Source organism: Apodemus sylvaticus, chromosome 22 (genome assembly GCF_947179515.1).
Source record: "Apodemus sylvaticus chromosome 22, mApoSyl1.1, whole genome shotgun sequence".
In the NCBI taxonomy this organism is placed as follows: Eukaryota; Metazoa; Chordata; class Mammalia; order Rodentia; family Muridae; genus Apodemus; species Apodemus sylvaticus.
In genome coordinates, this window is record NC_067493.1 from 28,207,400 (window position 1) to 28,351,578 (window position 144,179).

Below are 144,179 nucleotides of genomic sequence, written 5' to 3' on the forward strand. Positions count from 1 at the left end.
GGATGTTTCTCAAGGGACACGGACCCTACTCTAAATTTAAAATGAGTTTGTGGTTGTACAAAGGATAGTTATATCACATTAGGTGTATTTATGGCCTGGTTATTGTTTTCATTTGGACTTGAGATATGATTTGTGTCAAGTTGACAAAAGGTGGATAGTGATAGCTATTCCTGATTTTCAGCTTGACTATTTCTGGAATAAACTATAATCCAGAAATGGAGGGCACACTTGTGATCCAGATCTTGAGGCTCCAATAGTCAGGCTTTTGATCTAGATCTTGGGATGACACAGGCTTTTGATCCAGGTCTTGAGCCATAGTGGCCAAGGAAAGCATAGGCCCAGGCAAAGTGGTACATGCCTTTAATCCCAGGAGACAAAGACATGCACATCTCTATGTTCAAGGCCAGCCTGGGACAGAGCAAATTCTAAGTAAAGAACAGCTTATGTCCAGGTGTAAACACCACAATCTTGAGCTATACCTTCTGCAGGAGGAGCAAAAGGACAATGGAAGAAAGAAGGCTCACTCTCCACTGTTTGCACGCACTTGCCAGCACATCTGTTGGAACCTACTTCTTAAGGATTCCAGCTTATACAGACCAGCTGAAACATCTAGCTTCCTGGGACTGAGAAACTACTAGATTCTTGGGCTTTCCATTCATTGTTGGATTAGTTGGACTACTGTAAGTCATCACAACAATTCCCTTGATATATAGAGACATTCCATACATACTGTACTCTTGAGAACCCTGACCTATATAGGGAGGTTAACTTTTGTTTTTGTTTTTTGTTTTTTTTTTGAGGCAAGGTTTCTCTGTATAGCCCTGACTGTCCAGGAACTCACTCTGTAGACCAGGCTGGCCACGAACTCAGAAATCTGCCTGCCTCTGCCTCCCAAGTGCTAGGATTAAAAGCGTGCGCCACCACTTCCCAGCTTAACTTTTTTTTTTTTTTTTTAAATTGAGGGCTGGTATGCTGACTCAGTTGGTAAAGGCACATGCCCCTATGTCTGACATCCTGAGTCCATTCCCCAGGACCCACATGGTAGAAGGAGAGAATTAACACCCACAGGTTAGTAGATGTATGCACTCAGCCCAACCTTAAACACCAGGTGGTTTCTGAGGGACACTTGATAGGTTTACCATAAATTAAAAGTTTGCCCTCTTTACCATAAACAAATTTAAATCTTGCTTGGTAACCTTGGCCATGTCTGGGAAAAGTAATAAATCCTTGTCTAAGATCATAGACAGTCATGTTTCTTAGCTCCTTTGGCATTAAAATATCTCTATGTCTCATGCTGGAAGCCTTTACCACCAATGTAGTTAAATGTGTAGGAGTTTTTGCTTCTTATAGAGCAAGAGGCTTCAATCAGACTCTGGGTGAAGGGCTACTTTTTCTTTTCATATTCCCATACTTTTCTTGTCTTTCTATCCTGTCTCAGTGTTCCAATGTTTACTGCCCCACCCTGACTAATTTTATACTCACTTGATATAAGCTAAAGTCCTGTGATGCAAGGGACCCTCAACTGAAAAACAAAAACAAAAACAAAAAAACTGTTCTCAAGAGATCAGGCTGCAGGCAAAACAAGCTTTTAAGACATTTTAGAAAAGTTAGTGATTGATGGGGAAGGGCTGCCCATTGTGTATTTCCTTTTGTCCAGCTTTCTCCTTTTTATTATAGAACTGCGTAAGAGTGATTTAACGGCATGGTACAGTCAATATTAGGCTGTCTTGAAATCTCCTACACCAGAACCATCAATCTGAAACTCTTGAATTAGCCTCAGACAGATTTTTAGGACAAAGGCAAAAAGCAGCCATTTCTCTTGTGGAAATGTTACAAGGATGGTGTATAGGCTACTTACTAACATTTTTTCCCCTCTGAAATTAGAGCTGGCTCCTAATTGACCTCAGCAATACCATTCCTGCTCACACTAGGAACACCCATCAAGCTCCACTCAAAGCACTCAGCCACTTTGGTTTTCAGTCCAAAGTCCACAATGAACAAAGTCTATAAACAGCAAGGTCCGACAAGCAGCAAGCCTTTCACAACACCCTGCTTCTTGGTAGCAACTCTTAGTCACTGTCTTATTTCTGGAAAGAGATACCAGGCCAGGCTCTTTTCTTTCCTCTCTATCTGTAGATCAGGATGTAGCTCGCAGCTGCCACTCCAGCACCGTGTATTTCACCATGCTCCCTACAATAATGATAACAATAATGATAATAGACTAACCTCTGAAACTGCAAGCAACCCCTCCCACCCCTCCCAGTTAAATGCTTTCTTTTATAAGAATTGCCTTGGCCATGGCCTGCACCTTAATTGATTGTCCAAAACCGAGTGATCAGCCCTAAAATCATAAACATAGAGGAAATGGTAAAATAACTCATCAGGTTTAATATACATAGAAGAGACCATGAATTTGAGCTGGAGAGAGGGAGGGGATATGAAAGGAGGAATGTGTTTGGAAGAAAACATGGTAAGAATTAGAGAGAAGAAAGGAAAGAAAGAAATGATCTAAATATATTTAAAATAATGTAGAAGAGAAAAGGACACTAAAGTTCTTTTAAGTATCACTTAAAGGAAAAAAATCTTAATTATTTTCATCACAAAAAAGTCACACATTTAAGACAGTGTATAATTTCTGGCCTGGTCAACACCTTTACCTTGAATTATTATTTTTTTCCAAGTACATTTTGGAAAGTTCAGACTGTCACAGCTGTACCAGAAAAAAAAAAAAAAAAAAAAAGGCTCTAGCTGAGTCTGAAATAGAACCCAGATCCCATTCTTTTGAGCAAACCACGTGACCCAGCCTACTTGCTAAAAGTCGTGGAGGCAGGCACTGTATATAGCAAGCTTTGTGTATGTGTGTGTGTGTAAAATCTGCTTCTATATAGGGTCCATCACCTAAATTAGAGTCATTTGAAAAATTGGCATCTTATTTCTATTACACACACACACACACACACATACACACACACACACACTCACTCACGCGCGCGCCGCAAACTTATGAGATTTTAGGTATAAGAATATAAGGAATATGTTGAGTTTCACAAGAAACTCTCCCTTTCTTAAAATTAGCTGCAGCTAAGAACCTGCATTGGTGCCATCTACTGCCACTCAGGGGCCATGACCCAAAGTCTTGTCCAATCGGAGGCTCTAAATTGAGGCGTGTCCAATCAGACACACAGAGGGAGGGCGGGGGCGGGCTTTGGCTGTCACCCGTCCTTTGTCTGGGAGCCGCCATCTTGGGCTTGGTAGTCCTGCCCCGGAGGCTCCTGCGCAGCTTTGGTGGCGTGGTGACGCTGTGGGTGCTGGACGATGGTGGGAGGACACCAGCGTCCCCCAGAAGTGGACTTGGTGAGTGTGCGTGTGGCGCCCGGAGGTGATGGCGCGCGAGCGGGAAGCGCTGTTGCGGAAGGGGGTCTGCAGTAAGGCCTCGCGGGCGTTCGCGCTGGGTCCCCTGGGCTGTGGGACTGCTCGAGCCTGGGCGTCCTGTCCCACCCCGTGCGGTGACTTCAGCCGGCTCTGGGCAGCTCTGGGAAGGCTGCTTGGTTCCTGCAGGTTGTGCTAGTTTGGGTTCTTTCTGTTACGTCTGTGAAGCTTTTCCACGAATCTGAGCTGTGGCCCACAAATAGTTCCTCCTCCCTTCCTGTGATCCTGCTGGTTTCCTCTAATTTTTATAGACGTTTGGGTATCGAGCCTCAAATCTAGAATCCTGAATGCCAGCCACACCCCTCCTCATTCTTTGTAAGCGCCCCCTCCCCTCAAATTTACCTCTCTGCCCATTTTCTCAAACACCAGTTTCCATTTTGTTAACGCTTCCTCATTGTACATTTCAAATATGCAGTATTGTGTAATGTAGGTTTTATATATATATCTCCAGAGTACTAAAGAAAAGAACTCTCTCAAGGACTTTAAAATTTTTTTTCTGTTTGTGAACACATCACAAGCATATCGCAAAAACAGAAAGGAAAACAGAAATCATTTGACTCCTGAACATTGTGCAAAAAGGCATTGAGTTTTACATGAATGCTCTGTGAATGTGTTTCAGCATGCATATTACTATATATCAATAATATGTAACACTTGTTAACTATTTGCAGACCTAAGTATCTGAGAATAACAATTTAGTTTTGTTTTAATGTTGGTTATGTTTACATATGTCCTCATAAGTTCGATTGTATTTTAGATTATTTATGTGCTCACTCCTGGGGCATCCTGAAGAACTGTCAATTTTTGTTTGAATTTAGTGAGTAGTGTGGCTTTAGGGTTCGGATGACACTTTGCTTCACAAAGTGTTCACTTTACAGCGATGTGCACTGAACCTAGGAGAAAACTAAAGTGTTTATTTAGGACCTTATGCACAGTAGGACACATCTGGAATTCAGTTCAATCAAGAATAAACTAATTGCCAAACTGAGCAAATGATATTATTTAGAAGACATAGGTAAGACTGATAGACTACAACTTAGCAGTAGATTATTTTATTTATATGTAAATGCATGTACCCATGTGATTGTTTGCCATTAGCCTTGGAGGCCAGAAGAGGGCATTGGCTATCCTGCAGCTGCAGTAACAAGTTGCTGTTAGCCATCTGGGAACTGAACTTGGGTCCTTTGGAAGACCATCAAGTAGTCTTAAATACTGAGTCAGTTCTCAAGCCCTAAGATTTTTATATTACCTAAGACTGACTTACAAATAAGTTAACAAAAGGGGATGGTTTAAAAAGCTACGGGTTTGGCCCTGCCCTCACGTTGCATATGCCCGAAGAACATTAGAGAGTATTAATTTCTAAGTGGGCCAGAATAGTGATTCAGATTCCATTTGAATTTTGGAGACTTTAAGTCTTTCTGGGGGTTAGGAATGGGAGTTCAGGGTTCTAGAAACATTTTCAGTGTGCTACATGCGTTTGCTACATTGCAGGGTCAGTGTCAAGTGTCTTGAGAACAGCTTTGCTTAGTGAAAAGGAAAGAAAAAGTTCAGGATACTTAGCTGTGTCTTTCTCCAGATTCCAGCAAGAGGAAATGCTTTCAAGAATCATGCCTTCAGGTCACTCTCACAGTTAAGATGTTCCAGGCACAGCGATTTGTATCTATCTACAGAAATCATAAGTGACCTATAAGTACTAAAAGTGAAGAAAATAATAATTGGCATGCCTATGGGAACATTATGCGTGTTTTCAGATTTCACCTGAGATGAGAAATCAGAAATGGACTGTTGCTCTCTGATTCCTTGGGTTCTGCTGTAGAACAAATGTTCTTTATCTAGGACTGAGAGGATCAAGATCAGTGCTGGGAGTTGCTGTTTGGTGGTAACCCTTGGTCTTCGTTGTCAAGCTACATTGATTCCAGTTCTGGATCCATAGTTTAATTTTTTTTTTTTTTTAAGAACTGGAGAGATGACTCAGCCATTAAAGGTTACACACCTTTAACCAGAATACAAACAGCAATATTTTTTTTTTTATTGATTCTCTAACAGTCTCATACATGAATGCAGTGTGTCTTAATCAAGTTACCCCTGCCCTCACCCCCTTTAGGCACCCCCAAAAGGCCCTCCTCCTACTTTTATGGTCCCTTTTCTCATATAACCCTGAGTCTAATTAGTTAGGTCAGCTGCTTAATACTTGTTGGGAGAAGTGCCTTGACTTGGAACAGGTGCAGAAACTTCCTCTTCAAGCAGAGGCTGAATGGTAGCGACCTTTGAAATGTCAGCAACATGTCAATACTTCTCTGTCCATGAAAGGGACAGTCCCATTGAAAGGGAGGTCTGTTCCCCAAACCTTGGATCTAGAGTATTTGACACATTGCTTGTGAAGCTGTGAATGGGAAAGTGTATCGGTCTGGCATCTGCAACATCAAGGTCCTTGAGTGCATTCGCCTTTCTTTCAGATCCCTGCTATCTGAGTAGAGGGTCACAGTAGGCCACTGAGGAGGAGAATCAAGATGCTCCAGTTAACAGTCAGGTGACCCTCGGAAGCTCATCTGCCTCCTCAACCATCAGGTAAGTGCACATACCAAAAAGAGCCCATCTGATCCTAGCCCAAATTACCGACCAGCCCAATCATATTTGTATTTAAAAAAATTCGAAGGGGCTTGTTACCTAGCGTAGATAATTATCACCCCCTGTGATAGACAGGATTCCAAAGTTTAATGGTACTTTGCTAATATTGGCAAAACAGTAGGCACTTTATAGGTAGACATTTCCTCTAATTGAAAGGTGAGTCACATAGAAAAAATGTAGACCTGTATACGTAGGACTGGTGTTCACCTCACAGTACCTGTTAGGCTGGCTTCATTCATTCACGGGTTGGTGACTCTGCTGTCACTTAGGGCCCCAAAGGCAGTCCCTCCTGTACAGTTGAAGGCACTGGGTTGAGGAATCAGGCAGATGAGCAATAGGGGGCAGGTTTTCCCAGTCTTGCTAGGGCCTTTTACTCTGAAGCTCGCCATCTTGGGATGCGTCCCTAGGCTCAGTCTCCTCTACTCTGGAGGTCTAGGTGGCTGTGCTGTAGACTCTGTTGCCCTGTGACGTGCTGGTGCGGGGAGTTCCATAGGGAGGACGCTCGATGTCCTGGAAGCCAGAAATGGTGAGTGTGTGGGTCAGTGTTCTGAACCAGGGTCTGTAATTGGTGGGAATCATTTGTGGCTCTGGAGTCTTCCAGCCAGAACCCTGCACTGGGTCACTGGGCCCCAGGTTCCCTCTCTCTGTGGGGTGGGTGATGGGCTGGTAATTGGGACCCAGGTGGCCTATCTCATTCCTGCAAGGTGACTTCAGCTCCTGTTAGAGCTCTTTGCGCCTTTAGTTCCCTACTGAATGTAGGGCAGCAAGCAGGCTGGGCCATCAGTGGGCATAGTGGTACATTGCGTTCTGTTCCCAAATGATTAAAACAAAGTTCTTAAAGTATCATGAGTTTAACATTTAATACAAATGACACAACTTTAAAAAATTATTTCACGATTTCATACACATGCATAGTATACTTTGATCAATGCCCTATTGTCTTTTTGTCATCTTCCCTTCCCACTGAATATTCCTTCCCAACAAGCCCTTCTCTTTCTTGTTTGTTCGTTTACTTTTAAATGGTTTTTTAATGTGTATATATATATATATATATATATATATATATATATATATATATATCCCACTTGCATTAAGTAGGGTTGCTAGCATGAGTGTGGCTACGGGATTATTGACTGCAAGGGCAGTTTAATCAGTGGCAATACCACTAAGGAATATTAAACATTTACATACTGTCCATACTCCTTAAGGAAAGGTGGGGTCTTATGAGGCCCTCCCCTGTCCTTGTTGGATTGCACTGGACCCCTTCTTGTGTAGGTAGCCATTGTCAGTCTGTTTTTCCCAAGGCGACTTGGCCTGCCTGTAGGTATGCTTTTGGTCTTTGGCCTCTTTCCACTCTGGGTTGCTCGAGCTGAGGCCACTGGCCGTCTTTGGCTTCTCACTGCCTTGTCTACCTCACTGCATTTTCAACCTAAAGTCTCCTCTTTTCCCAGGATTCTTCCCCTCTGTTCCGAATAAAGTCTGTCTTTTGTTACCATGATCTTCTCATTCTTCGGCTTCTGTTCCTCTCTCTGACCCAGGAAGTTCCCATGTTCAATCACTTTTAATCTTCTTTCTTATTTCTTATTTGATATCTTTTTCATTGTAGGATTTAAAAAAATGTGTCAGACTTGGAACTTTACCCATCTTAGCTCACTGCTATGGAAATGAGCTACATTCCTAGTCTATGGAGCTTTTTTTTTTTTTCCCTTTTTTTTCCCCCTGCCTTAACTAGAGGTGGCAACTTTTAATTTATTTTAAAGCACAAAAGATGGAAACATACCTAGATTCTAGTACTGCATGTCCTCAAATGTCTACTGGTTTCTTGTTTGTCTTTCCTTATTATAAACTGGCATGCTTATGCTGTCTATTTGTAACTGCGTATACTTTTGCTAAATGCAGTGACCAGTACCTGAGATACACTGCTCTCATTTTTGTTTTAAGTCCCTATGGTAAGCACAGGACTGCTATATAACACTTATATTATGTTGTTATCCTAAATAGTATAAATAAAACTTAGCTTGAGTTACACTGCTTAGTAGGGCTTAAGTACCCATTCTTATTTGTAATATTTGTTGAGTTTTAATTAGCATTTAAGATGGTGTATAACAGTATTCTCATACTGCTTATTTCTGATGATTTGATGATTAATTTTCCAATAAGATAAAAAACTATTTTTTTTTTGTTTTTTTTTTTTTTGGCTCATACTAATCTGTCATCAAGAGCATAGAGCATTAACTTCTTTAATTCAGAGTACCAGAGGAAAAACATTTTTTTTCTCTGTGTAGTACATTCTCAAACCTCATGACAAAGGGAAAATGTGAACGTGTGTGTGATACCCCTAACTTCTGCTTAGAAGACTGTACTTCACCGCATTCACAGTGCAGAGGAAACCCAGATAGCAAAGGGAGGCTCCTGGTTGGCTCATGTGAATGTTTTGATTCTTCAGTATTTTACTTTGATAAAGCCATGGCAAATGAGAGCTATGATAGTTGAAGTATTGACTTTTCCCCCATAACTTCTCTATTGAAGCCTATAATCCAAATCCACATGCCAACCATATGTGAAGATAGGGCTTATATCAAGTAATTAGCATTAAATGAGAAAATATGTATGGGGTGCTAAGACCATATGGTTGAACTTCCTCATCCAAAAGAGGAGGAAAAGCTGGGTGCTAGCACAGTTTAAGAGTATTTATCTACTATGCCCAAAGCCACAATTTGAGCCTCAGAATTGAAGACATGAAAGCCAGAGGAAGGGAGAATTAACTTGTTCTTGCATAGAAAGACACTTTGATTAGGCTGTCACCTGGATGTCAAGAAAGAAGACTTTTTCAGGAACTGAACCACCTGCAACCTTGACTATTTATTAACTTATACAACTGTGACAAAATTTCATTTTCACCATTCTGTATAAATTTTTATTGGAACCCATGGTAATTAATACAGGGGGAAGCATTGGATTTGGAAGAATAGGAATAAAACCTATACCACTCTGTGGCTATTTGTGTGTTCATTTTTTTAAGAATTTATTTGTTTGTGGCATGTGTGTGGAGAGCAGAGGACTGCTTTTGAGAGTTGGTTCTCCTTCTACCCTGTGGGACCCTGGGATTGAAGTCAGATCATCAGACTTCCTGATAGTCATCTTTACCCTCTGATCTATCTTGCCACTGTGTAAGTTTTTTTTTATAACAACATTGAAATCAACTGTTTAACTTCTAAGAAGAAAGTTTACTGGCCTAAGAAAAATTATTGATACTATATGTTATAGACTTTATTCATTTATTTGCTGTATATTTGTGATATATAATTTTATGTTCATTAATGTAATTTTGTTCATTTTTTGATAACCTTAATTTGTTTTATTCTCTGATAAGTTGGTATATTTTTGTTGTTACAGTAGGTACCTTTAATTTGGTATTTTGTTATTGTCTGGACATATTTTTAATGTGTGACCATTTTCTATGATGGCTAATCCTTGCTGGTCAACTTGACATGACTGGGAAGAGGCAACTTCAGTTGAGTAATTGCCTCTATTAGATTGACCTGTGGTCATATCTGTGGAGAATTTTCTTGGTTGCTGACTCTAGGAGTCCCAGCTCACGGTGGGTGGTGCTGTTGTGGGCAAGTCGGCCTGGGCTGTGTAAGAAAGACAGTTGACTAAGCTAGAGGGAGAGAGGCAGTAAGTAGCATGTCTCTGCTGTCTCTGCTTCAGTTCCTGCCCACTGGTTCCTATGTGAGGTTTTGACTTAGTACCTCTTGATGATAGACAATATCTAACCTAAAAGGTATAATAAATTTTTTTTCTCTTAAGTTGGTTTTGATCAGAAGCAAATTAAAACAGTTTGCTGTGTTATTATTTATTTGCATTCCTGGGTGTTGAAACCAGGGCTTCCCCTGAAACCAGGAAAGCTCTCTATCATTGAGCTGCAGTCCCAGCCTTTTTGTTGCATGTACAGTGTGTTTATTCAATCCTCCTGTTTGGAATAATATCCAGGGAATTCTCTTTGGACTTTAGTTGTATGTTGTGAAAATGATAATCTTTCTTGTTTCTGTTTCATTGGATTTGTAAGTTCCCATTATAGAGTGTTAAATACTTCTGCAATTGAACATGTTAACTCTGCAATTTTGTGATTATTTCTTAGGAAGGCATCAAATTCCATTCACCCAGGTAACACACCAGTGAATAGGTGAAAGAAACTATTCTATTCAAGTCCTACTCAGTGAGCTATAGTTAGGGTTTCTTAGTAGAAGTATTGATAACTCATAAACAGTTACACTACTGAAAGGAATGTCTCTCTAATTGTCTATACATCTTTGAGAAGAGTTGGAGTCCCTCTTCTTATAACTATCAACTGTCTATAAATCGGAGGTTAGAGTTAATGATGTCGAGTGTTACCTTGGTTCACATTAATTTACATATTGCATAGCACCCCATGTCTCCTTTTAGACTCTTTAACTTAGGAAATAGGTAATAGTTACTTTTATGTGGACACTAGCAGTAGTGGCTATTTTTGTTTAGTAAGGAAATACAGGATTGGCTGTAACTGCAGTTATTTTTTTAAAACAGGTTGATTTTTAAAAATTTTATGTATATGGGTGTATGAATGTTTTGCTCACTTGTCTATGTAATATGACTGTGCCTGGTGCCCTTGAACATTATTAGATCCTCTGAATTGTAGTTCTAGATGGTTGTGACCTACCATGTGGGTGTAAGGAATCAAATCTGGCATCCTTGGAAGAACAGTCAGTGCTCCTAACTGATGAACCATCTCTCCAGCCTTGGGCAATTACTTGTGTATATAATCGACTATTAACATGTCCTTGAAATGAAACTGTTATAATTACTTAAATGCAAAATCACTGGATAATAAATTATTGAACATTTATTGGTATTATTACTCATTATATGAGCATACTCAGACACAGTATTCTGTGTAGTTCTGTTAGCCTGTCTTATGTCGTTTGTGCCGTTATAATTGGGGTTCTGTTGCTTCATTTTCATGAGAACACATCCATGAAAACGTTTGATATTTCTGTCTTGTGTAAGTAACAGATGCTTTCTATTTTCTACATCACTGCTTTTTGTACACATCAGCAATATGTTTGTCCTTGTGTCTTTGGACTATATCAGGTGCTTTCCTGAGGAGAATTTTATTAATCCATTTATTCCTAGTAATAAGGATTGTTCAGCATCTTTAAGGAAAACAGGATGATTACATTTTTTTTTAATTAATAAATTCATGTGTAGGTAACATTCTTTCTCCCATGATTCAGAATACAAATCAAATTTTGTGTTATGTAAGGCAGGTATCCACATAGAACGATGAGCTCTCGGCTCAGGAGAAATATGTCATTACAGGGGTTGGTGTCATTTGAGGATATAGCTGTGGAATTCACGTGGCAGGAATGGCAGGACCTGAATGAAGGTCAGAGAACTCTCTACAGGGATGTGATGCTGGAGAACTACAGCAACTTGCTGTTCTTGGGTAAGTGGAAAATGGAATATAAACTATCTAAACTAATTGTCATCATCATGGGATATCTCCTCAAATGAAGATTCTTTCTTCTCTCTGCCTGGCTCTAATATTTTCCATTTACAGGGCACTGCAAGACCAAACCTGAGTTGATCTTCAATTTGGAGCAAAAACTTGAGTCATGGATTGTAGAAGCATCACACCAGAGCATCCCAGGTACATCAGTGCATAGTAGTTAGGGATTAAGATGAGAACTAGTCAGATATAGTAACAAAACTTATCCCCATGTCCCAGCCCTAAAGATGGTTAATCTTTAATGAGATGGTTAATCTCATGGTTAAGACTTTTTTTTTGTCTAGTACACTCTCTTACTTAATTAGGGTTTTACTGCTGTGAACAAGCACTATGACCAAGGCAGCTCTTATGAAGGCAACCTTTAATTGGAGCTGGCTTACAGGTTCAGAGGTTCAGTCCAGTATCATCAAGGTGGAAACATGGCAGTTTCCAGGTAGGCATGGCACTGGTGGAGCTGAGAGTTCTACATCTTCATCTGAAGGCTGCTAGTGGAAGACTGCCTGCAAGGCAGCTAGGATGAGGGTCTTAAGCCCAAGCCCACAGTGACACATCTACTCCAACAAGGCCACACCTCCAAATAGTGCCACTCTCTTGGCCAAGCATATACAAACCATCACACTCACCACAGAAGACTCTGCTTTTTGCTGTTGTTATTGAAATACTTTTTTTGTTTGTTTTTTTTTGTTTTTTGTTTGTTTGTTTGTTTTTGATTTACTATAAATTCATTCCCTGTATGGATCGTAGAGAAAGAACATATTTTAGGAAAAGTCTAATAAACTGAGTTGTATGGAAGTAGGTAGGCATTGATTTTATTTATGTAATTAAACTATGAGATGAGTGTTTTCCATGTTTGCTACATAATATACAGGTAGCTATCTACCACAGTCTTAGTCATGGGTATTAATAACAGATACAAATTTATGAATGAGTCACTTAAGGCTATTATTAAATTATAGGTATTGCTACAATTACAGGTGAAATTTGAGAGAATTGGCGTTAGAGTGTTCTAGAGTAAAGCAGTAGATTAAGAGTGTTTTATGATTCTGTGAATAAAAAGAGAGAGGGTAACAAAGGATAAACTATCCCAAGTCTTTGGGGCAACTAAAAAGAAAACAAAACTATAATGTATACATGAGTGCAACCCATACCCACACCCTCTCCCCCCCTCCAGAACTATAATGAACACATATGCACACAGGCACAAGGTAGCCTGTAATGATCTCCCTTTGCGGAGAAAACCCAAAGCCATAAGCACATGGCTAAGTCTGGAGAATGTAGGCAGCCCTAGGGACAACTGGATAGAGGAGAAACCCACAGTTGTCAAAAAGACTAAATCTAGTTGAATGTTTCTTGTCTGAAAGTGACTTGGAAGAAAAACCAGTTAGATTGCACTTACCTTAGTGCTATACCCAGAATCCAACTTGAGAGAGGTCCTTGAGGTGGTACTCATTCAGTTTTTGATACTAAGATACTATAGACATGAAATCAAGAAATAGTCACAAATCATGGAGGGTATAGACATGCTATCACCATTATTAATTTAACAAATTAGAAGACCGTTTAAGATAAAGATTTAATTAGTATCTTCAAATAAAAATCCTAAATTTTAAGACTTCTTGGCCAGACGGAATAAAAACTAAGATGTTACTTGCTGTGTCCTGGCCAAAGTACATATCAATTTAAAATATGAATAATACTTTTGAAACAAACACTGTAAAGGTACTCACCAGTAAGCCAACTTTATTATACCAAATTAATTTAGATGGGATAAAGAAATTACTGAATATTTATAAAGGAAACAATCCATTATAATTATTCCAAATGCTTATGCACTGAATTTTGGTGTTCTGGGTTCCATTAAAAAAAAAAAAAAAGAAGAAGAAAAAGACAAGTTCTGGATAGAGCAGTAGCATTCTTGGAGTGAATAATATATATCAGAAAAAAAATATAACGAAGAAATCTGACCGAGCCGACATCCACTTTCATGAGTGAAATACTGGAGTCAAGTAGCTAAAATAGTCTACTGTTATCAACAGCTAACTCAGGAACAAGATCTAACAGGGAAACTTTATAGTTAAACAGTAGTGTGCATCAGTGAGACTCCCAGTGGCTGTGAAATAAACATGTAAGCTTTCTGTAAAACAAATCAAATTTGAGGTTGTAAACCTAGCTCTAATAAATAAAAATCATTGAAAATATTTCTTTAATCTTTTAAAATCAAACCCGAATATGCTAAAACTTAGTAGCCAGAGAAATTAAAGAAACAAGTATGTATTTGAACAGTTTTGAGTGATCAGCATTCCATTGTATACACATATAAAAACATAATACATAGTAATTTGTGTCATTAATATGTGTTAAACTTAGAAGTCACATATGACATTGAGTTCGGTAGAAGAAAATTCATATCATTTTGGTAAGCAATCTAGCAACTTCCTAGTTTTTTCATTTTTGGTAAAATGATGTAAAAGCAAATAGATGGGTAAAGCCTAAAGATTAAATTAAGAATTTGTGATATGTGTGTGTGTGTGTGTGTGTATTAGGATAGTTCAGTTTGTGCATATTAATATGTCTTACTATCATTTTAGATTTCCAGAAAATGAATACCCCAAACAAGACCAGTCCGGAAACCAAAGCAAGCCATGTGTGGCAAGTTGCCCTCAACAGTGATACATCAAAGGAGTTGGCTGGAATAGGGAATGCTTGCAATGTGAGCACAAAACACATTTCAAATCAGACTGTAAAGAATGAGAACTCACTAGGAATGAGTTCTAGAAAGTTTATTCTGTGGAAGGATGTGTATCTCCATACTGATGCTGATGAGATAGAAATTGGAGAAGAACCTGATGATCTTAATGGAACTATAAAATCTGTCAGACATCCAGAGCATGTTAGTCTATACAAGTTTCAAAGTTCACAAAGTTACTTTCAAAGTCTTATACCAGGGAAATCTTTCCACACAAAAGCAGTGTCATTTACTCATAAGTTCAATGAATATGCAAAATCCTTAGGTGATACAGCATTTATTGACAAAGAGATGGCTCAGATAAAGGTAAAATCATTTGAATGTGATGTATCAGAGATAAAGTGTGACAAGTCTGACCTTAATGAAGATGAACCAGTGCACATGGGAGAGAAACATTACAAATGTAGTGACTTTGGGAACCCTTTTATTATTGAGTCATACCTTCCAAAACATAAGGGACAACATGAAAAGCTCTTTGTCCAGAAGGAATATGAGTTTTCTCAGCAGTCAGAAGTGGGTCTTCATCAGAAAATCCGCAGAGGGAAAAAGACCTATGAATGTAAAATATGTGGCAAGTGCTTTTATTGGAAAACAAGCTTCAATAGACATCAGAGTACTCACACCGGTGAGAAGCCCTATGAATGTACAGAATGTAGTAAAGCTTTCTGTCAAAAGTCACACCTCACTCAGCATCAGAGAGTTCATACAGGCGAGAGACCATATATATGTTTTGAATGCAGGAAAGCTTTCTATCGTAAGTCAGAGCTTACTGACCACCAGAGAATTCATACGGGTGAGAAGCCATATGAATGTAAGGAATGTGGCAAAGCTTTTTGCCAAAAGCCCCAACTCACTCTACATCAGAGAATTCATACAGGTGAGAAGCCCTATGAGTGTGCAGAATGTGGGAAAGCCTTCTCCACCAAGTCCTATTTAACTGTACATCAGAGAACTCACACGGGTGAGAAACCTTATGAATGTACAGTATGTAGGAAGTCATTTATCTGTAAGTCAAGTTTCAGTCATCATTGGAGAACTCATACAGGTGAGAAACCCTATGAATGTAAGCAGTGCATGAAGACCTTCTACCGTAAGTCAGGCCTGACTCGACACCAGAGAACTCACACGGGTGACAAACGCTATGAATGTCAATTATGTCAGAAAGCTTTTTACTGCACTTCGCACCTCATTGTACACCAGCGAACTCATACAGGTGAGAAACCTTATGAATGTAAGGAATGTAGGAAGGCTTTCTATGATAAGTCAAACCTTAAACGGCATCAGAAGATTCATACTATGAAGAAAGCCTCTGAATGCAAACAAGCTAACAAATTTTTTCTGACTAATACTTCTCAACATCAGACATTGTATTATGAATATGAAGAATGCAAGAAAGCTTTGCACCAGAAAACAAACTTTACTTAACTATCTAACACTCTTCTTACAGGTAAGGAAACCCTGTGATTGGAAAGCACTTATCCAAAAGTCAGATCTTACTGTACATTGGACCGCTTATACGAGGGATTAAACCAAATGAATAAACAGTGAAGGAAAACTTTGATTCTTGTTTGTTTATCAAAGAACTCACAACTGACTGTGGCAAATAATTTAGCCAGGTACATTAACCCAGCGTAAGACAGATGTTTATGGTGGAGGATCACTTGCACTCAGGCAATAGAGGAAGACACCATGACTTAAGAGAAAATAGGGCAAAGTTTTCTACATACTTTTCCTGACATACCACCAGAACCCAGTGGTAACCAGTGAAAGAGAGGAATGGCCCAAACTTTGGAACTCATTGCTGGGTGTTTTGGGACATGCCTGTAATCTCAATACTTGGCAGGTTGAAGAAAGGATAAGGAGTTGTAGTTTAACCTTTGCTACAAAGCAATTTCAAACCCAGCCTGGGTGACATGAAGACTTTTAAAAAGTGACAATTAAAATTACAAGAATCTGAGAATCTAAACTTCACAAACCATATAAAGGGGACAAAGGACAATACAATTTGGGGTAGATGTTGCTATACCTCACTTCCATTTGAATCAAAGATGCTATAGGAATCACATTTGTGTGAGTTTTGTAGAAACTTGTGGAACTTTGTGGAAATTACCTAACACTGAGTATTACTCCTAAAAGTGAGCCCACTTGAATTTAGGCAGTTAGGGCTATGGATGTAGCACAGTGACGGAGTGTTTGGCTGCTATTATTATAACCTGGTCTTTCATATAAATTACATCTATTATCACCTTAAAGGCTTTATTTATCTGTGCATGCACTCCACAGCATGTATACCAAGGTCATAGGACAACCCTCAAAGTCAGTTCTCTTCTACCTGGTGGGTTCTTCGTATCAGACTCAGGTTATTAGGCTTGGCAGAAAACATCTCTACCCTCTGAGCCATCTCTCCTGCTTCTGTATTTTATACTCAGCAACTGTTGTAAATTATAAGCAATTCTGGAGGTATTTTCAGCTAGTCCAGAATGCTTTACTGGGAAGAACATTTCTTTTTTTATCACTTTTAGTATAGTCTCCCTAACTTTAGTTTGGAGATAAAGTCTTGGTACAAGTGCCCTGGCTGATAGCAAAGTCCTGCTTATCTTGCCTTAGCCTTGTGAGTGCTTAGATTAAATGCATGTGCTACTTTGCCCAGGCATAAAACAACGAAAATTTCTGGAGTTATTGGATGCTGTGTTCATTTTCTAAATACCCCATCACTGTGTCACAAAAAAAATTTGAGCAAATAAAAGATTTGATTTTACAATTCAGTGATGGAATGGCAAATCTGTCGACATCAAGAGAAATGATGGTAATGTGAAATTTCAGTTTGCTGTATTAGATACCGATATCTTGGTCATCACAGAGAAGTTGAAGGCAGTCAAGCTGAAAAAGAATGAAAGAGGTGAAATAAAAATACTCTCAATTGGATTGTATTAAAATCCTGAAATGTAAAAACATTCTGACCATATTACTTGGGTATTAATTGGAAATAAATGATTTAAAAATATTATTTCAAGTTGTATTCAGTTGTGTATAAACAAGCAGGATGGTCATTCCCAGTTAGCATAAATTGACTTCCAATCTGGGGCATTTGTGGTTGACATAAATGAAAGTTGATAGTTATACTGAAATCTAGTGGACAAGCTTGAACACATTTCATAATATAAGTACATTCTGTATTATATAGTTTTAGAAATCAGAATGAAGGCAACTCAGCTTAAGTACAGAAAAATTGTTACATATGTAATGTAACAAATACGACTAATGAGGTAAGGAACACAGCCTTTTTATGTATATAGTTCTCACTGTAATCCCAGACTTACAGTATTAAATTACTTTAGTTGTATTATTTAACTTAACATTGCTTTGGTCAACTGTTTGACAGAACCAATTTTAGGGTGTAAATATTTATTTTAGGCCATAACTTCAAATAGTCAAAAGTTACTTGACCCTTTACCATAGGTAGGTTATGATTGGTAGAAGGGTTAGTTAGCAAGCACTTTTTTAAACATTAAAACAAATAGGAAACAGCAAAAAAGTGGCTGTATAAGGTTTACTCTTTAATGATACACAACAGCAACATATATTAAAAACAAATATATCCCCTCTTCCCCCCAAAAAGACAAGCAAAAGGTCTTCTGGAACTTTATATCACTTCCTAAAGTATTGCCACCACCCAAGAAACAAGCATCCAATATACAAGCCTTTGGGGGAACATTTTAGATTCAAATCAGTATATATGGTTTCACATTAAACAACTAACCCATTAATATTTTGTTAAATATATAGTGTTAATATAGAGTTGTATGGATATTTTTATAAAATTTCAGACTGAAACTAACAAGCTATCTACTGCCCCAAAAGTGGGTGATTTATAATGCATTTTCAAAGTTTAATCAACAGAGGACTTCATATTCTGTCTAATATAAAGTCATGTTGAAATGCAGAAGCTGGTACATAATTGACATCTGAAAGCATTTTTGATAAACAATTCTGGTTTTAATGTTTTTACCCTTTTATTAATAAAAATACCACTTGCCTCCCTATGCTTTCCCTTTCTGGGCTCTCCAATTCAATGGCCCACTCCTCACTCAAACTGATAGCCTCTTTATTCTAGTTACACCTATACTTACAAATATATAAATACAACCAACCCATTGAGTTCATTTTTGTTGGTGTGTATTAAGATTCAGGGCTGACCACTTTGTAGTGGATAATCAATCTAATTGGGGTTCATTTCTGGGAGAGAATAATTCTGTTTCTTAGTAGTCATGTTAGTCTCACTAAGTGAGAGTAAAGACCACTGCCTTTTTTTTTTTCCTTTTGACTAGAATTAAGCTTTATTTCCTGTCAAGGCTATTTTCCTAAGTTAGCATAGTTCCAAACAGGAGAAACTATTATTAAAAAAATATAATCAACTTGCTAGGCCAGGGGATTTGCAAGGGTTTTTTAGTTATGTAGGAACTTGGTAGAACATCTCAAAATTATTTGGTAGAGCATCTTATCAGGGTGGAGGCTAGGGTATACAGTGTGGAATATATCAAATTCTAGAAAATGTGTCAAGACATCCAAATTTTTACAGAAAATAGGACTTACATTTTACAGAAAATGAACTTACATTGAACTTGTAACAGGATGGCTTCTGAAGATGAAGCCAGGCTGGGTCATCAAATAGTTGCCTTCAGTTCTTTTTTTAAGGGGTGGGACTCTGAGATTCCCCTTCCCCTTTCATATTAGCATGTCTTTATATGTTCATTGTTCAGGTCTTATTTTTCTGTTGTAAAAAGATGCCATGATCAAGACAATTTATAAAAGAAAGCATTTGTATTAGGGTTCTGTAGAGTAACAGAACTTATAGAATGAATCTCTCTATAGAGAGGATTTATTAGAATGACTTAGGCCATATATAGTCCAGCTAATGCAACAATTTCTGGCTGTGAATAGAAAGTCCCCAAGAATCCAGTAGTAGTTCCTCAGTACAGGAGGCTGAATGTCTTCTCTGGTCTTCAGTATATACTGGAATCCTTAAGAAATAGGTTCTAGTGCCTATGAAGGAATGGGTTTGTTATTAAGGTGAGGGCAAGCAAAGACTAAAAGCTTCCTCTTTCATAACTCTATATAGGTTTCCAGCAGGAGGTGTGGCCCAGATTAAAGGTGTGTCTATCTCAAAATTTGGATTAAAAATTTATATCTTCTGCATTCTGAATTAGAAATAGATCTTTCTACTTCCATTTAAGAAAAAATATTCCTCCCAGGTGTGCATATCATTTTTTTGGATTTTAGTTAATTCTAGATGTAGTTAAGTTGAAAACAAAGAATAGCTCTCACAGCATTTAATTGGGCCTTGCTTACAGTTCCAGAGGGTGAGTCCATGACATGCAGGGCAGAGAGCATAGCAACAGGTAGGCAGGTAGACATGATTCTGGAGCAGTAGCTGAGAGTTAACAACTTATCTTCAAGTTGAAGGCAGAGACAGAGAAAGACTGGTCTTGGCCTGGGCTTTTGAAACTTCAAAGTACTCTCCAGTGGCTCACTTCTAGTAAAGTCCAACTAGTCCTTTCAAACAGTTCTATCAACTGGGGATCAAGAATTCGATTTTCTGAGAAACCTCCAGATTGATTTCCAGAGTGGTTGTAGCAGTTTGCAATCCCACCAGCAATGGAGGAGTGTTCCTCTTTCTCCACATCCTTGCTAGCATGTGCTGTTGCTTGAGTTTTTGATCTTAGCCATTCTGAATGGTATAAGATGGAATATAAGGGTCATTTTGATTTTCATTTCTCTGATGACTAAGGATTTTGAACATTTCCTAAAGTGTTTTTGGGCCATTTGCGATTCCTCTGTTGAAAATTGGCTTTTTGGAGGCTAACTTCTTGAGTTCTTTCTATGTTTTGGATATTAGCCCTCTAGTGGATGTAGGGTTAGTAAAGATCTTTTCCTAACCTGTAGGTTGCGGTATTGTCCTATTGATAGTGTACTTTGCCTTACAGAAGCTTTCAGTTGCATGAGGTCTCATTTATCAATTGCTCATCTTAGCTGGGCAGTGGTGGCACACACCTTTAATTCCAGCACTTGGGAGGCAGAGACAGGTAGATTTCTGAGTTCGAGGCCAGCCTGGTCTGCACAGTGAGTTCCAGGACAGCCAGGGCTTCACAGAGAAACCCTGTCTCAAAAAACCAAAAAAAAAAAAAAAAAAAAAAAAAAAAAAAATTGCTGATCTTACAGCATGAGCTATTAGTGTTCTGTTCATGAATTTTCCCCGTGCCAATGATTCCAGGTTCATTCTTTCTCTTCTATTACATTCAGTGTATCTGGTTTTATGTTGAGATTTTTGATCTACTTGGGCTTGAGCTTTGTACATTGATCAGTTTGCATGCAGCCCACCAGTTCGATCAGCACCATTTGCTGAAGATGCTTTCTTTTCTCCACTGTATGGTTTTTGACTCTTTGTCAACGATCAATTGTCCATACGTGTGTGGATTTATTTCCGAGTCTTCAATTCTGTTCCATTGGCTGACATGTCTGCCTGTGTACCAGTACCATACAGTTTTTGTCAGTATTGCTCTGTAGTAAAGCTTGAGGTCAGGTGATGGTTCTCCCAGAAGTTCTTTTATTGTTCAGAATTATTTTCATTGTCCTGGGTTTTTTGTTTTCATATGAAATTGTGAATTGCTCTTTCCATGCCTGTGAAGAACTGAGTTGGAATTATAATAATTTGTATCCCTTTGACCTCCTTTTGTTGTCTAATTGCTTTAGCTAGAACTTCAAGTTCTATATTGACTAGATAGGGAGAGAATGGGTAGCCTTGTCTAGTCCCTGATTTTAGTGAGATTGCTTCAAGTTTCTCTCCATTTAGTTTGATGTTGGCTACTGTTTTGCTGTTTGCTTTTACTATGTTTAGGTATTGGCCTTGAATTCCTCAATTTTCCAAGACTTTTAACATAAAGGGATATTGATAGAGGGTTAATAACCAATATTACAAAGAACTCAAGAAGTTAGACTCCAGAGAACCAAATAACTCTATTAAAAATGGGGTAAAGAGCTAAACAAAGAATTCTCAACTGAGGAATACCAGATGTCTGAGAAAAACCTAAAGAAATGTTAAGCATCCTTAATCATCGGGGAAATGCAGATCAAAACAACCCTGAGATTCCATCTCACATCAGTCAGAATGACTAAGATAAAAAACTCAGGGTACAGCAGATGCTGGAGAGGATGTGGAGAAAGATGAACACTCCTTCATTGCTGGTGGGATTGTAAGCTGTTAAAAACACTCTGGAAATCAGTTTGGTGATTCCTCAGAAAATTGCACATAGTACTACCTGAGGACCTGGCTATACCCAGCATATGCTCAGAAGATGCTCCAACATGTAATAAGGACACATGCTCCACTATGTTTATAGCAGTCTTATTTATAATAGCCCAAAGCTGGAAAGAACCCAGATGTTCTTCAACAGAGGAATGGATACAGAAAATATGGTACATTTATACAATGGAGTACTACTCAGCTATTAAAAACAATGAATTCATGAAATTCTTAGACAAATGGATGGAACTAGAAAATAACATCCTGAGTGAGGTAACCCAATCACAAAAGAACACAAATGGTATGCACTGGCTGATAAGTGGATATTAGCCCAAAAGCTCAGAGTAAACGAGATACAACTCACAGACCACATGAAGCTCAAGAAGAAGGAAGACCAAAGTGTGGATACTTTGATCCTTCTTAGAAAGTAGATCAAAATACCCATGACTCACAGCCAACCAATAGACTGAGCACAGGGTCCCCAATGGAGGAGCTAGTGAAAGTACTGAAGGAGCTGAAGAGGTTTGCAGCCCCATAGGAGGAACAATAATATGTACCAACCAGTATCCCCAGAGCTCCCAGGGACTAAATCACCAACCAAAGAGTATAGATGGAGGGACCCATGGCTCCAGGTACATATGTAGCAGAGGATGGCCTTTTCAGACATTAATGAGAGGAGAGGTCATTGGTTCTGTGAAGGCTCAATGCCCCAGGGCAGGGGAATGTCAGATAAGGAAAGTGGGAGGGGGGTAGTTGATAAGCAGGGGGAGGGGAATGGGATAGGGGGTTTTCAGAGGGGTAACGAGGAAAGGGGATACCATTTGAAATGTAAATAAAGCAAATATCTAATAAAATAAAATAGTAAAAAGTAAAACAAAAGAAAACCATGAAGGGATGCTCAATTTTGTCAAATGCTTTTATGGCATATAATAAAGTGACCATGGGTTTTTTTGTTTGTTTGTTTGAGTTTGTTTATGTAGTGGATTACATGATGGATTTCAATATATTGAATCATTCCTGTATCCCTGGGATGAAGTCTACTTGATTGTGGCAAATGATCATTTTGATGTGTTCTTGGATTTGGTTTGTGAGAATTTTATTGAGTATTTTTGCATCAATATTTATAACAGATTAGTCTGAAGTTCTCTTTCTTTGTTCAGTCTTTGTGTGGTTTTGGTATCAGCATAACTGTGGCTTCATAGAACAAAGTAGGTAGCATTCTTTCTGTTTCTATTTTGTGGAATAATTTGGAGAGTATTGATATTAGGTCTTTATTGAAGATCTGATAGAATTCTGCACTAAAACTATCTGGTCTTGGACTTTTTTTGTTTGGGAGACTTTTAATTTTAAATTTTTGAAGTTTTTTTTTTTATGTTTTTGTTGAATATATTCTTCATTTACATTTAAAATGTTATACCCTTTCCGGGCTTCCCCCTTCCCAGAAAACCCCAATCTACCCTCCCTCCCCCTGTGTCCAAGAAGATTCCCATCCATCCAACCCCTCCCCTCTCCCTCCCCCACTTGATTTCCCAATCTGGGGCATCTATCCATCCTGCATAGGCCCAAGGACTTCTCCTTCCAACCCATGTCCAACAAGGCATTCCTCTGCCACAATTGTGGCTGGAACCATGTGTACCCCTTGCTTGATGGCTTAGTCCCTGGGAGCCCCGGAGTATCTGTTGCCTGACATCTTCATTATTCTGAGGCTGCAAACCCCTTCAGCTCCTCTGGTCTGCCCTCCAACTCCTCCATTGGGTACCCCGCACTCAGTCCAATGGTTGGCTGCTAGCATCTGCCTCTGTATCTGTAAGGCTCTGGCAGAGCCACTAAGAAGATAGCCATAACAGGATCCTTTTGGCAAGCACTTCTTGTCATCCACAATAGTGTCAGGGTTCCGTGACTGTTTATAAGGTAAACCAGACTCAAAAGATGAATCATGGTATGCACTCACTAATAAGTGGATATTAACCTAGAAAACTGGAATACCAAAAACATAATCCACACACCAAATGAGGTACAAGGAGAACGGAGGAGTGGCCACTTGTTCTGGAAAGACTCAGTGAAGCAGTATAGGGCAAAACCAGAACAGGGAAGTGGGAAGGGTTGGGTGGGAAAACAGGGGGAGAGAAGGGGGTTGATGGTACTTTCAGGGAGTGGAGGTCTAGAAAAGGGGAAATCATTTGAAATGTAAATAAAAAATATATCGGCGGAAAAAAAAAAGATGAATCTCCATGTAGCACAGTCTCTGGATGGTCTTTCCTTCAGTCTCTGCCCCACAGTTTGTCTCCAGAGTTGCTCCTGTGAGTATTTTTTTCCCTGTCTCAGAAAAACCAAAGCACCCACACTTTAGTCTTCTTTTTGAGCTTCATGTGGTCTGTGAATTGTATCTTGTTTACTCTGAGCTTTTGGGCTAATATCCACTTATCAGTGAGTGCATACCATGTGTGTTCCCTTATGATTGTGTTACCTCACTCAGGATGTCACTTTCTAATTCCATCCATTTGCCTAAGAATGTCATGAATTCATTGTTTTTAATAGCTGAATAGTACTCCATTGTATAAATGAACCATATTTTCTGTATCCATTCCTCTGTTGAAGGACATTTGGGTTCTTTCCAGCTTCTGGCTATTATAAATAAGACTGCTATGAACATAGTGGAGCATGTGTCCTTATTACATGTAGGAGCATCTTCTGGTTATGTGTCCAGGAGTGGTATAGCTGGGTCCTCAGGTAATACTATGTCCAATTTTCTGAGGAATCACCAAACTGATTTCTAAAGTGTTTTTAACAGCTTGCAATCCCACCAGCAATGGAGGAGTGTTCCTCTTTCTCTATATCTTTTCCAGCATTTGATGTCCCCTGAGTTTTTGATCTTGGCCATTCTGACTGGTTTGAGGTGGAATCTCAGGGTTGTTTTGATTTGCATTTCCCTCATAACTAAAGATGTTGAACATTTCTTTAGGTGCTTTAGAGCCAACTGAGTTTCCTCAGTTGAGAATTCTCTGTTTAGCTCTGTACCCCATTTTATTTATTTATTTATTTATTTATTTATTTATTTATTTATTTATTTATGATTCTACCCTGACTGCATGCAGAGAAGAAGAAGGAGAGATGTGGAGTCAAATACCATCATGTACCTCTCAACAAATCCTGACGAAAGCATGTCCAAGCTTTTGAGTTTTTTTTTTTAAAGATTTATTTATTTATTATATGTAAGTACACTGTAGCTGTCTTCAGACACCAGAAGAGGGCATCAGATCTCTTTACGGATGGCTGTGAGCCACCATGTGGGTGCTGGGATTTGAACTCATGACCTTTGGAAGAGCAGTTGGTGCTCTTGCCCACTGAGCCATCTCTCCAGCCCCTGTACCACATTTTAAAAATAGGGTTATTTGACTCTCTGGAGTCTAACTTCTTGAGTTCTTTGTATACATTGGATATTTAGCCCTCTATCAAATGTAGGATTAGTAAAGATCTTTTTCCACTCTGTTGAATGCTGTTTTGTCCTATTGACAGTGTCCTTTGCCTTACAGAAGCTTTGCAGTTTTGTGAGGTCCCATCTGTTGATTCTTGTTCTTAGAGTATAAGCCATTGGTGCTCTGTTTGGGAAATTTTCCCCTGCTCACTTTCTCTTCTATAAGCTTCAGTGTATATGGTTTTATGTGGAGGTTCTTTTTTTTTTTATTCGATATAATTTATTTACATTTCAAATGATTTCCCCTTTTCTAGCCCCCCCACTCCCCGAAAGTCCCGTAAGCCCCCTTCTCTTCCCCTGTCCTCCCACCCACCCCTTCCCACTTCCCCGTTCTGGTTTTGCCGAATACTGTTTCACTGAGTCTTTCCAGAACCAGGGACCACTCCTCCTTTCTTCTTGTACCTCATTTGATGTGTGGATTATGTTTTGGGTATTTCAGTTTTCTAGGCTAATATCCACTTATTAGTGAGTGCATACCATGATTCACCTTTTGAGTCTGGGTTACCTCACTTAGTATGATGTTCTCTAGCTCCATCCATTTGCCTAAGAATTTCATGAATTCATTGTTTCTAATGGCTGAATAGTACTCCATTGTGTAGATATACCACATTTTTTGCATCCACTCTTCTGTTGAGGGATACCTGGGTTCTTTCCAGCATCTGGCAATTATAAATAGGGCTGCTATGAACATAGTAGAGCATGTATCCTTATTACATGGTGGGGAGTCTTCTGGGTATATGCCCAGGAGTGGTATAGCAGGATCTTCTGGAAGTGAGGTGCCCAGTTTTCAGAGGAACCGCCAGACTGCTTTCCAGAGTGGTTGTACCAATTTGCAACCCCACCAGCAGTGGAGGAGTGTTCCTCTTTCTATGCGAGAGGTCCACATAATATTTCTGTTCAGGTCCAGTTTGTTTGGAGTTCTGTAGGCTTCTTGTATATTCATGGGCATCTCTCTCTTTAAGTTGGGAAAGTTTTCTTCCATAATTTTGTTGAAGATATTTGCTGGCCCTTTCAGTTGTAAATCTTCACTCTCATCTATACCTATAATCCTTAGGTTTGGTCTTTTCATTGTATCCTGGATTTCCTGGATGTTCTGGGATACAAGCTTTTTGCATTTTGCATTTTCTTTGACTGTTGAGTCAATGGTTTCTATGGTATCTTCGGCATCTGAGATTCTTTCTTCCATCTCTTATATTCCGTTGTTTATATTTGCATCTATGGCCCCTGTCTTCTTCTCAAGGTTTTCTATCTCCAAAGTTGTCTCCCTTTGTGATTTTTTAGTTGTTTCTACTTATGTTTTTAGATCCAGGATGGTTTTGCTCAGTTCCATCATTTGTTTGTTTGTGTTTTCCTGTAATTCTTTAAGAGATTTTTGTGTTTCCTCTTTCATGACTTCTGCCTCTTGACTGCATTTCTTTAATTTTTTTTTTGTTTTTTCTTTATTGGCTTCTATCTCTTGAGCCTTATTCTCCTGCATTTCTTTAAGTGATTTTTTTTTGTTTCTATTATTCGGGTTTCTAGCTTATTCATGTTCTCCTGTATTTAAGAGATTTATTTATGTCCTTTTTGTGTTCTTCTAGCAGCATCATGACCAGTCATTTTAAATCCAAATCTTGTTTCTCTGGTGTGTTGGCATAACCAGGACTTGCTGATGTTGGAGAGTTTGGTTCAGATGCTGCCATATTGCCTAGATTTCTGTTAGTAGCGTTCCTGCGTTTGCCCTTTGTCATCTTGTTCTCTGGAGTTAGTTGGTCTTGTCTCTGGCTGGTGTTTGAACCTCCTGAGGGGCTCTGGGGCTATTTCTGCAACACTGGACGGCTGTCCTCCTCTTGGGTGCCCTTGTAGCCCTAGTGTGCTTTGCCCCAGATTGTGTCTTTGAACCAGATGGTGCCCTTTTGCTCCTTCATGGAGTGCTGAGGGTGTATGCTGAGGGGACCTTTTCTGCATGCTGATCACTCTGCTGGGCAGCCAATCTCCCAAATGGGTTGGTGCACACAAGGCTAGCCTAGATGCTCATTCCCTGAGTCTAGGCAGAAGCTTGGGAAGCCAAGGTCCGAGTAAAGTTCCCCTTGGGCTATGACTGTTAATTGGGTCTGTCAAGTGGCCAGGATGGCAGGCGTGCGTGTGCGCTCCCTGAAAGTGCCGGGAGATTCTGCTGGTCTAACAACCTCCTGGGCGGGCTGACACACAGATGGCCCACTGAGCAGCCCAGTTCTTAGGGTCAGTCCAGGGCCTGTTGGGGTGTAGACCCCCGCTATGTTAGCCTCAGGCTATGCCTGTTAGCCGGCTTTGCCTGCTAGAGGTCTCTGGCATCCTGTAGGCAAAATGGTGGTGCGCACTCTGGGCCCGGGCCAAAAACCTCCTGGCTGGGTTGGCACCCCGATGCCCCCCCCCCCCCCGAACATCCCAGGGCCTGGGTGCAGGCCAAAGCCTGTCGGGCTTAGACCCCCATGATGTTGGCCTCGGGTTATGTTTGCGTACCTCAGTCTGTCTGATCTCTCTGGTCTGAGAACCAAGATGGAGGCGAGTCTCTCGTGACTGGTGGGAGGCAGATTTCTGGAGTGGCTTCTGTGCGGTGAAAGGCACCGTAAATCCTTGCAGCCTGACTGGCCAGCGATGGCCAGTGGTGGTGGGCACAGGGCCTGCCTGGACCCTGTCACCTTGGATCCACTGCTGATGGCCCTTCAGCTGGACCAGCTAATGCTGCCGCTGCCACTGCCCTGCTACTCCCCATAATTATTTTATTGATGTATATCTTGTTCTATATATTCTCAGAGTCATAAAAGCAGTTTCAAATATAATTTCATTCTTTGATTTTGAAATAAAGTTAAAACATCAGTTCACTCATTACTCCTCCAACCTTTGTGTCCTCATTGCACTAGCAGATCAGGAATGATGGAAATCTGTGAGTGTTGGTGTGCATGTGTATACTCATGTAAGTACTTTTCATTATTTATCATCATTTGTTGTTCATTTGCTTTCCCTGTTTTGTATTACTGTTTGTTTTCTAAATATAGAGGGAAAGATGTCAGATGGTTGGATCGGTGGGAAGGTTGGAGAGATCAGATAGGACATGAGTGAGGAAAACCAAAAATGTATGTAAAATGTATTTTAAATGATATCACAATGAGCCAATGTTCAAAGACAGAATCTGGGTTGTTTTCAACTTAGAGATAGAGTTTGACATAATTAACTTTCTCTCCTACTCCTGCAATCTTATGGCTTGTGTCATATAAAAAGACTTTTGTGAGAGATGGCAATAAACAAATCCTAATATACAGAATGATCGATATTTATACAAATGTGTATTAACTGAGAAAGAGAGTAGTGTAATTATTGTTCTCTGAGAATTAGATATGTTTTATTCAAAGGGGATAAAATATTGAGAAATGAGTACCAATAGATATACAAGATTCACATAATACGTGATTTCAAAAGAAGAAATATAGATCGGTTGGATTTATCAAAACTGAATAATTGTGAACAGAGGGAATGCAAACTGCTATTTATACATGAATTTCCAAATAGAGAAATGAATACAAGTTCTGATGAACTAGATACAGGTAGGCACCATAATCTCTTCACAAAGTTAAAATAAGCTTAATGTAATTATGTTTTATCAGGAGTATCTTGTTTTGGGCTATCAAATTTGCTTTATTATATTAAATTTTAAATTTATATTTGCTCTCTTATAGTTTACAGCTCACTGTTCAATTACTTTTGCAAAAATATTTATTGCATGTTTTACAAGGTACTTTTCTTCAAAATAAAAACATAATTGAAATTAAAGCACAATGTATATATTTGATCTATCAATGCAACAGAAAAATGTATATGTATGGAAATATTTGGTACTTTAAAAACAAAAGTATGAAATATTGTAGAGATAATGAGTGATGCAGATAAACCTCATTTACTTTTTCTTTCTTATTAATAGAATAATTAATTTCAACTAAAGTCACTTTTCTATATTAGATTAATATGGAAATAAAATTAGAAAATGAAATAATGACAATGTATTTCATCAACCATCAAACTAATACATTTAAAATTCTAAACAGCAATATTACCTCTTACAGTTGCAATGGTGATGAGTATGTTTGAGGATTTCTATGTAATTAAGAATTTATAACCTAACCTGCAAGATGAAATTTTCCTCTAGAATGTGCTTTGTCCCTGATGCAGTGAAGTGAGTTTCTATCTGCTCTGAACAAAATAATATAGCACTTTGGGGCAAAGATGCAGCCAAGGAGCCCTAAACTGGAAGCCAAAATGGTGAAGATTTCCATGGCCACCATGATCTTTCCCTTGGTGCTATGGTAGACAGGGAAGAATGTGACCCACACACAGAAGAACACCAACATGCTGAATGTCAAGAACTTGGCTTCATTGAATGTATCAGGCAAGTTCATGGACAAGTAGGCCATAGTGTAGCTCCCAAGTGCCAAGCAGCAGAGGTATCCCAGGACACAGTAGAAGGCAATAGCCGAGCCCTTGTTGCACACAATGATGATGTGTCCATGTTCCGATTGTGGATCTGAATCTACAAAGGGAGGAGAAGTGCTTAGCCAAATTCCACAGAGCACAAGATGGATGAGGATACATATGGGGATGATGAAGTTAGGGGCCCTTGACAACATAAACCATCTCAGCACTCTCCCTGGAAATGTGATCTTGAAGGCAAGAACCACAGTAAGAGTTTTAGCCAAGACTGTGGAGAGTGCCACTGTGAACAGGCCTCCATATATGCTCTGCTGTAGGATACATGTGGCTGTGTTGGGATATCCAATGAAGAGCAAGGGACAGAGAAAGCAGCAGATCAGAGTGATGAGCAAGACATAAGTTAGAGCCCGATTATTGGCCTTGACAATGGGAGTGTTATGATACTTTACAAAAACTCCAAGGACACCAGCTGTGATTACAGTGAAGCTCAGAGACAAGCATGTGAGCACCATCCCCAAGGGGTCTTCATAACCCAGAAATGTCTCAGCTTTCTGGAGGCAGTGGTTCTGCTGTCTGTTTGCATAGTGACTCTCTGGACATTTCACACAGTTATCCACATCTGTTTAACAATGAAAATGTTCGTGAGTCTACGCTTAGGTGATACGTTTTATCCTAAGCGAGTTCTTATCTTTGTGTTTCTGGCATGTGGTGTACCTACATCTCTTTCTTTGTTGTTTCAGGTTCAAGTAAATTAGTGCTCAATAGTGTAAATGCCAAATATTCTGTAGTCAATCCTTACAAGTCAATACTTCACATTGCCTCTAAACAGACATCAAGGAAATGATTTATTTCATCATATCTGTACAAAAATATTCTTGCATTTAAGTGATAATATTGTTTATTTTAATAGTCCTACATTTTAAAATTCAGATCCAAAAATTAACATGGTCCTTGGCTACCCTTTTGTTTTTGAAAAACTTCAAGTTAAAATTGTTTATGTGAGTTCAAGACAAAAAGGAGAATTTATTTTTAAATTACTTTCTTGTAATATTGTTCTTAGTTATTGCTCCCAAAATTGCTTATTATCATGAAGCTCAATGGATTTCTGGTGTCATTATTCTCTGAAGGCCAATTCTAAATTGTTCTTATTTGGCCCTTAATAAGTTTACAAAATTTGTTTGTGAAATGTTTATAAAATTGTAGCGACCACAGATATATTTTACATCTACATACCAGTACATTTTAAACTTAGTTTGTTATGGAGTAGTCTTTTGATATGCGCTTTCAAGCCCCTCTCTCAATCTCAAGGCAATCTTTTACATCAGTTTGACATATATTTTCTTTCTGTATTTTCTAGCTGATTATGAATTCTTTTCATCCATGATACCAGGCCATACTTATCAAAAAGTGTGTGGTATGTAAAGCATGCTAAAATATTATAGAGATTTAAGTAATGTATTTTGTAGTCCACTAAATATTTAAGAATAAAGGTTTCTATTGCATAACTGAAATTGAGAATAGACACCTGCTTTCCCCTCACAGCTCTGCCTGCCTCCTGGGTGGGCAGCTCCAAAGCAGGATATCCAGGTCAGAATCCTGAGCCCCATCCCACATCCTGCTAGGGCCCCAGCCAGTCTAGCATTTGTGAACTCTGCCCTGTCCTATCTGAGCTTCATCATCCTTTCAGTCCACATCCCACCTGTAATAATTAACAAACCACTCTAATATCTTCAGTGCTGTACCCCCCCCAGAAGTCCATCTCAAACCTGAGACACGCAGGGCAGTCTACCTTCCAGCCCAAACTCCACCTGCAAGCAAGTTTCTGCACCCCACACCCTATCCCAAAGTTTTATCTACCCTTAGGGTGTTCTGCAACTATCCAGTACTACCATTTTCAGAAGCTTTCTAATCACAGGACTATTAGGCCAGCCAACTCTTGAGATAACCACATGCCTAAGGGCAGTGGAACAAATCAAACAACAGAGCCCAATGCAATATGGCATCATTTTCAACCAGCTCTTCTATTAAAGGAAGTCCTGGATATCTTAACATGCTTGAAGAGCAAGATTAAGACCTTAAGTATCATCTCATGTAGATGATAGAGACCTTTAGAGAGGACATAAGTAAATTCAATATGAGCACAGTAAAACACAATCTTATATGTGGAAGTCCTTAAAGAAGAAACAAATATAACCTTAAAGAAACATAGGAAAATATAATAAAACATTTGAAGGAAATGAATAAAACTGTCTAAGACAAAAATAGAAGCAATAAAGAAAAGACACATAGAGGCAACCCTGGAGATAGAAAAATTAGGAAAAAGAACAGGAACTGTCTGGAAGGCATTGCCAACAGAATGGAGATGTAATAGAGAATTGCAGGAGGATTAGAAGATATCACAGAAGAAATTGATACATAAGTCATAGCAAATGACAAATGTAAAGGTTTTTAATAGAAACACCCAGGAAATCTGGGACACTAAGAATAGATAAAATGTAAATATAATACAAATAAAAGAGAGTGAACTGTCCCAATTCATAGAGCTGTAAAATATCTTCTGTAAAATCATAGAAGAAAATTGTCCGTAAAGAAAAAAAGAGATGAGGGCTAAAGTTCACAAAGCTTACAGACATCAAATATATTGCACCAGAAATGAAAGCCCTCCTGCCCCATAACAATTTGAACTTTCAGAGATAAACACATTATGAATATTAAAAATTACATTGGAAAAATGCCAAGTAAAAAATAAATGTTGGACTTCTGGCGGCGACGGCAGTGCAGCAGTAGCTGGTTCAGCTGAAGGGCCATCAGCAGTGGAGCCAGGGCAACACAGGGACCAGTTAGGCCCTGCGCCCACGACCACTGACCTTCGCTGACCAGCCGGGCGGCAAGCAGCTGCAGTTGTGCTGCGCCTTTCCTGCACGGAGGCCACTTCAGAACTCGGCCTCCCACCAGTCAGGAGAGGTGCATCCATCTTGGTTCCGGACTCCGGGGATCGGACAGACTGAGGTACACAAACATAATCCGAGGCCAACACCATGGTGGTCTGAGCCCGATGGGCGTTGGCCTGCACCCAGGCCCTGGGCTGGTCGGGAAGCCATCGGGGTGCCAACCCAGCCAGGGGGTTTTTTGCCCAGGCCTGCGCGCGCGCTGCCGCCATTTTGCCTGCAGGACGACAGAAAGCTCTGGCGGGCAGACCTGTAACAGGCATAGCCTGAGGCTAACAAAGCGAGGGTCTAGGCCCCAAAAGGCACAGGACTGACCCCAAGGACTGGGCGGATTGGTGGGCCATCTGTGAGTCAACCCGCCCAGGTGATTGTTAGCACAGCAGATTCTCCTGGCGCTTTCAGGGAGCGCGGGCGCGCACGCCCGCCATCCTAGTCACCTGGCAGACCCAATTAACAGTCATAGCCCTAGGGGAACTTTGCTTGGACCTTGGCCTCCCAGGCTTTTGCCTGGACTCAGGGACTGGGCGGCCAGGCTAACCTTGTGTGCGACAGCCCGGTTGGCGGATCGGCTGCCCAGCGGAGTGAGCGGAACACAGGGGAGATCATAGCAGCATACACCATCGGCACTCCCTGGGGGTGCACACAGGCTCCATCTGGTCCACAGACACAATCTGGGGCAAGGCCTCAGGCGGAAGCCTACTCCCTCCGCTTCCGGATCCAGATCAGCCTGGGCGGCAGCACCACATCTCCAAGTCCTGCAAGTGGCTAGCTGGGCTTCTGGGAGGCCAGCCGGGAGAAGTCAGTGTGCTCCAGTGAATCCAGCGGGCCCCAGCGGGAGCCTTTGGGTGCCTGCTTTGGGATCTGAACAGCCTGGGCAGCAGCACCCTGTCTACAAGCAGTGCAGGAGGTAAGCTGTGCACCAGAGGCCAACTGGGAAGGGGCAGCTTACACTGGTGAGTCCAGCACTGACAAGACAAACTAACACCAGTGAGAACTAGATGGCAAAAGGCAAACGCAGGAACGTCACTAACAGAAATCAAGGCAATATGGCAACATCTGAACCCAATTCTCCTCTACCAACATGTCCTGGATACCCCATCACACCAGTAAAACAAGATTTGTATTTAAAATCACTGGTCATGATGCTGGTACAGGAACACATGAAGGGCATACTTAAAGAAATTCAAGAGAAAATGGATCAAAAGTTAGAAGCTCTTGCAAGGGAAACACAAAAATCATTGAAAGAAATCCAGGAGAATACAAAAGCCAACAAGGAGGAAATGCAAAAAACACTTAAAGAAATACAGGAGAACTTTGGTCAACAGGCTGAGGTCATGAAAGACGAAACACAAAAATCTCTTAAAGAAATACAGGAGAACTTTGGTCAACAGGCTGAGGTCATGAAAAAGGAAACACAAAAATCTCTTAAAGAATTCCAGGAAAACACAAACATGCAAGTGAAGGAGCTAAGCAAAACCATCCAGGATCTAAAATCAGAAGTAGAAACAACTAAGAAAACTCAAAGGGAGACAACTTTGGAGATAGAAAGCCTTGGGAAGAAATCAGGGGACAGAGATGCAAATATCAACAACAGAATACAAGAGATAGAAGAAAGAATCTCAGATGCTGAAGATTCCATAGAAACCATGGACTCAACAGTTAAAGAAAATGCAAAATGCAAAAAGCTTGTAACCCAAAATATCCAGGAAATCCAGGACACAATGAGAAGACCAAACCTAAGGATTATAGGCATAGATGAGAGTGAAGATTTACAACTTAAAGGGCCAGCAAATATCTTCAATAAAATTATGGAAGAAAACTTCCCTAACCTAAAGAGAGAGATGCCCATGAATATACAAGAAGCCTACAGAACTCCAAACAGACTGGACCAGAACAGAAATACCTCCCGTCACATAATAATCAAAACACCAAATGTTCTAAACAAAGAAAGAATACTAAAGGCAGTAAGAGAAAAAGGCCAAGTAACATATAAAGGAAGACCTATCAGAATCACAGCAGACTTTTCACCTGAGACTATGAAGGCTAGAAGGTCCTGGGCAGATCTCATGCAGACTCTAAGAGAACACAAATGCCAACCAAAACTACTATATCCAGCAAAACTCTCAATCACCGTAGATGGAGAAACTAAGATATTTCATGACAAAACCAAGTTTACCCAATATCTATCCACAAACCCGGCCCTAAAAAGGATAATAGGAGGACAACACCAATACAAGGAGGGAAACTTCACCCTGGAAAAAGCAAGATAGTAACCTTTCATCAAACCCAAAAGAAGATAAGCATTCAAATTTAAAAAATAACGTCAAAAATGATAGGAAGTAACAATCACTATTCCTTAATATCTCTTAACATCAATGGACTTAATGCCCCAATAAAAAGACACAGACTAATTGACTGGATACATAAACAGGACCCTACATTTTGCTGCTTACAGGAAACACACCTCAGGGTCAAAGACAAACACTACCTTAGAGTAAAAGGCTGGAAGACAATTTTACAAGCAAATGGTCTCAGGAAACAAGCTGGAGTAGCCATTTTAATATCAGATAAAATTGACTTTCAACCCAAAGTCATCAAAAGAGACTCTGAGGGACACTTCTTGCTGGTCAAAGGAAAAATACAAAAAGAAGAACTGTCAATCCTGAACATCTATGCCCCAAATGCAAGGGCACCCTCTTTCGTAAAAGAAACTTTATTAAAACTAAAAGCACACATTGCACCTAACACAATAATTGTGGGTGACTTCAACACTGCACTTTCCTCAATGGACCGATCAGGAAAACAGAAACTAAACATGGACACAATGAAACTAATTGAAGCTTTGGACCAATTAGATTTAACAGATATATATAGAACATTCTATCCTAAAACAAAAGAATATACCTTTTTCTCAGCACCTCATGGTACCTTCTCCAAAATCGACCATATAATTGGTCACAAGACAGACCTCAACAAATATAAGAAGATAGAACTAATCCCATGTCTCCTATCTGATCACTATGGAGTAAAAGTGGTCTTCAATAGCAACAGAAACAACAGAAAACCCACATACACGTGGAAACTGAATAATACTCTACTCAATGATACCTTGGTCAAGGAAGAAATAAAGAAAGAAATTAAAGACTTTTTAGAACATAATGAAAATGAAAACACAACATACCCAAATCTATGGGACACAATGAAAGCAGTGCTAAGAGGAAAACTCATAGCCCTGAGTGCCTCCAAAAAGAAAATGGAGAGAGCATACATTACCAGCTTAATGTCTCACCTGAAAGCCCTAGAACAAAAAGAAGCTATTTCGCCCAGGAGGAGTAGAAGGCAGGAAATCATCAAACTCAGGGCCGAAATCAATCAAGTAGAAACAAAGAGAACCATACAAAAAATCAACAAAACCAGGAGCTGGTTCTTTGAGAAAATCAACAAGATAGATAAACCCTTAGCCAGACTGACCAAAGGGCACAGAGAAAGTATTCAAATTAACAAACTTAGAAATGAAAAGGGAGATATAACAACGGAAACTGAGGAAATTCAAAAAATCATCAGATCCTACTACAAGAGCTTGTACTCAACACAACTGGAGAATCTGGAGGAAATGGACAATTTCCTTGACAGATACCAAATACCAAAATTAAATCAGGACCAACTAGACCATCTAAACAGTCCCATAATGCCTAAAGAAATAGAAGGAGTCATAGAAAGTCTTCCAACCAAAAAAAGCACAGGACCAGATGGCTTCAGTGCAGAATTCTACCAGACCTTCAAAGAAGAGTTAACACCAATACTCTTCAAACTATTCCACAAAATAGAAACAGAAGGAACACTACCCAATTCCTTCTACGAAGCCACAATTACGCTGATACCAAAGCCACACAAAGATCCAACAAAGAAAGAGAACTTCAGACCAATTTCCCTTATGAACATCGATGCAAAAATACTCAATAAAATTCTTGCCAACCGAATCCAAGAACACATCAAAACGATCATCTACCATGATCAAGTAGGCTTTATCCCGGGAATGCAGGGTTGGTTCAATATACGGAAATCCATCAATACAATCCACTACATAAACAAACTCAAAGAACAAAACCACATGGTCATTTCATTGGATGCTGAAAAAGCATTTGACAAAATTCAGCATCCCTTCATGCTTAAAGTCTTGGAGAGAACAGGAATTCAAGGCCCATACCTAAACATAGTAAAAGCAATATACAGCAAACCGGTAGCCAGCATCAAACTAAATGGAGAGAAACTTGAAGCAATCCCACTGAAATCAGGGACCAGACAAGGCTGCCCCCTTTCTCCTTATCTTTTCAATATTGTACTTGAGGTACTAGCTCGGGCAATTCGACAACATAAGGAGGTCAAAGGGATACAAATTGGAAAGGAGGAAGTCAAGCTATCATTATTTGCAGACGACATGATCGTCTACCTAAGTGACCCAAAGAACTCCACTAGAGAGCTCCTATAGCTGATAAACAACTTCAGCAAAGTGGCAGGTTATAAAATCAACTCAAGCAAATCAGTGGCCTTCCTATACTCAAAGGATAAGCAGGCTGAGAAAGAAATTAGGGAAATGACCCCCTTCACAATAGCCACAAACAGTATAAAGTATCTTGGGGTGACTCTTACCCAACATGTGAAAGATCTGTATGACAAGAACTTCAAGACTCTGAAGAAGAAAATGGAAGAAGACCTCAAAAAATGGGAAAACCTGCCATGCTCATGGATCGGTAGAATCAATATAGTTAAAATGGCCATTTTGCCTAAAGCACTATACAGATTCAATGCAATACCCATCAAAATCCCAACTCAATTCTTCACAGAGTTAGAAAGAGCAATTATCAAATTCATCTGGAACAACAAAAAACCCAGGATAGCTAAAACTATTCTCAGCAACAAAAGAAAATCTGGGGGAATCAGTATCCCTGACCTCAATCAATACTACAGAGCAATAGTGTTAAAAACTGCATGGTATTGGTACAGTGACAGGCAGGAGGATCAATGGAACAGGATTGAAGATCCAGAAATGAACCCACACACCTATGGCCACTTGATCCTCGACAAAGAGGCTGAAAACATCCAATGGAAAAAAGATAGCCTTTTCAACAAATGGTGCTGGTTCAACTGGAGGTCAGCATGCAGAAGAATGCGAATTGATCCATCCTTGTCTCCTTGTACTAAGCTCAAATCCAAATGGATCAAGGACCTTCACATAAAGCCAGACACTCTGAAGCTAATAGAAAAGAAACTGGGGAAGACCCTTGAGGACATCGGTACAGGGAGAAAGTTTCTGAACAGAACACCAATAGCGTATGCTCTAAGAGCAAGAATTGTCAAATGGGACCTCAAAGGTTACAGAGTTTCTGTAAGGCAAAGGACACCATCAAGGGGACAGATCGGCAACCAACAAATTGGGAAAAGATCTTCACCAATCCTACATCAGATAGAGGGCTAATATCCAATATAAATAAAGAACTCAAGAAGTTAGACTCCAGAAAACCAAACAACCCTATTAAAAAATGGGGTACAGAGTTAAAGAATTCTCACCTGAAGAACTTCGGATGGCAGAGAAGCATCTTAAAAAGTGCTCAACTTCATTAGTTATTAGGGAAATGCAAATCAAAACAACCCTAAGATTTCATCTTACACCAGTCAGAATGGCTAAGATTAAAAATTCAGGAGACAGCAGGTGTTGGAGAGGGTGTGGAGAAAGAGGAACACTCCTCCACTGCTGGTGTGGTTGCAAATTGGTACAACCACTCTGGAAATCACTCTGGCGGTTCCTCTGAAAACTGGGCACCTCACTTCCAAAAGATCCTGCTATACCACTCCTGGGCATATATCCAGAGGATTCCCCACCATGTAATAAGGATACATGCTCTACTATGTTCATAGCAGCCCTATTTATAATTGCCAGATGCTGGAAAGAACCCAGGTATCCCTCAACAGAAGAGTGGATGCGGGCGGCGGCGGCAGCGGCGGCGGCAGTGCAGCAGTGGCTGGTCCAGCTGAAGGGCCATCAGCAGTGGACAGGGAAGGACAGGGGAAGAGAAGGGGGCTTACGGGACTTTCGGGGAGTGGTGGGGCTAGAAAAGGGGAAATCATTTGAAATGTAAATAAATTATATCGAATAAAAAAAAAAAGAAATGTTCAACATCCTTAATCATCATGGAAATACAATCAAAACCACCCTGAGATTTCACCTCACACCAGTCAGAATGGCTAAGATCAAAAACTCAGGAGAAAACGGGTGCTGGTGAGGATGTGTAGAAAGAGGAACACTCCTCCACTGCTGGTGGGGTTGCAAGCTGGTTCAGCCTGTCTGGAAAGTTCCTCAGTCTGGCAGTTCCTCAGAAAACTGGGCATGATACTACCAGAGGACACTGTTATGCCACTCGTGGGCATATACCCAGAGGATTCCCCAAATGTAATCAGGACACATATTCCACTATGTTCATAGCAGCCTTATTTATAATAACCAGAAGCTGGAAAGAACCCAGATGTCCCTCAATGGAGGAATGGATACAGAAAATGTGGTATATTTGCACAATGGAATCAAACTCAGCTATTAAAAACAATGAATTAATGAAATTCTTAGGCAAGTGTGTGGAATTGGAGAATGTTATCCTGAGTGTGATGACCCAATCACAAAAGAACACAAATGGTATGCACTTATTGATAAGTGGATATTAGCCCAGAAGCTAGGAATACTCAAAAAACCATTCACATATCAAATGATGCCCAAGAAGAAGGAAAGAATGGTCCCTAGTTCTGGAAAGGCTCAGTGCAGCAGTGTAGGGAAATACTAGGACAGCGAAGCAGGAAGGGGTTGGTTGGGGGAACAGGGGGAGGGAAGAATGGTTATGGGACTTTTGGCGAGGGGGTATCCAGGAAAGGGGAAATCATGTGAAATGTAAATAAAGATTATATCAAATAAAAAATATATAAAAAATAAAATGATGACATAATAAATTTAATTATTTTTACAGCTAAATAAAAGGTGAACAAGACTTATAACTCCTGTTGCTTCATCAAGGTTTCCATGTCCATATACATCACAGAACACTATGGATAGGTGGTAAATATGACAGTGATATTCACCTGTTTCATTGGAAACCTCATTTTCTGCACAAGGCGAACATTTATAACAACAGGCAGCCTTACCCTCCTGGGGGGATTTTCTGAATCCAGGGACACAGCTCTCACTGCACAAAGAATGAGGAATCTGAGAATCAAATGCCCCAGAGAAATTATTCAGTTGTGCACAGTTTTAAAACACTAGAAATATAATTAATAATTAATAACTAGATAGCATATTTTCATATATTAACTTCAGATTGCCAATATTCACTACTCCTTTGAGCTGGTATTCTCTCCAAAATTCAGTGTGTTTAAACCATCATCCAGAGACAACAAATCTCTGAACAATTGTGGAAGTGTAAGAGGTAGGGTAATTAAGGGGCCATTAGGTCACCTGAGTCCATATCTGGAAGCACATCTAGAATGACATCCATTTTCAACTGTGTGCTTTGTAATCATGGGCCAGAGAAGAGTTTTCATAATAGTGGTAGTTAACATATGTTTGAATATAACCTTTTAATGTTCAGATTTACAATACAAACAATTCTTTGGACATTCAGGTGACAAAGACTCTACAAGCTGTTTCTTGAAGAGGGAAAATTTACTCTAAAAGTAGACAGTTCCATTTTATTGGTTGTTGTCATGGAAAGAGTGTAAAGCAGTAAGGGTTACAAACATCACTATACACTTCAACCTCTTTTCTAACGGACAGAAAAAGCAATGTGAATTAGTTTCTTAGGCACCTGTATCCATGAATACTTAAATCTTCATACACTTGTTCCATGGCATGAGGCACAAGTAAACTGTTTTTCTGATCAATTGTTTACAGTAGGTGTTTTCAGTAGGAACACATGCAGATAACATGTGCACATGCATCTCAATTCTGCTGTCCATTGCCCAGGGTAAGAACACTAAAGGTCAAATGAAAATGTACTGATATTTTCTACTCTGGGAATCATATTAATCCTTTTGCTAGTAAAAAAAAGATACCATATATATTAACCATGGAGAAATGTATGAAAAAAGTGATTGTTCAGATTGAGGCAACAAAAACTTTACATTGACAGGTTTCTTATTGCTGTTTGTATTAATGGACCCTGTGTAGGGAACTAGAATTCATTACATTCACAAATGTTTATTTATGGTGAAGTCACTGCAATGATATAAGATCCAACATACCTCTGTAAATCCTATAGCCCACTGTATCATGTCATCATACAAAGACAGTTGTTTCCACTGTGGAGCCTTGGGAGAAAAGACTCCAACTTTCATCTTTTGTCTGAGGCCATTTGGAAAATTAACAAAATTAAAAATATCATATTCTGCATCTATTTTCCTTTGTGAATCCAAAATGACTTGGCTTCCATCACCACTTTTAAAATTGACATTTTGGAGAAAAGGGTTGAGCTAAAAGAGATACAAAACATTCTAGTACAATTATTCCCAATAGATGATCATAGAATCAATAAAGAAAAATTTCTCAGTTACATTTATCCCTCATTAGAAATGTAAGCTAAAGGAAGCTATTACTTATTATTATGATAAAAGTCCCCCAAATGACAGTATCATAATATTTCAAACCTGGCTGCCAGCATCAAATCTCTCTCTCCATCCCCCCTCTCTTCCTCCCTCCCTTTTCCCTCTCCCCCTCTCCCCCTCTCCCCCCTCTCCCCCTCTCCCCCTCTCCCCCTCTTCCCCTCTCCCCCTCTCCCCCTCTCCCCCTCTCCCCCTCTCCCCCTCTCCCCCTCTCCCCCTCTCCCCCTCTCCCCCTCTCTCCCTCTCTCCCTCTCCCCCTCTCCATCTCTCTCTCTCTCTCTCTCTCTCTCTCTCTCTCTCTCTCTCTCTCTCACACACACACACACACACACAAGATTTACCAAATCAATAGTGTATGAGGTGATAGTCATTACAATTATTTTTGGGAAAATACTCAAAATTCAATTTGTACATTTTGGTTTGCATTTCCAAAGTGTAAAATAATGATCAGCTAGTTAATATAAGCATCACTTCAGTAACTGAATATTAAGGGTCTATTAACATTCGACAATTAAGAATCTTTAACTTCATTTTTTCAGAAATATTCATAGGTATAAGTGGGTTTGAAATTGATTATTTTACTGTGAGAAAATTATGTGATTATTTGTTACACAATAGATTTTTGACATTCATGCAATAATTTCTTAATATTCTCTTCCATTAATCATGGACTGTAGTGCTTCCGTTAAGCATGGACAATAGGTGTATGCAATAAATTTAGAAAAGAAATTGCATATAAACTGTCATTTCACTTTCTGTAAAATCTAGAATGTTCTATAGTAATTGAGTGGTTTATGGAGATTCTATATAGCACAGCAGTATATTTAAAATGCAGAGCAAGAGAAATTACCTCCCATGGGTATACATTCATCTCTGAGATTTGATGAGAATAAAGTAGTATTTGTTGCAGGGTCATATCATGGAGACTGTGAGCCACAGCATACACAGAATTGTACACATTGTAACTCCCCTCAGTCATTTCCGTGAACCCAGCATTTCCAGGCAAATATTCCAAGGAAAAATTGTGTCGACAGTTACCCAATATTTTACAGTCAGGTACAGAAACAGAGCAATTGAAATGTTCATACCAAACACAAGCAAGAAAACTGTCATCTGGGTATTTGGAAGGGTTATAGTTTTCTACAAACTTTTGAAAATCATGTATCTTGTCATGATGTTGTGCAAAGAAGAGGGATCCATGCAAATAATCAAACAGAAAAAAATCTTCTACCAGGCCTATATCCCATTGAGAATTCATGACCCATACTTTCCATGGTAATAACATTAACTGACTAAGAATTTTAATATAAGAAGATTCAGTGTCATCATAAACAACAACAACGTTTGCAGTTGATTTAATGATTATCTTCAGAGTCTCTTCAGATCCCATGTTAAAGGATGTCAAGAATTCTGGCATCATTTTTACAAAAGCCACACACACTCCAGTCCTGTCCATCTCTCTTCTGAAGTGTGAGAGAATCTGAGTTCCTTTACTGTTATCTGTGAGGATGAGTCCAACCCAGGTCCAATTGAAATGAAGCATCAAAGATGCAATGCCAAGTGAGAGTAATGTGTCCTTTGTGGCTGTCTGGTAAAGAGAGGAGAACTGGCTTCTGTCACACAGGATTGTCTGAAAAGGTCCAAAACTAAGCTGAATCAGAAAAAGGAATGAATAGATTAATATGGGAACAATCATTGACTTAATGAAATACATGGCAATGGTAGGGACTAAATGGTGTTTTGGTGACTAAATTCTTGTAACATCCCCTATGAGAATTATTGAGTAATCTTTACAAGACACAACATTTTAATACGTTGTAGCTTCCAAACTTTTCCTTGTTATCCTAAACAACAGCTACATAAACAAATGCCTCATTTCTCTCTGATTTATGATAGTCTCTTTCCCTTCCACTGAAAACATCTTTAATATCAAAAGTTTAATATGGGTTTCTACTTTTTGTCAGAGCTGTGTTTCTTACCTGTGGATATTTGTAGAGACCCAGTAGTCTCCCAATATTCGCTGATGCTGTCCAGGATGTTCCTGTTAGTACGGCAACAATCTTGTTTTTCCTTTGACAGGTATAATTTGGAATGTTTATTCCCACTCCTGTGAGCCAAGTCAAAGCTTGCATCATAATATTCCTTCTTTGGACAATATAAAGTTCAAATCCTAGAGATGTGTTGGGTAAAAGATGTAGGTTCCTATTTATCTCCTCAATGGCAAATATGAAGGCCAGCATATACTGGTAGTTTTTGAAACTGAGCCTAAAGAAAACAATTGTTCAACATGTATAACAATGAACCATACCATACTGACTATCAGTTTGATGCAGTGATTTTTAAAATTTCAATGTCATCTTTTTAAAATAAATAATGTCTTCACAATAGTGGTTAAAATTAAAATGGCCCAGGTATTAGCAAATGATAGTTAATTTAGCAAATTTTAGTAAATTTATAATTCTGAAGAGTACCTATTTATTGGACCATTAGCATCTGTGGAATCTTCATGAATAGGTTCATATTCTGTTCCCACTAGAATTTTCAGCTGAAAAGAAATAATGAGCAAATGGTATCTTCTAGAAACAAACAGGTGATTTTCTGTTTGTTTCTAGAAGATACCACAGCCTACATCCCAAAGTGAATCACGACTCATATTTTCCATGTTATTTTCCATTTCATCTGATTTCACATCATAAGAGGTGAAGATTCAGTGCCATTATGATCAATAACAACATATGCAGATGATGTTATGGTTAGCTGGATAGTATCTATGGATCTATGGTCAAAGTCATTTAAGTTTCTTGGCATCAATTTTAGAAACACCTCACATACCTTATTCTCATCCATCTCTTCTCTGAAGTTTGAAAGAATCTGAATTTGGGATTCACCAAAACCTTTATACATTGTACTCTAAAACCACAGTGACCTACCACGTGTTCCTATCAAAAGCACTCAGGTGGAAAAACTTACTTCTGTCAGTTTTTCTCTGATTAACATACAATGCTGCTTCTGGTAATATCTCCCTATGTCTTTTACTTCATGTATATATCAACAATTCCCAAATCAATATTTGGATCTGATTCTGGTGAATTTGTAATATCCAATGATAGCAGATTACTCTGAACAAATTTTCCTCAATCTCACTGCCATCTTCTCCTTTTGCAGACTCATATAATTGAGAACATGATAACAGAGGGAGCTTATGCGGATTTACAGCCTACAGTCATGACTTGAATCCTCTGGTGTTTTGCTGTTCTGTGTAAGATCAGTTTGTCTATTTTTCATTTATGTTTCCTTTTTCTCTATCACAATACTTTACTATCCCAAACATATCAGCTTGCACATGAGATTGGAATTTCTTGATGAAAAATATGTCTTCTTTCTATGGGCTGAGGTCACATAAAACTCTTTTACTTGTATGCTTCACTTGGAAATACTCAACACAGAAGTCACCATGGGACTTGGTGGCAATTCTACATAATGATAGAAAAAGGTCATGTACCCTCTGACTCCAATACACACATGCTTCCTGTGACCATGTAGCACAGCCTAAAATGGAGGGGTCACCATTTTATTTCATGCTCCCACTAAGTGCAATGGAATCCCAAACCACCTTTACATTAGAAAAAGAAATACATTTCATCCTACTAAGATGTTAATTTGTAATTTTAATGTTTTATTTTGTTTTGTTGATTTTGTAAGTTTTTATATGGTAACTAATGGCTTGTCAAGAAACTAAACATTTTCCTAGTCATATGTCTCAAAAATGAGATGTTATTAAGGAAGATAGCACTTCTTATTGACATATACCAACAGGCATTCAAAAGATAAAAAGGAGTGTAAGGGAAGGCTTTTGCCATCAAGAATCTATATGTTAAGTGCTGTTGCATCTCATTTTCTACTATTTATGTCTGATAAACTACAGCCTATATACTTCTAATGGAGATAAAATTTTCCTTGTACCTCAGGGCTTCTTTGTCCTATATGTGCCTGTTTTATATTCTGCCAAAGGTAAAACTATGTTTACTAAGGATACCTATGTTAAGTTACCCATTCATAGTGAAAAATATGGAAATAGAAACCGATCAAATAATAATTACAATATGTTGTTTCATTTGTGAGTGACAGTAAGAACTTAAAAAGCTGAAAACAAGGATTGAAAAATTTCTTAAGGTTTAGGATCTCATAATGAAATACTGAGTTAGGAATGTAGCCCACATACATTTCATTTCAATCACAACAAGTTTTTGGGAATCTTCATTGAAAGGCCATTGAAGAGAGCTTAATAAGGGAACTGAGGTCTGTGATTATATGCAAATCCATTGAGCATGATGATCAATAGTGGCTTCTGATACTACAAATTAACATAAGGGGTTGTAGTCTATCTGCCCATATGTGGTTTATATGCTGAAGAGAATATCAATTTCTCTTGATTTATCGATCCTAGGAACAAATATATTAATACCTCCAAACGCATTCATGTAAAACACACATATAAATATCTTTTTCTCATGATAAATATCTGTTCATTGTCAGGTACTCACCAAATTAGCACTTAAACTGACATGAGATGTGCTGTGAATCAGTGTTCTTTTCTTTTCTATGTGTTTAAGATGCCTATGGAATTTATGTTACTTTAAAAATTTGGTTCAAAGCAGAATATGTATAAAGATTATTTGTAACATCACAATATTTAGTATATTTGAGTATGAAAATCATTACTGTACATTCAAGGAAAACCCTGCCCAATAAATATGAAAAAGAAGAGAACCACCAAGTCTTTAAGCACTTAGATTCCCAGAGATAAGCATGAAACCTAGTGTCACAAAAGTGACAGTTGCAATCGGTGGAGTCCTGGGTATCATCTATTTGCTGTTCTCAATGGCTATTCTTTTGATACAATGTAAAGCAGTTTCGATGCAAACTGATTTAATTTTGTCCACCAGACCTGGAAAGTCCTCCAGCTGAAAAACAACTTTAGCAAAGTGCTAGATATAAAATTCACTCAAACAAGTCATTAGCCTTCCTCTACTCAAAGAATAAACAGGCTGAGAAAGATATTTGGGAAATGATACCCTTCACAATAGTCACAAATAATAAAAACATAGCTTGGTGTGACTCTAACCAAGAGTGTGAAAGATCTGTATGATAAGCACTTCAAGTCTCTGAAACAAGAAATCAAAGAAGACCTCAGAGGATGGAAAGATCTCCCATCCTCTTGGATTGGCAGGATTAATATAGTAAAAATGGCCACCTTGCTTACAGGAATCTACAGATTCAATGCAATTCCTATTAAAATTCTAATTCGAATACTTTATAGAGTTAGAAGGAATTTCCAATCTGCAAATTTACCTGGAACAACAAAAATACCAGGATAGCAAAAAATATTTCTCAAAATGAAAGCTCTGGGAAAATCACTATCTCTGACCTCAAGCTGTATTAGAGAGCAATAGTGATAAAAATTGCATTGTATTGGTACAGAGATTCACAGGAAATTCAATGTAATAGAATTGAAGACCTAGAAATGAATCCACAGGCTTATGGTTACTTGATGTATGACAAAGATGGTAAAACTATGCAGTGGAAAAAGTCAGCATTTTCAACAAATGGAGCTGGTTCACTTGGAGGTCAGCATGTAGAAGAATGCAAATTGATCCTCTCTTTTCTCCTTGTGCAAAGCATAAGTCCAGATGGATCAAGGAGCTCTACATAAAACCAGATACACAGAAACTAATAAAGGAGTGGGGAAGAGCCATGAACATATGTTCACAGGTGAGAATTTCCTGACTTATGCTCTGTGATCAAGTATTGACAAATAGGACCTCATAAAATTGCAAAGTTTCTGTAAGGTGAAGGATACTGTTTATAGGACAAAATGGCAACCAACAGATTGGGAAAATATCTTTACTAATCCTCCATCCAATAGAGGGCTAATATTCAATATATACAAAGAACTCAGGAGGTTAGATTTTAGAGAATCAAATAATATTATTAAAAATGGGGTATGGGGCTAAACAACAAATTTTCAGCTGAGGAGGACTCAGTTTATGAATGACATAAAGGCCCCTAAGAAAATGTTCAACATCTTTTGCCATCAGGTATATGCAAATAAAAACTCTCCAGAGCTTTAACCTCATTCTCACACCTGTCAAAATGGTTAAGATCAAAATCTCAGGTGAGCAGAAACTGAAGAGGATGTGGAGAAAGGGGAACACTCTTCCATTGTGGTTGGGATTGCAAGTTGGTACAACCACTCTGGAAATAATATGGCCATTCCTCACAAAATTGGACAAAGTATTACCTGAGGACCCAGCTATACAACTCCTGGGCATATACCTAAAATATTATCCAAGATAGTACAAGGTCACTTTCTCCACTATGTTCATAGCAGCTTTATTTATAACAGCCAGAAGCTGGAAAGAATCCAGATGTCCTTCAGTAGAGTAATGGATACAGAAAATGTGGTACATTTACTCAATGGAGTACTACCGAGCTATCAAAACAATGAATTCATTCAATTCTTAGGCAAATGGATGGAACTATAACTTATCATCCTGAGTGGAGTAACCCAATTACAAAGAACACAATGATTGCCCTACCTAGAGATCTATCCCATATATAGTCTCCAAGTCCAGACTCTATTGTGGTTGCCAAAAAGTGCATGCTGATAGGAGGGAGCTTGATGTCACTGTCTCCTGAGAGGCTATGCCAGAGCCTGACAAATACAGAAGCAGATGCTTGCAGCAAACCACAAGACTGAGAAAGGGTTCTCCAATGGAGGACTTAGAGAAAGGACTGAAGGAGCTGAAGGGGCTTGCAACCCCATAGGAAGAACAACAATATCAACCAACCAGACCCCACAGGGCTCCCAGGGAGTCAACCACAAACCAAGGAGTCCACATGCAAGGACATGACTTCTGCCGTATATGTAGTAGAGGATGGCTTTGTCAGGCATGAATGAGAGGAGAGGCCCTTGGTTCTGTGAAGGCTGAATGCCTCAATGTAGGAGAATTCAAGGGCAGGTAAATGGGTGGGTGGGGGAACACCCTCACTGAAGCAAGGAGGGAGGGCCTGGGATAGGGGGTTCTGGGAGATAGGGATCAGTAAAATGGATAAAATTTGAAATGTAAATAAAAATATACCCAAAATTTTCTCACTTTTTCATTTTATTCTGACCTTTACAACCTAGAGTTATAGGCAAAGAACTAAGCATTAATTATGTGGCACTTGTGAGCCAGGACAGAGCTTTGGAGGCAGTAATCAGAAATTACAAACTATTACTCTCATCAGGGTCTTTAAACTCCAAGTTTAAAGCAAAAGCAGAAAGTATCTATTGATGATTAATGCACACAAAAGTATCTATTGATTAATGCACACAAAAGTAAATATATTTGAAATATAGAGGATAAGTCATATTATGGAACAAAACAATTAAACTGATACCATATACATAAAGAGAAAAAGTAATAATATGCTTGGAACTCTGTACTTACTCCAAAGTACATAAAAATTATGCTACATCATATGACACACAAATTCTACAAAAAAATCCAGGCATTTGAAGAACTCGTAATGAATACTTAAATATTTTAATTGCAAATAAGTGTTTAAATCTTGCCGAAATCTGTCCCTAGTTATGTAAATAGATTGAGATTAAGGAATTAATGTAATGAAAATATCGCTAAATAAATCTGAAACATTTTATGATTTTAAGGAAAAAACCCTATAATTAACTTTATTCTCAACATTAGATAACATCCACTGTATGACTTGGAGTTTAGTAAGGATGAAGACAGCAGTACAATAAATGGATCATATTTTTTTTCCAGTTTACAATTTATCATCCACCAAAATGATTTTTTAATGTAAGTTTTCATACCTACCAAGAGAAAATAAAGAATTTTTTTCCTGTGAGCATCTGAAGTACTCTGGCTATATTTTATGATGATAGTTATTATCTTCAGATCAGGTGGCATTAGTAAATACTTATAATTTAGTTTAAATTGGTACAGGCAAGTAAAATGTAAAGAGTCATATATGATAAAGTCAGGTGAGGACAGAAACCTCTTCAAAAAATAGATCTGCTAAGAGTCAAACCACAACACTTCAAATTGTATAGGAACCAATAAAAATAGTTAAAAGACTTTAACATAGAATATGTGACTCTGAAATTGCCAAAGAAACACTTAACAGAGATGTCTCAAGACATCAGTCTAGGCAAGTGCTTACCGAAAAGGACTTAAATATCCCACAAACTAGCTCGAAGTGTCAAAGGTTTAACTTTGAAAAAAATTTCTCCGCTCCAAAGCAAACTATCTTCAGATCATAAGAGAATGGTAGCAAACATTTTGATTTATCATTTTTAGACAGTAGATCAATAATAAGATTTTTCAATTAATAGAGATTTTACACTAAGCTATTAGAAAAGCCAATCCAAAATAGAATAATCTAAAGGTCTTAGCGTGTAGGAAATAAATGCTAAAACAACCATCATGTTTTAAAAAATGTTTTCAAACTTCCCAATCATAAGGTAAAAGCAAAGCTAAAACTCTTAAGAACTGAATATTTCTAAGATTTTGAACAGAGCAATAATGGTAAAAGATACACATATACATCAATGGAAAACAAAGAAGAATGGAAATAACTGCTGTAGATCTTTTAATATTTTCTGAATTATATGATTTCCATTAGAAATTCACCACAGGGATCAAGTTGGAGGGGACAAGAGTAGCACAAGAGGACCCAAGAGTAAAATAACCTGGGACCACAGGGGCTAACAGACCCTGGGCAACAAACCAGGAAGCACATTGCTGCTAGTCCTAGACCCACTTAGACATTTAAAGTAAATGTGCAGTTCAGGATTCATGTGAGTGACCTAACAATTAGAGAGGAACTGACTCAGTTTCTGTTTCCTGCCATTGGACTAGATGCCTGATGCTGTGGTTGTATCTGAAGGGGGCTCCTCCTCTCTGGGAAGAACAGCAGTGGGCAATGTGGGAAGGACTTGTAAGGGTTGCCCTGGGGAGAAAAGAGGGATGGGACTGTGATTGAGGGGTAATATGAATAAAAAATAAAAAGAAAACAAAAGAAAAACTCATACCATATAGACTACTTTAGCAACTCTGCTTTTAAAGGAAGGTATTGTAGTAGACAAATTACACTTGATCTTAGCCAAAAGGCCAAGAAGCGATATATAGTAGACAAATTAATGTCTTTTTAAACCATTAGTATTTGATGGAAATTCAAAAGTAGCCATCATTTAAACTAGTAATAAAGGGAGAGTCAAATTGGTATTCTTATTTCAGTAATTTCTATCTCAGTTCTCAGTACATAGTTTCCATAAGTATAGAACTGACTGCATGAAATAAAATTTACCTCCTCTGAAAAGATTATTACATAACTGTTTTTCTCCAACAGAGTCCAGGTAATTCTGTCAATTATTCTGCCACTGCTCCCTAATCCTATAGGTGTTGAATTAAGAAAGAACCTTCAATTTCAACTATCAACCTCATGTGTCTTTCATACCATACGAACCTGTAGCAGTGTTTAGGTACTTGGAAAACGGCATCTAATGTGGAATGAGGCAAAATCAATGTAGTATATAAAATTTGTAAAAAAATGTGAGCTATCTGAGAGCACTTTGAAAAAGAAGTCTAAATACCAAATTATTCAATTCATCTTAATCAGGATCTGAAAGCAACAGCAGCTATCAGAGGCTATCCTGTATTTAGATACTAAAATCATTGGTTTTATTTCTCATGGGAGAACAATACTTTAAAATTTTTCCAGAGCAATGTGTCCATTTTTCTTATGCAACATCCGTTATGGAGAGAAAACCATGATGTATTTCCACACTAGCAGCTGAAGTCTAGAGAAAGCCAGGTAGAGAGGCTCAGAGTACCAAATATATAAAGAACATTAATTAGTTCCAACTGCTTTTCTTTCTTTGAGAGAGAAAATGAGTAAAGAGGAATACAAACCTGTAAAATAGTTATGTTTCCAGTAGAGATCTCACCTTAATAGAATATAAAAGTTACATTTCTGTACATACAAAGTTAATGGAAGACAATTAAAAACTGAATTCATAAAATGAGTGATGGTTTAAAAAACACTTACTGTGTCTCTGGATTTTCTGGAGGAATATAATCATTCACTTTGCTTTGGGAAATATGACCAAGAAAAGGAACAAATGCAGCAATCATCACATTTCCTTCACTGTGTCGTTTTTCTTCTTCAAAAATGCACTCATCCTTCTTAAAGTTGCACAAAACTCCAAGAGTCTGTAGGATCCAGAGGATAAATACCCGTGAGAACATCATAAAATAGACTGTCTAGAAGAGAGTAAGTGTGCCTATGTAGATCTGCAGGTGGCCATCAGTTATATACACAGCTCCTGTGGTTCTCAGCTCAGGTGTTTGTAATATTGTTGGTGAGTGAAGTCATCACTTTAATCACTTATTTTTAGGCAATACTCTCCTACTCTCTAGAGAACTCTCAAAATGTTCTTCACTCAGACTTCTCACCTGAGAAACTACATTCAGGTATAAACACGTTTCAAAACACATTTGTGGATTTTATCTATTACATTTGTGGATTTTATCTAAGAGGATAGACAGCAAGACCCCAGGGACAACTCCTCTTGAGGAGACATGTCCAAAATTCAGTACCATAATCATTACATGCAACAGTTAATTGGGTTTAGACTTGCCTAAAAGAGAGAGGCTAATTTTGATATTCACCTGTGACTGACTTGGGATTGTGCAAACTTCTTCAGGAAGTGGGAGTCATAGACTTTGAGATGGAAAACCAGCACACAACATAAGAACCAGAAATTCTGCAGTTAAACTAAGTAGACCACCCTGCTCTCTAAATTGGATTATTGCCTAGGCCAATCTAACTTGTCATCTAGTGGAGGAGTCTTAAAACACATTCCCTATCAATTACGCCTGTTTGAAAAACAAGTATTCCTCCACTGTCTTCCTTGATTCCCAAAAATTCCATGAATCAATCCATAATTGCACATATTGAATTCATGAATTCCAAATCAACAACTGAGTATCAATGTGTAGATTATAATACTCATTTATCATACTGTGAACTCTGATATACTGTGCTGATTTGTCTTTTTTCCCAATGGTGAATCATTCATTCTCTGTAAAATCATTATTCATCCCTATATATCCATGGAAATAGCTTAATACTCTATTTATGATTCACTTACAATGCAACATATTTAATGAAACACTTGCATTTTCATAAAATATGTAACAGCTCACACAGTCAATCCACCATGTGATAGCTCAGAATACCTTATATTAAGTTACTCTGAAGAGGGGAGCTGTCATAAATGTAAATTCAAAATATAAGGATTTATTCCTGATGTATGGATAAAAGCGCAGCCATAGTTTTACACAGGTTTTATGCTGTAGGGGAAGCATTTCTTCTACTTGTTCCAGTAACCGAAGTAAGAACATTGAGTATATCATGTAGCTCTTATCCTGGGATTCAAAACACATGTAAAATAAATATGTGATGTGTATTTAGGAGTAATTTCTTTTTTTTTTTTTCATTCTTTTTTTTTATTCGATATAATTTATTTACATTTCAAATGATTTCCCCTTTTCTAGCCCCCCCCCCCACTCCCCGAAAGTCCCGTAAGCCCCCTTCTCTTCCCCTGTCCTCCCTCCCACCCCTTCCCAGTTCCCCGTTCTGGTTTTGCCAAATACTGTTTCACTGAGTCTTTCCAGAACCAGGGACCACTCCTGCTTTCTTCTTGTATCTCATTTGATGTGTGGATTATGTTTTGGGTATTCCAGTTTTCTAGGTTAATAACCACTTATTAGTGAGTGCATACCATGATTCACCTTTTGAGTCTGGGTTACCTCACTTAGTATGATGTTCTCTAGCTCCATCCATTTGCCTAAGAATTTCATGAATTCATTGTTTCTAATGGCTGAATAGTACTCCATTGTGTAGATATACCACATTTTTTGCATCCACTCTTCTGTTGAGGGATACCTGGGTTCTTTCCAGCATCTGGCAATTATAAATAGGGCTGCTATGAACATAGTAGAGCATGTATCCTTATTACATGGTGGGGAATCCTCTGGGTATATGCCCAGGAGTGGTATAGCAGGATCTTCTGGAAGTGAGGTGCCCAGTTTTCGGAGGAACCGCCAGACTGCTTTCCAGAGTGGTTGTACCAATTTGCAACCCCACCAGCAGTGGAGGAGTGTTCCTCTTTCTCCGCACCCTCTCCAACACCTGCTGTCTCCTGAATTTTTAATCTTAGCCATTCTGACTGGTGTAAGATGAAATCTTAGGGTGTTTTGATTTGCATTTCCCTAATGACTAATGAAGTTGAGCATTTTTTAAGATGCTTCTCCGCCATCCGAAGTTCTTCAGGTGAGAATTCTTTGTTTAACTCTGTACCCCATTTTTTAATAGGGTTGTTCAGTTTTCTGGAGTCTAACTTCTTGAGTTTTTTATATATATTGGATATTAGCCCTCTATCTGATGTAGGATTGGTGAAGATCTTTTCCCAATTTGTTGGTTGCCGATCTGTCCTCTTGATGGTGTCCTTTGCCTTACAGAAACTCTGTAACCTTATGAGGTCCCATTTGTCAATTCTTGCTCTTAGAGCATACGCTATTGGTGTTCTGTTCAGAAACTTTCTCCCTGTACCGATGTCCTCAAGGGTCTTCCCCAGTTTCTTTTCTATTAGCTTCAGAGTGTCTGGCTTTATGTGGAGGTCCTTGATCCATTTGGATTTGAGCTTAGTACAAGGAGACAAGGATGGATCAATTCGCAATCTTCTGCATGCTGACCTCCAGTTGAACCAGCACCATTTGTTAAAAAGGCTATCTTTTTTCCATTGGATGTTTTCAGCCTCTTTGTCGAGGATCAAGTGGCCATAGGTGTGTGGGTTCATTTCTGGATCTTCAATCCTGTTCCATTGATCCTCCTGCCTGTCACTGTACCAATACCATGCAGTTTTTAACACTATTGCTCTGTAGTATTGCTTGAGGTCAGGGATACTGATTCCCCCAGATTTTCTTTTGTTGCTGAGAATAGTTTTAGCTATCCTGGGTTTTTTGTTGTTCCAGATGAATTTGATAATTGCTCTTTCTAACTCTGTGAAGAATTGAGTTGGGATTTTGATGGGTATTGCATTGAATCTGTATAGTGCTTTAGGCAAAATGGCCATTTTAACTATATTGATTCTACCGATCCATGAGCATGGGAGGTTTTCCCATTTTTTGAGGTCTTCTTCCATTTCCTTCTTCAGAGTCTTGAAGTTCTTGTCATACAGATCTTTCGCATGTTTGGTAAGAGTCACCCCAAGATACTTTATACTGTTTGTGGCTATTGTGAAGGGGGTCATTTCCCTAATTTCTTTCTCAGCCTGCTTATCCTTTGAGTATAGGAAGGCCACTGATTTGCTTGAGTTGATTTTATAACCTGCCACTTTGCTGAAGTTGTTTATCAGCTGTAGGAGCTCTCTAGTGGAGTTCTTTGGGTCACTTAGGTAGACGATCATGTCGTCTGCAAATAATGATAGTTTGACTTCCTCCTTTCCAATTTGTATCCCTTTGACCTCCTTATGTTGTCGAATTGCCTGAGCTAGTACCTCAAGTACAATATTGAAAAGATAAGGAGAAAGGGGGCAGCCTTGTCTGGTCCCTGATTTCAGTGGGATTGCTTCAAGTTTCTCTCCATTTAGTTTGATGCTGGCTACCGGTTTGCTGTATATTGCTTTTACTATGTTTAGGTATGGGCCTTGAATTCCTGTTCTCTCCAAGACTTTAAGCATGAAGGGATGCTGAATTTTGTCAAATGCTTTTTCAGCATCCAATGAAATGACCATGTGGTTTTGTTCTTTGAGTTTGTTTATGTAGTGGATTGTATTGATGGATTTCCGTATATTGAACCAACCCTGCATTCCCGGGATAAAGCCTACTTGATCATGGTGGATGATCGTTTTGATGTGTTCTTGGATTCGGTTGGCAAGAATTTTATTGAGTATTTTTGCATCGATGTTCATAAGGGAAATTGGTCTGAAGTTCTCTTTCTTTGTTGGATCTTTGTGTGGCTTTGGTATCAGCGTAATTGTGGCTTCGTAGAAGGAATTGGGTAGTGTTCCTTCTGTTTCTATTTTGTGGAATAGTTTGAAGAGTATTGGTGTTAACTCTTCTTTGAAGGTCTGGTAGAATTCTGCACTGAAACCATCTGGTCCTGTGCTTTTTTTGGTTGGAAGACTTTCTATGACTCCTTCTATTTCTTTAGGCTTTATGGGACTGTTCAGATGGTCTAGTTGGTCCTGATTTAATTTTGGTATTTGGTATCTGTCAAGGAAATTGTCCATTTCCTCCAGATTCTCCAGTTGTGTTGAGTATAGGCTCTTGTAGTAGGATCTGATGATTTTTTGGATTTCCTCAGTTTCCGTTGTTATGTCTCCCTTTTCATTTCTAAGTTTGTTAATTTGGATACTTTCTCTGTGCCCTTTGGTCAGTCTGGCTAAGGGTTTATCTATCTTGTTGATATTCTCAAAGAACCAGCTCCTGGTTTTGTTGATTTTTTGTATGGTTCTCTTTGTTTCTACTTGATTGATTTCGGCCCTGAGTTTGATGATTTCCTGCCTTCTACTCCTCCTGGGTGAAATAGCTTCTTTTTGTTCTAGGGCTTTCAGGTGTGTCATTAAGTTGGTAATGTATGCTCTCTCCATTTTCTTTTTGGAGGCACTCAGGGCTATGAGTTTTCCTCTTAGCACTGCTTTCATTGTGTCCCATAGATTTGGGTATGTTGTGTTTTCATTTTCATTGTGTTCTAAAAAGTCTTTAATTTCTTTCTTTATTTCTTCCTTGACCAAGGTATCATTGAGTAGAGTATTGTTCAATTTCCACGTGTATGTGGGTTTTCTGTTGTTTCTGTTGCTATTGAAGACCACTTTTATTCCATAGTGATCAGATAGGAGGCATGGGATTAGTTCTATCTTCTTATATTTGTTGAGGTCTGTCTTGTGACCAATTATATGGTCGATTTTGGAGAAGGTACCATGAGGTGCTGAAAAAAAGGTATATTCTTTTGTTTTAGGATAGAATGTTCTATATATATCAGTTAAATCTAATTGGTCCAAAGCTTCAATTAGTTTCATTGTGTCCTTGTTTAGTTTCTGTTTTCCTGATCGGTCCATTGAGGAAAGTGCAGTGTTGAAGTCACCCACAATTATTGTGTTAGGTGCAATGTGTGCTTTGAGTTTTAATAAAGTTTCTTTTATGAAAGAGGGTGCCCTTGCATTTGGAGCATAGATGTTCAGGATTGAGAGTTCTTCTTGTTGTATTTTTCCTTTGACCAGCAAGAAGTGTCCCTCAGAGTCTCTTTTGATGACTTTGGGTTGAAAGTCAATTTTATCTGATATTAAAATGGCTACTCCAGCTTGTTTCCTGAGACCATTTGCTTGTAAAATTGTCTTCCAGCCTTTTACTCTAAGGTAGTGTTTGTCTTTGACCCTGAGGTGTGTTTCCTGTAAGCAGCAAAATGTTGGGTCCTGTTTACGTATCCAGTCAGTTAGTCTGTGTCTTTTTATTGGGGCATTGAGTCCATTGATGTTAAGAGATATTAAGGAATAGTGATTGTTATTTCCTATCATTTTTGATTTATTTTTTAAATTTGATTGCTTAACTTCTTTTGGGTTTGATGAAAGGTTACTATCTTGCTTTTGTCAGGGTGAAGTTTCCCTCCTTGTATTGGTGTTGTCCTCCTATTATCCTTTTTAGGGCTGGGTTTGTGGATAGATATTGGGTGAACTTGGTTTTGTTGTGAAATATCTTAGTTTCTCCATCTATGGTGATTGAGAGTTTTGCTGGATATAGTAGTTTTGGTTGGCATTTGTGTTCTCTTAGAGTCTGCATGAGATCTGCCCAGGACCTTCTAGCCTTCATAGTCTCTGGTGAAAAGTCTGCTGTGATTCTGATAGGTCTTCCTTTATATGTTGCTTGGCCTTTTTATCTTACTGCCTTTAATATTCTTTCTTTGTTTAGAACATTTGGTGTTTTGATTATTATGTGACGGGAAGTATTTCTGTTCTGGTCCAGTCTGTTTGGAGTTCTGTAGGCTTCTTGTTTATTCATGGGCATCTCTCTCTTTAGGTTAGGGAAGTTTTCTTCCATAATTTTATTGAAGATATTTGCTGGCCCTTTAAGTTGTAAATCTTCACTCTCTTCTATGCCTATAATCCTTAGGTTTGGTCTTCTCATTGTGTCCTGGATTTCCTGGATATTTTGGGTTACAAGCTTTTTGCATTTTGCATTTTCTTTAACTGTTGAGTCCATGGTTTCTATGGAATCTTCTGCATCTGAGATTCTTTCTTCTCTTTCTTGTATTCTGTTGTTGATATTTGCATCTCTGTCCCCTGATTTCTTCCCAAGGCTTTCTATCTCCAAAGTTGTCTCCTTTTGAGTTTTCTTAGTTGTTTCTACTTCTGATTTTAGATCCTGGATGGTTTTGCTTAGCTCCTTCACTTGCTTGTTTGTGCTTTCCTGTAATTCTTTAAGAGATTTTTGTGTTTTTTCTTTCATGACCTCAGCCTGTTGACCAAAGTTCTCCTGTATTTCTTTAAGAGATTTTTGTGTTTCGTCTTTCATGACCTCAGCCTGTTGACCAAAGTTCTCCTGTATTTCTTTAAGTGTTTTTTGCATTTCCTCCTTGTTGGCTTTTGTATTCTCCTGGATTTCTTTCAATGATTTTTGTGTTTCCCTTGCAAGGGCTTCTAACTTTTGATCCATTTTCTCCTGAATGTCCTTCATATGTTCCTGTACCAGCATCATGACCAGTGATTTTAAATCCAAATCTTGTTTTACTGGTGTGATGGGGTATCCAGGACTTGCTGGTAGAGGAGAATTTGGTTCAGATGTTGCCATATTGCCTTGATTTCTGTTAGTGACGTTCCTGCGTTTGCCTTTTGCCATCTAGCTCTCACTGGTGTTACTTGGTCTTGTCAGTGCTGGACTCACCAGTGCAAGCTGCCCCTTCCCCGTTGGCCTCTGGTGCACAGCTTATACTCTGCACTGCCTGTAGACAGGGTGCTGTTGTCCAGGCTGTTCAGATCCCGAAGCAGGCACCTGAAGGCTCCCGCTGGGGCCTGCAGGATTTATTGGAGCACACCGACTTCTCCCAGCTGGCCGCCCGGAAGCCCCCCACTAGCCTCTTGATGGACCTGGAGATGTGGCGGCCACCCAGGCTGATCTGAAGCGGAAAGAGTTGACCTGAGGGCTTCTGCCTGAGGCCTTGCCCCAGATTGTGTCTGTGGGCCAGATGGAACCCGTGTGCACCCCCAGGGAGCTCCGAAGGTGTATGTTGCTGTGACCTCCCCTGTGTTCCGCTCACTCCGCTGGGCAGCCGATTTCCCCAACCGGGCTGGTGCACACTAGGTTAGCCTTGTCGCCCGGGCCCTGAGTCCAGGCAAACGCCTGGGAGGCCAAGGTCCGAGCAAAGTTCCCCTAGGGCTATGACTGTTATTTGGGTCCGCCAGGTGACCCGGATGGCGGGCGTGCGCGTCCGCGCTCCCCGAAAGCACCGGGAGAGTCTGTTGTGCTAATAACCTCCTGGGCGGGTTGACACACAGATGGCCCACCAAACCGCCCAGTTCTTGGGGTCAGTCCTGTGCCTTTTGGGGCCTAGACCCCCGTTTTGTTAGCCTCAGGCTACGCTTGTTAGCAGTCTCTGCCCTCCCGAGCACTCTGGCTCCTGTAGGCAAAATGGCGGCGCGTGCGCTGGCCGGGGCAAAAAAAAAAAAAAAAAAAAAAAACTCCTGGCTGGGTTGGCGCCCCGATGGCCACTCGAACAGCCCAGGGCCTGGGTGCAGGCCAACGCCCGTCTGGCTCAGACCCCTGCGGTGTTGGGCCTAGGATTATGTTTGTGTACCTCAGTCTGACCGATCTCTGGAGCCCGGGATCAAGATGGAGGTGAGTCTCTCCTGACTGGCGGGAAGCCGAGTTCTGAAGTGGCTTCCGTGCAGCGAAAGGCTCCGCAGAACCGCAGCTGCTTGCTGCCCGGCTGGTCAGCGAAGGTCAGTGGTCGTGGGCGCAGGGCCTAACTGGACCCTGTGTCGCCTTGGTTCCACCGCTGATGGCCCTTCAGCTGGAGCAGCCACTGCTACCGCCGCCGCCCTAGGAGTAATTTCAAAAAGAATGGATAGTATTTTCTCCCACAGATCTGCACTTCCTACTCGTTTTTGTTATTGGCTATTTTCTTTATTGATCTTTCAAATGTTATCCTGTAGGAGATCTCTCCTCAGACACCCCCTATCCCATCCCACATCCCCTTCTTCTATAAAGGTATTCCCGCACCCTCCCACCCACTCCTTGCTCGCTATGTATTCCCGCCGGGCCACGTGTTCCTTCATGTGTACTCTTTGTTTGATGGTTTAGTCCAAGGGATCACTTGGGTGGTCTGGTTGGTTGATATTTTTGTTTTTCCTATGGCATTGTAAACCCCTATAGCTCCTTCAGTCCTTTCTCTAACTCCTCCATTGGGGACCCTGTGTTCAGTACAATGGTTGGCTATGACCATCTACCTCCGTAATTGTCATGCTTTGCTAGAACCTCTCAGTAGAGAGGTATATTAGGCTCCTGTCATCAAGTACTTCTTGCCCTGCAGAATAGTGTCTGGGTTTTGTGACTGTATATGGGATGGATCCTCTAGAGGGGCAGTCTCTGGATGGTCTTTCTGTCAGTCTCTGCTCCACACATTGTCTCCATATTTGCTCCAGTGAGTATTTTATTCCCCTTTCTAGGAAGGACCCAAGCACCCACACTTTGGTCTTCCTCTATTTGAGCTTCATATGGTCTATGACTTGTATCTTGTGTATTCCAAGCTTTTGGGCTAATATCCACTTATCTGTGAGTACATACCATTTGTGTACTTCTGTAACTGGAAAATCTCACTCAAGATGATATTTTAAAGTTCAATCCAATTGCCTAAGAATTTCATGAAATTGTTTTTGATAGCTGTAAATGTACCACATTTTCTGTATGGATTCCTCTCTTGAGGGACATCTGGGTCCTTTCCAGCTTCTAGATATTAAAATGGCTTCTCTGAACATAGTAGTGCATGTTTCCTTGTTTTATGTTAGAGCATCATTTGGGTATATGCCAGGGAGTAGTATAGCTGGGTATTTAGGCAGTAATATGTCCAATTTTCTGAGGAAAAGCCATACTGATTTCCAGAGTGGTCATACCAGGTTACAATCTCACCAGCAAAGGAGGGGTGCTCCTCTTTCTCCAAATCCTCCTCAGCATCTGCTGTCACATGAGTTTTTGATCTTAGCCATTCTGACAGGTGTGAGATTGAATCTCAAGGAAGTTTTGATTTGCATTTTCCTGATGAATAAGGATGTTGGACATTTCTTTAGGTACTTCTCACCCATTCAATATTCCTTTTTTCAGTTTAGGAACACCAAGTTTTTTTTATTAGGTATATTCTTTATTTAAATTTCAAATGTTGTTCCATTTCCTGCTTCCCTCTATCCCAAAAATTCCATAAGTCATCTCCCCTTCCCCAATCAACCCTCTCCTGCTTCCCTGTCCTGGTGTTCCTCTACAGTACTGCATCAAGTCTTTCCAGGACCAAGGGCCTCTCCCCCCTTTGGTGTCTCAGAAGACCACCCTCTGATGCCTATGAGTCTGGAGCCACAGGTAATTCAATGTGTAGTCGCTGGTTGATGATTTTGTCCCTGGAAGCTCTGGGAGTATTGGTTGGCTCATATTGTTTTTCCTTGTATGGTACTGCAAACCCCTTCAGCTCCTTTGGTCCTTTCTCTAGCTCCCCCATTGGGGACCATGTGCTCAGTTCATTCGCTGGCTGAGAGTGTCCCCCTCAGTATTTGTCAGGCACTAGCAGAACCTCCCAGTTGATAGCTATATCCAGCTCCAGTCAGCCAGCACTTGTGGGCATCCACAATAGTGTCTGAGTTTTATAACTGTATATTGGGTGAACCCCTGGGTTAGGTAATCTCTGGATGGTCTTTCCTCCAGACCATGCTCCACCCTTTGCCCCTGTATCTACTGTGGATATTTCACCCCATTTCTACAAAGGACCCATGTATCCATACTTTGTTCTTCTTCCTTCTTTGGCATCCTTTGATATGTGAATGTGTCTTGGGTATTCCATGCTTCTGGGCTAATATCCATTTATCAGTGAGTGCATACCAGGTGTGTTCTTTTGTGATTGGGTTATTTCACTCAGGTTTATATTTTCCAGCTCCATCCTTTTGTGTAAGAATTTCATAAATTCATTGTTTTTAATGCCTAAATTATATATATATGATTTTCTGTGTCCATTCCTCCATTGGGGGACATCTGGGTTCTTTCTAGCTTCTGGCTATTACAAATAGGGCTTCTATGAACATAGTGGGGCATGTGTCTTTATTACATCCTGGAGAGTCCTATGCCCAGGAGTGATATAAAGGGGTCCTCCTCTAGTATTATGCCCAGTTTTCTGAGGAACTGACAAACTGATTTCAGAGTGGTTGTACCAGCTTACAATCCTGCCCGCAGTAGAGGAATGTTCTTCTTTCTCCACCACTATTCCAGCACCTGCTGTCTCCTGAGTTTTTGATCTTAGCCTCTCTGACTGGTGTGAGGTGAAATCTCAGGGTTGTCTTGATTTGCATTTTCCTGATATCTAAGGATGTTGAACATTCTTAGGTGCCTCTTAGCCATTCAATATTCCTCAGGTGAAAAGTCTTAGTTTAGCTCTCTACCCCTTTTATAATAGGGTTATTTTATTCTCTGGAGTCTAACTTCTTGAGTTCTTTGTATATATTGGTTATTAGGTCTCTGTCAGATATAGGATTGGTAACGCCATTTTGTCCTATTGACAGTGTCATTTGCCTTGCAGAAACTGTGTAATTTTATGAGGTCCCATTAGCCAATTCTTGATCTTAGGGCATAGACTGTGTTCTGTTCAGGAAAATTTCCCCTGAGCACATGTGTTCAAGTCTCTTCCACAGTTTCTTTTCTATTAGTTTCAGTGTGTCTGGTTTTATGTGGAGGTCCTTGATACACTTGGACTTGAGCTTAGTAAGAGTAGATAAGAATGGATCAATTTTCATTCTGCATGCTAGCTGCCAGTTGAGCCATCAAATTTGTTGAAAACCCCATCTTTTTTCCACTGGATGGATTTAGCTCCTTTGTCAAAGATCAAGTGACCATAGGTGTTTGGGTTCATTTGTGAGTCTTCAATTCTATTCCATTGATCTACCTGCCTGTCACTGTATCAATACCATGCAGTTTTTAACACTCTTGCTCTATAGTACTGCTTGAGGTCCAGGATACTGATTCCACCAGAAGTTCTTTTACTGTTGAGAATATTTTTTGCTATCCTGGGTTGATATTTCTAATGAAGTTGAGAATTGCCCTTTCTAACTCCATGGAGAACTGAGTTGGGATTTTGATGGGCATTGCATTGAATCTGTATATTGTTTTGGCCAGATGGCCATGATTACTATATCAGTGCTTCAAATTCATGATCATGGGAGCTCTTTCCATCTTCTGAGGTCTTCTTCAATTTCTTTCTTCAGAGACTTGAAATTCTTGTCATATAGTTCTTCCACTTGTTTGGTTAGAGTCACACCATGATATTTTATATTGTTTGTGACTATTGTGCAGGATGTTATTTCCCTAATTTCCCTAATTTCTTTCTCAGCCTGTTTATCCTTTGGGTATAGGAAGACTACTCATTTGTTTGAGTTGATATTATGTCTGGCCACTTTGCTAAAGTTGTTTTTCAGCTGTAGGTGTTCTCTGGTGGAATTTTAGGGGTCACCTAAGTATACAATAGTGATATTTTGACTTCTTCCTTCCCAATTTGTATCCATTTGACATCTTTTTGCTGTCTAATTGCTCTAGCTAGAACTCAAGTAATATATTGGATAAATACGGAGAGAGAAGGCATCCTTGTCTAATCCCTGATTTTAGTGGGATTGCTTCAATTTTCTCTCCATTTAGTTTGATGCTGGCTATTGTTTTGCTGTATATCGCTTTTACTGTGTTTAGATATGGGCCTTGAATTTCCGTTCTTTCCAAGACTTTTAGCATGAAAGGCATGCTGAATTGTGTCAAATGCTTTTCATCATCTAATGAAATATCTATGTGTTTTTTTGAGTTTGTTTATGTAGTGTATTACATTGATGGATTTCTGTATATTGAACCATCCCTGCATCCCTTGGATAAGTCTTACTTGATCATGCTGAATGATCGTTTTGATGTGTTCTTGGATTTGGTTGGCAAGAATTTTATAGGGTATTTTTGCATCAATATTCATAAAGGAAACTGGTCTGAAGTTTTCTTTCTTTGTTGGATCTTTGTGTGGTTTTGGTATCAGCGTAATTGTGGCTTCATAGAACAGTGGAGGAGTGTTCCTCTTTCTCCACATTCTCACCAGCATCTGCTGTAAAAAGTTTTTGATCTCAGCTATTGTGACTGGTGTGAGGTAGAATCTCAGGTTTGTTTTGATTTGTATCTCCCTGATTCCTATGGATGTTGCACATTTCTTTAGGTACTTCTCATCCATTTGGTGTTCCTTAATTGAGAAACCTTTGTTTAGCTCTGTACCCTATTTTTAATGTTATTTTGTTCTCTGGAGTCTAACCTCTTGAGATTTTGTATACATTTGTTATTAGCCCTTTATTGGATGAAAGATTGGTAAAGATCTGTTCCCTATTTTTGGCTGCTGTTTTGTCCTATTGACAGTGTCCTTGAGTTACAGATGCTTTGCAATTTTTTGAGGTGTCATTTGTCATTTTTTAAAATTTTCTTTATTCTTTGATTACATTTCAAATGATTTTCACTTTCCCAGTTCCTCCCTCCCCATAAGTCAGTCTTATAAGCCCTCTTCCATCTGCCCATTCCCCAGTCAACCCCCTCCCACTTCACTGTCCTGGTAATCCCCTACAATGCTGCATCAAACCTTTCCAGGGCCAGGGCCCTCTCCTTCTTTCTTCATTGGAATGATTTGATATGAGTTGTGTCTTGGGTATTCAGAGCTTCTGGGATAATATCCACTTATCAGTGATTGCATTCCATGTGTTTTCTTTTGTGAATGAATTACCTCACTTAGGATGATATTTTCCAGATCCAACTATTTGTCTCAGAATTTCATGAATTCATTGTTTTTAATTGAATAGTATTTTAATTGAGTAGTACTCCATTGTGTAAATATACCAGATTTTCTGTATCCATTTCTCCATTGAGGGACATCTGGGTTCTTTCCAGCTTCTGGCTCTTATAAATAAGGCTGTTAAGAACATAGTGGAGCATGTGTCTTTATTGCATGCTGGGAATCCTGTAGGTATATGCCCAGGAGTGTTATAGTAGGGTCTTCTGAAAGTGTCATGCCCAGTTTTCTGAGGAACAGCGAGAATGATTTCCAGAGTGGTTGTACCGACTGGAATTGTGTTTAGACAACAAGAAGAGGACCTCCTTATGTTGTCATTGCATTCATACCAGTAGTGGAGGAGTGTTCCTCTTTTTCCACATCCTTGCCAACACCGGCTGTTTCCTGAGTTTTTAATCTTAGCCTTTCTGACTGGTGTGAGGTGAAATCTCAGGGTTGTTTTGATTTGCATTTCCCTCTTGATTAATGATGTTGACCATTTCTTAAGGGGCTTCTCAGCCATTCAAACTTCTTCAGGTGAAAATTCTTTGTTTAGCTCTGTACCCCATTTTAGTAGGGTTATTTGGTTCTTTGGAGTCTAACTTCTTGAGTTCTTTGTATATATTGGATATTAGCCCTCTGCTGGATCTCTTCCCAATTTGTCGGTTGCTGTTTTGTGCATTTGACAGTGTCCTTTGCCTTACAGAACCTTTGGAATTTTATGAGGTCCTATTTTCCAATTCTTGATCTTAGAGCATAAGGTATTGGTGTTCTGTTCAGGAACTTTTCCCCTGTGCCCATATGCTCAATGCTCTTCCCAAGTTTCTTTTCTATTAGTTTCAGTGTATCTGGTATTATGTGGAGGTCCTTGATCCACTTGGAGTTGAGCTTAGTACAAGGACATAAGAATGGATCAATTCACATTCTTGTGCATGTTGACCTCCAGTTGAACCAACACCTTTTGTTGAAAAGGCTATCTTTTTTCCACTGGATGTTTTCAGCTCCTTTGTCAAAGATCAAGTGATCATAGGTGTGTGGGTCCATTTCTCAGTCTTAAATCATATTCCATTGATCTACCTGCCTATCGCTGTACCAATACCTGCAGATTTTTTTTTTAACACTATTGCTCTGTAGTACTGCTTAAGGTCTGGGATACTGATTCCCCCAGATGTTTTTTTTTTTTACCGTTGAGAATAGTTTGAGCTATCCTTGGTTCTTTGTTATTCTAGATGAATTTGAGAATCGCTCTAAGTCTATGAAGTCTAAGTCTATGAAGAACTGAGTTGGGATTTTGATGGGGATTGCATTGAATCTGTATATTGCTTTTGGCAAGATGGCCATTTTAGTATATTAATCCTTCCAATCTATGAGCATGGCAGATTTTTCATTTTCTGAGGTCTTCTTCCATTTCCTTTTTCAGAGACCTGAAGTTCTTGTCATACAGACCTTTAACTTGTTTGGTTAGAGTCACAACAAGATACTTTATATTGTTTGTGGCTATTGTGAAGGGTGTCATTTCCCTAATTTCTTTATCAACCTGCTTATCCTTTGAGTATAGGAAGGCTACTGATTTGCTTGAGTTGATTTTATTTATTTATTTTTTATTCGATATAATTTTAATTTATATTTCAAATGATTTCCCCTTTTCTGGCTCCCCAATCCCTGAAAGTCCCATAAGCCTTTTTCCCTCCCCCTGTTCCCCCATCCACCCCTTCCTACTTCCCTGTTCTGGTATTGCCCTATACTGCTGCACTGAGCCTTTCCAGAACTAGGGGTTACTCCTCTGTTCTTCTTGGACATCATTTGATATGTGGATTATGTCTTGGGTATTCCAAGTTTCTAGGCTAATATCCACTTATCAGTGAGTGCATACCATGATTGATCTTTAGAGACTGGGTTACCTCACTTAGTATGATGTTCTCCAGCTCCATCCATTTGTCTAAGAATTTCATGAATTCATTGTTTCTAATGGCTGAATTGGACTCCATTGTGTATATATACCACATTTCTTTTTGTATCCATTCCTCTGTTGAGGGACACCTGGGTTCTTTCCAGCTTCGGGCTATTATAAATAGGGCTGCTGTGAACATAGTGGAGCATGTATACTTATAACATGCTGGGAAATCCTCTGGGTATATGTCCAGGAGTGGTATAGGAGGGTCCTCCGGAAGTGATGTGCACAGTTTTCTGAGGAACTGCCAGACTGGTTTCCTGAGTGGTTGTACCAATTTGCAACCCCACCAGCAGTGGAGGAGTGTTCCTCTTTCTTCACATTCTCTCCAACACCTCCAGCCTCCTGAGTTTTTAATCTTATCTATTTTGATTGGTGTAAGGTGAAATCTCAGGGTTGTTTTGATTTGCATTTCCCTAATGACTAATGATGTTGAGCATTTTAAAGATGCTTTTCATACATCCGACGTTCTTCAGGTTAAATTTTTTTGTTTAACTCTGTACCCCATTTTTAATAGGGTTATTTGGTTCTCTGGGGTCTAACTTTTTGAGTTCTTTGTATATATTGGATATTAGCCCTCTGTTGGATGTAGGGTTGGTGAAGATCTTTTCCCAATTTGTTGGTTGCCAATTTGTCCTTTTGATGGTGTCCTTTACCTTACAGAAACTTTGTAATTTTATGAGGTCCCATTTGTCAATTTTTGATCTTAGAGCATAAGCTATTGGTGTTCTGTTCAGGAACTTTCCCCCTGTACCAATGTCCTCAAGGTTCTTCCCCAGTTTCTTTTCTATTAGCTTGAGTGTGTCTGGTTTTATGTGGAGGTCCTTGATCCTCTTGGAGTTGAGCTTAGTACAAGGAGATAAGGATGGATCAATTCGCATTCTTCTGCATGCTGACATCCAGTTGAACCAGCTCCACTTGTTGAAAAGGCTATCTTTTTCCAACTGGATGTTTTCAGCCCCTTTGCTGAAGATCAAGTGGCCATAGGTGTGTGGGTTCATTTCTGGATCTTCAATCCTATTCCATTGATCTGCCTGTCTCTCACTGTACCAATACCATGCATTTTTTTTAAACACTATTGCTCTGTAGTATTGCTTGAAGTCAGGGATACTGATTCCCCCAAAATTCCTTTTGTGGTTGAGAATAGTTTTAGTTATCCTGGTTTTTTTTTATTCCAGATGAATTTGAGAATTGTTCTTTCTAACTCTATGAAGAACTGAGTTGGGATTTTGATGGGTGTTGTGTTGAATCTGTATATTGCTTTTTGCCAGATGGCCATTTTAACTATAGTAATCCTGCCAATCCATGAGCATAGCAGATTTTTCCATTTTCTGAGGTCTTTTTCCATTTCCTTCTTCAGAGACTTGAAGTTCTTGCAATGCAGAACTTTCATTTGTTTGATAAGAGTCCCACCAATGCACTTTATATTGTTTTTGGCTATTGTGAAGGGTGTCATTTCCCTCATTTCTTTCTCAGCCTGCTTAACCTTAAGAGGGTGTGGAGAAAGAGGAACACTCCTCCACTGCTGGTGGGGTTGCAAATCGGTACAACCACTCTGGAAATCAGTCTGGCAGTTCCTCCAAAAACTGGGCACCTCACTCCCAGAAGATCCTGCTATACCACTCCTGGGCATATACCCAGAGGATTCCCCACCATGTAATAAGGATACATGCTCTACTATGTTCATAGCAGCCCTACTTATAATTGCCAGATGCTGGAACGTACCCAGGTATCCCTCAACAGAAGAGTGGATGCAAAAAATGTGGTATATCTACACAATGGAGTACTATTCAGCCATTAGAAACAATGAATTCATGAAATTCTTAGGCAAATGGATGGAGCTAGAGAACATCATACTAAGTGAGGTAACCCAGACTCAAAAGGTGAATCATGGTATGCACTCACTAATAAGTGGATATTAACCTAGAAAACTGGAATACCCAAAACATAATCCACACATCAAATGAGGTACAAGAAGAAAGGAGGAGTGGCCCCTTGTTCTGGAAAGACTCAGTGAAGCAGTATTCGGCAAAACCAGAATGGGGAAGTGGGAAGGGGTGGGTGGGAGGACAGGGGGAGAGACAGGGGCTTACGGGACTTTCGGGGAGTGGGGGGCTAGAAAAGGGGAAATCATTTGAAATGTAAATAAAAAATATATCGAATAAAAAAAAGGAGATCAAAGGGAAATATATTGGAAAGGAAGAAGTCAAAATATCACTATTTGCAGAAAATACGATTGTATACTTACATGATCCCCAAAATTCCACCAGAAAACTCCTAAAGCTGATAAAAACTTCATAAAAGTGGCTGGATATAAAACTATCTCAAAGAAATCAGTAGCCTTTTTCTACTCAAAGTATAAACAAGGTGAAAAAGAAATTAGGGAAATGATACTATTTACAATATTCACAAATAATATTACATAACTTGGTGTGACTTTAACCAAGCAAGTGATAGATATGTATGACAAGAACCTCAAGTACCCGAAGGAAAGACATGGAAAAACTCAGAAGATGGAAAGGTCTCTCATACTCTTGGACTGGTAGGATTGATATAGTAATAATGAACATCTTGCTGAAAGCAATCTACAGATTCAATGCAATCCCCATCAAAATTCCAAATCAATATTTATAGAGTTAGAAAAAGCAATTTTCTAATTCAATTGGAATAATAAAAAACTCAGGAGAGTGAAAACTCTTCTCTAAAATAAAATAACTTCTAGGGGAATCAACATCCCTGACCTCAAGCTGTATTACAAAGCAACAGTGACAAAAACTGTATGGTATTGGTACACAGGCAGGCAGGGAAATCAAAGGAATAGAATTGAAGGCCAAGCAATGAATCCATACACCTATGGTCACTTGCTATTTGACAAAAGAGCTAAAACCATCCAGTGGACAGTTGTCAGCATTTTTAAGGAATGGTGCTGGTTCAACTGGTGGTCAGCATGTAGAAAAGTGCAAATTTACCCATTCTTATCTCCTTGTACAAACTCAATTCCATGTATAACAAAGACCTCCACATAAAACCGGATACACTGAACACAAGGGTACAGGGGAAAATTTCATGCTAAAAGTCTTGGAAAGGACAGGAATTTAAGGCCCATATCTAAACATAGTAAAAGCAATATACAGCAAACTGGTAGCCAACATCAAACTAAATGGAGAGAAACTTGAAGCAATCCCACTAAAATCAGGGACTAGACAAGGCTGCCCCTTCTCTCCATATCTTTTCAATATAGTTCTTGAAGTCCTAGCTAGAGCAATTAGACAATATAAGGAAGTCAAAGGGATACAAATTGGAAAGGGAGAAGTCAAACTATCACTATTTGCAGATGATATAATCGAATACTTAAGTGACCCTAAAAACTCTACTAGAGAACTCCTACAGCTGATAAACAACTTCAGCAAAGTGCCTGGCTACAAAGTCAATGCAAGCAAATCAGTAGCCTTTATATATTCAAAGGATAAGCAGACTGAGAAAGAAATTAGGGAAATGACCCCCTTCACACTAGCTACAAACAGCATAAAGTATCTTGGGGTGACTCTAACCAAACAAGTGAAGACCTATATGACAAGAACTTCAGATCTCTGAAGAAGGAAATGGAAGAAGATCTCAGAAAATGGAAAAACCTTCCATGCTCGTGGATTGGCAGGATTAATATAGTTAAAATGGCCATCTTGCCAAAGGCAATCTACAGATTCAATGATATTCCCATAAAAATCCCAACCCAGTTCTTCATAGAGCTAGAAAGAGCAATTATCAAATTCATCTGGAATAACAAAAAACCCAGGAGAGCTAAAACTATTCGCAACAGTAAAAGAACTTCAGGGGGATTCAATATCCCAGACTTTAAACTCTACTACAGAGCAATAGTGATAAAAACTGCATGGTATTGGTACAATATCATGCAAGCGGATCAATGGAATAGGATTGAAGAGCCAGAAATGAACCAACACACCTATGGTCACTTGGTCTTCGACAAAGGAGCTGAAAGCATCCAGTGGAAAAAAGATAGTCCTTTCAACATATGGTGCTGGTTCAATTGGAGGTCAGCATGCAGAAGAATGTGCATCGATCCATTCTTATCTCCTTGTACCAAGTTCAACTCCAAATGGCTCAAGGACCTCCACATTAACCTGACACACTGAAACTAATCGAAAAGAAACTGGGGAAGACCCTGGAGGACATGGGCACAGGGGAAAGGTTCCTGAATAGAACACCAATAGCTTATGCTCTAAGATCAAGAATTGACAAATGGGACTTCATAAAACTACAAAGTTTCTGTAAGGCAAAGGACACCGTCAAAAGGACAAAACGTCAACCAACAGACTGGGAAAGGATCTTCACCAACCCTAAATCCGACAGAGGGCTAATATCTAATATATACAAAGAACTCAAGAAAGTAGAACCCAGAGAACCAAATGACCCCATTAAAAAGTGGTGTACGGAGCTAAACAAAGAATTTTCACATGAAGAACTTCGGAGAGCTGAGAAACACCTTAAGAAGTGTTCAACATCATTAATCATTAGGGAAATGCAAATCAAAACAACCCTGAGGTTTCACCTCACACCAATCAGAATGGCTAAGGTCAAAAACTCAGGAGACAGCAGGTGTTGGTGAGGATGTGGAGAAAGAGGAACACTCCTCCACTGCTGGTGGGATTGCAAGATGGTGCAACCACTTTGGAAATCAGTCTGGCGGTTCCTCAGAAAATTGGGCATGTCACTTCCTGAGCACCCTGTTATACCACTAATGGGCATATATCCAGAGGATTCTTCAGCATGCAATAAGGACACATGCTCCACTATGTTTATAGCAGCCTTATTTGTAGTCGCCAGAAGCTGGAAAGAACCTAGGTGTCCTTCAACGGAGGAATGGATACAAAAAATGTGGTATATTTACACAATGGAGTACTATTCAGCCATTAGAAGCAATGAATTCGTGAAATTCTTAGACAAATGGATGGAGCTGGAGAACATCATACTAAGTGAGGTAACCCAGTCTCAAAAGATCAATCATGGTATGCACTCACTGATACGTGGATATTAGCCTAGAAACTTTGAATACCCAGGACATAATCCACAAATTAAATGATGTCCAAAAAGAATGGAGGAGTGGCCCCTGGTTATGGAAAGACTCAGTGCAAGAGTATAGGGGAATTCCAGAACAGGGAAGTGGGAAGGGGTGGATGGAAGAATAGGGGGACGGAAGAGGGCTTATGGGACTTGTGGGGAGTGGGGAACCAGAAAAGGTGAAATCATTTGCAATGTAAATAAAAAATATAACAAAAAAGGTGTTAGGTCTTCTCTGAAGGTCTGATAGAACTCTGCACTGAAGCCATATGTTCCCGTGCATTTTTTGGTTGGGAGACTTTCTATGACCCTTTTTATTTCTTCAGGTGTTATGGGACTGTTTAGTTGATCTATTTGATCCTGATTTTGTTTTGGTGTCGGATATCTGTATAGGAAACTGTCCATTTCCTCCAGATTCTCCAGTTGTGTTGAGTATAGGCTTTTGTAGTAGGAACTAATGATTTTTTTGAATTTCCTTAGTTTCTGTTGTTATATCTCCCTTTTCATTTCTAAGTTTGTTAATCTGGATACTGTCTCTGGGTCCTTTAGTTAGTCTGGCTAAGGGTTTATCTATCTTGATGATTTTCTCAGAGAACCAGCTCCTGGTTTTGTTGATTCTTTGTATGGTTCTCTTTGTTTCTACTTGATTGATTTCGGCCCTGAGTTTGATGATTTCCTGCCTTATACTCCTTCTAGGTGAAATAACTTCTTTTTGTTCCAGGGCTTTCAGGTGTGTCATTAAGCTGCTAGTGTATGCTCTCTCCATTTTCTTTTTGGAGGCACTCAGGGCTATGAGTTTTGCTCTTAGCACTGCTTTCATTGTGTCTCATAGATTTGGGTATGTTGTGTCTTCATTTTCATTATGTTCTAAAAAGTCTTTAATTTCTTTCTTTATTTCTTCCTTGACCAAGGTATCATTGAGTAGAATACTGTTTAGTTTTCATGTGTATGTGGGTTTTCTGTTGTTTTTGTTGCTATTGAATACCACTTTTACTCTATAGTGATCTGGTAGGAGGCATGGGATTAGTTCGATCTTCTTATATTTGTTAAGGTCTGTCTTGTGACCAATTATATGGTCGATTTTGGAGAAGGTACCATGAGGTGCTGAGAAAAAGGTATATTCTTTTGCTTTCGGATAGAATGTTCTCTATATATCCATTAAATCTAATTGGTTCAGAGCTTCAATTAGTTTCATTTTGTCCCTGTTTAGTTTCTGTTTTCCTGATCGGACCATTGAGGAAAGTGCAGTGTTGAAGTCACCCACAATTATTGTGTTAGGTGCAATGTGTGCTTTGAGCTTTAATAAAGTTTCTTTTATGAATGAGGGTGCCCTTGCAGTTGGAGCATATATGTTCAGGATTGCGAGTTCTTCTTGTTGTATTTTTCTTTTGACCAGCAAGAAGTGTCCCTCAGAGTCTCTTTTGATGACTTAGGGTTGAAAGTCAATTTTATCTGATATTAGAATGGCTACTCCACCTTGTTTCCTGAGACCATTTGCTTGTAAAAATGTCTTCCAGCCTTTTACTCTAAAGTAGTGTTTGTCTTTGACCCTGAGGTGTGTTTCCTGTATGCAGCAAAATGTAGGGTCATGTTTATGTATCCAGTCGGTTAGTCTATGTCTTTTTATTGGGGCATTGAGTCCATTGATGTTAAGAGATATTAAGGAATAGTGATTGTTACTTCCTGTCATTTTTTAAAATTGTTTTCTATTTTTTTATTCGATATATTTTTTATTTACATTTCCAATGGTTTCTCCTTTTCTAGCCCCACCACTCCCGAAAGTCTGGTAAGTCCCCTTCTCTCCCCCTGTCCTCCTACCCACCCTTTCCCACTTCCCCGTTCTGGTTTTGCCCTATACTGCTTCACTGAGTCTTTCCAGAACAAGGGGCCACTCCTCCCTTCTTCTTGTGCCTCATTTGATGTTTGGATTATGTTTTGGCTATTCCAGTTTTCTAGGTTAATATCCACTTATTAGTGAGTGCATACCATGATTCATCTTTTGAGTCTGGGTTACCTCACTTAGTATGATGTTCTCTAGCTCCATCCATTTGCCTAAGAATTTCATGAATTCATTGTTTCTAATGGTTGAATAGTACTCCATTGTGTAGATATACCACATTTTTTGCATCCACTCTTCTGTTGAGGGATACCTGGGTTCTTTCCACCTTCTGGCAATTATAAATAGGGCTGCTATGAACATAGTGGGGCATGTATCCTTATTACATGCTGAGAATCTTTTGGGTATATGCCCAGCAGTGGTATAGCTGGATCTTCTGGAAGTGAGCTGCCCAGTTTTCAGAGGAACCGCCAGAGTGATTTCCAGAGTGGTTGTACCAATTTGCAACCCCACCAGCAGTGGAGAGTGTTCCTCTTTCTCCACATCCTCGCCAACACCTGCTGTCTCCTGAATTTTTAATCTTAGCCATTCTGACTGGTGTAAGGTGAAATCTCAGGGTTGTTTTGGTTTGCATTTCCCTAATGACTAATGAAGTTGAGCATTTTTTAAGATGTTTCTCTGCCATCTGAAGTTCTTTAGGTGAGAATTCTTTGTTTATCTCTGTGCCCCATTTTTCAATAGGGTTGTTTGGTTTTCTGGAGTCTAACTTCTTGAGTTCTTTATATATATTGGTTATTAGTGCTCTATCTGATGTACCATTGGTGAAGATCTTTTCCCAATTTGTTGGTTGCCGATTTGTACTTTTGATGGTGTCCTTTGCCTTACAGAAACTTTGTAATTTTATGAGGTCCCATTTATCAATTCTTCATCTTAGAGCATACTCTATTGGTGTTCTGCTCAGAAATTTTCTCCCTGTACCGATGTCCTCAAGGGTCTTCCCCAGTTTCTTTTCTATTAGCTTCAGAGTGTCTGGCTTTATGTGGAGGTTCTTGATCCATTTGGAGTTGAGCTTAGTACAAGGAGACAAGGATGGATCAATTCGAATTCTTCGGCATGCTGACCTCCAGTTGAACCAGCACCATTTGTTGAAAAGGCTATCTTTTTTCCATTGGATGTTTTCAGCCCCTTTGTCAAGGATCAAGTGGCCATAGGTGTGTGGGTTCATTTCTGGATCTTCAATCCTGTTCCATTGATCTGCCTGCCTGTCATTGTACCAATACCATGCAGTTTTTAACACTATTGCTCTGTAGTATTGCTTGAGGTCAGGGATACTGATTTCCCCAGACTTTCTTTTGTTGCTGAGAATAGTTTTAGCTATCCTGGGTTTTTTGTTGTTCTAGATGAATTTGATAATTGCTCTTTCTAACTCTGTGAAGAACTGAGTTGGGATTTTGATGGGTATTGCATTGAATCTGTATATTGCTTTTTGCAAAATGGCCATTTTAACTATATTGTTTCTACCGATCCATGAGCATGGGATGTTTTCCCATTTTTTGAGGTCTTCTTCCATTTCCTTCTTCAGAGTCTTGAAGTTCTTGTCATACAGATATTTCACATGTTTGGTAAGAGTCCCCCCAAGATACTTTATACTGTTTGTGGCTATTGTGAAGGTGGTCATTTCCCTAATTTCTTTCTCAGCCTGCTTATCCTTTGAGTATAGGAAGTCCACTGATTTGCTTGAGTTGATTGTATAACCTGCCACTTTGCCGAAGTTGTTTATCAGCTGTAGGAGTTCTCTAGTGGAGTTTATTGGGTCACTTAGGTAGACTATCATGTCATCTGCAAATAATGATAGTTTGACTTCTTCCTTTCCAATTTGTATCCCTTTGACCTCCTTATGTTGTCTAATTGCCTGAGCTAGTACCTCAAGTACAATATTGAAAAGATAAGGAGAAAGGGGGCAGCCCTGTCTAGTCCCTGATTTTAGTGGGATTGCTTCAAGTTTCTCTTCATTTAGTTTGATGCTGGCTACCAGTTTTATCATGTTTAGGTTTGGTCCTTGAATTCCTGTTCTTTCCAAGACTTTAAGCATGAAAGGATGCTGAATTTTGTCAAATGCTTTTCTAGCATCCAATGAAATGACCATGTGGTTTTTTTCTTTGAGTTTGTTTATGTAGTGGATTGCATTGATGGATTTCCGTATATTGAACCAACCCTGCATCCCTGGGATAAAGCCTACTGGATCATGGTGGATGATCATTTTGATGTCTTCTTGGATTCGGTTGGCAAGAATTTTATTGAGTATTTTTGCAGTGATGTTCATAAGGGAAATTAGTCTGAAGTTCTCTTTCTTTGTTGGATCTTTGTGTGGTTTTGGTATCAGCATAATTGTGGCTTCATAGAAGGAATTGGGTAGTGTTCCTTCTGTTTCTATTTTGTGGAATAGTTTGAAGAGTATTGGTGTTAGGTCTTCTTTGAAGGTCTGATAGAATTCTGCAATGAAACCATCTGGTCCTGTGCTTATTTTGGTTGGAAGACTTTCTATGACTCCTTCTATTTCTTTAGGGGTTATGGGACTGTTTAGATGATCTATTTGGTCCTGAGTTAATTTTGGTATTTGGTATCTTTCAAGGAAATTGTCCGTTTCGTCCAGATTCTTTAATTGTGTTGAGTATAGGCTCTTGCAGTAGGATCTGATGATTTTTTTGATTTCCTCAGTTTCTGTTGTTTTATCCCCCTTTTCATTTCTAAGTTTGTTAATTTGGATACTTTTTCTATGCCCTTTGGTCAGTCTGGCTAAGGTTTTATCTATCTTGTTGATTTTCTCAAAGAACCAGCTCCTGGGTTCGTTGATTCTTTGTACGGTTCTCTTTGTTTCCAATTGATTGATTTCAGCCCTGAGTTTGATGATTTCCTTTCTTATACTCCTCCTGTGTGAATTAGCTTCTTTTTGTTCCAGGACTTTCAGGTGTGTTGTTAAGCTGCTAGTGTATGCTCTCTCCATTTTCTTTTTGGAGGCACTCAGGGCTATGAGTTTTCCTCTTAGCACGACTTTCATTGTGTCCCAAAGATTTGGGTATGTTGTGCCTTCATTTTCATTACATTCTAAAAAGTCTCTGATTTCTTTATTTCTTCTTTGGCCAAGGTGTCATTGAGTAGAGTATTATTCAGCCTCCATATGTATGTGGTCTTTCTGTTGTTTTTGTTGCTATTGAAAACCACTCTTACACCATAGTGATCTGATAGGAGGCATGGGATTAGTTCAATCGTCTTATATTTGTTGAGGTCTGCCTTGTGTCCCATTATATGGTCGATTTTGGAGAAGGTACCATGAGGTGCTGAGAAAAAGGTATATTCTTTTGCTTTAGGGTGAAATGTTCTATAAATATCAGTCAAATCCAATTGGTCCAAAGCTTCAATTAGTTTTACTGTGTCCCTGTTTAGTTTCTGTTTTCCAGGTTGGTCCATTGAGGAGAGTGGAGTGTTGAAGTCCCCCACAATTATTGTGTTATGTGCAATGTGTGTTTTGAGCTTTAGTAAAGTTTCTTTTATGAATGAGGGTGCCCTTTCATATGGCTCATAGATGTTCAGAATTGAAACTTCTTCTTGGTGGATTTTTCCTTTGACTAGCAAGAAGTGTCTGTCCTTCTGTGTCTTTTTTGATGTCTTTAAGTTGAAAGTCAATTTTATCTGATATTAGAATGGCTACTCCTGCTTGTTTCCTGTGACCATTAGCTTGCAAGGTTGTCTTCCAGCCTTTTACTCTAAGGTAGTTTTTATCTTTGACACTGAGGTGTGTCTCCTGTATGCAGCAAATTTTAGGGCCCTGTTTCCCTATCCAGTCTGTTAGTCTATGTCTTTTTATTGGGGAATTGAGACCATTGATGTTAAGAGATATTAAGGAATAGTGATTATTACTTCCTGTCATTTTTGATGTTATTTTTATATTTGAGTGGTTATCTTCTTTTGGGTTTGATGAAGGAAGGTAACTATCATGCTTTTTCCAGGGTGTAGTTTCCCTTCTCGTATTGGAGTTTTCCTCCTATTATTCTTTGCAGAGCTGGGTTTGTGGAAAGATATTGTGTAAATTTGGTTTTGTCATGGAATATCTTGGTTTCTCCATCTATGGTGAATGAGAGTTTTGCTGGGTATAGTAGTCTTGGCTGACATTTGTGTTCTCTTAGAGTCTGCATGAGATCTGCCCAGGATCTTCTAGCTTTCATGGTCTCTGGTGAGAAGTCTGGTGTGATTCTGCTAGGTCTTCCTTTATATGGTACTTGGCCTTTTTCTCTTACTGCCTTTAATCTTCTTCCTTTGTTTAGTGCATTTGGGGTTTTGATTATTATGTGACAGGAGGTATTTCTGCTCAGGTCCAGTCTGTTTGGAGTTCTGTAGGCTTCTTGTATATTCATAGGCATCTCTCTCTTTAAGTTGGAAAAGCTGTCTTCCATAATTTTGTTGAAGATATTTGCTGGCTTTTTCAGTTGTAAATCTTCACTCTCATCTATACCTATAATCCTTAGGTTTGGTCCTCTCTTTGTATCCTGGATTTCCTGGATGTTCTGGGATACAAGCTTTTTGCATTTTGCATTTTCTTTGACAGTTGAGTCAATGGTTTCTATGGTATACTCAGCATCTGAGATTCTTTCTTCCATCTCTTGTATTCTGTTGTTTATATTTGCATCTATGGCCCCTGATTTCTTGTTAAGGTTTTCTATATCCAAAGTTGTCTCCCTTTGTGATTTCTTAGTTGTTTCTACTTCTGCTTTTAGATCCAGGATGGTTTTGCTCAGTTCCATCATTTGTTTGTTTGTGTTTTCCTGTAATTCTTTAAGAGATCTTTGTGTTTCCTCTTTTATGACTTCTGCCTCTTGACTGCATTTCTTTATTTTTTTGTGTGTTTTTTCTTTATTGGCTTCTATCTCCTGAGCCTTATTCCTCTGCATTTCTTTAAGTGATTTTTGTGTTTCCATTATACGGGTTTCTAGCTTATTCATGTTCTCCTGTATTTCTTTATGAGATTTATTTATGTCCTTTTTGTGTTCTTCTAGAAGCATCATGACCAGTGATTTTAAATCCAAATGTTGTTTCTCTGGTGTGTTGGCATAACTAGGACTTGCTGATGTTGGAGAGTTTGGTTCAGATGCTGCCATATTGCCTAGATTTCTGTTAGTAGCGTTCCTGCGTTTGCCCTTTGTCATCTTGTTCTCTGGAGTTAGTTGGTCTTGTCTCTGGCTGGTGTTTGAACCTCCTAAGGTGCTCTGTGGCTATTTCTGCAACACTGGATGGCTGGGTTTCCCCTGTAGCAGATTGCTGATGTGCTGTCCTCCTCTTGGGTTCCCTTGCAACCCTAGTGTGCTTTGCCCCAGATTGTGTCTGTGAACCAGATGGTACCCGTTTGCTCCTTCATGGAGTGCTGGGGGTGAATGCTGAGGGAACCTTTTCAGCATGCTGATCACTCTGCTGGGCAGCCGATCTCCTAAATGGGTTGGTGCACACAAGGCTAGCCTAGCTGCTCAGGTCCTGAGTCTAGGCAAAAGCCTGGGAGGCCAAGGTCCTAGCAAAGTTCCCCTCGGGCTATGACTGTTAATTGGGTCTGTCAGGTGGCCAGGATGGCAGGCGTGCATGCGTGCTCCCTGAAAGTGCCGGGAGATTCTGCTGGTTTAACAACCTCCTGGGCAGGTTGACACACAGATGGCCCACTGAGCAGCCCAGTTCTTGGGGTCAGGCCAGGGCCTATTGGGGCGTAGATCCCCGCTATGTTAGCCTCGGGCTATGCCTGTTAGCCAGCTTTGCCTGCTAGAGCTCTCTGGCATCCTGTAGGCAAAATGGTGGTGCACGCTCCGGGCAGGGCCAAAAACCTCCTGGCTGGGTTGGCACCCCGATGGCCCCCCTCCCCTGTTATGTTTGCGTACCTCAATCTGTCTGATCTCTCTGGTCTGAGAACCAAGATGGAGGCGAGTCTTTCATGACTGGCGGGAGGCAGATTTCTGGAGTGGCTTCTGTGCGGTGAAAGGCACCGTAAATCCTCTGCTGCTTGCAGCCTGACTGGCCAGCGATGGCCAGTGGTCGTGGGCGCAGGGCCTGCCTGGACCCTGTCACCTTGGATCCACTGCTGAAGGCTCTTCAGCTCGACCAGCTACTGCTGCCACTGCCACCGCCCTGCTACTCCCCATAATTATTTTATTGATGTATATCTTGTTCTATCTATTCTCAGAGTCATAAAAGCAGTTTCAAATATAATTTCATTCTTTGATGTTGAAATAAAGTTAAAACATCAGTTCAGGAATACCCAAAACATAATCCACACATCAAATGAGGTACAAGAAGAAAGGAGGAGTGGCCCCTGGTTCTGGAAAGACTCAGTGAAACAGTATTCAGCAAAACCAGAACGGGGAAGTGGGAAGGGGTGGGTGGGAGGACAGGGGATGAGAAGGGGGCTTGCGGGACTTTCGGGGAGTGGGGGGGCTAGAAAAGGGGAAATCATTTGAAATGTAAATAAATTATATCGAATAAAAAAAAAATCAAAAAAAAAAAAAAGAAATACACCACCACTGTTAGCTTGACCTAGAATTTTAATAAAAATATGTACAACTAAAAAAAAAAAAAAAAAAAAAAAAACATCAGTTCATTCATTACTCCTCCAACGTTTGTGTCCTCATTTGCACTAGCAGATCAGGAATGATGGAAATCTGTGAGTGTTGGTGTGCATGTGTATACTCATGTAAGTACTTTTCATTATTTATCATCATTTGTTGTTCATTTGCTTTCCCTGTTTTGTATAACTGTTTGCTTTCTAAATATAGAGGGAAAGATGTCAGATGGTTGGATCAGTGGGAAGGCTGGAGAGGTCAGATAGGACATGAGTGAGGAAAACCAAAAATGTATGAAAAATGTATTTTAAATGATATCACAATGAGCCAATGTTCAAAGATAGAATCCGGGTTGTTTTCAACTTAGAGATAGAGTTTGACATAATTAACTTTCTCTCTTACTCCTGCAACCTTACGGCTTGTGCCATATAAAAAGATTTTTGTGAAAGATAGCAATAAACAAATCATAATATACAGAATGATCGATATTTATACAAATTTGTATTAACTGAGAAAGAGAGTAGTGTAATTATTGTTCTCTGAGAATTAGATATGTTTTATTAAAAGGGGATAAAATATTGAGAAATGAGTACCAATAGATACACAAGATTCACATAATACGTGATTTCAAAAGAAGAAATACAGATCGGTTGGATTTATCAAAACTGAATAATTGTGAACAGAGGGAATGCAAACTGCTATTTATATATGAATTTCCAAATAGAGAAATGAATACAAGTTCTGATGAACTAGATACAGGTAGGCACCATAATCTCTTCACAAAGTTAAAATAAGCTTAATGTAATTATGTTTTATCAGGAGTATCTAGATTTTGGCTATCAAATTTGCTTTATTATATTAAATTTTAAAATTATTTGCTCTCTTATAGTTTACAGCTCATTGTTCAATTACTTTTGCAAAAATATTTATTGCATGTTTTACAAGGTAGTTTTCTTCAAAATAAAAACATAATTGAAATTAAAGCACAATGTATATATTTGATCTATCAATGCAACAGAAAAATGTATATGTATGGAAATATTTGGTACTTTAAAAACAAAAGTATGAAATATTGTAGAGATAATGAGTGATGCAGATAAACCTCATTTACTTTATCTTTCTTATTAATAGAATAATTAATTTCAACCAAAGTCACTTTTCTATATTAGATTAATATGGAAATAAAATTAGAAAATGAAATAATGACAATGTATTGTATCAACCATCAAACCAATACATTTAAAATTCTAAACAGCAATATTACCTCTTACAGTTGCAATGGTGATGAGTATGTTTGAGGATTTCTATGTAATTAAGAATTTATAACCTAACCTGCAAGATGAAATTTTCCTCTAGAATGTGCTTTGTCCCTGATGCAGTAAAGTGAGTTCCTATCTGCTCTGAACAAAATAATATAGCACTTTGGGGCAAAGATGCAGCTAAGGAGCACCTGGAAGCCAAAATGGTGAAGATTTCCATGGCCACCATGATCTTTCCCTTAGTGCTATGGTAGACAGGGAAGAATGTGACCCACACACAGAAGAACACCAACATGCTGAATGTCAAGAACTTGGCTTCATTGAATGTATCAGGCAAGTTCATGGACAAGTAGGCCATAGTGTAGCTCCCAAGTGCTAAGCAGCAGAGGTATCCCAGGACACAGTAGAAGGCAATAGCTGAGCCCTTGTTGCACACAATGATGATGTGTCCATGTTCCAATAGATACACAAGATTCACATAATATGTGATTTCAAAAGAAGAAATATAGATCGGTTGGATTTATCAAAACTGAATAATTGTGAACAGAGGGAATGCAAACTGCTATTTATATATGAATTTCCAAATAGAGAAATGAATACAAGTTCTGATGAACTAGATACAGGTAGGCACCATAATCTCTTCACAAAGTTAAAATAAGCTTAATGTAATCATGTTTTATCAGGAGTATCTCATTTTGGGCTATCAAATTTGCTTTATTATATTAAATTTTAAATTTATATTTGCTCTCTTATAGTTTACAGCCCACTGTTCAATTACTTTTGCAAAAATATTTATTGCATGTTTTACAAGGTACTTTTCTTCAAAATAAAAACATAATTGAAATTAAAGCACAATGTATATATTTGATCTATCAATGCAACAGAAAAATGTATATGTATGGAAATATTTGGTACTTTAAAAACAAAATCTTGAAATATTGTAGAGATAATGAGTGATGCAGATAAACCTCATTTACTTTATCTTTCTTATTAATAGAATAATTAATTTCAACTAAAGTCACTTTTCTATATTAGATTAATATGGAAATAAAATTAGAAAATGAAATAATGACAATGTATTTCATCAACCATCAAACCAATACATTTAAAATTCTAAACAGCAATATTACCTCTTACAGTTGCAATGGTGATGAGTATGTTTGAGGATTTCTATGTAATTAAGAATTTATAACCTAACCTGCAAGATGAAATTTTCCTCTAGAATGTGCTTTGTCCCTGATGCAGTGAAGTGAGTTCCTATCTGCTCTGAACAAAATAATATAGCACTTTGGGGCAAAGATGCAGCTAAGGAGCCCTAAACTGGAAGCTAAAATGGTGAAGATTTCCATGGCCACCATGATCTTTCCCTTGGTGCTATGGTAGACAGGGAAGAATGTGACCCACACACAGAAGAACACCAACATGCTGAATGTCAAGAACTTGGCTTCATTGAATGTATCAGGCAAGTTCATGGACAAGTAGGCCATAGTGTAGCTCCCAAGTGCCAAGCAGCAGAGGTATCCCAGGACACAGTAGAAGGCAATAGCCGAGCCCTTGTTGCACACAATGATGATGTGTCCATGTTCCGATTGTGGATCTGAATCTACAAAGGGAGGAGAAGTGCTTAGCCAAATTCCACAGAGCACAAGATGGATGAGGATACACATGGGGATGATGAAGTTAGGGGCCCTTGACAACATAAACCATCTCAGCACTCTCCCTGGAAATGTGATCTTGAAGGCAAGAACCACAGTAAGAGTTTTAGCCAAGACTGTGGAGAGTGCCACTGTGAACAGGCCTCCATATATGCTCTGCTGTAGGATACATGTGGCTGTGTTGGGATATCCAATGAAGAGCAAGGGACAGAGAAAGCAGCAGATCAGAGTGATGAGCAAGATATAAGTTAGAGCCCGATTATTGGCCTTGACAATGGGAGTGTTATGATACTTTACAAAAACTCCAAGGACACCAGCTGTGATTACAGTGAAGCTCAGAGACAAGCATGTGAGCACCATCCCCAAGGGGTCTTCATAACCCAGAAATGTCTCAGCTTTCTGGAGGCAGTGGTTCTGCTGTCTGTTTGCATAGTGACTCTCTGGACATTTCACACAGTTATCCACATCTGTTTAGCAATGAAAATGTTCGTGAGTCTACGCTTAGGTGATACGTTTTATCCTAAGTGAGTTCTTATCTTTGTGTTTCTGGCATGTGGTGTACCTACATCTCTTTTTTTGTTGTTTCAGGCTCAAGTAAATTAGTGCTCAATAGTGTAAATGCCAAATATTCTGTAGTCAATCCTTACAAGTCAATACTTCACATTGCCTCTAAACAGACATCAAGGAAATGATTTATTTCATCATATCTGTACAAAAATATTCTTGCATTTAAGTGATAATATTGTTTATGTATATAGTCCTACATTTTAAAATTCAGATCCGAAAGTTAACATGGTCCTTGGCTACCCTTTTGTTTTTGAAAAACTTCGAGTTAAAATTGTTTATGTGAGTTCAAGACAAAAAGGAGAATATATTTTTAAATTACTTTCTTGTAATATTGTTCTTAGTTATTGCTCCCAAAATTGCTTATTATCATGAAGCTCAATGGATTTCTGGTGTCATTATTCTCTGAAGGCCAATTCTAAATTGTTCTTATTTGGCCCTTAGTAAGTTTACAAAATTTGATTGTGAAATGTTTATAAAATTGTAGCGACCACAGATATATTTTACATCTACATACCAGTACATTTTAAACTTAGTTTGTTATGGAGTAGTCTTTGGATATGCGCTTTCAAGCCCCTCTCTCAATCTCAAGGCAGTCTTTTACATCAGTTTGACATATATTTTCTTTCTGTATTTTCTAGCTGATTATGAATTCTTTTCATCCATGATACCAGGCCATACTTATCAAAAAGTGTGTGGTATGTAAAGCATGCTAAAATATTATAGAGATTTAAGTAATGTATTTTGTAGTCCACTAAATATTTAAGAATTTAAGGTCTCTATTGCATAACTGAAATTGAGAATAGACACCTGCTTTCCCCTCACAGCTCTGCCTGCCTCCTGGGTGGGCAGCTCCAAAGCAGGATATCCAGGTCATAATCCTGAGCCCCATCCCACATCCTGCTAGGGCCCCAGCCAGTCTAGCATCTGTGAACTCTGCCCTGTCCTATCTGAGCTTCATCATCCTTTCAGTCCACATCCCACCTTTAATAATTAACACACCACTCTAATATCTTCAGTGCTGTACTCCCCAGAAGTCCATCTCAAACCTGAGACACGCAGGGCAGTCCACCTTCCAGCCCAAACTCCACCTGCAAGCAAGTTTCTGCACCCCACACCGTATCCCAAAGTTTTATCTACCCTTAGGGTGTTCTGCAACTATCCAGTACTACCATTTTCAGAAGCTTTCTAATCACAGGACTATTAGGCCAGCCAACTCTTGAGATAACCACATGCCTAAGGGCAGTGGAAGAAATCAAACAACAGAGCCCAGTGCAATATGGCATCATTTTCAACCAGCTCTTCTATTAAAGGAAGTCCTGGATATCTTAACATGCTTGAAGAGCAAGATTAAGACCTAAAGTATCATCTCATGTAGATGATAGAGACCTTTAGAGAGGACATAAGTAAATTCAATAAATGAACACAGTAAAACAGAATCTTATATGTGGAAGTCCTTAAAGAAGAAACAAATATAACCTTAAAGAAACATAGGAAAATATAATAAAACATTTGAAGGAAATGAATAAAACTGTCTAAGACAAAAATAGAAACAATAAAGAAAAGACACATAGAGGCAATCCTGGAGATAGAAAAATTAGGAAAAAGAACAGGAACTGTCTGGAAGGCATTGCCAACAGAATGGAGATGGAATAGAGAATTGCAGGAGGATTAGAAGATATCACAGAAGAAATTGATACATAAGTCATAGCAAATGACAAATGTAAAGGTTTTTAATAGAAACACCCAGGAAATCTGGGACACTAAGAATAGATAAAATGTAAATATAATACAAATAAAAGAGAGTGAACTGTCCCAATTCATAGAGCTGTAAAATATCTTCTGTAAAATCATAGAAGAAAATTGTCAGTAAAGAAAAAAAGAGATGAACGCTAAAGTTCACGAAGCTTACAGACATCAAATATATTGGACCAGAAATGAAAGCCCTCCTGCCCCATAACAATCTGAACTTTCAGAGATAAACACATTATGAACATTAAAAATTACACTGGAAAAATGCCAAGTAAAAAAATAAATGTTGGTCTATCAGAGTTATAACTGACTACCCAACAGAGAATCCAAAAGTCAGAAAATCACGGAGAAAGATCACAGATGCCTGCCCAGAATAATATACCCAAAAAACCTTTGATCACTGCTTTTCTTTGATGATCTTTGATGGAGAAAGCAAGATATTCCATGCCAAAACAAAATTTAAACAGTAGTTTTCTATTAATCTATCCCTGCAGAGGATACTTGAAAAAGTCTAAAACAAGAAAACTACAGCTCCCAAAATACTAGAACTTAATCATTGCACAATGAAATCAATAGAACATCATGCACACAGAGACTACAACCACCATAATCAAAATGTCGCGAAGAATAATTGGTAATTATTTCAATATCAGTGAACATAATTCATCAATAAAACACAGTCATCAACAGATTGAAAATGTAAAAAGGCCCCATCATTTTTCTTAATACAAAAAGAGAAGTTGGCAGCAAAAATAAACACTGCCTTAGCATATAGGTATATAGCATTTACAAACATTCCTCCCCAAAAGAGAAGAATATACCTTCTTCTCAGAACCTCACAGAACCTTGTCAAAAACTTGAGGATAGAATTGTGCAAATGGGAAGCCACTAAGGGTACAAAAAGTTTGAGAGAACACCATTCATATTATCAGATCACCATGGAATAAGGTTGGACTTCAACAAAAATAGAACCAACAGAAAGCTCAAACACTCATGGAAACTGGGCAAGTCTCTTCCATGTGATCACTTTTTCAGTGAAGGAATAATGAAAGACATCAAAGACTTTCTAGAACCCATTGAAAATGAAGGCACAATATATACAAACTTATGGGACACAATAAAAGGAGTAGTAAGTGGAAAATTCAGATCAATAAATCCCAATAAAGAAATTGGTGCGATCTCATAGTAGCAACCTAACTGCACACCTAAAAACTAAATAGTTAAACTTAGGGTTTGATATTATTCAATTAGAATCAAAAGTATCAATACAAAGAATGAAGAAAATCAATGCTGGTTCTTGCAAAAATCTCCAAGAAAGAATTACCTCAGCCATATTATCTAAAAGGCACAGAGACAGTATCCAATTTAATGAAATCTGAAATGAAAAGGAACGTCATAAGAACAGAAATTGAGGGAAATTCAAAGGTCCTACTTCAAAAGACTTTAATCCACACTACAAAATATAAGTGCAGTGGATGAGTTTTTAGAAGATACCACTTACCAAAGTTAAATCAAACTCAGCTAAACTATCTGAACTGCCCTATAAACAGCAAAGAAATAGAAGCAGTAATTAAATCCTCCAACCTAAAAAGGTATGGGGCAAGGTGGTTTTAAGGTAGAATTCAAAGAAAAGCTAAAACCAATTCCACAAAATATAAACAAAAACAGTTCAATCTATTCACAAAATATCAATTTAAGGATCAGTACATAATTCTATAAAGTTACAGTCACCTTGAAAACTAACCCATACAAAGTCTCAACAAAGAAGAAGAATCCCAAACCAAAATAACTTATGATCATCAACACACACACACAAACATACACCCCACCCCCACTCCCCAGCTCCCCAAGCTTCATTACAATACTTGCAATACAATCCAAGAACTCAACAAATACATCAAGCACCATTATAAAGTAGACATCATCTGGGAGATGCTGGCATGATATAAGATCAGTGTATACCACATGGAATGCAATCTCTGATAAGTGGATATTAATTATCCCAGAAGCTCTGAATTCTCAAGACACAATTAACATATCAAATGATACTCAAGAAGAAGGAAAGAGAGGGCCCTTGTTCTGAAAAGAGTTGATCCAGCATTGTAGGGCAGTAACAGAACAGGGAAATGGGAGGTGTGTGATTTGGAAATGGGCAGAAGGAAGACGGCTTATGAGACCGATGTTGGGGAACCATGAAAGAGAAAGCATTCGGAATGTAAACAAAGAATATAGAAAAAAAATAATGAAAAAAAAAAAAGAAATTTGGAGAGGATGGTTTCTGCTGTGATCAGTATTTGATGACTGAGATAAATTCTGCTTATCAATGTTCAGAAAAAAACCACTAGACTGTGAATTCTTTGAAAAAAGAAACTTGGCTCAATAAATATCCTTAATCTGAAAAAAAATTGGAAAAGGAGAAGTAATGATATTCCTATTCACAGATGATATGATAATATACATAAGCCCTAAAAAAACTATACAAGAGAAATCTTACAGTTTATAAACTACTTCAGAAAAGTGGCTGAATAGAAAATTAAATTAAAGAAAACAGTAGCCCTCCTTTATTTCAAAGATCACCAGGTTGACATAGAAATTAGAAAAACAACACACTTCACAGGAGCTGCAAATAATATAAATTTCCACTTGTAACTACAATTAACTAACTATATATCAATAACATGAAGTCCTTGCAAAAAGAAGTTGAAGAAGGACATCAGAACTCTGCCTCCCACCAGTCAGTTACGAGGGCTCCATATTGGTTCTCGGTCGCCAGAGAAATCAGACTGAGGTACGCAAATATAACCCGAGACCAACATCACGGGGGTCTAAGCCCGACGGGCGTTGGCCTGCACCCAGGCCCTGGGCTGATGGGGGGCCACCGGGGTGCAAACCCGGCCAGGAGGTTTTTTTTCCTCCCGGGCCGGAGCGCACACCACCGCCATTTTGCCTAAGGGAAGCCAGGGAGACCTAGCAGGCAAAACCAAACTGGCTAACAGGCATAGCCCGAGGCGGACATAGCAGGGGTCTCAGACGGTCAGGCCCTGGACTGCCCCCAGGCCCTGGGCTGCTCGGTGGGCCATCTGTGTGCCGACCCAGCCAGGAGCTTGTTTGCCCAGGCCGGCGTGCACTGCTGCCATTTTGCCTACAGGAAGCCAGAGAGACTAGCAGTCAAAACCAAACCAGCTAACAGGCATAGCCCAAGGCGGACATAGCAGGGGTCTCAGATGGTGAGGCCCTGGACTGCCCCCAGGCCCTGGGCTGCTCGGTGGGCCATCTGTGTGCTGACCCAGTCAGGAGGTTGTTAGCCCAGCAGACTCTCCCAGCACTCTCAGGGAACTCGCGCAGGCCACCATCCTAGCCACCTGACACACCCAATTAACACCCACAGCTGAGGGGAACTTTGCTCCGACATTGGCCTACCAGGCTTTTGCCTAGACTCAGGGCCTGAACAGCTAGGCTAGCCTTGTGTGCACCAACCCGGTTGGGAGTTCTGCTGCCCAGCAGAGAGATCAGCACGCAGAAAAGGTCCATGCAGCATACAGCCTCAGCACTCCCTGAAGAAGCAAACGGGCACCTCCTGGCTCACAGACACAATCTGGGGCAAAGAACACTAAGGCTGCAAGGGCACCCAAGAGGAGGAAAGCACATCAGCAATCTGCAACAGGGGAAACCCTGCCCTCCAGTGTTGCAGAAATAGCCCTAGAGCCTCTCAGGAGGCTGAAACACCAGCCGGAGTCAAGACCAATTAGCTCCAGAGAACAAGATGGCAAAGGACAAACGCAGGAACGCTACTAACAGAAATCTAGGCAATATGGCAGCATCTGAACTAAACTCTCCAACATCAGCAAGTCCTGGTTATGCCAACACACCAGAGAAACAAGATTTGGATTTAAAATCACTGTTCATGATGCTGCTAGAAGAACACAAAAAGGACGTGAATGAATCTCTTAAAGCAATACAGGGGAACATGAGTAAGCTAGAAACCCGTTTAATGGAAACACAAAAAACACTTAAAGAAATGCAGGAGAATAAGGCCCAAGAGATAGAAGCCAATAAAGAAGAAAGGCAAAAAAAAACTTAAAGAAATGCAGGAGAACTTGAGTCAACAGGCAGAAGTCATGAAAGAGGAAACACAAAAATCTCTTAAAGAAATACAGGAAAACACAGACAAACAAATGATGGAACTGAGCAAAACCATCCTGGACCTAAAAACAGAAGTAGAAACAACTAAGAAATCACAAAGGGAAACAACTTTGGAGATAGAAAACCTTGAGAAGAAATCAGGGGCCATAGATGCAAATATAAACAACAGAATACAAGAGATGGAAGAAAGAATCTCAGATGCCGAAGATACCATAGAAACCATTGACTCAACTGTCAAAGAAAATGCAAAATGCAAAAAGCTTGTATCCCAGAACATCCAGGAAATCCAGGATACAAAGAGAAGACCAAACCTAAGGATTATAGGTATAGTTGAGAGTGAAGATTTACAACAGAAGGGGCCAGCAAATATCTTCAACAAAATTATGGAAGAAAACTTTCCTAACTTAAAGAGAGAGATGCCTATGAATATACAAGAAGCCTACAGAACTCCAAACAGACTGGACCTGAGCAGAAATACCTCTCGTCACATAATAATCAAAACCCCAAATGCACTAAACAAAGAAAGAATATTAAAGGCAGTAAGAGAGAAAGGCCAAGTAACATATAAAGGAAGACCTATCAGAATCACACCAGACTTCTCACCAGAGACCATGAAAGCTAGAAGATCCTGGGCAGATCTCATGCAGACTCTAAGAGAACACATATGTCAGCCAAGACTACTATACCCAGCAAAACTCTCATTCACCATAGATGGAGAAACCAAGATATTCCATGACAATACCAAATTTACACAATATCTTTCCACAAACCCAGCTCTGCAAAGAATAATAGGAGGAAAACTCCAATACAAGGAGGGAAACTACACCCTGGAAAAAGCAAGATAGTTACCTTCCTTCATCAAACCCAAAAGAAGATAACCACTCAAATATAAAAAGAACATCAAAAATGACAGGAAGTAATAATCACTATTCCCTAATATCTCTTAACATCAATGGTCTCAATTCCCCAATAAAAAGACATAGACTAACAGACTGGATAAGGAAACAGGACCCTACAATTTGCTGTATACAGGAGACACACCTCAGTGTCAAAGATAAAAACTACCTTAGAGTAAAAGGCTGGAAGACAATCTTACAAGCCAATGGTCACAGGAAACGAGCAGGTGTAGCCATTCTAATATCAGATAAAATTGACTTTCAACCTAAAGTCATCAAAAGAGACAGAGAAGGACATTTCTTGCTGGTCAAAGGAAAAATCCACCAAGAAGAACTTTCAATTCTGAACATCTATGCGCCAAATGCAAGGGCACCCTCATTCGTAAAAGAAACTTTACTAAAGCTCAAAGCACACATTGCACCTAACACAATAATTGTGGGGGACTTCAACACTCCACTTTCCTCAATGGACCGATCGGGAAAACAGAAACTAAACAGGGACACAGTAAAACTAATTGAAGATTTAGACCAATTGGATTTGACTGATATTTATAGAACATTTCACCCTAAAGCAAAAGAATATACCTTTTTCTCAGCACCTCATAGTACCTTCTCCAAAATCGACCATATAATTGGACACAAGGCAGACCTCAACAAATATAAGAAGATCGAACTAATCCCATGCCTCCTATCAGATCACTATGGAGTAAAAGTGATCTTCAATAGCAACAAAAACAACCCAAAACCCACATACACGTGGAAACTGAACAATATTCTACTCAATGATACCTTGGTCAAGGAAGAAATAAAGAAAGAAATTAAAGACTTTTTAGAACACAATGAAAATGAAAACACAACATACCCAAACCTATGGGACACAATGAAAGCAGTGCTAAGAGGAAAACTCATAGCCCTGAGTGCCTCCAAAAAGAAAATGGAGAGAGCATACATTAGCAGCTTAATGACACACCTGAAAGTCCTGGAACAAAAAGAAGCTATTTCACCCAGGAGGAGTAGAAGGCAGGAAATCATCAAGCTCAGGGCCGAAATCAATCAAGTAGAAACAAAGAGAACCATACAAAAAATCAACAAAACTAGGAGCTGGTTCTTTGAGAAAATCAACAAGATAGATAAACCCTTAGCCAGACTGACCAAAGGGCACAGAGAAAGTATCCAAATTAACAAACTTAGAAATGAAAAGGGAGATATAACAACGGAAACAGAGGAAATCCAAAAAATCATCAGATCCTACTACAAGGGACTGTATTCAACACAACTGGAGAATCTGGAGGAAATGGACAATTTCCTTGACAGATACCAAATACCAAAATTAAATCAGGACCAACTAGACCATCTAAACAGTCCCATAATGCCTAAAGAAATAGAAGGAGTCATAGAAAGTCTTCCAACCAAAAAAAGCACAGGACCAGATGGCTTCAGTGCAGAATTCTATCAGACCTTCAAAGAAGAGTTAACACCAATACTCTTCAAACTATTCCACAAAATAGAAACAGAAGGAACATTACCCAATTCCTTCTAGGAAGCCACAATTACGCTGATACCAAAGCCACACAAAGATCCAACAAAGAAAGAGAACTTCAGACCAATTTCCTTTATGAACATCGATGCAAAAATACTCAATAAAATTCTTGCCAACCGAATCCAAGAACACATCAAAACGATCATCCACCATGATCAAGTAGGCTTTATCCCGGGAATGCAGGTTTGGTTCAATATACGGAAATCCATCAATGCAATCCACTACATAAACAAACTCAAAGAACAAAACCACATGGTCATTTCATTGGATGCTGAAAAAGCATTTGACAAAATTCAGCATCCTTTCATGCTTAAAGTCTTGGAGAGAACACGAATTCAAGGCCCATACCTAAACATAGTAAAAGCAATATACAGCAAACCGGTAGCCAGCATCAAACTAAATGGAGAGAAACTTGAAGCAATCCCACTGAAATCAGGGACCAGACAAGGCTGCCCCCTTTTTCCTTATCTTTTCAATATTGTACTTGAGATACTAGCTCGGACAATTCGACAACATAAGGAGGTCAAAGGGATACAAATTGGAAAGGAAGAAGTCAAACTATCATTATTTGCAGACGACATGATAGTCTACCCAAGTGACCCAAAAAACTCCACTAGAGAGCTCCTACAGCTGATAAACAACTTCAGCAAAGTGGCAGGTTATAAAATCAACTCCAGCAAATCAGTGTCCTTCCTATACTCAAAGGATAAGCAGGCTGAGAAAGAAATTAGGGAAATGACCCCCTTCACAATAGCCACAAACAGTATAAAGTATCTTGGGGTGACTCTTACCAAACATGTGAAAGATCTGTATGACAAGAACTTCAAGACTCTGAAGAAGGAAATGGAAGAAGACCTCAAAAAATGGGAAAACCTCCCATGCTCATGGATTGGTAGAATCAATATAGTTAAAATGGCCATTTTGCCAAAAGCAATATACAGATTCAATGCAATACCCATCAAAATCCCAACTCAATTCTTCACAGAGTTAGAAAGAGCAATTATCAAATTCATCTGGAACAACAAAAAACCCAGGATAGCTAAAACTATTCTCAGCAACAAAAGAAAATCTGGGGGAATCAGTATCCCTGACCTCAAGCAATACTACAGAGCAATAGTGTTAAAAGCTGCATGGTATTGGTACAGTGACAGGCAGGAGGATCAATGGAACAGGATTGAAGATCCAGAAATGAACCCACACACCTATGGCCACTTGAGCCTCGACAAAGCGGCTAAAAACATCCAATGGAAAAAAGATAGCCTTTTCAACAAATGGTGCTGATTCAACTGGAGGGCAGCATGCAGAAGAATGCGAATTGATCCATTCTTGTCTCCTTGTACTAAGCTCAAATCCAAATGGATCAAGGACCTCCACATAAAGCCAGACACTCTGAAGCTAATAGAAAAGAAACTGGGGAAGACCCTTGAGGACATCGGTACAGGGAGAAAGTTTCTGAACAGAACACCAAGAGTGTATGCTCTAAGAGCAAGAATTGACAAATGGGACCTCATAAAATTACAAAGTTTCTGTAAGGCAAAGGACAACATCAAGAGGACAAATCGGCAACCAACACATTGGGAAAAGATCTTCACCAATCCTACATCAGATAGAGGGCTAATATCCAATATATATAAAGAACTCAAGAAGTTAGACTCCAGAAAACCAAACAACCCTATTAAAAAATGGGGTACAGAGTTAAACAAAGAATTCTCACCTGAAGAACTTCGGATGGCGGAGAAGCATCTTAAAAAATGCTCAACTTCATTAGTCATTAGGGAAATGCAAATCAAAACAACCCTGAGATTTCATCTTACACCAGTCACAATGGCTAAGATTAAAAATTCAGGAGACAGCAGGTGTTGGAGAGGGTGTGGAGAAAGAGGAACACTCCTCCACTGCTGGTGGGGTTGCAAATTGGTACAACCACTCTGGAAAGCAATCTGGCGGTTCCTCCGAAAACTGGGCACCTCACTTCCAGAAGATCCTGCTATACCACTCCTGGGCATATACCCAGTGGATTCCCCACCATGCAATAAGGATACATGCTCTACTATGTTCATAGCAGCCCTATTTATAATTGCCAGATGTTGGAAAGTACCCAGGTATCCCTCAACAGAAGAGTGGATGCAAAAAATGTGGTCTATCTACACAATGGAGTACTATTCAGCCATTAGAAACAATGAATTCATGAAATTCTTAGGCAAATGGATGGAGCTAGAGAACATCATACTAAGTGAGGTAACCCAGACTCAAAAGGTGAATCATGGTATGCACTCACTAATAAGTGGATATTAACCTAGAAAACTGGAATACCCAAAACATAATCCACACATCAAATGAGATACAAGAAGAAAGGAGGAGTGGCCCCTGATTCTGGAAAGACTCAGTGAAGCAGTATTCGACAAAACTAGAACGGGGAAGTGGGAAGGGGTGGGTGGGAGGACAGGGGAAGAGAAGGGGGCTTACGGGACTTTCGGGGAGTGGGGGGCTAGAAAAGGGGAAATCATTTGAAATGTAAATAAATTATATCGAATAAAAAAAAAGAAATTATGGACCTTAGAACAGAAACTATTACTGCCAATTTAGTACTTGAGCATAATTCCTAACTATATTCCAAAATGTATCCTTATACTCACAGATAAGTATAGCTCTCATTCCTTATCAAGGGAACATTTCTGTGTAGCATTGGGAATTGTAACTTTTGTTTGTCAGATCTAATTGTCATCTCGGAGGCGTACTGCTAAATAAACTAACCTTTTCTAGCTCTTAAAAAAAAGAAGTTGAAGAAGACATCAGAAGATGAACAGATCTCCCATGATCATGGAGCAGTATTATTAACATAGTTAACATGGCCATGTTACCAAAAGCTATTTACAGTTTCAATGCAATTTCAAAAAATTACAAACACACTTTTACATACTTTGAAAGAGCAATTCCCAACTTCATATAGAAAAACAAACTAACAAATAAAATTCAGTGTAGCTAATACAATTCTAAACAGTTAATGCACTTCTGGAGGAATCTATATCCCTGATACAAGCAGCTCTACAAATTGAGAGTGATAAAAAATTAATACAACTAGCATAGAAAGAGGCAGGTTGCTCAGTGAAATCAAATAAAAGATCAAGAAATGAATGCATACTATGGATACTTGATGTTTGACAAAGAATCCAAAACAATATAATTGAAAAAAGAAATCATCTTCAACAAACGGTACTTTTTAAAAAATTCTATATATTCTTTATTTACATTTCAAGTGATGTTCCCTTTCCTGGATCACCCCCCTCTCCCAAAATCCCATAAGCCATCTTCCCTCCCCCTGTTCCCCAACACACCCCATCCCACTTCCCTGTCCTGGTATTCCCCTACACTACTGCACTGAGCCTTTCCAGGACCAGGGGCCACTCCTTCCTTCTTCTTGGGCATCATTTGATATGTGAATTGTGTCTTGGGTATTCCTGGCGTCTAGGCTAATATCCTTTTATCAGTCAGTGCAAACCATGAGTGTTCTTTTGTTACTGGGTTACCTCACTTAGGATGATGTTCTCCAGTTCCATCCATTGTCTACCAATTTCATGAATTCATTGTTTCTAATGGCTGAATATACTCCATTGTGTATATAAACCACATTTTCTGTATCCATTCCTCTGTTGAGGGACATCTGGGTTCTTTACAGCTTCTGGCTATTATAAATAGGGCTGCTATGAACATAGTGGGGCATATATCCTTATTCCTTGCTGGGGATCCTCTGGGTATATGCCCAGGAGTGGCATAACAGTGTCCTCTGGTAGTATCATGCCCAGTTTTCTGAGGACCTGCCAGACTGAGGAACTTTCCAGAGAGGCTGAACCAGCTTGCAACCCCACCAGCAGTGCAGGACTGTTTCTCTTTTTACAATCCTCACCAGTACCCGTTTTCTCCTGAGTTTTTGATCTTAGCCATTCTGACTGGTGTGAGGTGAAATCTCAGGGTTGTTTTGATTTGCATTTCCATGATGACTAAGGATGTTGAACATTTCGTTAGGTGCTTCTCAGCCATTTGATATTCCTCTGGTGAAAATTCTTTGTTTAGCTCTGTACCCCATTTTTAAGGGGGATACTTGGCTCTCTGGAGTCTACCTCCTTGAATTCTTTGTATATCTTGGATATTAGCCCTGTGTTGGATGTAGTGTTGGTAAAGATCTTTTCCCAATTTGTTGGTTGCTGTTTTGTCCTTTTGACAATATCCTTTGCCTTACAGAAATTTTGTAGTTTTATGAGGTCCCATTTGTCAAGTCTTGATCTTAGAGCATAAGCTATTGGTGTTCTGTTCAGGAAAGTTTCCCCTGTGCCCATGTCCTCAAGGGTCTTCCCCAGTTTCTTTTCTATTAGTTCCAGTGTGTCTGGTTTTATGTGGAGGTTCTTGATCCACTTGGACTTGAGCTTAGTACAAGGAGATAAGAATGGATCAATTTGCATTCTTTTGCATGCTGACCTCCAGTTGAACCAGCATCATTTGTTGAAAAGACTATCTTTATTCCACTGGTGGTTGTAGCTCCTTTGTCAAAGATCAAGTGACCATAATTCTGTGGGTTCATTTTCGGGCCTTCAATTCTATTCTATCGCTCTACTTGTCTGTCACTGTACCAATACCATGCAGTTTGTAACACAATTGCTCTGTAGTACTGCTTGAGGTTGGGGATACTGATTCCCCCAGAAGTTCTATTACTGTTGAGGATAGTTTTAGCTATCCTGTGTTTTTTGTTATTCCAGATGAATTTGAGAATTGCTCTTTGTTAGTCTATGAAGAATTGAGTTGGGGTTTTGATGGGGATTTCATTGAATCTGTAGATTGCTTTTGGCCAGATGGCCATTTTTACTATATTAATCCTGCCAATCCAAGAGCATGGAAGATTTTCCATCTTCTGAGGTCTTCTTCGACTTCTTTCTTCAAAGACTTGAAGTTCCTGTCATACAGATCCTTCACTCATTTGGTTAGAGTTACACCTAGATACTTTATATTGTTTGTGGCTATTGTGAAGGGTGTCATATTCCTAATTTCTTTTCCAACTTATTTGTTCTTTGAGTATAGGAAGGCTACTGATTTGCTTGAGTTAATTTTATATCCAACCACATTGCTAAAGTTGTTTATCAGCAGTAGGAGTTCTCTCATGGAGTTTTTTGTGTCTCTTACGTATACTATCATATCATCTGCAAATGGTGATAGTTTGACTTCTTTTTTTTCCAATTTGTATCCCTTTGATTTCGTTTTGTTGTCTAATTGCTCTGGCTAGACCTTCAAGTACTATATTGAAAAGATATGGAGAGTGAGGGCAGCCTTGTCTAAAATAGTCCCTGATTTTAGTGAGATTGCTTAGTTTCTCTCCATTTAGTTTGATGTTGGCTATTGGTTTGCCATATATTTTTTTTATTATGTTTAGGTATGGGCCTTGAATGCCTGTTCTTTCCAAGAACTTTAACATGAAAGGATGCTGAATTTTGTCAAATGCTTTTTCACTATCTAAGGAAATGGCCATGTAGTTTTTTTCTTTGAGTTTGTTTATGGAGTGGATTACATTGAAGGATTTCCATATATTGAACCATCCCTGCATCCCTGGGATGAAGCCTACTTGATCATGGTGAATGATCTTTTTGATGTGTTCTTGGATTCGGTTGGCAAGAATTTTTTTAAAGAGAAAATACAGTAGTTTAATATGTTGGACCCAAGTAGTTTAATATGTTTTAACTTCCTAAAGACCTTAATTCTAAACACAGCCACATTCTGAGCTCCTGGAAGTGAGAACTTTGACCAGAGTATCCTACCCAGAGGATTCCCCAGCATGCACTCAGCACACATGCTCCACTATGTTCATAGTAGCCCTATTTATAATAGCCAGAAGCTGGAAAGAACCCAGATGTCCCTCAACGGAGGAATGGATACAGAAAATGTGGTATATTTGCACAATAGAATCAAACTCAGCTATTAAAAACAATGAATTAATGAAATTCTTAGGCAAGTGTGTGGAATTGGAGAATGTTATCCTGAGTGTGATGACCCAATCACAAAAGAACACAAATGCTATGCACTAACTGATAAGTGGATATTAGCCCAGAAGCTAGGAATACTCAAAAAACCATTCACATATCAAATGATGCCCAAGAAGAAGGAAAGAGTGGTCCCCAGTTCTGGAAAGGCTCAGTGCAGCAGTGTAGGGAAATACTAGGACAGCGAAGCAGGAAGGGGTTGATTGGGGGAACAGGGGGAGGGAAGAATGGTTATGGGACTTTCGGCGAGGGGGTATCCAGGAAAGGGGAAATCATTTGAAATGTAAATAAAGAATATATCAAATAAAAATATATAAAAAATAAAATGATGACATAATAAATTTAATTATTATTACAGCTAAATAAAAGGTGAACAAGACTTATAACTCCTGTTGCTTCATCAAGGTTTCCATGTCCATATACATCACAGAACACTATGGATAGGTGGTAAATATGACAGTGATATTCACCTGTTTCATTGGAAACCTCATTTTCTGCACAAGGCGAACATTTATAACAACAGGCAGCCTTACCCTCCTGGGGGGATTTTCTGAATCCAGGGACACAGCTCTCACTGCACAAAGAATGAGGAATCTGAGAATCAAATGCCCCAGAGAAATTATTCAGTTGTGCACAGTTTTAAAACACTAGAAATATAATTAATAATTAATAACTAGATAGCATATTTTCATATATATAACTTCAGATTGCCAATATTCACTACTCCTTTGAGCTGGTATTCTCTCCAAAATTCAATGTGTTTAAACCATCATCCAGAGACAACAAATCTCTGAACAATTGTGGAAATGTAAGAGGTAGGGTAATTAAGGGGCCATTAGGTCACCTGAGTCCATATCTGGAAGCACATCTAGAATGGCATTCATTTCCATTGAACACAGAATGGCAACTGTGTGCTTTGTAATCATGGGCCAGAGAAGAGTTTTCATAATAGTGGTAGTTAACATATGTTTGAATATAACCTTTTAATGTTCAGATTTACAATACAAACAATTCTTTGGACATTCAGGTGAAAAAGACTCTACAAGATGTTTCTTGAAGAGGGAAAATTTGCTCTAAAAGTAGACAGTTCCATTTTATGGGTTGTTGGCATGGAAAGAGTGTAAAGCAGTAAGGGTTACAAACACCACTATACACTTCAACCTCTTTTCTAACGGACAGAAAAAGGAATGTGAATTAGTTTCTTAGGCACCTGTATCCATGAACACTTAAATCTTCATACTCTTGTTCCATGGCATGAGGCACAAGTAAACTGTTTTTCTGATCAATTGTTTACAGTAGGTGTTTTCAGTAGGAACACATGCAGATAACATGTGCACATGCATCTCAATTCTGCTGTCCATTGCCCAGGGCAAGAACACTAAAGGTCAAATGAAAATGTATTGATATTTTCTACTCTGGGAATCATATTAATCCTTTTGCTAGTAATAAACAGATACCATATATATTAACCATGGAGAAATGTATGAAAAAAGTGATTGTTCAGATTGAGGCAACAAAAACTTTACATTGACAGGTTTCTTATTGTTGTTTGTATTAATGGACCCTGTGTAGGGAACTAGAATTCATTATATTCACAAATGTTTATTTATGGTGAAGTCACTGCAATGATATAAGATCCAACATACCTCTGTAAATCCTATAGCCCACTGTATCATGTCATCAGACAAAGACAGTTGTTGCCACTGTGGAGCCTTGGGAGAAAAGACTCCAACTTTCATCTTTTGTCTGAAGCCATTTGGAAAATTAGCAAAATTAAAAATATCATATTCTGCGTCTATTTTCCTTTGTGAATCCAAAATGACTTGGCTTCCATCACCACTTTTAAAATTGACATTCTGGAGAAAAGTGTTGAGCTAAAAGAGATACAAAACATTATAGTACAATTATTCCCAATAAATGATCAATAAAATCAATATAGAAAATTTTCTCACTCACATTAATACCTCATTAGACATGTAAGCTAAAGGAAGCTATTACTTATTATTTCTATAAATGCCCCCCAAATGGCAGTATCATAATGTTTCAAACCTGCCTGTCAGCATCAAATCTCTCTCTCCATCCCCCCTCTCTCCCTCTCCCTCCCTCATTTTCCTCTCCCCCTCTCTGTCTCTGTCTCTCTCTGTCTCTGTCTAGTTAATATAGGCATCACTTCAGTAACTGAATATTAAAGGTCTATTAACATTTGACAATTAAGAATCTTTAACTTCATTTTTTCAGAAATATTCATAGGTATAAGTGGGTTTGAAATCAATTATTTTACCAAGAGAAAATTATGTGATTATTTGTTACACAATAGCTTTTTGACATTCATGCAATAATTTCTTAATATTTTCTTAATATTTTCTTCCATTAATCATGGACTATAGCACATCCATTAAGCATGGACAATAGGTTTATGCAATAAATTTAGAAAAGAAATTGCATATAAACTGTCATTTCACTTTCTGTAAAATCTAGAATGTTCTATAGTATATTGAGTGATTTACTGAGATTCCATATAGCATAGCAGTATAGTTAAAATGCAGAGCAAGAGAAATTACCTCCCATGGGTATACATTCTTCTCGGAGATTTGATGAGAATAAAGTTGTATTTGTTGCAGGGTCATATCATGGAGACTGTGAGCCACAGCATACACAGAATTGTACACATTGTAACTCCCCTCAGTCATTTCCATGAACCCAAGATTTGCAGGCAAATATTCCAAGGAAAAATTGTGTCGACAGTTACCCAATATTTTACAGTCAGGAACAGAAATAGAGCAATTGAAATGTACATACCAAACACGAGCAAGAAAACCGTCATCTGGGTATTTGGAAGGGTTATAGTTTTCTACAAACTTTTGAAAATCATGTATCTTGTCATGATGTTGTTCAAAGAAGAGGGATCCATGCAAATAATCAAACAGAAAAAAATCATCTACCAGGCCTATATCCCATTGAGAATACATGACCCATACTTTCCATGGTAATAACATTAACTGACTAAGAATTTTAATATAAGAAGATTCAGTGTCATCATAAACAACAACAACGTTTGCAGTTGATTTAATGATTATCTTCAGAGCCTCTTCAGATCTCATGTTAAAGGATGTCAAGATTTCTGGCATCATTTTTACAAAAGCTACACACACTCCAGTCCTGTCCATTTCTCTTCTGAAGTGTGTGAGAATCTGCGTTCCTTTACTGTTATCTGTGAGGATGAGTCCAACCCAGGTCCAACTGAAATGAAGCATCAAAGATGCAATGGCAAGTGAGAGTAATGTGTCCTTTGTGGCTGTCTGGTAAAGAGAGGAGAACTGGCTTCTGTCACACAGGATTGTCTGAAAAGGCCCAAAACTAAGCTGAATCAGAAAAAGGAATGAATAGATTAATATGGGAACAATCATTGACTTAATAAAATACATGGCAATGGTAGGGACTAAATGGTGTTTTGGTGACTAAATTCTTGTAACATCCCCTATGAGAATTATTGAGTAATCTTTACAAGACACAACATTTTAATACGTTGTAGCTTCCAAACTTTTCCTTGTTATCCTAAACAACAGCTACATAAACAAATGCCTCATTTCTCTCTGATTTATGATAGTCTCTTTCCCTTCCACTGAAAACATCTTTAATATCAAAAGTTTAATATGGGTTTCTACTTTTTGTCAGAGCTGTGTTTCTTACCTGTGGATATTTGTAGAGACCCAGTAGTCTCCCAATATTCGCTGATGCTGTCCAGGATGTTCCTGTTAGTACGGCAACAATCTTGTTTTTCCTTTGACAGGTATAATTTGGAATGTTTATTCCCACTCCTGTGAGCCAAGTCAAAGCTTGCATCATAATATTCCTTCTTTGGACAATATAAAGTTCAAATCCTAGAGATGTGTTGGGTAAAAGATGTGGGTTCCTATTTATCTCCTCAATGGCAAATATGAAGGCCAACATATACTGGTAGTTTTTGAAACTGAGCCTAAAGAAAACAATTGTTCAACATGTATAACAATGAACCATACCATACTGACTATCAGTTTGATGCAATGATTTTTAAAATTTCAATGTCATCTTTTTAAAATAAATAATGTCTTCACAATAGTGGTTAAAATTAAAATGGCCCAGGTATTAGCAAAAGATCGTTAATTTAGCAAATTTTAGTAAATTTATAATTCTGAAGAGTACCTATTTATTGGATCATTAGCATCTGTGGAATCTTCATGAATAGATTCATATTCTGTTCCCACTAGAATTTTCAGCTGAAAAGAAATAATGAGCAAATGGTATCTTCTAGAAACAAACAGATGATTTTCTGTTTGTTTCTAGAAGATACCACAGCCTACATCCCAAAGTGAATCACGACTCATATTTTCCATGTTATTTACCATTTCATCTGATTTCACATCATAAGAGGTGAAGATTCAGTGCCATTATGAACAATAACAACATATGCAGATGATGTTATGGTTAGCTGGATAGTATCTATGGATCTATGGTCAAAGTCATTTAAGTTTCTTGGCATCAATTTTAGAAACACCTCACATACCTTATTTTCATCCATCTCTTCTCTGAAGTTTGAAAGAATCTGAATTTGGGATTCACCAAAACCTTCATACATTGTACTCTAAAACCACAGTGACCTACCACGTGTTCCTATCAAAAGCACTCAGGTGGAAAAACTTACTTCTGTCAGTTTTTCTCTGATTAACACACAATGCTGCTTCTGGTAATATCTCCCTATGTCTTTTACTTCATGTATATATCAACAATTCCCAAATCAATATTTGGATCTGATTCTGGTGAATTTGTAATATCCAATGATAGCAGATTACTCTGAACAAATTTTCCTCAATCTCACTGCCATCTTCTCCTTTTGCAGACTCATATAATTGAGAACATGATAACAGAGGGAGCTTATGCGGATTTACAGCCTACAGTCATGACTTGAATCCTCTGGTGTTTTGCTGTTCTGTGTAAGATCAGTTTGTCTATTTTTCATTTATGTTTCCTTTTTCTCTATCACAATACTTTACTATCCCAAACATATCAGCTTGCACATGAGATTGGAATTTCTTGATGAAAAATATGTCTTCTTTCTATGGGCTGAGGTCACATAAAACTCTTTTACTTGTATGCTTCACTTGGAAATACTCAACACAGAAGTCACCATGGGACTTGGTGGCAATTTTACATAATGATAGAAAAAGGTCATGTACCCTCTGACTCCAATACACACATGCTTCCTGTGACCATGTAGCACAGCCTAAAATGGAGGGCTCACCATTTTATTTCATGCTCCCACTAAGTGCAATGGAATCCCAAACCACCTTTACATTAGAAAAAGAAATACATTTCATCCTACTAAGATGTTAATTTGCAATTTTAATGTTTTATTTTGTTTTGTTGATTTTGTAAGTTTTTATATGGTAACTAATGGCTTGTCAAGAAACTAAACATTTTCCTAGTCATATGTCTCAAAAATGAGATGTTATTAAGGAAGATAGCACTTCTTATTCACATATACCAACAGGCTTTCAGAAGATAAAAAGGAGTGTAAGGGAAGACTTTTGCCATCAAGAATCTATATGTTAAGTGCTGTTGCATCTCATTTTCTACTATTTATGTCTGATAAACTACAGCCTATATACTTCTAATGGAGATAAAATTTTCCGTGTACCTCAGGGCTTCTTTGTCCTATATGTGCCTGTTTTATATTCTCCCAAAGGTAAAACTATGTTTACTAAGGATACCTATGTTAAGTTACCCATTCATAGTGAAAAATATGGAAATAGAAACCGATAAAATAATAATTACAATATGTTGTTTCATTTGTGAGTGACAGTAAGAACTTAAAAAGCTGAAAACAAGGATTGAAAAATTTCTTAAGGTTTAGGATCTCATAGTGAAATACTGAGTTAGGAATGTAGCCCATATACATTTCATTTCAATCACAGCAAGATTTTGGGAATCTTCATTGAAATGCCATTGAAGAGAGCTTAATAAGATGATGGGAACTGAGGTCTGTGATTATATGCAAATCCATTGAGCATGATGATCAATAGTGGCTTCTGATACTACAAATTAACATAAGGGGTTGTAGTATATCTGCCCATATGTGGTTTATATGCTGAAGAGAATATCAATTTCTCTTGATTTATCGATCCTATGAACAAATATATTAATACCTCCAAACGCATTCATGTACAAACACACATATAAATATCTTTTTCTCATGATAAATATCTGTTCATTGTCAGGTACTCACCAAATTAGCACTTAAACTGACATGAGATGTGCTGTGAATCAGCGTTCTTTTCTTTTGTATGAGTTTAAGATGCCTATGGAATTTATGTTACTTTAAAAATTTGGTTCAACGCAGAATATGTATAAAGATTATTTGTAACATCACAATATTTAGTATATTTGAGTGTGAAAATCATTACTGTACATTCAAGGACAACCGTGTCCAATAAATATGAAAAAGAAGAGAACCACCAAGTCTTTAAAGTCAGGTGAGGACAGAAACCTCTTCAAAAAATAGATCTGCTAAGAGTCAAACCACAATACTTCAAATTGTATAGGAACCAATAAAAATAGTTAAAAGACTTTAACATAGAATATGTGACTCTGAAATTGCCAAAGAAACACTTAACAGAGACGTCTCAAGACATCAGTCTAGGCAAGTGCTTACCGAAAAGGACTTAAATATCCCACAAATTAGCTCGAAGTGTCAAAGGTTTAACTTTGAAAAAATTTTCTCCGCTCCAAAGCAAACTATCTTCAGAGCATAAGAGAATGATAGCAAACCTTTTGATTTATCATTTTTAGACAGTAGATCAATAATAAGATTTTTCAATTAATAGAGATTTTACACTAAGCTATTAGAAAAGCCAATCCAAAATAGAATAATCTAAAGGTCTTAGCGTGTAGGAAATAAATGCTAAAACAACCATCATGTTTTAAACAAATGTTTTCAAACTTCCCAATCATAAGGTAAAAGCAAAGCTAAAACTCTTAAGAACTGAATATTTCTAAGACTTTGAACAGAGCAATAATGGTAAAAGATACACATATACATCAATGGAAAACAAAGAAGAACGGAAATAACTGCTGTAGATCTTTTAATATTTCCTGAATTATATGATTTCCATTAGAAATCCACCACAGGGAACAAGTTGGAGGGGACAAGAGTAGCACAAGAGGACCCAAGAGTAAAATAACCTGGGACCACAGGGGCTAACAGACCCTGGGCAACAAACCAGGAAGCACATTGCTGCTAGTCCTAGACCCACTTATACGTTTAAAGTAAATGTGCAGCTCGGGATTCGTGTGAGTGACCTAACAATTAGAGAGGAACTGACTCAGTTTCTGTTTCCTGCCATTGGACTAGATGCCTGATGCTGTGGTGGTATCTGAAGGGAGCTCCTCCTCTCTGGGAAGAACAGCAGTGGTCAATGTGGGAAGGACTTGTAAGGGTTGCCCTGGGGAGAAAAGAGGGATGGGACTGTGATTGAGGGGTAATATGAATAAAAAATAAAAAGAAAACAAAAGAAAAAACTCATACCATATAGACTACTTTAGCAACTCTGCTTTTAAAGGAAGGTATTGTAGTAGAGAAATTACACTTGATCTTAGCCAAAAGGCCGAGAAGCGATATATAGTAGACAAATTAATGTCTTTTTAAACCATTAATATTTGATGGAAATTCAAAAGTAGCCATCATTTAAACTAGTAATAAAGGGAGATTCAAATTGGTATTCTTATTTCAGTAATTTCTATCTCAGTTCTCAGTACATAGTTTACATAGGTATAGAACTGACTGCATGAAATAAAATTTACCTCCTCTGAAAAGATTATTACATAACTGTTTTTCTCCAACAGAGTCCAGGTAATTCTGTCAATTATTCTGCCACTGCTCTCTAATCCTATAGGTGTTGAATTAAGAAAGAACCTTCAATTTCAACCATCAACCTCACGTGTCTTTCATACCATACGAACCTGTAGCAGTGTTTAGATACTTGGAAAAAGGCATCTAATGTGGAATGAGGCAAAATTAATGTAGTATATAAAATTTGTAAAAAAATGTGAGCTATCTGAGAGCACTTTGAAAAAGAAGTCTAAATACCAAATTATCCAATTCATCTTAATCAGGATCTGAAAGCAACAGCAGCTATCAGAGGCTATCCTGTATTTAGATACTAAAATCATTGTTTTTATTTCTCATGGGAGAACAATACTTAAAAAATTTTCCAGAGCAATGTGTCCATTTTTCTTATGCAACATCCGTTATGGAGAGAAAACCATGATGTATTTCCACACTAGCAGCTGAAGTCTAGAGAAAGCCAGGTAGAGAGGCTCAGAGTACCAAATATATAAAGAACATTAATTAGATCCAACTGGTTTTCTTTCTTTGAGAGAGAAAATGAGTAAAGAGGAATACAAACCATAAAATAGTTATGTTTCCAGTAGAGATCTCACCTTAATAGAATATAAAAGTTACATTTCTGTACATACAAAGTTAATGGAGGACAATTAAAAACTGAATTCATAAAATGAGTGATGGTTTAAAAAACACTTACTGTGTCTCTGGATTTTCTGGAGGAATATAATCATTCACTTTGCTTTGGAAAATATGACCAAGAAAAGGAACAAATGCAGCAATCATCACATTTCCTTCACTGTGTCGTTTGACTTCTTCTTCAAAAATGCACTCATCCTTCTTAAAGTTGCACAAAACTCCAAGAGTCTGTAGGATCCAGAGGATAAATACCCGTGAGAACATCATAAAATAGACTGTCTAGAAGAGAGTAAGTGTGCCTACGTAGATCTGCAGGTGGCCATCAGTTATATACACAGCTCCTGTGGTTCTCAGCTCAGGTGTTTGTAATATTGTTGGTGAGTGAAGTCATCACTTTAATCACTTATTTTTAGGCAATACTCTCCTACTCTCTAGAGAACTCTCAAAATGTTCTTCACTCAGACTTCTCACCTGAGAAACTACATTCAGGTATAAACACGTTTCAAAACACATTTTTGGATTTTATCTATTACATTTGTGGATTTTATCTAAGAGGATAGACAGCAAGACCCCAGGGACAACTCCTCTTGAGGATACATGTCCAAAATTCAGTACCATAATCATTACATGCAACAGTTAATTGGGTTTAGACTTGCCTAAAAGAGAGAGGCTAATTTTGATATTCACCTGTGACTGACTTGGGATTGTGCAAACTTCTTCAGGAAGTGGGAGTCATAGACTTTGAGATGGAAAACCAGCACACAACATAAGAACCAGAAATTCTGCAGTTAAACTAAGTAGACCACCCTGCTCTCTAAATCGGATTATTGCCTAGGCCAATCTAACTTGTCATCTAGTGGAGGAGTCTTAAAACACATTCCCTATCAATTACGCCTGTTTGAAAAACAAGTATTCCTCCACTGTCTTCCTTGATTCCCAAAAATTCCATGAATCAATCCATAATTGCACATATTGAATTCATGAATTCCAAATCAACAACTGAGTATCAATGTGTAGATTATAATACTCATTTATCATACTGTGAACTCTGAAATACTGTGCTGATTTGTCTTTTTCCCCAGTGGTGAATCATTCATTCTCTGTAAAATCTTTATTCATCCCTATATATCCATGGAAATAGCTTAATACTCTATTTATGATTCAGTTACAATGCAACATATTTAATGAAACACTTGCATTTTCATAAAATATGTAACAGCTCACACAGTCAATCCACCATGTGATAGCTCAGAATACCTTATATTAAGTTACTCTGAAGAGGGGAGCTGTCATAAATGTAAATTCAAAATATAAGGATTTATTCCTGATGTATGGATAAAAGCGCAGCCATAGTTTTACACAGGTTTTATGCTGTAGGGGAAGCATTTCTTCTACTTGTTCCAGTAACCTAAGTAACAACATTGAGTATATCATGTAGCTCTTATCCTGGGCTTCAAAACACATGTAAAATAAATATGTGATGTGTATTTAGGAGTAATTTCAAAAAGAATGGATAGTATTTTCTCCCATAGATCTGCACTTCCTACTCGTTTTTGTTATTGGCTATTTTCTTTATTGATCTTTCAAATGTTATCCTGTAGGAGATCTCTCCTCAGACACCCCCTATCCCATCCCACATCCCCTTCTTCTATAAAGGTATTCCCGCACCCTCCCACCCACTCCTTGCTCGCTATGTATTCCTGCCGGGCTTGTGTTCCTTCATGTGTACTCTTTGTTTGATGGTTTAGTCCAAGGGATAACTTGGGTGGTCTGGTTGGTTGATATTTTTGTTTTTCCTATGGTGTTGTAAACCCCTATATCTCCTTCAGTCCTTTCTCTAACTCCTCCATTGGGGACCCTGTGTTCAGTACAATGGTTGGCTATGACCATCTACCTCCGTAATTGTCATGCTTTGCTAGAACCTCTCAGTAGAGAGGTATATTAGGCTCCTGTCATCAAGTACTTCTTGCCCTGCAGAATAGTGTCTGGGTTTTGTGACTGTATATGGGATGGATCCTCTAGAGGGGCAGTCTCTGGATGGTCTTTCTGTCAGTCTCTGCTCCACACATTGTCTCCATATTTGCTCCAGTGAGTATTTTATTCCCCTTTCTAGGAAGGACCCAAGCACCCACACTTTGGTCTTCCTCTATTTGAGCTTCATATGGTCTATGACTTTATCTTGGGTATTCCCAGCTTTTGGGCTAATATCCACTTAATTGTGAATATATACCATGTGTGTACTTCTGTAACTGGAAAACCTCACTCAAGATGATATTTTAAAGTTCAGTCCAATTGCCTAAGAATTTCATGAAATTGTTTTTGATAGCTGTAAATGTACCACATTTTCTGTATGGATTCCTCTGTTGAGGGACATCTGGGTCCTTTCCAGCTTCTAGATATTAAAATGAGGCTTCTCTGAACATAGTAGTGCATGTTTCCTTGTTTTATGTTAGAGCATCATTTGGGTATATGCCAGGGAGTGGTATAGCTGGGTATTTAGGCAGTAATATGTCCAATTTTCTGAGGAAAAGCCATACTGATTTCCAGAGTGGTCATACCAGGTTGCAATCTCACCAGCAAAGGAGGGGTGTTCCTCTTTCTCCAAATCCTCCTCAGCATCTGCTGTCACATGAGTTTTTGATCTTAGCCATTCTGACAGGTGTGAGATTGAATCTCAAGGAAGTTTTGATTTGCATTTTCCTGATGAATAAGGATGTTGGACATTTCCTTAGGTATTTCTCACCCATTCAATATTCCTTTTTTCAGTTTAGGAACACCAAGTTTTTTTATTAGATATATTCTTTATTTAAATTTCAAATGTTGTCCCATTTCCTGCTTCCCTTCTATCCCCAAAATTCCATAAGTCATCTCCCCTTCCCCAATCAACCCTCTCCTGCTTCCCTGTCCTGGTATTCCTCTACAGTACTGCATCAAGTCTTTCCAGGACCGAGGGCCTCTCCCCCCTTTGGTGTCTCAGAAGACCACCCTCTGATGCCTATGAGTCTGGAGCCACAGGTAATTCCATGTGTAGTCGCTGGTTGATGATTTTGTCCCTGGAAGCTCTGGGAGTATTGGTTGGCTCATATTGTTTTTCCTTGTATGGTACTGCAAACCCCATTCAGCTCCTTTGGTCCTTTCTCTAGCTCCCCCATTGGGGACCATGTGCTCAGTTCATTCGCTGGCTGAGAGTGTCCCCCTCAGTATTTGTCAGGCACTAGCAGAACCTCCCAGTTGATAGCTATATCCACCTCCAGTCAGCCAGCACTTGTGGGCATCCACAATAGTGTCTGGGTTTTATAATTGTATATTGGGTGATTCTCTGGGTTTGGTAGTCTCTGGATGGTCTTTCCTCCAGACCATGCTCCACCCTTTGCCCCCGTATCTACTGTGGATATTTCACCCCATTTCTACAAAGGACCCATGTATCCATACTTTGTTCTTCTTCCTTCTTTGGCATCCTTTGATATGTGAATGTGTCTTGGGTATTCCATGCTTCTGGGCTAATATCCATTTATCAGTGAGTGCATACCAGTTGTGTTCTTTTGTGATTGGGTTATTTCACTCAGGTTTATATTTTCCAGCTCCATCCTTTTGTGTAAGAATTTCATAAATTCATTGTTTTTAATGCCTAAATTAAAATAAAATATAATTTTCTGTGTCCATTCCTCCATTGGGGGACATCTGGGTTCTTTCTAGCTTCTGGCTATTACAAATAGGGCTTCTATGAACATAGTGGGACATGTGTCTTTATTACATCCTGGAGAATCCTATGCCCAGGAGTGGTATAAAGGGGTCCTCCTCTAGTATTATGCCCAGTGTTCTGAGGAACTGCCAAACTGATTTCAGAGTGGTTGTACCAGCTTACAATCCTGCCAGCAGTAGAGGAATGTTCTTCTTTCTCCACAACTATTCCAGCACCTGCTGTCCCCTGAGTTTTTGATCTTAGCCTCTCTGACTGGTGTGAGGTGAAATATCAGGGTTGTTTGGATTTGCATTTTCCTGATATCTAAGGATGTTGAACATTTTTAGGTGCCTCTTAGCCATTCAATATTCCTCAGGTGAAAAGTCTTAGTTTAGCTCTCTACCCCCTTTTTAATAGGGTTATTTTATTCTCTGGAGTCTAACTTCTTGAGTTCTTTGTATATATTGGGTATTAGATCTCTGTCAGATATAGGATTGGTAACACCATTTTGTCCTATTGACAGTGTCCTTTGCCTTGCAGAAACTGTAATTTTATGAGGTCCCATTAGCCAATTCTTGATCTTAGGGCATAGACTATTGGTGTTCTGTCCAGGAAAATTTCCCCTGAGCACATGTGTTCAAGGCTCTTCCACAGTTTCTTTTCTATTAGTTTCAGTGTGTCTGGTTTTATGTGGAGGTCCTTGATACACTTGGACTTGAGCTTAGTAAGAGTAGATAAGAATGGATCAATTTTCATTCTGCATGCTAGCTGCCAGTTGAGCCATCAAATTTGTTGAAAACCCTATCTTTTTTCCACTGGATGGATTTAGCTCCTTTGTCAAAGATCAAGTGACCATAGGTGTTTGGGTTCATTTCTGAGTCTTCAATTCTATTCCATTGATCTACCTGCCTGTCACTGTATCAATACCATGCAGTTTTTAACACTCTTGCTCTATAGTACTGCTTGAGGTCTGGGATACTGATTCCACCAGAAGTTCTTTTACTGTTGAGAATATTTTTGCTATCCTGGGTTGATATTTCTAATGAAGTTGAGAATTGCCCTTTCTAACTCCATGGAGAACTGAGTTGGGATTTTGATGGGCATTGCATTGAATCTGTATATTGTTTTCACCAGATGGCCATGATTACTATATCAGTGCTTCAAATTCATGATCATGGGAGCTCTTTCCATCTTCTGAGGTCTTCTTCAATTTCTTTCTTCAGAGACTTGAAATTCTTGTCATATAGTTCTACCACTTGTTTGGTTAAAGTCACACCATGATATTTTATATTGTTTGTGACTATTGTGCAGGATGTCATTTCCCTAATTTCTTTCTCAGCCTGTTTATCCTTTGGGTATAGGAAGACTACTCATTTGTTTGAGTTGATATTATGTCTGGCCACTTTGCTAAAGTTGTTTATCAGCTGTAGGAGTTCTCTGGTGGAATTTTAGGGGTCACCTAAGGATACAATAGTGATATTTTGACTTCTTCCTTCCCAATTTGTATCCATTTGACATCTTTTTGCTGTCTAATTGTTCTAGCTAGAACTCAAGTAATATATTGGATAAATACGGAGAGAGAAGGCATCCTTGTCTAATCCCTGATTTTAGTGGGATTGCTTCAATTTTCTCTCCATTTAGTTTGATGCTGGCTATTGTTTTGTTGTATATCGCTTTTACTATGTTTAGATATGGGCCTTGAATTTCCGTTCTTTCCAAGACTTTTAGCATGAAAGGCATGCTGAATTGTGTCAAATGCTTTTCATCATCTAATGAAATATCTATGTGTTTTTTTGAGTTTGTTTATGTAGTGTATTACATTGATGGATTTCTGTATATTGAACCATCCCTGAATCCCTTGGATAAGTCTTACTTGATCATGCTGAATGATCGTTTTGATGTGTTCTTGGATTTGGATGGCAAGAATTTTATAGAGTACTTTTGCATCAATATTCATAAAGGAAACTGATCTGAAGTTTTTGATCTCAGCTATTGTGACTGGTTTGAGGTAGAATCTCAGGTTTGTTTTGATTTGTATCTCCCTGATTCCTATGGATGTTGCACATTTCTTTAGGTACTTCTCATCCATTCGGTATTCCTTAATTGAGAAACCTTTGTTTAGCTCTGTACCCTATTTTTAATAGTGTTATTTTGTTCTCTGGAGTCTAACTTCTTGAGATTTTGTATACATTTGTTATTAGCCCTTTATTGGATGAAAGATTGGTAAAGATCTTTTCCCTATTTTTGGCTGCTGTTTTGTCTTATTGACAGTGTCCTTGAGTTACAGATGCTTTGCAATTTTTTGAGGTGTCATTTGTCATTTTTTAAAATTTTCTTTATTCTTTGATTTCATTTCAAATGATTTTCACTTTCCCAGCTCCTCCCTCCCCATAAGTCAGTCTTATAAGCCCTCTTCCATCTGCCCATTCCCCAGTCAACCCCCTCCCACTTCTCTGTCCTGGTAATCCCCTACAATGCTGCATCAAACCTTTCCAGGACCAGGGCCCTCTCCTTCTTTCTTCATGGGAATGATTTGATATGAGTTGTGTCTTGGGTATTCAGAGCTTTTGGGATAATATCCACTTATCAGTGATTGCATTCCATGTGTTTCCTTTTGTGAATGAATTACCTCACTTAGGATGATATTTTCCAGATCCAACTATTTGTCTCAGAATTTCATGAATTCATTGTTTTTAATTGAATAGTATTTTAATTGAGTAGTACTCCATTGTGTAAATATACCAGATTTTTTGTATCCATTTCTCCATTGAGGGACATCTGGGTTCTTTCCAGCTTCTGGCTCTTATAAATAAGGCTGTTAAGAACATAGTGGAGCATGTGTCTTTATTGCATGCTGGGAATCCTGTAGGTATATGCCCAGGAGTGTTATAGTAGGGTCCTCTGAAAGTGTCATGCCCAGTTTTCTGAGGAACAGCGAGAATGATTTCCAGAGTAGTTGTACCAACTGGAATTGTGTTTAGACAACAAGAGGAGGACCTCCTTATGTTGTCATTGCATTCCTACCAGTAGTGGAGGAGTGTTCCTCTTTTTCCACATCCCTGCCAACACCGGGTGTTTTCTGAGTTTTTAATCTTAGCCATTCTGACTGGTGTGAGGTGAAATCTCAGGGTTGTTTTGATTTGCATTTCCCTCTTGATTAATGATGTTGAACATTTCTTATGGTGCTTCTCAGCCATTCAAACTTCTTCAGGTGAAAATTCTTTGTTTAGCTCTGTACCCCATTTTAATAGGGTTATTTGGTTCTTTGGAGTCTAACTTCTTGAGTTCTTTGTATATATTGGATATTACCCCTCTGTCGGATCTCTTCCTAATTTGTCGGTTGCTGTTTTGTGCATTTGACAGTGTCCTTTGCCTTACAGAACCTTTGGAATTTTATGAGGTCCCATTTGCCAATTCTTGATCTTAGAGCATAAGCTATTGGTGTTCTGTTCAGGAACTTTTCCCCTGTGCCCATATGCTCAATGCTCTTCCCCAGTTTCTTTTCTATTAGTTTCAGTGTATCTGGTATTATGTGGAGGTCCTTGATCCACTTGGAGTTGAGCTTAGTACAAGGAGATAAGAATGGATCAATTCACATTCTTCTTCATGTTGACCTCCAGTTGAACCAGCACCTTTTGTTGAAAAGGCTATCTTTTTTCCACTGGATGTTTTCAGGTCCTTTGTCAAAGATCAAGTGATCATAGGTGTGTGGGTCCATTTCTCAGTCTTAAATCTTATTCCATTGATCTACCTGCCTATCGCTGTACCAGTACCTGCAGATTTTTTTAACACTATCGCTCTGTAGTACTGTTTAAGGTCTGGGATACTGATTCCCCCAGAAGTTTTTTTTTACCGTTGAGAATAGTTTGAGCTATCCTTGGTTCTTTGTTATTCTAGATGAATTTGAGAATTGCTCTAAGTCTATGAAGAACTGAGTTGGGATTTTGATGGGGATTGCATTGAATCTGTATATTGCTTTTGGCAATATGGCCATTTTTACTATATTAATCCTGCCAATCTATGAGCATGGCAGATTTTCCATTTTCTGAGGTCTTCTTCCATTTCCTTTTTCAGAGACCTGAAGTTCTTGTCATACAGACCTTTAACTTGTTTGGTTAGAGTCACAACAAGATACTTTATATTGTTTGTGGCTATTGTGAAGGGTGTCATTTCCCTAATTTCTTTATCAGCCTGCTTATCCTTTGAGTATAGGAAGGCTACTGATTTGCTTGAGTTGATTTTATTTATTTATTTTTTATTAGATATAATTTTAATTTACATTTCAAATGATTTCCCCTTTTCTGGCTCCCCTATCCCTGAAAGTCCCCTAAGCCTTCTTCCCTCCCGTGTTCCCCCATCCACCCCTTCCTACTTCCCTGTTCTGGTATTGCCCTATACTGCTGCACTGAGCCTTTCCAGAACCAGGGGTTACTCCTCTGTTCTTCTTGGACATCATTTGATATGTGGATTATGTCTTGGGTATTCCAAGTTTCTAGGCTAATATCCACTTATCAGTGAGTGCATACCATGATTGATCTTTAGAGACTGGGTTACCTCACTTAGTATGATGTTCTCCAGTTCCATCCATTTGTCTAAGAATTTCATGAATTCATTGTTTCTAATGGCTGAATTGTACTCCATTGTGTATATATACCACATTTCTTTTTGTATGCATTCCTCCGTTGAGGGACACTTGGGTTCTTTCCAGCTTTGGGTTATTATAAATAGGGCTGCTGTGAACATAGTGGAGCATGTATACTTATAACATGCTGGGAAATCCTCTGGGTATATGCCCAGGAGTGGTATAGGAGAGTCCTCTGGAAGTGATGTGCACAGTTTTCTGAGGAACTGCCAGACTGGTTTCCTGAGTGGTTGTACCAATTTGCAACCCCACCAGCAGTGGAGGAGTGTTCCTCTTTCTTCACATTCTCTCCAACACCTCCAGCCTCCTGAGTTTTTAATCTTATCTATTTTGATTGGTGTAAGGTGAAATCTCAGGTTTGTTTTGATTTGCATTTCCCTAATGACTAATGATGTTGAGCATTTTTAAAGATGCTTTTCATACATCCGAAATTCTTCAGGTTAAATTTTTTTGTTTAGCTCTGTACCCCATTTTTTAATAGGGTTATTTGGTTCTCTGGGGTCTAACTTTTTGAGTTCTTTTTATATATTGGATATTAGCCCTCTGTTGGATGTAGGGTTGGTGAAGATCTTTTCCCAATTTGTTGGTTGCTGATTTGTCCTTTTGATGGTGTCCTTTACCTTACAGAAACTTTGTAATTTTATGAGGTCCCATTTGTCAATTTTTGATCTTAGAGCATAAGCTATTGGTGTTCTGTTCAGGAACTTTCCCCCTGTACCAATGTCCTCAAGGTTCTTCCCCAGTTTCTTTTCTATTAGCTTGAGTGTGTCTGGTTTTATGTGGAGGTCCTTGATCCTCTTGGAGTTGAGCTTAGTACAAGGAGATAAGGATGGATTAATTCTTCTGCATGCTGACATCCAGTTGAACCAGCACCATTTGTTGAAAAGGCTATCTTTTTCCAACTGGATGTTTTCAGCCCCTTTGCTGAAGATCAAGTGGCTATAGGTGTGTGGGTTCATTTCTGGACCTTCAATCCTATTCCATTGATCTGCCTGCCTCTCACTGTACCAATACCATGCAGTTTTTAACACTATTGCTCTGTAGTATTACTTGAAGTCAGGGATACTGATTCCCCCAAAATTCCGTTTGTGGCTGAGAATAGTTTTAGTTATCCTGGTTTTTTTGTTATTCCAGATGAATTTGAGAATTGTTCTTTCTGACTCTATGAAGAACTGAGTTGGGATTTTGATGGGTGTTGTGTTGAAACTGTATATTGCTTTTTGCCAGATGGCCATTTTAACTATAGTAATCCTGCCAATCCATGAGCATAGCAGATTTTTCCATTTTCTGAGGTCTTTTTCCATTTCCTTCTTCAGAGACTTGAAGTTCTTGCAATGCAGAACTTTCATTTGTTTGATAAGAGTCCCACCAATGCACTTTATATTGTTTTTGGCTATTGTGAAGGGTGTCATTTCCCTCATTTCTTTCTCAGCCTGCTTAACCTTAAGAGGGTGTGGAGAAAGAGGAACACTCCTCCACTGCTGGTGGGGTTGCAAATTGGTACAACCACTCTGGAAATCAGTCTGGCAGTTCCTCCAAAAACTGGACCCCTCACTCCCAGAAGATCCTGCTATACCACTCCTGGGCATATACCCAGAGGATTCCCCACCATGTAATAAGGATACATGCTCTACTATGTTCATAGCAGCCTTATTTATAATTGCCAGATGCTGGAACAAACCCAGGTATCCATCAACAGAAGAGTGGATGCAAAAAATGTGGTATATCTACACAATGGAATACTATTCAGCCATTAGAAACAATGAATTCATGAAATTCTTAGGCAAATGGATGGAGCTAGAGAACATCATACTAAGTGAGGTAACCCAGACTCAAAAGGTGAATCATGGTATGCACTCACTAATAAGTGGATATTAACCTAGAAAACTGGAATACCCAAAACATAATCCACACATCAAATGAGGTACAAGAAGAAAGGAGGAGTGGCCCCTTGTTCTGGAAAGACTCAGTGAAGCAGTATTCGGCAAAACCAGAACGGGGAAGTGGGAAGGGGTGGGTGGGAGGACAGGGGGAGAGAAGCGGGCTTATGGGACTTTCGGGGAGTGGGGGGCTATAAAATGGGAAATCATTTGAAATGTAAATAAAAAATATATCGAATAAAAAAAGGAGATCAAAGGGAAATATATTGGAAAGGAAGAAGTCAAAATATCACTATTTGCAGAAAATACGATTGTATACTTACATGATCCCCAAAATTCCACCAGAAAACTCCTAAAGCTGATAAAAACTTCATCAAAGTGGCTGGATATAAAACTATCTCAAAGAAATCAGTAGCCTTTTTCTACTCAAAGTATAAACAAGGTGAAAAAGAAATTAGGGAAATGATACTATTTACAATATTCACAAATAATATTACATAACTTGGTGTGACTTTAACCAAGCAAGTGATAGATATGTATGACAAGAACCTCAAGTACCCGAAAGAAAGACATGGAAAAACTCAGAAGATGGAAAGGTCTCTCATGCTCTTGGATTGGTAGGATTGATATAGTAATAATGAACATCTTGCTGAAAGCAATCTACAGATTCAATGCAATCCCCATCAAAATTCCAAATCAATATTTATAGAGTTAGAAAAAGCAATTTTCTGATTCAATTGGAATAATAAAAAACTTAGGAGAGTGAAAACTCTTCTCTAAAATAAAATAACTTCTAGGGGAATCAACATCCCTGACCTCAAGCTGTATTACAAAGCAACAGTGACAAAAACTGTATGGTATTGGTACACAGGCAGGCAGGAAAATCAAAGGAATAGAATTGAAGGCCCAGCAATGAATCCATACACCTATGGTCACTTGCTATTTGACAAAAGAGCTAAAACCATCCAGTGGACAATTGTCAGCATTTTTAAGGAATGGTGCTGGTTCAACTGGTGGTCAGCATGTAGAAAAGTGCAAATTTACCCATTATTATTTCCTTGTACAAACTCAATTCCATGTATAACAAAGACCTCCACATAAAAGCGGATACACTGAACACAAGGGTACAGGGGAAAATTTCATGCTAAAAGTCTTGGAAAGGACAGGAATTTAAGGCCCATATCTAAACATAGTAAAAGCAATATACAGCAAACTGGTAGCCAACATCAAACTAAATGGAGAGAAACTTGAAGCAATCCCACTAAAATCAGGGACTCGACAAGGCTGCCCCTTCTCTCCATATCTTTTCAATATAGTTCTTGAAGTCCTAGCTAGAGCAATTAGACAATATAAGGAAGTCAAAGGGATACAGATTGGAAAGGGAGAAGTCAAACTATCACTATTTGCAGATGATATGATCGAATACTTAAGTGACCCAAAAACTCTACTAGAGAACTCCTACAGCTGATAAACAACTTCAGCAAAGTGCCTGGCTACAAAGTCAATGCAAGCAAATCAGTAGCCTTTATATATTCAAAGGATAAGCAGACTGAGAAAGAAATTAGGGAAATGACCCCCTTCACACTAGCTACAAACAGCATAAAGTATCTTGGGGTGACTCTAACCAAACAAGTGAAGACCTATATGACAAGAACTTCAGATCTCTGAAGAAGGAAATGGAAGAAGATCTCAGAAAATGGAAAAATCTTCCATGCTCATGGATTGGCAGAATTAATATAGTTAGAATGGCCATCTTGCCAAAGGCAATCTACAGATTCAATGCTATTCCCATAAAAATCCCAACCCAGTTCTTCATAGAGCTAGAAAGAGCAATTATCAAATTCATCTGGAATAACAAAAAACCCAGGAGAGCTAAAACTATTCGCAACAGTAAAAGAACTTCAGGGGGATTCAATATCCCAGACTTTAAACTCTACTACAGAGCAATAGTGATAAAAACTGCATGCTATTGGTACAATATCAGGCAAGCGGATCAATGGAATAGGATTGAAGTGCCAGAAATGAACCAACACACCTATGGTCACTTGGTTTTCGACAAAGGAGCTGAAAGCATCCAGTGGAAAAAAGATAGTCTTTTCAACATATGGTGCTGGTTCAATTGGAGGTCAGCATGCAGAAGAATGTGCATCGATCCATTCTTATCTCCTTGTACCAAGCTCAACTCCAAATGGCTCAAGGACCTCCACATTAACCTGACACACTGAAACTAATCAAAAAGAAACTGGGGAAGACCCTGGAGGACATGGGCACAGGGGAAAGGTTCCTGAATAGAACACCAATAGCTTATGCTCTAAGATCAAGAATTGACAAATGGGACTTCATAAAACTACAAAGTTTCTGTAAGGCAAAGGACACCGTCAAAAGGACAAAACGTCAACCAACAGACTGGGAAAGGATCTTCACCAACCCTAAATCCGACAGAGGCCTAATATCTAATATATACAAAGAACTCAAGAAAGTAGAACCCAGAGAACCAAATGACCCCATTAAAAAGTGGTGTACGGAGCTAAACAAATAATTTTCACATGAAGAACTTCGGAGAGCTGAGAAACACCTTAAGAAATGTTCAACATCATTAATCATTAGGGAAATGAAAATCAAAACAACCCTGAAGTTTCACCTCACACCAGTCAGAATGGCTAAGGTCAAAAACTCAGGAGACAGCAGGTGTTGGTGAGGATGTGGAGAAAGAGGAACACTCCTCCACTGCTGGTGGGATTGCAAGATGGTGCAACCACTTTGGAAATCAGTCTGGCGGTTCCTCAGAAAATTGGGCATGTCACTTCCTGAGCACCCTGTTATACCACTAATGGGCATATATCCAGAGGATTCTTCAGCATGCAATAAGGACACATGCTCCACTATGTTTATAGCAGCCTTATTTGTAGTCGCCAGAAGCTGGAAAGAACCTAGGTGTCCTTCAACGGAGGAATGGATACAAAAAATGTGGTATATTTACACAATGGAGTACTATTCAGCCATTAGAAGCAATGAATTCGTGAAATTCTTAGACAAATGGATGGAGCTGGAGAACATCATCCTAAGTGAGGTAACCCAGTCTCAAAAGATCAATCATGGTATGCACTCACTGATACGTGGATATTAGCCTAGAAACTTTGAATACCCAGGACATAATCCACAAATTAAATGATGTCCAAAAAGAATGGAGGAGTGGCCCCTGGTTATGGAAAGACTCAGTGCAAGAGTATAGGGGAATTCCAGAACAGGGAAGTGGGAAGGGGTGGATGGAAGAATAGGGGGACGGAAGAGGGCTTATGGGACTTGTGGGGAGTGGGGACCCAGAAAAGGGGAAATCATTTGCAATGTAAATAAAAAATATATCAAAAAAAGGTGTTAGGTCTTCTCTGAAGGTCTGATAGAACTCTGCACTGAAGCCATCTGGTCCCGTGCATTTTTTGGTTGGGAGACTTTCTATGACCCTTTTTATTTCTTCAGGTGTTATGGGACTGTTTAGTTGATCTATTTGATCCTGATTTTGTTTTGGTGTCAGATATCTGTCTAGGAAACTGTCCATTTCCTCCAGATTCTCCAGTTGTGTTGAGTATAGGCTTTTTTAGTAGGAACTAATGATTTTTTTGAATTTCCTTAGTTTCTGTTGTTATATCTCCCTTTTCATTTCTAAGTTTGTTAATCTGGATACTGTCTCTGTGTCCTTTAGTTAGTCTGGCTAAGGGTTTATCTATCTTGATGATTTTCTCAGAGAACCAGCTCCTGGTTTTGTTGATTCTTTGTATGGTTCTCTTTGTTTCTACTTGATTGATTTCGGCCCTGAGTTTGATGATTTCCTGCCTTATACTCCTTCTAGGTGAAATAACTTCTTTTTGTTCCAGGGCTTTCAGGTGTGTCATTAAGCTGTTAGTGTATGCTCTCTCCATTTTCTTTTTGGAGGCACTCAGGGCTATGAGTTTTGCTCTTAGCACTGCTTTCATTGTGTCTCATAGATTTGGGTATGTTGTGTCTTCATTTTCATTATGTTCTAAAAAGTCTTTAATTTCTTTCTTTATTTCTTCCTTGAGCAAGGTATCATTGAGTAGAATACTGTTTAGTTTTCATGTGTATGTGGGTTTTCTGTTGTTTTTGTTGCTATTGAAGACCACTTTTACTCTATAGTGATCTGATAGGAGGCATGGGATTAGTTCGATCTTCTTATATTTGTTAAGGTCTGTCTTGTGACCAATTATATGGTCGATTTTGGAGAAGGTACCATGAGGTGCTGAGAAAAAGGTATATTCCTTTGCTTTAGGATAGAATGTTCTCTATATATCCATTAAATCTAATTGGTCCAGAGCTTCAATTAGTTTCATTGTGTCCCTGTTTAGTTTCTGTTTTCCTGATCGGACCATTGAGGAAAGTGCAGTGTTGAAGTCACCCACAATTATTGTGTTAGGTGCAATGTGTGCTTTGAGCTTTAATAAAATTTCTTTTATGAATGAGGGTGCCCTTGCATTTGGAGCATATATGTTCAGGATTGAGAGTTCTTCTTGTTGTATTTTTCTTTTGACCAGCAAGAAGTGTCCCTCAGAGTCTCTTTGATGACTTAGGGTTGAAAGTCAATTTTATCTGATATTAGAATGGCTACTCCAGCTTGTTTCCTGAGACCATTTGCTTGTAAAATTGTCTTCCAGCCTTTTACTCTAAAGTAGTGTTTGTCTTTGACCCTGAGGTGTGTTTCCTGTATGCAGCAAAATGTAGGGTCCTGTTTATGTATCTAGTCGGTTAGTCTATGTCTTTTTATTGGGGCATTGAGTCCATTGATGTTAAGAGATATTAAGGAATAGTGATTGTTACTTCCTGTCATTTTTTAAAATTGTTTTCTATTTTTTTATTCGATATATTTTTTATTTACATTTCCAATGGTTTCTCCTTTTCTAGCCCCACCACTCCCGAAAGTCTGGTAAGTCCCCTTCTCTCCCCCTGTCCTCCTACCCACCCTTTCCCACTTCCCCGTTCTGGTTTTGCCCTATACTGCTTCACTGAGTCTTTCCAGAACAAGGGGCCACTCCTCCCTTCTTCTTGTGCCTCATTTGATGTTTGGATTATGTTTTGGGTATTCCAGTTTTCTAGGTTAATATCCACTTATTAGTGAGTGTATACCATGATTCATCTTTTGAGTCTGGGTTACCTCACTTAGTATGATGTTCTCTAGCTCCATCCATTTGCCTAAGAATTTCATGAATTCATTGTTTCTAATGGTTGAATAGTACTCCGTTGTGTAGATATACCACATTTTTTGCATCCACTCTTCTGTTGAGGGATACCTGGGTTCTTTCCACCTTCTGGCAATTATAAATAGGGCTGCTATGAACATAGTGGGGCATGTATCCTTATTACATGCTGGGAATCTTTTGGGTATATGCCCAGCAGTGGTATAGCTGGATCTTCTTGAAGTGAGCTGCCCAGTTTTCAGAGGAACCGCCAGAGTGATTTCCAGAGTGGTTGTACCAATTTGCAACCCCACCAGCAGTGGAGAGTGTTCCTCTTTCTCCACATCCTCGCCAACACCTACTGTCTCCTGAATTTTTAATCTTAGCCATTCTGACTGGTGTAAGGTGAAATCTCAGGGTTGTTTTGGTTTGCATTTCCCTAATGACTAATGAAGTTGAGCATTTTTTAAGATGTTTCTCTGCCATCTGAAGTTCTTTAGGTGAGAATTCTTTGTTTATCTCTGTGCCCCATTTTTCAATAGGGTTGTTTGGTTTTCTGGAGTCTAACTTCTTGAGTTCTTTATATATATTGGATATTAGTGCTCTATCTGATGTACCATTGGTGAAGATCTTTTCCCAATTTGTTGGTTGCCGATTTGTACTTTTGATGGTGTCCTTTGCCTTACAGAAACTTTGTAATTTTATGAGGTCCCATTTATCAATTCTTCATCTTAGAGCATACTCTATTGGTGTTCTGCTCAGAAATTTTCTCCCTGTACCGATGTCCTCAAGGGTCTTCCCCAGTTTCTTTTCTATTAGCTTCAGAGTGTCTGACTTTATGTGGAGGTTCTTGATCCATTTGGAGTTGAGCTTAGTACAAGGAGACAAGGACGGATCAATTTGAATTGTTCGGCATGCTGACCTCCAGTTGAACCAGCACCATTTGTTGAAAAGGCTATGTTTTTTCCATTGGATTTTTCAGCCCCTTTGTCAAGGATCAAGTGGCCATAGGTGTGTGGGTTCATTTCTGGATCTTCAATCCTGTTCCATTGATCTGCCTGCCTGTCATTGTACCAATACCATGCAGTTTTTAACACTATTGCTCTGTAGTATTGCTTGAGGTCAGGGATACTGATTTCCCCAGACTTTCTTTTGTTGCTGAGAATAGTTTTAGCTATCCCGGGTTTTTTGTTGTTCTAGATGAATTTGATAATTGCTCTTTCTAACTCTGTGAAGAACTGAGTTGGGATTTTGATGGGTATTGCATTGAATCTGTATATTGCTTTTGGCAAAATGGCCATTTTAACTATATTGTTTCTACCGATCCATGAGCATGGGAGGTTTTCCCATTTTTTGAGGTCTTCTTCCATTTCCTTCTTCAGAGTCTTGAAGTTCTTGTCATACAGATCTTTCACATGTTTGGTAAGAGTCCCCCCAAGATACTTTATACCGTTTGTGGCTATTGTGAAGGGGGTCATTTCCCTAATTTCTTTCTCAGCCTGCTTATCCTTTGAGTATAGGAAGTCCACTGATTTGCTTGAGTTGATTGTATAACCTGCCACTTTGCTGAAGTTGTTTATCAGCTGTAGGAGTTCTCTAGTGGAGTTTTTTGGGTCACTTAGGTAGACTATCATGTCATCTGCAAATAATGATAGTTTGACTTCTTCCTTTCCAATTTGTATCCCTTTGACCTCCTTATGTTGTCTAATTGCCTGAGCTAGTACCTCAAGTACAATATTGAAAAGATAAGGAGAAAGGGGGCAGCCCTGTCTAGTCCCTGATTTTAGTGGGATTGCTTCAAGTTTCTCTTCATTTAGCTTGATGCTGGCTACCAGTTTTATCATGTTTAGGTTTGGTCCTTGAATTCCTGTTCTTTCCAAGACTTTAAGCATGAAAGGATGCTGAATTTTGTCAAATGCTTTTCCAGCATCCAATGAAATGACCATGTGGTTTTTTTCTTTGAGTTTGTTTATGTAGTGGATTGCATTGATGGATTTCCCTATATTGAACCAACCCTTTATCCCTGGGATAAAGCCTACTGGATCATGGAGGATGATCATTTTGATGTCTTCTTGGATTCGGTTGGCAAGAATTTTATTGAGTATTTTGCAGTGATGTTCATAAGGGAAATTAGTCTGAAGTTCTCTTTCTTTTTTGGATCTTTGTGTGGTTTTGGTATCAGCATAATTGTGGCTTCATAGAAGGAATTGGGTAGTGTTCCTTCTGTTTCTATTTTGTGGAATAGTTTGAAGAGTATTGGTGTTAGGTCTTCTTTGAAGGTCTGATAGAATTCTGCACTGAAACCATCTGGTCCTGTGCTTATTTTTGTTGGAAGTCTTTCTATGACTCCTTCTATTTCTTTGGGGTTATTGGACTGTTTAGATGATCTATTTGGTCCTGAGTTAATTTTGGTATTTGGTATCTTTCAAGGAAATTGTCCATTTCCTGCAGATTCTCCAATTGTGTTGAGTATAGGCTCTTGCAGTAGGATCTGATGATTTTTTTGATTTCCTCAGTTTCTGTTGTTTTATCCCCCTTTTCATTTCTAACTTTGTTAATTTGGATACTTTCTCTATGCCCTTTGGTCAGTCTGGCTAAGGTTTTATCTATCTTGTTGATTTTCTCAAAGAACCAGCTCCTGGGTTCGTTGATTCTTTGTACGGTTCTCTTTGTTTCCAATTGATCGATTTCAGCCCTGAGTTTGATGATTTCCTGTCTTATACTCCTCCTGTGTGTATTAGCTTCTTTTTGTTCCAGGACTTTCAGTTGTGTTGTTAAGCTGCTAGTGTATGCTCTCTCCATTTTCTTTTTGGAGGCACTCAGGGCTATGAGTTTTCCTCTTAGCACGGCTTTCATTGTGTCCCAAAGATTTGGGTATGTTGTGCCTTCATTTTCATTAAATTCTAAAAAGTCTCTGATTTCTTTCTTTATTGCTTCTTTGGCCACGGTGTCACTGAGTAGAGTATTATTCAGCCTCCATGTATATGTGGTCTTTCTGTTGTTTTTGTTGCTATTGAAAACCACTCTTACACCATAGTGATCTGATAGGAGGCATGGGATTAGTTCAATCGTCTTATATTTGTTGAGGTCTGCCTTGTGTCCCATTATATGGTCGATTTTGGAGAAGGTACCATGAGGTGCTGAGAAAAAGGTATATTCTTTTGCTTTAGGGTGAAATGTTCTATAAATATCAGTCAAATCCAATTGGTCCAAAGCTTCAATTAGTTTTACTGTGTCCCTGTTTAGTTTCTGTTTTCCAGGTTGGTCCATTGAGGAGAGTGGAGTGTTGAAGTCCCCCACAATTATTGTGTTATGTGCAATGTGTGCTTTGAGCTTTAGTAAAGTTTCTTTTATGAATGAGGGTGCCCTTGCATATGGCTCATAGATGTTCAGAATTGAAAGTTCTTCTTGGTGGATTTTTCCTTTGACTAGCAAGAAGTGTCTGTCCTTCTGTGTCTTTTTTGATGTCTTTAGGTTGAAAGACAATTTTATCTGATATTAGAATGGCTACTCCTGCTTGTTTCCTGTGACCATTAGCTTGCAAGGTTGTCTTCCAGCCTTTTACTCTAAGGTAGTTTTTATCTTTGACACTGAGGTGTGTCTCCTGTATGCAGCAAATTTTAGGGCCCTGTTTCCCTATCCAGTCTGTTAGTCTATGTCTTTTTATTGGGGAATTGAGACCATTGATGTTAAGAGATATTAAGGAATAGTGATTATTACTTCCTGTCATTTTTGATGTTATTTTTATATTTGAGTGGTTATCTTCTTTTGGGTTTGATGAAGGAAGGTAACTATCATGCTTTTTCCAGGGTGTAGTTTCCCTTCTTGTATTGGAGTTTTCCTCCTATTATTTTTTGCAGAGCTGGGTTTGTGGAAAGATATTGTGTAAATTTAGTTTTGTCATGGAATATCTTGGTTTCTCCATCTATGGTGAATGAGAGTTTGCTGGGTATAGTAGTCTTGGCTGACATTTGTGTTCTCTTAGACTCTGCATGAGATCTGCCCAGGATCTTCTAGCTTTCATGGTCTCTGGTGAGAAGTCTGGTGTGATTCTGATAGGTCTTCCTTTATATGGTACTTGGCCTTTTTCTCTTACTGCCTTTAATCTTCTTCCTTTGTTTAGTGCATTTGGGGTTTTGATTATTATGTGACAGGAGGTATTTCTGCTCAGGTCCAGTCTGTTTGGAGTTCTGTAGGCTTCTTGTATATTCATAGGCATCTCTCTCTTTAAGTTAGGAAAGCTTTCTTCCATAATTTTGTTGAAGATATTTGCTGGCTTTTTCAGTTGTAAATCTTCACTCTCATCTATACCTATAATCCTTAGGGTTGGTCTTCTCTTTGTATCCTGGATTTCCTGGATGTTCTGGGATACAAGCTTTTTGCATTTTGCATTTTCTTTGACAGTTGAGTCAATGGTTTCTATGGTATACTCAGCATCTGAGATTCTTTCTTCCATCTCTTGTATTCTGTTGTTTATATTTGCCTCTATGGCCCCTGATTTCTTGTTAAGGTTTTCTATATCCAAAGTTGTCTCCCTTCGTGATTTCTTAGTTGTTTCTACTTCTGCTTTGAGATCCAGGATGGTTTTGCTCAGTTCCATCATTTGTTTGTTTGTGTTTTCCTGTAATTCTTTAAGAGATTTTTGTGTTTCCTCTTTTATGACTTCTGCCTCTTGACTGCATTTCTTTATTTTTTTGTGTGTTTTTTCTTTATTGGCTTCTATCTCCTGAGCCTTATTCCTCTGCATTTCTTTAAGTGATTTTTGTATTTCCATTATTCGGGTTTCTAGCTTATTCATGTTCTCCTGTATTTCTTTACGAGATTTATTTATGTCCTTTTTGTGTTCTTCTAGCAGCATCATGACCAGTGATTTTAAATCCAAATGTTGTTTCTCTGGTGTGTTGGCATAACTAGGACTTGCTGATGTTGGAGAGTTTGGTTCAGATGCTGCCATATTGCCTAGATTTCTGTTAGTAGCGTTCCTGCGTTTGCCCTTTGTCATCTTGTTCTCTGGAGTTAGTTGGTCTTGTCTCTGGCTGGTGTTTGAACCTCCTAAGGTGCTCTGCGGCTATTTCTGCAACACTGGATGGCTGGGTTTCCCCTGTAGCAGATTGCTGATGTGCTGTCCTCCTCTTGGGTGCCCTTCCAACCCTAGTGTGCTTTGCCCCAGATTGTGTCTGTGAACCAGATGGTACCCGTTTGCTCCTTCATGGAGTGCTGAGGGTGTATGCTGAGGGAACCTTTTCCGCATGCTGATCACTCTGCTGGGCAGCCGATCTCCTAAATGGGTTGGTGCACACAAGGCTAGCCTAGCTGCTCAGGTCCTGAGTCTAGGCAAAAGCCTGGGAGGCCAAGGTCCTAGCAAAGTTCCCCTCGGGCTATGACTGTTAATTGGGTCTGTCAGGTGGCCAGGATGGCAGGCGTGCATGCGCGCTCCCTGAAAGTGCCGGGAGATTCTGCTGGTCTAACAACCTCCTGGGCAGGTTGACACACAGATGGCCCACTGAGCAGCCCAGTTCTTGGGGTCAGTCCAGGGCCTATTGGGGCGTAGATCCCCGCTATGTTAGCCTCGGGCTATGCCTGTTAGCCAGCTTTGCCTGCTAGAGCTCTCTGGCATCCTGTAGGCAAAATGGTGGTGCGCGCTCCGGGCAGGGCCAAAAACCTCCTGGCTGGGTTGGCACCCCGATGGCCCCCCTCCCCCCGTTATGTTTGTGTACCTCAATCTGTCTGATCTCTCTGGTCCGAGAACCAAGATGGAGGTGAGTCTTTCATGACTGGCGGGAGGCAGATTTCTGGAGTGGCTTCTGTGTGGTGAAAGGCACCGTAAATCCTCTGCTGCTTGCAGCCTGACTGGCCAGCGATGGCCAGTGGTCGTGGGTGCAGGGCCTGCCTGGACCCTGTCACCTTGGATCCACTGCTGAAGGCCCTTCAGCTCGACCAGCTACTGCTGCTACTGCCACCGCCCTGCTACTCCCCATAATTATTTTATTGATGTATATCTTGTTCTATCTATTCTCAGAGTCATAAAAGCAGTTTCAAATATAATTTCATTCTTTGATGTTGAAATAAAGTTAAAACATCAGTTCATTCATTACTCCTCCAACGTTTGTGTCCTCATTTGCACTAGCAGATCAGGAATGATGGAAATCTGTGAGTGTTGGTGTGCATGTGTATACTCATGTAAGTACTTTTCATTATTTATCATCATTTGTTGTTCATTTGCTTTCCCTGTTTTGTATTACTGTTTGCTTTCTAAATATAGAGGGAAAGATGTCAGATGGTTGGATCGGTGGGAAGGCTGGAGAGGTCAGATAGGACATGAGTGAGGAAAACCAAAAATGTATGAAAAATGTATTTTAAATGATATCACTATGAGCCAATGTTCAAAGATAGAATCTGGGTTGTTTTCAACTTAGAGATAGAGTTTGACATAATTAACTTTCTCTCTTACTCCTGCAACCTTACGGCTTGTGTCATATAAAAAGATTTTTGTGAAAGATAGCAATAAACAAATCATAATATACAGAATGATCGATATTTATACAAATTTGTATTAACTGAGAAAGAGAGTAGTGTAATTATTGTTTTCTGAGAATTAGATATGTTTTATTAAAAGGGGATAAAATATTGAGAAATGAGTACCAATAGATATACAAGAGTCACATAATACGTGATTTCAAAAGAAGAAATATAGATCGGTTGGATTTATCAAAACTGAATAATTGTGAACAGAGGGAATGCAAACTGCTATTTATATATGAATTTCCAAATAGAGAAATGAATACAAGTTCTGATGAACTAGATACAGGTAGGCACCATAATCTCTTCACAAAGTTAAAATAAGCTTAATGTAATTATGTTTTATCAGGAGTATCTAGTTTTTGGCTATCAAATTTGCTTTATTATATTAAATTTTAAAATTATTTGCTCTCTTATAGTTTACAGCTCACTGTTCAATTACTTTTGCAAAAATATTTATTGCATGTTTTACAAGGTACTTTTCTTCAAAATAAAAACATAATTGAAATTAAAGCACAATGTATATATTTGATCTATCAATGCAACAGAAAAATGTATATGTATGGAAATATTTGGTACTTTAAAAACAAAAGTATGAAATATTGTAGAGATAATGAGTGATGCAGAGTAACCTCATTTACTTTATCTTTCTTATTAATAGAATAATTAATTTCAACTAAAGTCACTTTTCTATATTAGATTAATATGGAAATAAAATTAGAAAATGAAATAATGACAATGTATTGTATCAACCATCAAACCAATACATTTAAAATTCTAAACAGCAGTATTACCTCTTACAGTTGCAATGGTGATGAGTATGTTTGAGGATTTCTATGTAATTAAGAATTTATAACCTAACCTGCAAGATGAAATTTTCCTCTAGACTGTGCTTTGTCCCTGATGCAGTAAAGTGAGTTCCTATCTGCTCTGAACAAAATAATATAGCACTTTGGGCTAAAGATGCAGCTAAGGAGCACCTGGAAGCCAAAATGGTGAAGATTTCCATGGCCACCATGATCTTTCCCTTAGTGCTATGGTAGACAGGGAAGAATGTGACCCACACACAGAAGAACACCAACATGCTGAATGTCAAGAACTTGGCTTCATTGAATGTATCAGGCAAGTTCATGGACTAGTAGGCCATAGTGTAGCTCCCAAGTGCTAAGCAGCAGAGGTATCCCAGGACACAGTAGAAGGCAATAGCTGAGCCCTTGTTGCACACAATGATGATGTGTCCATGTTCCAATAGATACACAAGATTCACATAATATGTGATTTCAAAAGAAGAAATATAGATCGGTTGGATTTATCAAAACTGAATAATTGTGAACAGAGGGAATGCAAACTGCTATTTATATATGAATTTCCAAATAGAGAAATGAATACAAGTTCTGATGAACTAGATACAGGTAGGCACCATAATCTCTTCACAAAGTTAAAATAAGCTTAATGTAATCATGTTTTATCAGGAGTATCTCATTTTGGGCTATCAAATTTGCTTTATTATATTAAATTTTAAATTTATATTTGCTCTCTTATAGTTTACAGCCCACTGTTCAATTACTTTTGCAAAAATATTTATTGCATGTTTTACAAGGTACTTTTCTTCAAAATAAAAACATAATTGAAATTAAAGCACAATGTATATATTTGATCTATCAATGCAACAGAAAAATGTATATGTATAGAAATATTTGGTACTTTAAAAACAAAATTATGAAATATTGTAGAGATAATGAGTGATGCAGATAAACCTCATTTACTTTATCTTTCTTATTAATAGAATAATTAATTTCAACTAAAGTCACTTTTCTATATTAGATTAATATGGAAATAAAATTAGAAAATGAAATAATGACAATGTATTTCATCAACCATCAAACCAATACATTTAAAATTCTAAACAGCAATATTACCTCTTACAGTTGCAATGGTGATGAGTATGTTTGAGGATTTCTATGTAATTAAGAATTTATAACCTAACCCTATAATGAAATTTTCCTCTAGAATGTGCTTTGTCCCTGATGCAGTGAAGTGAGTTCCTATCTGCTCTGAACAAAATAATATAGCACTTTGGGGCAAAGATGCAGCTAAGGAGCCCTAAACTGGAAGCTAAAATGGTGAAGATTTCCATGGCCACCATGATCTTTCCCTTGGTGCTATGGTAGACAGGGAAGAATGTGACCCACACACAGAAGAACACCAACATGCTGAATGTCAAGAACTTGGCTTCATTGAATGTATCAGGCAAGTTCATGGACAAGTAGGCCATAGTGTAGCTCCCAAGTGCCAAGCAGCAGAGGTATCCCAGGACACAGTAGAAGGCAATAGCCGAGCCCTTGTTGCACACAATGATGATGTGTCCATGTTCCGATTGTGGATCTGAATCTACAAAGGGAGGAGAAGTGCTTAGCCAAATTCCACAGAGCACAAGATGGATGAGGATACACATGGGGATGATGAAGTTAGGGGCCCTTGACAACATAAACCATCTCAGCACTCTCCCTGGAAATGTGATCTTGAAGGCAAGAACCACAGTAAGAGTTTTAGCCAAGACTGTGGAGAGTGCCACTGTGAACAGGCCTCCATATATGCTCTGCTGTAGGATACATGTGGCTGTGTTAGGATATCCAATGAAGAGCAAGGGACAGAGAAAGCAGCAGATCAGAGTGATGAGCAAGATATAAGTTAGAGCCCGATTATTGGCCTTGACAATGGGAGTGTTATGATACTTTACAAAAACTCCAAGGACACCAGCTGTGATTACAGTGAAGCTCAGAGACAAGCATGTGAGCACCATCCCCAAGGGGTCTTCATAACCCAGAAATGTCTCAGCTTTCTGGAGGCAGTGGTTCTGCTGTCTGTTTGCATAGTGACTCTCTGGACATTTCACACAGTTATCCACATCTGTTTAACAATGAAAATGTTCGTGAGTCTACGCTTAGGTGATACGTTTTATCCTAAGTGAGTTCTTATCTTTGTGTTTCTGGCATGTTGTGTACCTACATCTCTTTCTTTGTTGTTTCAGGCTCAAGTAAATTAGTGCTCAATAGTGTAAATGCCAAATATTCTGTAGTCAATCCTTACAAGTCAATACTTCACATTGCCTCTAAACAGACATCAAGGAAATGATTTATTTCATCATATCTGTACAAAAATATTCTTGCATTTAAGTGATAATATTGTTTATGTATATAGTCCTACATTTTAAAATTCAGATCCAAAAGTCAACATGGTCCTTGGCTACCCTTTTGTTTTTGAAAAACTTCAAGTTAAAATTGTTTATGTGAGTTCAAGACAAAAAGGAGAATATATTTTTAAATTACTTTCTTGTAATATTGTTCTTAGTTATTGCTCCCAAAATTGCTTATTATCATGAAGCTCAATGGATTTCTGGTGTCATTATTCTCTGAAGGCCAATTCTAAATTGTTCTTATTTGGCCCTTAATATGTTTACAAAATTTGATTGTGAAATGTTTATAAAATTGTAGCGACCACAGATATATTTTACATCTACATACCAGTACATTTTAAACTTAGTTTGTTATGGAGTAGACTTTTGATATGCGCTTTCAAGCCCCTCTCTCAATCTCAAGGCAATCTTTTACATCAGTTTGACATATATTTTCTTTCTGTATTTTCTAGCTGATTATGAATTCTTTTCATCCATGATACCAGGCCATACTTATCAAAAAGTGTGTGGTATGTAAAGCATGCTAAAATATTATAGAGATTTAAGTAATGTATTTTGTAGTCCACTAAATATTTAAGAATTTAAGGTCTCTATTGCATAACTGAAATTGAGAATAGACACCTGCTTTCCCCTCACAGCTCTGCCTGCCTCCTGGGTGGGCAGCTCCAAAGCAGGATATCCAGGTCAGAATCCTGAGCCCCATCCCACATCCTGCTAGGGCCCCAGCCAGTCTAGCATCTGTGAACTCTGCCCTGTCCTATCTGAGCTTCATCATCCTTTCAGTCCACATCCCACCTGTAATAATTAACACACCACTCTAATATCTTCAGTGCTGTACCCCCCAGAAGTCCATCTCAAACCTGAGACACGCAGGGCAGTCCACCTTCCAGCCCAAACTCCACCTGCAAGCAAGTTTCTGCACCCCACACGCTATCCCAAAGTTTTATCTACCCTTAGGGTGTTCTGCAACTATCCAGTACTACCATTTTCAGAAGCTTTCTAATCACAGGACTATTAGGCCAGCCAACTCTTGAGATAACCACATGCCTAAGGGCAGTGGAAGAAATCAAACAACAGAGCCCAATGCAATATGGCATCATTTTCAACCAGCTCTTCTATTAAAGGAAGTCCTGGATATCTTAACATGCTTGAAGAGCAAGACTAAGACCTAAAGTATCATCTCATGTAGATGATAGAGACCTTTAGAGAGGACATAAGTAAATTCAATAAATGAACACAGTAAAACAGAATCTTATATGTGGAAGTCCTTAAAGAAGAAACAAATATAACCTTAAAGAAACATAGGAAAATATAATAAAACATTTGAAGGAAATGAATAAAACTGTCTAAGACAAAAATAGAAACAATAAAGGAAAGACACATAGAGGCAATCCTGGAGATAGAAAAATTAGGAAAAAGAACAGGAACTGTCTGGAAGGCATTGCCAACAGAATGGAGATGGAATAGAGAATTGCAGGAGGATTAGAAGATATCACAGAAGAAATTGATACATAAGTCATAGCAAATGACAAATGTAAAGGTTTTTAATAGAAACACCCAGGAAATCTGGGACACTAAGAATAGATAAAATGTAAATATAATACAAATAAAAGAGAGTGAACTGTCCCAATTCATAGAGCTGTAAAATATCTTCTGTAAAATCATAGAAGAAAATTGTCAGTAAAGAAAAAAAGAGATGAACGCTAAAGTTCACAAAGCTTACAGACATCAAATATATTGGACCAGAAATGAAAGCCCTCCTGCCCCATAACAATTTGAACTTTCAGAGATAAACACATTATGAACATTAAAAATTACACTGGAAAAATGCCAAGTAAAAAAATAAATGTTGGTCTATCAGAGTTATAACTGACTACCCAACAGAGAATCCAAAAGTCAGAAAATCACGGAGAAAGATCACAGATGCCTGCCCAGAATAATATACCCAAAAAACCTTTGATCACTGCCTTTCTTTGATGATCTTTGATGGAGAAAGCAAGATATTCCATGCCAAAACAAAATTTAAACAGTAGTTTTCTATTAATCTATCCCTGCAGAGGATACTTGAAAAAGTCTAAAACAAGAAAACTACAGCTCCCAAAATACTAGAACTTAATCATTGCACAATGAAATCAATAGAACATCATGCACACAGAGACTGCAACCACCATAATCAAAATGTCGCGAAGAATAATTGGTAATTATTTCAATATCAGTGAACATAATTCACCAATAAAACACAGTCATCAACAGATTGAAAATGTAAAAAGGCCCCATCATTTTTCTTAATACAAAAAAGAGAAGTTGGCAGCAAAAATAAACACTGCCTTAGCATATAGGTATATAGTATTTACAAACATTCCTCCCCAAAAGAAAAGAATATACCTTCTTCTCAGAAACTCACAGAACCTTGTCAAAAACTTGAGGATAGAATTGTGCAAATGGGAAGCCACTAAGGGTACAAAAAGTTTGAGAGAACACCATTCATATTATCAGATCACCATGGAATAAGGTTGGACTTCAACAAAAATAGAACCAACAGAAAGCTCAAACACTCATGGAAACTGGGCAAGTCTCTTCCATGTGATCACTTTTCAGTGAAGGAATAATGAAAGACATCAAAGACTTTCTAGAACCCATTGAAAATGAAGGCACAATATATACAAACTTATGGGACACAATAAAAGGAGTAGTAAGTGGAAAATTCAGATCAATAAATCCCAATAAAGAAATTGGTGAGATCTCATAGTAGCAACCTAACTGCACACCTAAAAACTAAATAGTTAAACTTGGGGTTTGATATTATTCAATTAGAATCAAAAGTATCAATACAAAGAATGAAGAAAATCAATGCTGGTTCTTGCAAAAATCTCCAAGAAAGAATTACCTCAGCCATATTATCTAAAAGGCACAGAGACAGTATCCAATTTAATGAAATCTGAAATGAAAAGGAACGTCATAAGAACAGAAATTGAGGGAAATTCAAAGGTCCTACTTCAAAAGACTTTAATCCACACTACAAAATATAAGTGCAGTGGATGAGTTTTTAGAAGATACCACTTACCAAAGTTAAATCAAACTCAGCTAAACTATCTGAACTGCCCTATAAACAGCAAAGAAATAGAAGCAGTAATTAAATCCTCCAACCTAAAAAGGTATGGGGCAACGTGGTTTTAAGGTAGAATTCAAAGAAAAGCTAAAACCAATTCCACAAAATATAAACAAAAACAGTTCAATCTATTCACAAAATATCAATTTAAGGATCAGTACATAATTCTATAAAGTTACAGTCACCTTGAAAACTAACCCATACAAAGTCTCAACAAAGAAGAAGAATCCCAAACCAAAATAACTTATGATCATCAACACACACACACAAACATACACCCCACCCCCACTCCCCAGCTCCCCAAGCTTCATTACAATACTTGCAATACAATCCAAGAACTCAACAAATACATCAAGCACCATTATAAATTAGACATCATCTGGGAGATGCTGGCATGATATAAGATCAGTGTATACCACATGGAATGCAATCTCTGATAAGTGGATATTAATTATCCCAGAAGCTCTGAATTCTCAAGACACAATTAACATATCAAATGATACTCAAGAAGAAGGAAAGAGAGGGCCCTTGTTCTGAAAAGAGTTGATCCAGCATTGTAGGGCAGTAACAGAACAGGGAAATGGGAGGTGTGTGATTTGGAAATGGGCAGAAGGAAGACCGCTTATGAGACCGATGTTGGGGAACCATGAAAGAGAAAGCATTCGGAATGTAAACAAAGAATATAGAAAAAAAATAATGAAAAAAAAAGAAATTTGGAGAGGATGGTTTCTGCTGTGATCAGTATTTGATGACTGAGATAAATTCTGCTTATCAATGTTCAGAAAAAAAACACTAGGCTGTGAATTCTTTGAAAAAAGAAACTTGGCTCAATAAATATCCTTAATCTGAAAAAAAATTGGAAAAGGAGAAGTAATGATATTCCTATTCACAGATGATATGATAATATACATAAGCCCTAAAAAAACTATACAAGAGAAATCTTACAGTTTATAAACTACTTCAGAAAAGTGGCTGAATAGAAAATTAAATTAAAGAAAACAGTAGCCCTCCTTTATACCAAAGATCACCAGGTTGACATAGAAATTAGAAAAACAACACACTTTACAGGAGCTGCAAATAATATAAATTTCCACTTGTAACTACAATTAACTAACTATATATCAATAACATGAAGTCCTTGCAAAAAGAAGTTGAAGAAGGACATCAGAACTCTGCCACCCACCAGTCAGTTACGAGGGCTCCATATTGGTTCTCGGTCGCCAGAGAAATCAGACTGAGGTACGCAAATATAACCCGAGACCAACATCACGGGGGTCTAAGCCCAACGGGCGTTGGCCTGCACCCAGGCCCTGGGCTGATGGGGGGCCACCGGGGTGCAAACCCGGCCAGGAGGTTTTTTTTCCTCCCGGGCCGGAGCGCACACCACCGCCATTTTGCCTAAGGGAAGCCAGGGAGACCTAGCAGGCAAAACCAAACTGGCTAACAGGCATAGCCCGAGGCGGACATAGCAGGGGTCTCAGACGGTCAGGCCCTGGACTGCCCCCAGGCCCTGGGCTGCTCGGTGGGCCATCTGTGTGCCGACCCAGCCAGGAGCTTGTTTGCCCGGGCCGGCGTGCACTGCTGCCATTTTGCCTACAGGAAGCCAGAGAGACTAGCAGACAAAACCAAACCAGCTAACAGGCATAGCCCAAGGCGGACATAGCAGGGGTCTCAGATGGTGAGGCCCTGGACTGCCCCCAGGCCCTGGGCTGCTCGGTGGGCCATCTGTGTGCTGCCCCAGCCAGGAGGTTGGTAGCCCAGCAGACTCTCCCAGCACTCTCAGGGAACTCGCGCAGGCCACCATCCTAGCCACCTGACACACCCAATTAACACCCACAGCTGAGGGGAACTTTGCTCCGACATTGGCCTACCAGGCTTTTGCCTAGACTCAGGGCCTGAGCAGCTAGGCTAGCCTTGTGTGCACCAACCCGGTTGGGAGTTCTGCTGCCCAGCAGAGAGATCAGCACGCAGAAAAGGTCCATGCAGCATACAGCCTCAGCACTCCCTGAAGAAGCAAACGGGCACCTCCTGGCTCACAGACACAATCTGGGGCAAAGAACACTAGGGCTGCAAGGGCACCCAAGAGGAGGAAAGCACATCAGCAATCTGCAACAGGGGAAACCCTGCCCTCCAGTGTTGCAGAAATAGCCCTAGAGCCTCTCAGGAGGCTGAAACACCAGCCGGAGTCAAGACCAATTAGCTCCAGAGAACAAGATGGCAAAGGGCAAACGCAGGAACGCTACTAACAGAAATCTAGGCAATATGGCAGCATCTGAACTAAACTCTCCAACATCAGCAAGTCCTGGTTATGCCAACACACCAGAGAAACAAGATTTGGATTTAAAATCACTGTTCATGATGCTGCTAGAAGAATACAAAAAGGACGTGAATGAATCTCTTAAAGCAATACAGGGGAACATGAGTAAGCTAGAAACCCGTTTAATGGAAACACAAAAAACACTTAAAGAAATGCAGGAGAATAAGGCCCAAGAGATAGAAGCCAATAAAGAAGAAAGGCAAAAAAAACTTAAAGAAATGCAGGAGAACTTGAGTCAACAGGCAGAAGTCATGAAAGAGGAAACACAAAAATCTCTTAAAGAAATACAGGAAAACACAGACAAACAAATGATGGAACTGAGCAAAACCATCCTGGACCTAAAAACAGAAGTAGAAACAACTAAGAAATCACAAAGGGAAACAACTTTGGAGATAGAAAACCCTGAGAAGAAATCAGGGGCCATAGATGCAAATATAAACAACAGAATACAAGAGATGGAAGAAAGAATCTCAGATGCCGAAGATACCATAGAAACCATTGACTCAACTGTCAAAGAAAATGCAAAATGCAAAAAGCTTGTATCCCAGAACATCCAGGAAATCCAGGATACAAAGAGAAGACCAAACCTAAGGATTATAGGTATAGTTGAGAGTGAAGATTTACAACAGAAGGGGCCAGCAAATATCTTCAACAAAATTATGGAAGAAAACTTTCCTAACTTAAAGAGAGAGATGCCTATGAATATACAAGAAGCCTACAGAACTCCAAACAGACTGGACCTGAGCAGAAATACCTCTCGTCACATAATAATCAAAACCCCAAATGCACTAAACAAAGAAAGAATATTAAAGGCAGTAAGAGAGAAAGGCCAAGTAACATATAAAGGAAGACCTATCAGAATCACACCAGACTTCTCACCAGAGACCATGAAAGCTAGAAGATCCTGGGCAGATCTCATGCAGACTCTAAGAGAACACATATGTCAGCCAAGACTACTATACCCAGCAAAACTCTCATTCACCATAGATGGAGAAACCAAGATATTCCATGACAAAACTAAATTTACACAATATCTTTCCACAAACCCAGCTCTGCAAAGAATAATAGGAGGAAAACTCCAATACAAGGAGGGAAACTACACCCTGGAAAAAGCAAGATAGTTACCTTCCTTCATCAAACCCAAAAGAAGATAACCACTCAAATATAAAAAGAACATCAAAAATGACAGGAAGTAATAATCACTATTCCCTAATATCTCTTAACATCAATGGTCTCAATTCCCCAATAAAAAGACATAGACTAACAGACTGGATAAGGAAACAGGACCCTACAATTTGCTGTATACAGGAGACACACCTCAGTGTCAAAGATAAAAACTACCTTAGAGTAAAAGGCTGGAAGACAATCTTACAAGCCAATGGTCACAGGAAACGAGCAGGTGTAGCCATTCTAATATCAGATAAAATTGACTTTCAACCTAAAGTCATCAAAAGAGACAGAGAAGGACATTTCTTGCTGGTCAAAGGAAAAATCCACCAAGAAGAACTTTCAATTCTGAACATCTATGCGCCAAATGCAAGGGCACCCTCATTCGTAAAAGAAACTTTACTAAAGCTCAAAGCACACATTGCACCTAACACAATAATTGTGGGGGACTTCAACACTCCACTTTCCTCAATGGACCGATCGGGAAAACAGAAACTAAACAGGGACACAGTAAAACTAATTGAAGATTTGGACCAATTGGATTAGACTGATATTTATAGAACATTTCACCCTAAAGCAAAAGAATATACCTTTTTCTCAGCACCTCATGGTACCTTCTCCAAAATCGACCATATAATTGGACACAAGGCAGACCTCAACAAATATAAGAAGATCGAACTAATCCCATGCCTCCTATCAGATCACTATGGAGTAAAAGTGATCTTCAATAGCAACAAAAACAACCCAAAACCCACATACACGTGGAAACTGAACAATACTCTACTCAATGATACCTTGGTCAAGGAAGAAATAAAGAAAGAAATTAAAGACTTTTTAGAACACAATGAAAATGAAAACACAACGTACCCAAACCTATGGGACACAATGAAAGCAGTGCTAAGAGGAAAACTCATAGCCCTGAGTGCCTCCAAAAAGAAAATGGAGAGAGCATACATTAGCAGCTTAATGACACACCTGAAAGTCCTGGAACAAAAAGAAGCTATTTCACCCAGGAGGAGTAGAAGGCAGGAAATCATCAAGCTCAGGGCCGAAATCAATCAAGTAGAAACAAAGAGAACCATACAAAAAATCAACAAAACAAGGAGCTGGTTCTTTGAGAAAATCAACAAGATAGATAAACCCTTAGCCAGACTGACCAAAGGGCACAGAGAAAGTATCCAAATTAACAAACTTAGAAATGAAAAGGGAGATATAACAACGGAAACTGAGGAAATCCAAAAAATCATCAGATCCTACTACAAGGGACTGTATTCAACACAACTGGAGAATCTGGAGGAAATGGACAATTTCCTTGACAGATACCAAATACCAAAATTAAATCAGGACCAACTAGACCATCTAAACAGTCCCATAATGCCTAAAGAAATAGAAGGAGTCATAGAAAGTCTTCCAACCAAAAAAAGCACAGGACCAGATGGCTTCAGTGCAGAATTCTATCAGACCTTCAAAGAAGAGTTAACACCAATACTCTTCAAACTATTCCACCAAATAGAAACAGAAGGAACATTACCCAATTCCTTCTAGGAAGCCACAATTACGCTGATACCAAAGCCACACAAAGATCAAACAAAGAAAGAGAACTTCAGACCAATTTCCCTTATGAACATCAATGCAAAAATACTCAATAAAATTCTTGCCAACCGAATCCAAGAACACATCAAAACGATCATCCACCATGATCAAGTAGGCTTTATCCCGGGAATGCAGGGTTGGTTCAATATACGGAAATCCATCAATGCAATCCACTACATAAACAAACTCAAAGAACAAAACCACATGGTCATTTCATTGGATGCTGAAAAAGCATTTGACAAAATTCAGCATCCTTTCATGCTTAAAGTCTTGGAGAGAACACGAATTCAAGGCCCATACCTAAACATAGTAAAAGCAATATACAGCAAACCAGTAGCCAGCATCAAACTAAATGGAGAGAAACTTGAAGCAATCCCACTGAAATCAGGGACCAGACAAGGCTGCCCCCTTTCTCCTTATCTTTTCAATATTGTACTTGAGATACTAGCTCGGACAATTCGACAACAATAAGGAGGTCAAAGGGATACAAATTGGAAAGGAAGAAGTCAAACTATCATTATTTGCAGACGACATGATAGTCTACCCAAGTGACCCAAAAAACTCCACTAGAGAGCTCCTACAGCTGATAAACAACTTCAGCAAAGTGGCAGGTTATAAAATCAACACAAGCAAATCAGTGTCCTTCCTATACTCAAAGGATAAGGAGGCTTAGAAAGAAATTAGGGAAATGACCCCCTTCACAATAGCCACAAACAGTATAAAGTATCTTGGGGTGACTCTTACCAAACATGTGAAAGATCTGTATGACAAGAACTTCAAGACTCTGAAGAAGGAAATGGAAGAAGACCTCAAAAAATGGGAAAACCTCCCATGCTCATGGATTGGTAGAATCAATATAGTTAAAATGGCCATTTTGCCAAAAGCAATATACAGATTCAATGCAATACCCATCAAAATCCCAACTCAATTCTTCACAGAGTTAGAAAGAGCAATTATCAAATTCATCTGGAACAACAAAAAACCCAGGATAGCTAAAACTATTCTCAGCAACAAAAGAAAGTCTGGGGGACTCAGTATCCCTGACCTCAAGCAATACTACAGAGCAATAGTGTTAAAAGCTGCATGGTATTGGTACAGTGACAGGCAGGAGGATCAATGGAACAGGATTGAAGATCCAGAAATGAACCCACACACCTATGGCCACTTGATCCTCGACAAAGCGGCTAAAAACATCCAATGGAAAAAAGATAGCCTTTTCAACAAATGGTGCTGATTCAACTGGAGGGCAGCATGCAGAAGAATGCGAATTGATCCATTCTTGTCTCCTTGTACTAAGCTCAAATCCAAATGGATCAAGGACCTCCACATAAAGCCAGACACTCTGAAGCTAATAGAAAAGAAACTGGGGAAGACCCTTGAGGACATCGGTACAGGGAGAAAGTTTCTGAACAGAACACCAATAGCGTATGCTCTAAGAGCAAGAATTGACAAATGGGACCTCATGAAATTACAAAGTTTCTGTAAGGCAAAGGACAACATCAAGAGGACAAATCGGCAACCAACACATTGGGAAAAGATCTTCACCAATCCTACATCAGATAGAGGGCTAATATCCAATATATATAAAGAACTCAAGAAGTTAGACTCCAGAAAACCAAACAACCCTATTAAAATATGGGGTACAGAGTTAAACAAAGAATTCTCACCTGAAGAACTTCGGATGGCGGAGAAGCATCTTAAAAAATGCTCAACTTCATTAGTCATTAGGGAAATGCAAATCAAAACAACCCTGAGATTTCATCTTACACCAGTCACAATGGCTAAGATTAAAAATTCAGGAGACAGCAGGTGTTGGAGAGGGTGTGGAGAAAGAGGAACACTCCTCCACTGCTGGTGGGGTTGCAAATTGGTACAACCACTCTGGAAAGCAATCTGGCGGTTCCTCTGAAAACTGGGCACCTCACTTCCAGAAGATCCTGCTATACCACTCCTGGGCATATACCCAGAGGATTCCCCACCATGTAATAAGGATACATGCTCTACTATGTTCATAGCAGCCCTATTTATAATTGCCAGATGCTGGAAAGTACCCAGGTATCCCTCAACAGAAGAGTGGATGCAAAAAATGTGGTATATCTACACAATGGAGTACTATTCAGCCATTAGAAACAATGAATTCATGAAATTCTTAGGCAAATGGATGGAGCTAGAGAACATCATACTAAGTGAGGTAACCCAGACTCAAAAGGTGAATCATGGTATGCACTCACTAATAAGTGGATATTAACCTAGAAAACTGGAATACCCAAAACATAATCCACACATCAAATGAGATACAAGAAGAAAGGAGGAGTGGCCCCTGGTTCTGGAAAGACTCAGTGAAGCAGTATTCGACAAAACCAGAACGGGGAAGTGGGAAGGGGTGGGTGGGAGGACAGGGGAAGAGAAGGGGGCTTACGGGACTTTCGGGGAGTGGGGGGCTAGAAAAGGGGAAATCATTTGAAATGTAAATAAATTATATCGAATAAAAAAAAAGAAATTATGGACCTTAGAACAGAAACTATTACTGCCAATTTAGTACTTGAGCATAATTCCTAACTATATTCCAAAATGTATCCTTATACTCACAGATAAGTATAGCTCTCATTCCTTATCAAGGGAACATTTCTGTGTAGCATTGGGAATTGTAACTTTTGTTTGTCAGATCTAATTGTCATCTCGGAGGCGTACTGCTAAATAAACTAACCTTTTCTAGCTCTTAAAAAAAAAAGAAGTTGAAGAAGACATCAGAAGATGAACAGATCTCCCATGATCATGGAGCAGTATTATTAACATAGTTAACATGGCCATGTTACCAAAAGCTATTTACAGTTTCAATGCAATTTCAAAAAATTACAAACACACTTTTACATACTTTGAAAGAGCAATTCCCAACTTCACATAGAAAAACAAACTAACAAACAAAATTCAGTGTAGCTAATACAATTCTAAACAGTTAATGCACTTCTGGAGGAATCTATATCCCTGATACAAGCAGCTCTACAAATTGAGAGTGATAAAAAATTAATACAACTAGCATAGAAAGAGGCAGGTTGCTCAGTGAAATCAAATAAAAGATCAAGAAATGAATGCATACTATGGATACTTGATGTTTGACAAAGAATCCAAAACAATATAATTGAAAAAAGAAATCATCTTCAACAAACGGTACTTTTTAAAAAATTCTATATATTCTTTATTTACATTTCAAGTGATGTTCCCTTTCCTGGATCACCCCCCTCTCCCAAAATCCCATAAGCCATCTTCCCTCCCCCTGTTCCCCAACACACCCCATCCCACTTCCCTGTCCTGGTATTCCCCTACACTACTGCACTGAGCCTTTCCAGGACCAGGGGCCACTCCTTCCTTCTTCTTGGGCATCATTTGATATGTGAATTGTGTCTTGGGTATTCCTGGCGTCTAGGCTAATATCCTTTTATCAGTCAGTGCAAATCATGAGTGTTCTTTTGTTACTGGGTTACCTCACTTAGGATAATGTTCTCCAGTTCCATCCATTGTCTACCAATTTCATGAATTCATTGTTTCTAATGGCTGAATATACTCCATTGTGTATATAAACCACATTTTCTGTATCCATTCCTCTGTTGAGGGACATCTGGGTTCTTTACAGCTTCTGGCTATTATAAATAGGGCTGCTATGAACATAGTGGGGCATATATCCTTATTCCTTGCTGGGGATCCTCTGGGTATATGCCCAGGAGTGGCATAACAGTGTCCTCTGGTAGTATCATGCCCAGTTTTCTGAGGACCTGCCAGACTGAGGAACTTTCCAGAGAGGCTGAACCAGCTTGCAACCCCACCAGCAGTGCAGGACTGTTTCTCTTTTTAAAATCCTCACCAGTACCCGTTTTCTCCTGAGTTTTTGATCTTAGCCATTCTGACTGGTGTGAGGTGAAATCTCAGGGTTGTTTTGATTTGCATTTCCATGATGACTAAGGATGTTGAACATTTCGTTAGGTGCTTCTCAGCCATTTGATATTCCTCTGGTGAAAATTCTTTGTTTAGCTCTGTACCCCATTTTTAAGGGGGATACTTGGCTCTCTGGAGTCTACCTCCTTGAATTCTTTGTATATCTTGGATATTAGCCATGTGTTGGATGTAGTGTTGGTAAAGATCTTTTCCCAATTTGTTGGTTGCTGTTTTGTCCTTTTGACAATATCCTTTGCCTTACAGAAATTTTGTAGTTTTATGAGGTCCCATTTGTCAAGTCTTGATCTTAGAGCATAAGCTATTGGTGTTCTGTTCAGGAAAATTTCCCCTGTGCCCATGTCCTCAAGGGTCTTCCCCAGTTTCTTTTCTATTAGTTCCAGTGTGTCTGGTTTTATGTGGAGGTTCTTGATCCACTTGGACTTGAGCTTAGTACAAGGAGATAAGAATGGATCAATTTGCATTCTTTTGCATGCTGACCTCCAGTTGAACCAGCATCATTTGTTGAAAAGACTATCTTTATTCCACTGGTGGTTGTAGCTCCTTTGTCAAAGATCAAGTGACCATAATTCTGTGGGTTCATTTTCGGGCCTTCAATTCTATTCTATCGCTCTACTTGTCTGTCACTGTACCAATACCATGCAGTTTGTAACACAATTGCTCTGTAGTACTGCTTGAGGTTGGGGATACTGATTCCCCCAGAAGTTCTATTACTGTTGAGGATAGTTTTAGCTATCCTGTGTTTTTTGTTATTCCAGATGAATTTGAGAATTGCTCTTTGTTAGTCTATGAAGAATTGAGTTGGGGTTTTGATGGGGATTTCATTGA

General features: G+C 38.9%; 4 protein-coding genes across 6 annotated transcripts in view; 1 reads left to right on the forward strand and 3 right to left on the reverse strand.

Annotated features, from left to right (window-relative positions):
* Positions 1-3,215: 3,215 nt before the first annotated feature.
* Positions 3,216-17,358, forward strand: LOC127672796 (zinc finger protein 39-like). Of its 3 annotated transcripts, none has more exons than XM_052168166.1 (6): positions 3,216-3,354; positions 5,886-5,997; positions 6,488-6,583; positions 11,416-11,542; positions 11,657-11,746; positions 14,194-17,358. In XM_052168166.1, exons 3-6 carry the CDS (start codon positions 6,563-6,565, stop codon positions 15,774-15,776), a joined length of 1,821 nt encoding a protein of 606 aa, XP_052024126.1. In that variant the 5' UTR covers positions 3,216-3,354; positions 5,886-5,997; positions 6,488-6,562; the 3' UTR covers positions 15,777-17,358. The 3 variants fall into 3 exon arrangements, with proteins under 3 accessions (XP_052024126.1, XP_052024127.1, XP_052024128.1); XM_052168167.1 differs by having other exon boundaries at positions 6,494-6,583; XM_052168168.1 differs by lacking the exon at positions 6,488-6,583.
* An 11,901-nt stretch (positions 17,359-29,259) lies between these two features.
* LOC127672469 (vomeronasal type-2 receptor 116-like) lies at positions 29,260-81,382 on the reverse strand. Its single transcript, XM_052167616.1, has 8 exons — positions 81,098-81,382; positions 51,271-51,434; positions 43,134-43,419; positions 42,005-42,805; positions 40,798-41,025; positions 39,640-39,763; positions 35,791-35,793; positions 29,260-30,188 (listed from the first exon to the last, which is right to left on the reverse strand). Exons 1-8 carry the CDS (start codon positions 81,380-81,382, stop codon positions 29,260-29,262), a joined length of 2,820 nt encoding a protein of 939 aa, XP_052023576.1.
* An 835-nt stretch (positions 81,383-82,217) lies between these two features.
* Positions 82,218-106,625, reverse strand: LOC127672470 (vomeronasal type-2 receptor 116-like). Its single transcript, XM_052167617.1, has 7 exons — positions 106,584-106,625; positions 106,174-106,340; positions 101,288-101,573; positions 100,159-100,959; positions 99,244-99,471; positions 98,068-98,191; positions 82,218-83,146 (listed from the first exon to the last, which is right to left on the reverse strand). Exons 1-7 carry the CDS (start codon positions 106,623-106,625, stop codon positions 82,218-82,220), a joined length of 2,577 nt encoding a protein of 858 aa, XP_052023577.1.
* A 23,371-nt stretch (positions 106,626-129,996) lies between these two features.
* The window catches only part of LOC127672471 (vomeronasal type-2 receptor 116-like), a 20,195-nt gene continuing 6,012 nt past the window's right edge, over positions 129,997-144,179 (reverse strand). Inside the window, exon 7 of the mRNA XM_052167619.1 lies at positions 129,997-130,931. Coding sequence (XP_052023579.1) covers positions 129,997-130,931 — 935 coding nt within the window. The remainder of the gene's footprint in view (positions 130,932-144,179) is intronic.

What these genes read in the sequence shown, in the direction of transcription:
- LOC127672796 (XM_052168166.1), top strand. Translation starts at nt 6,563, where the DNA reads ATGTCCTGGAAGCCAGAAATG. An exon ending in TGTCCTGGAAGCCAGAAATG is followed by an intron (nt 6,584 to 11,415) that starts GTGAGTGTGTGG and finishes ATGTCATTACAG; the next exon opens with GGGTTGGTGTCATTTGAGGA. An exon ending in CAGCAACTTGCTGTTCTTGG is followed by an intron (nt 11,543 to 11,656) that starts GTAAGTGGAAAA and finishes TTCCATTTACAG; the next exon opens with GGCACTGCAAGACCAAACCT.
- LOC127672469 (XM_052167616.1), bottom strand. Translation starts at nt 81,382, where the DNA reads ATGGCCTACTTGTCCATGAACTTGCCTGATACATTCAATGAAGCCAAG. An exon ending in GTCTCTACAAATATCCACAG is followed by an intron (nt 42,806 to 43,133) that starts GTAAGAAACACA and finishes TTTCTGATTCAG; the next exon opens with CTTAGTTTTGGACCTTTTCA. An exon ending in TGAATGTATACCCATGGGAG is followed by an intron (nt 41,026 to 42,004) that starts GTAATTTCTCTT and finishes TATCTCTTTTAG; the next exon opens with CTCAACCCTTTTCTCCAAAA.
- LOC127672470 (XM_052167617.1), bottom strand. Translation starts at nt 106,625, where the DNA reads ATGTGTTTTGAAACGTGTTTATACCTGAATGTAGTTTCTCAG. An exon ending in CCAGAAAATCCAGAGACACA is followed by an intron (nt 101,574 to 106,173) that starts GTAAGTGTTTTT and finishes TGTTTTCTTTAG; the next exon opens with GCTCAGTTTCAAAAACTACC. An exon ending in GGGCTATAGGATTTACAGAG is followed by an intron (nt 98,192 to 99,243) that starts GTATGTTGGATC and finishes TTTGATTCTCAG; the next exon opens with ATTCCTCATTCTTTGTGCAG.